We start from the raw sequence: 144,179 nt of genomic DNA, 5'->3' as shown, positions 1-144,179 counted from the left end.
TTTTCCCCAGTGCTGATATCTTCGAGGCTTTTCTCCTCTATAAATTTCAGTGTCTCTGGTTTTATGTGGAGTTCTTTGATCCACTTAGACTTGAGCTTTGTACAAGGAGGTAAGAATGGATCAATTTGCATTCTTCTACATGATAACTGACAGTGTGTCAGCACCATTTGTTGAAAATGCTGTCATTTTTCCACTGGATGGTTTTAGCTCCCTTGTCGAAGATCAAGTGACCATAGGTATGTAGATTCATTTCTGGGTCTTCAGTTCTATTCCATTGATCTACCTGTCTGTCACTGTACCAGTACCATGCAGTTTTTATCACAATTGCTCTGTAGTATAACTTGAGGTCAGGCATGGTGATTGCACCAGAGGTTCTTTTATTGTTGAGAATAGTTTTTCCTACCCTAGGTTTTTTGTTATTCCAGATGAATTTGCAAATTGCCCTTTCCAACTCAGTGAAGAATTGAGTTGGAATTTTGATGGGGATTGCATTGAATCTGTAGATTGCTTTTGACAGGATATCCATTTTGACTATATTAATTCTGCCAATCCATGAGCATGGGAGATCTTTCCATCTTCTGAGATCTTCTTTAATTTCTTTCTTCAGAGACTTGGAGTTCTTATCATACTTTCACTTCCTTAGTTAGAGTCACACCAAGGTATTTTATATTATTTGTGACTATTGTGTAGGGTGTTGTTTCCCTAATTTCTTTCTCAGCCTGTTTATCCTTTGGGTAGAGAAAGGCCATTGATTTATTTGAGTTAATTTTATATCCAGCTACTGCACTGAAGCTGTTTATCATGTTTAGGTGTTCTCTGGTGGAATTTTTAGGGTCTCTTCTATATACTATCTTATCACCTGCAAAAAGTGATATTTTGACTTCTTCTTTTCCAATTTGTATCCCCTTGATCTCCTCTTGTTGTCAAATTGCTCTGGCTAGGACTTCAAGTACTATATTGAATAGGTAGGGAGAAAGTGGGCAGCCTTGTCTAGTCCCTGATTTTAGTGGGACTGCTTCGAGTTTCTCTCCATTTAGTTTGATGTTGGCTACTGGTTTGCTGTAGATTGCTTTTATCATGTTTAAGTATGGACCTTGAATTCCTGATCTTTCCAAGACTTTTGTCATGAATGGCTGTTGGATTTTGTCAAATGCTTTCTCAGCATCTAATGAGATGATAATGTAGTTTTTGGCTTTGAGTTTGTTTATATAGTGGATTACATGGATGGATTTCCTATTATTAAACCATCCTTGAATCCCAGGGATGATAGGTCATGATGGATGATCGTTTTGATATGATTTTGGATTCGGTTTGTGAGGATTTTTTTTTAAAGATTTTATCTATTTATTATATATAAGTACACTGTAGCTGTCTTCAGACACTCCAGAAGAGGGTGTCAGATCTTGTTACAGATGGTTGTGAGCCACCATGTGGTTGCTGGGATTTGAACTCCGGACCTTCGGGAAGAGCAGTCGGGTGCTCTTACCCACTGAGTCATCTCACCAGCCCATGTTTGTGAGGATTTTGAGTATTTTTGCATTGATATTTATAAGGGAAATTGTTCTGAAGTTCTCTATTTTTGTTGGATCTTTGTGTGTTTTAGGTATCAGAGTAATTGTGGCTTCATAGAATGAATTTGGTGGAGTACCTTCTGTTTCTATTTTGTGGAATAGTTTGAGGAGAGTTGGAATAGGTCTTCTTTGAAGGTCTGATCGAACTCTGCACTAAACCCATCTGGTCCTGGGTTTTTTTTTTTTTTTTCCTTTGGTTGGGAGACTATTGATGACTGCTTCTATTTCTTTAGGGGATATGGGACTGTTTAGATCTTTAACTTTGGTACCTGGTATCTGTCTAGGAATTTGTCCATTTCATCCAGGTTTTCCAGTTTTGTAGAGTATAGCCTTTTGCAGAAGGATCTGATGGTGTTTTGAATTTCTTCAGGATCTGTTGTTATGTCTCCCTTTTCATTTCTGATTTTGTTAATTAGGATACTGTCCATGTGCCCTCTAGTTAGCCTGGCTAAGGGTTTATCTATCTTGTTGATTTCCTCAAAGAACCAGCTCCTAGTTTGGTTGATTCTTTGAATAGTTCTTTTTGTTTCCATTTGGTTGATTTCACCCCTGAGTTTGATTATTTCCTGCCATCTACTCCTCTTGGGTGAATTTGCTTCCTTTTGTTCTAGAGCTTCTAAGTTTGCTGTCAGGCTGCTAGTGTATGCTCTCTCTAGTTTCTTTTTGGAGGCACTCAGGACTATAAGTTTTCCTCTTAGGACTGCCTTCATTGTGTCCTATAATTTTGGGTATGTTGTGGCTTCATTTTCATTAAACTCTAAAAAATCTTTAATTTCTTTATTTCTTTCATCCTTGACCAAGGTATCATTGAGTAGAGTGTTGTTCAGTTTCCATGTGAATGTTGGCTTTCTATTATTTATGTTGTTATTGAAGATCAGCCTTAGTCTGTGGTGATCTGATAGAATGCATGGGATAATTTCAATATTTTTGTATCTGTTGAGGCCTGTTTTGTGACTGATTATATGTTCAATTTTAGAGGAGGTACCATGTTGTGTTGAGAAGAAGGTATATCCTTTTGTTTTAGGATAAAATGTTCTGTAGATATCTACTAAATCCATTTGTTTCATAACTTCTGTTAGTGTCCATGTGTCCCTGTTTAGTTTCTGTTTCCATGATCTGTCCATTGGTGAAAGTGGTGTGTTGAAGTCTCCCACTATTATTGTGTGAGGTGCAATGTGTGCTTTGAGCTTTACTAAAGTTTCTTTAATGAATGTGGCTGCCCTTGCATTTGGAGCATAGATATTCAGAATTGAGAGTTCACCTTGGTAGATTTTACCTTGGATGAGTATGAAGTGCCCCTCCTTGTCTTTTTTGATAACTTTCAGTTGGAAGTCAATTTTATTCGATATTAGAATGCCTACTCCAGCTTGTTTCTTTGGAACATTTGCTTGGAAAATTGTTTTCCAGCCTTTCACTCTGAGTGTCTGACTTTTTGGATTTCCTGTAAGCAGCAAACTGTTGGGTCCTACTGGGCATGGTGGCACACGCCTTTAATCCCAGCACTCGGGAGGCAGAGACAAGCGGATTTCTGACTTTGAGGCCAGCCTGGTCTACAAAGTGAGTTCCAGGACAGCCAGGGCTAAACAGAGAAACCCTGTCTCAAAAAACAAAAACAAAAACAAAAAAATGTTGGGTCCTGTTTGTGTAGCCAGTCTATTAGTCTATGTCTTTTTATTGGGGAATTGAGTCCATTGATGTTAAGAGAAATTAAAGAAAAGTAATTGTTGCTTCCTGTTATTTTTGTTCTTAGAGTTGGGATTCTGTTCTTGAAGCTGTCTTCTTTTAGGTTTGTTGAAGGATTACTTTCTTGCTTTTTCTAGGGTGTAGTTTCCGTCCTTGTGTTGGTGTTTTCCCATTATTATCCTTTGAAGGGCTAGATTCGTGGAAAGATAATGTGTGAATTTGGTTTTGTTGTGGAATACTTTGATTTCTCCATCTATGGTAATTGAGAGTTTGGCTGGGTATAGTAGCCTGGGCTGGCATTTGTGTTCTCTTAGTGTCTGTATAACATCTGTCCAGGATCTTCTGGCCTTCATAGTCTCTGGTGAAAAGTCTGGTGTAATTCTTATAGGCCTGCCTTTATATGTTACTTGACCTTTTTCCCTTACTGCTTTTAATATTCTATCTTTATTTAGTGCATTTGTTGTTCTGATTATTATGTGTTGGGAGGAATTTCTTTTCTGGTCCAGTCTATTTGGAGTTCTGTAGGCTTCTTGTATGTTCATGGGCATCTCTTTCTTTAAGTTTGGGAAGTTTTCTTCTATAATTTTGTTGAAGATATTTGCTGGGCCTTTAAGATGAAAATCTTTATTCTCATCTACTTCTATTATCTGTAGGTTTGGTCTTCTCATTGTGTCCTGGATTTCCTGGATTTTTTGAGTTTGGATTTTTTTCCATTTTGCATTTTCTTTGATTGTTGTGCCCATGTTCTCTATGGAATCTTCTGCACCTGAGATTCTCTCTTCCATCTCTTGTAGTCTGTTGCTGATGCTCGCATCTATGGTTCCTGATTTCTTTTCTAGGATTTCTATCTCCAGAGTTGTCTCATTTGGGTTTTCTTTATTGTTTCTACTTCCCTTTTTAGGTCTTGGATGGTATTGTTCAATTACATCACCTGTTTGGTTTTGTTTTCCTGTAATTCTTTAAGGAATTTTTGTGTTTCCTCTTTACGGACTTCTACCTGTTTATCAGTGTTTTCCTGGAATTCTTTAAGGACTTCTACCTGTTTAGCTGTGTTCTCCTGCATTTCTTTAAGTGAGTTATTAATGCCCTTCTTAAGGTCCTCTACGAGCATCATGAGATATGATTTTGAATCCAAATCTTGCTTTTAGGATGTGTTGCGGTATCCAGGACTGGCTGAGTTGGGAGTGCTGGGTTCTGATGATGGTGAGCGGTCTTGGTTTCTGTTGGTAAGATTCTTATGTTTGCCTTTCGCCATCTGGTAATCTTTGGTGTTAGTTGTTATAGTTGTCTCTGGCTGGAGCCTGTTCCTCCTGTGATTCTGTTAGCCTCTGTCAGCAGTCCTGAGAGTCCAGCTCTCTCCTGAATCTCAGTGGTCAGAGTACTCTCTGCAGGCAAGCTCTCCTCTTGCGGGGAAGGTTTGCAGAAGTCTGGCATTCAGACCTGCCTCCTGGCTGAAGATGAAAGCCCGAAACAGGCCTTGTCCCAGAAGATGTGTTGCCTCTGCAGTCTGGGCGCTCACCTGCACAGACTGGTCTCCAACGGACCCAGGACACAAAATGGCTCCCTCACCTGCTCCAGTGGTCAGAGCCCTCCCAGGTGGTCACCTCTCCTCTGGCGGGGAAGGTGCCCGGATGTCTGGAGCCCTAAATGGGGGTCTGTCCCAGAAGCTGTGTTGCTTCTGCCTGTCCCAGAAGCTGTCATAATGATCTTTTAAGAAAGGAGAGTACTTAAAATCCATGTCTGTATTTATTACATTCAAATAGAATATCTATAAAGTTTTGTGTTGAGTAAATAATTTCATTACTTTCTCTTCTTCCTATTCTTTTTTAATATTTTCAGTTATTATTTCCCAATAATTATAAAAATGAAACAAAAAGAATGAATTTAAAAATCACTTCCCATGGTAATTTCTTCCAATCACTTCCCATGTTAATTTCTTCTAAGTGCATTTTGGTGATGTTTAGTTTGTATCTAGGGCTAACAAGCTGTCACAACACCATTTACTTATGTCTTCAGACAGAAGCAATTAACTGGGCCAGCCAAAGCCTCCACCTGGCCTCCATCAGAATATTCAAGAGAACCCAAAGGAAACAAGAGACTGCATGTTCTTAGAGACCTGTTTGGAATTCAAAGCCTCTACTTTGTCCAGTTGGGTCAGGAGAATGTACTTAAACCTTTGACTCGAGCAGACAGTAACATTTTTGGTATTTGAATATCAAGCAGGTCCTTTTCCATTTAAAACCTATTACATGGAGAAGCAAGCACTCTCTAAAGGAGCATTGGTTGGAACCGGAACTCACAGCTCTGTTAAATGTTACAAAAGAAAAGTCTAGCAAGAAGCCAGATTAATCTTGCAGCAAGCCGACTTGTATTGTGGGTATCTATTTACATTTTGGAGAATGAACCGTACGGACAGGAAAACTTCCTGTGTGAACAGTTTACAGTGCTGCCTTGAAGTATTTACACTCTTGATCCTTGGGGCCAAAGACCTCAAGGCTGTGAACTCAAATAGCTTCATTGACATAAACATGAACTTCTCACATGCTGAGACCAGAACACTTGAGCATCATGCTTTAAAACCCGAGCTCTCTGACTCTGGGTGGTTTCTACTCTTATTGTTGAGATTTCAAAGACACCATGCATTTTAACTTACCATCCTTTCTTTAGAGAGAGAGAGAGAAGTTATTACAGAGAAGAAATGAGCTCAGGGCACCTGTTCTTAAGCTGTGAGTCTCCACAACCCTTTTGTGGTTGCATATCAGAAATCCTGCGTATCAGATATCACATTATAATTCTACCTCTGAAAGATGAAGGGCTTCTTCCCAAAGATGTTTTTACGTAACAGTTCTCAGCCTGTGGGTCATGACCCCTTTCGCGATAGAATGGCCTTTTCCCAAGGGTTACCAAAGACCATCAGAAAACACAGATATTTACACTATGATTCACAACAGTAGCAAAACTAGGTGTGAGGTAACAACAAAAATATTTTTATGCTTGGGGGTCATCCCAACATTAGGAACTGTATTAAAGGGTTGCAGCATTAAGAAGGTTGAGAACCTCGGCCCTAGAGAAACAAGAAGATCCAGGAGGCATGGGAGTCCCTGTGGGAGAGGACAAGGTCACTAGCAAGCCAGGGAAATGCAGTGTCAGGTAGCCATTCTTTCTGTGACAGAGGAAGATGCCACATACATTCTTGCTACGGAATCTACTTCTGTTGAGTCGTGGAGATTCTCCTTCATTTGGGCACAAAGTCTGAATGGCTTTGAGCATTTCCACATGTATGTACCTGACACATACATTTGTTAATTCATTAAAGTTCTTGTTGCAGAGAGCACAGCATTATCCTTTAACTCTCAGAAATAACTATAAAAGACCGATTTCTAGTCAGGGCCCAAACGTTTTTGTAAGAGGCAAAAAATATTTTCTTCGTTGTCATCTCCCTCCTTTTTTATGTACACGAGACCTAACTTCAATAAATCCAGAGGTGTATGTGTTTGATAATTTCTAAGCTAAAAGCCTTTAAATGCCAATTTCTCAACAATGTTTGCACAAAATTTATTGATTTACTTTAATTTTATTTATCATTTTGTGTGTATGCATGCATGTGTGTGTCTATGTGTGTGTGCATGTGCACACAAGTTATTGTGCACATGTGGAAGCAAGAGAAAGACTATTGGGAGCCTGTTTTCTCCTTCTGTCTTGGGTTCTGGGGATCAAAGTCAGGTCATCAGGCTTGTACAGCAAGGGCCTTTACCTATGGAGCCATTTCACTGGTACCCAAATTAAATTTAATGGTATTATCCTAGATTGGATTAATGAGTCTTTTTAAAGACTGCACATCCTTTCTGCCTGTGTAACTTGGTGTCCGAGTCTAAAACTTGGAAAAGAGCTTTTGAAGAAAGTGGAATCCCTATTTCTTTAAATTGTGCAGAACCTTAACGATAGGTACATAGTGACATCAGAAGTACAAGTTCTCCTTCTGGTCTAAATGGATTTTAGATAGCATCGCTTGATGACCATACGCTTAGGTCCACCATACTTCAGAAATGGAGATCAAAAGTTTTCCCTGCCCTTATTAAACTCTGGAATGTAGAGATCCTCAGAGTTGGCTCAATATACCCTGAGACCAAATTCTCAGCACAAAAGAGACTTTATTTGTCCCAGAGGGACAGAGGTCAGGGATAAGGGACAAAGACATGAAAGAGAGAAAGAGGGAGAAGGGGGCAAGGGAGAGGAGGAAGGGGTATTTAGTGAGAGGGCCAAGGATCTACCTCTGGATAGCGAGGAGACAGATATGACTCATAGGAATATAGCAGTTTATTTTAAAAAAGGGAGCTCTAATTTTTCTTCTTCCTGTGGTCTAGCCTAAGTATTATTCTACCCCCTAATAATACATTTCACCCATGTGGAAAAAAAATTTCTGCTGGCCTGTTGTATTTCTTATATATAAAAGTGATTTTCAGAAGTTGCTATTAAACGCTATTCCAGGCCAGCAGATATTAATTTAAAATGGAATATTAATGACAAAAATAAAATAAAAGAGAAAAAAGTAAAGGTGAAAGGAGAAACCCACATTAGGATGTGATGTTTCATTTTAATTGTGCATGTTAATTAAGTGAGCTAAAGGGAACTTTTGATTGATGGACTTCAATACTTTGATGGCTGGATCTTGGAAGTGGCCAAATAAGGGAACAGACCTTGGGGACTAGCTTCAGGATTGTAATCTAACAGGTGTTTACCAAGGCAAAGGGAATAAGGAAGAAGGACAAAGCCTGCCAGAGCCATGTTTGCCATGCCCAGACTGGTTTGAGTCCCTTTACTGTACAGCTAGCGATTTCGAGCCAATGTTGATTAATCTAACATATTCTAATATATAAAAATTCACAAACATTGAAACTTCAATGTACCTCCATGGGCCTACAACCTACTAATCCTCCAATGAGTTGAGTTTGTCCAACAGGAAAGATGGCTACACACACATTTGCTGGCCTAACTCTCCTTTAAGTGATTTGAGCACAGTAACTGATCAAAACTTTGCTTAACAGGCTTCCCAGAGCAACGCATTAGGTTTGGAAAGACACTGAGCAGTATCTGGAACTGCAGCTCAGTGTAGATGGCCACAAAGGTGAGTTTATTCATCAAAGTGTATTATCTCAGCAGTGCCCACCTTGGGAAACACAATTAGCATCTGGTATTGTGCACAAAGAAAGAGCTATGCAATGTTGTTCCATTCTTGAGTATCAGTATGGGGTTACGTCATAGACGGATAGAAAATCCAGGAAATATACAGCCATATAATTCGCCACACATTTAAGTAATCACTAAGTGGAAAGAGGCATTCCGTGTTCTCTCTCCCCTTTGGAAAATAGCAGATCAAACACTTTTTAAAACCTGGACATTCTCCCGTATTCCAAAACACACAGTCTTTGTAGTGAAATATCACAGGTAGCATGCCAAGCAAACAGCGCTAAGGCTAACTTTGTAAATTGCCCCCATCAGTAAAACAGATATGGCTATGAGCCTCCACAGAATTTCGTTTTGGGAAAACCCTCCATTGATCCATATATGTCATCCTGATCCATAACCATCAATCATAGCCCTGTATGCATGTATAAAAACCTATATGTTGTTTCAACATCATACTTTCTGCTTTAAGAACTGTGGCTTGAATCCTCTGGCTTACTAGCTGCCTCTATGCACATGCCTGCCAGATACACAGATTACACCAATAACTGGACATCTGTGCTCTGCGGCCATCCAAATCAGCTTCAACCCATCCTGGCCTCCCTTCCCAAGATCTCAGTGGACTATTTAACCTCAGGTGCTGGGAAGCAAAGATGCAAGGAAGTCCAGATTACACACAAACATGCAGAGATCCCTGTCTCCATGCAAGTGGCCTACATAGAAGGGTGACTTGTTTTTTTCTTTAATACAGAGAGACACCATAATGCCTGAAATCTATTATATGCACCATGCCTGCTTTGCTGTGTTGAGAGGACCCCAGTCCCTGAGCCAGACTTTGTTTGTTGCTGTCTATCAGCTTTTAAAGTCCACAGCAGAGTTTTATTTAAAATGCCAAGAATGCTCAGCTGAATGTATTAGCTGTTTCCAACATTTCTTCATTCTGGAAATTTTATGGTCCGCCTGCATCACTGTGGGTGCCAAATCTCTCCTCCAGGGACCAACTAGAGGCCATAGTAGAAAGTCAATGAACTCCATCACACGCTAGGAACGGCATGGTCTCTGGGTTATGGGAAGCCCCAAACCCCGCAGTGAAAAAAAGAATCTTTGGTTTGCTCTTAAACACAGCAATTGAGGGACTGTGCTTAAATAGCATGAGTGAAAAAAAATATTTTGAAGATGCAAATCTATTCAGAAGCCTAAGGCTCCCTAGAAGTAGAGTCCACTCCATTCTACTATAGTCAGATGGTCTATACAGAGCAGCCACATTTTTATGATCAGTAAGCTCATGATGTGGGGGAAAGTAACTGGATCAGAGAGAAAACTAGAGCTCTGCTTTGAACACTGCCATTCACTATGAACTCACTTGGTAGTTATTACAGCATCTTCCATATGCAGAAGACAGGCTGCTGAAGCAACTGGGCATAAGGATCAATGCTGGATTTGTCACCACAGTTGGTCACCAGAGCTATCCTAGGTTTCAAGCTTCCCCCCATGTGCTCACATAGACAGTAGGACTGGTATGCACTGAACAGTAGTGAGTTTCTCTCGGCGTTCTTTAGACTTTCCTCCTAGGCACTTCCAGCATCTATCCCACAGTCCACGGGATAATAGAATCCCTCTCCCACGCCTGCCACCCAATGAAAACTTCCTTGTGAATGTTTTCTCCTTGCTCATGCTCACTGTCGTGCCAATGAGAGAATGGACAGATACATATGGCTTAGGATGAAGGATTGCTGAGCTTGGAGCAAGTACCTTGGGCACCTGTGTGATGCTCTTGGAGTTACATGACTTAGTGCAGTGCTGCTCTGAGAAGGGAGAGGATTTCTTTGATAGCAAGATCACATTTTTGAAATTTAGAAAAAACTCAATGTCTGCCACCCATGTTAGGACTCCGTTAGTAATTGTAAACCTAAAAATTGCCATGTTATCATCATTACAATATAAATACAATTATAAATATATAATATATAAATAAAGAACACAATTAATGTTACTATAAATAATATAAATAAATAAAATATAAATGTATAAATAAATAATATAAATATATAAATGTCATGATAGTGGGGAATGTCTAAGGCTCTGTGGGAAAACTTACAATGACTTTTGAAATGGTGTTTAATATTTCTGTCAATCAGTATCCAAATTGCCAAGTAGTAAGGCATGGTGGCTCATGCTCTTAATCCTAGCATTTAGGAGGCAGAGGCAAGAAGATCTTTGAGTTCCAGGTGAGCCAGGACTATATGATGAGACTCTGTCTCAAACAGCTACACAAACACCGCAAAGCAGTAATGACAGGTGTCGCTTCCTTCACTCACCTGGGAGTTGTGACTAAGAAAAAGGATTAGTCAACAGTCTGCCAACCCTCCGTGTCACATATGTATCTTAATTCCCCAGCTCAGGCTCAGTGACCATCACAAGATGTTCTAATGAGCTTCCTACTGAAAATGGCAAATTTTCACCCTTACAAACTTACAGTTTACAAGAAAGCTGGGATTCCTAAGGTAGCAGCGAGATATAGCTGTGCAGCAAGCTTCCTATTAGACTTACTGAGTGTTTCATTTCCTGGTCTGTGTGTGTGTGTGTGTGTGTGTTTCAGTGTCAGTCTCTTCACTGAATTTGACTCTCACTTCCTGAGTTGACCCTCAGTGCTTCATTCCCCCCTCCCCTACATTTCCTGGGATTCCATCTGTCTATTCCTCACCTCCCTAAGTTTATCCATGTGTTTCTTTGTGTCCTCTTAGAATTCTTTGTTTACCATGCTTTCCATTGTTCTTTTGAATTCTTCCTGTTGAATTGCATCTAAGTTGTTCTCCTTAGAGACTTTTAATATGGGCTTGGTGATTTGTTGGGAAAAAAACGCACATTGACAATCCTATTGGGCATATGAAAATCATATTGCTGTGTTTTTTTTTTAAAGGACCTCTGCATCTGAAGTCAGGATTGTAGTTATCTTTTGATATGGGTTTTTAACTCACTGGACTGGAATCCCAAACTGAGTCAGTTGGCTGGACCATTTGGAGAAATCTTGAGGTGAACAGAGAGATCAGGTGTCTTTACCTGGTTCATGGCTGCAGTGAACATATGAAATGGCTGGAACTCATGGGTTCTGGGACTGGAGTGGAAGATGTGGGGGATCAGGGGCAAGGTCTCTTACTGAGCAGGGACCAGGGCCACGGCATTATGTGGCCTGTTGGGACATATGGGTCTAGGAGTTAAGGGGTCCGGGGAAAGAGGTACTCTAGAGTGCTGGGTTCTCTTAGCAGATGTGTAGTGGGTGCGTGGCTTAGAAGGTATACATGGGTCTTACTGGAGAGGGCTAGTTGTTAAGACTTACTTATTTTTAGTCTATGGCCTCACTTCTCACTTTAGCCCCAGGCTTTGTTCTTCAATTCACAGTGTAACTAGCCTTCAGTGCATGGTCCTGCCTCAGCCTCCTGAATGCTGAAATTATAGGTATATAACACCATACCCACTGGTTTTATTTTTAAAGAAGGAGAAGAAAACAGACATGCTGCAAGTTATAAGACAACTACAATGAGGCTTTCCTATGTATAAAAGGCATTGACATTCAGTTTCATGAGGTTTATGTAATGTGAGGCTGTATCATAAAAATCATTAGCAGTACTTAGGACTGATAAAGATGCCATTTCCTATTTTACTGCATGTTTTATTAGCACATAGAAGTTTAATGTATAAAAGAAACAAGTTAACTGTAGTGTCAGGAAGAGAATGGCTGTGCAGTCATTGTTGACCTAAGAGGGTGATGCTGACCCTTCTGCATAAGAGACAGTAATGGCAAGTTTTCTGCATAGTGTAGCCATGGCTTCATTAGGGGAAGGTGACCCCCTGGGAAGGTGGCAATTATGGGACATGGCTGAGGGAGTTATAAAACAGAGAGCTAACCGAAAAGTCAACATTTGCAAAGACAACAGTAGGGCAGGAAGAAGGCTGTTATGCGGTGGGAACAGGTGGACATTCATGTGGTTGGAACATTGCCAAAGGGGTCCAACATGACACAGAGCAGTGTTTCAAAGACATGGTTTGAGTCTTTTAAATGAAACATACCTGTAAAGCGAACCCTTAGTTTGTGTGTGAATAAACTAGAGACATTTTATCTGTGTATTAGTTTTTTGTTTTGTTTTGTTTTGCTTTGTTTTGTTTTGTTTTGTTTTTGCTGTGATAAAACACCATGACCCAGAGGGACTTAGGGAAGAGTTTATTTAAGCTTGTGGTTCCAGAGGGAAAGTTCACTAATGGTCAAGATGCCATGGCATCAGGCGGCCAAAGCAAGGAGCTGAGAGATTGCATCTCTGTCCACACACAGGAAGCAGAAAGAGTAAACTGGAACATAGGGTGAGATTATGAACTCTCAAGTGATACACTTCCTCCAGCAAGGCCCCACCTCCTAAAGGTTCTACAACCAGAGAAACTGTCATCAACTGCGGAACAATTGTTCAAATGTGTGAGTCTATGGGGGACATTTCTGACTCAGATCACCACAGTTTACAATAAAATTCTGTATATGAATTAGCAATTCTATTTGTAAGGATTCTAAAATTATGTATTTGTATTATATTATTATAATATATTACATTAAAACCAAGAACATGTATCTTCCTCTTAATTCACAGAAGGTCCTATTAGTACTTAATTCAGACTCCACCACTCATTTTCCCTACTTAGACTAGTATTTAATTTTCTTTTAAAATAATCTTCTGTTCTAGGCAACAAATAAGTTACTAATATTGGTGCCTAATCAATTGCTAAAATTAATATAAATTAAATTTTGGTCTCTTTCTAGGTCTAGGGCTACAATGACCATATGGAGCAACAACATATTGGTCCAAGGGCAGAGTGGATTGAGGTGAGATGAGGCAGGGCCAAGGTCTCTTACTGGGAGCCAAGACCAGGGCCACAGTAATCTTTGTGGAGTGTCTGGGGCAAAGGAACCTGAGGTGGGGGAAAGATCTCTTACCAGGTCTGGACTGACTGAGTTTGGAGTACATTGGTCTGGGGTGAGATTAAATATGAATATTTAAATACACTACTTTTAGTGTGTGTGTGTGTGTGTGTGTGTGTGTGTGTGTGTATGCACACATGTGCATGCACAAGTGCAGCTATGCATGCAAGTTTTCAAGGTGAGTGGGTCTACATATGTCTATAGCTGTGTGTCTTAGTTGGAGTTTCCATTGCTGTGAAGAGACACTGGGACCAAGGCAACTCTAATAAAAGACAACATTTAGTTAGGGCTGGCTCATAGAATCAGAGGTTAGGTCCATTGTTATCAAGGCAGAAAGCATAGCAATATCCAGGCAGGCATGGCACTGAAGAAGGAGACGAAAGTTCCATGTCTTGATCCAACAGAAGCCAGGAGAAGACTGTCTCCCAGGAAGCTAGGAGGAGGTTCTTAAAGCCCACCCCTATAGTGACACACTTCTTCCAACAAGGCACACCTCCTAAGAGTGCCACTTCCTGAGCCAACCATATTCAAACCACCACACCATTTTACATGAAGAAGCTAGAAATCAATTTCAGGTATTGTTCTTTAGTAAACTGCACACCTTGTTATTTGAGACAGGGTAACTCACTGTGACCTAGAGCCTTCTGATTAAGGTGAGGTTGGGTGGTCAGCAAGGGTCAGGATCTATCAGCATTGTGATTACAAGCACATGTCACCACATCTGGTTTTCCACATGTGGGTGTTGAGGATCTAATTCTAGTGTTCCTCCTTGTGTAGTAAATATTTTATGAACTGTATGGTTAGAGTCAGTTGTCAACTTGGCAGAATCTATAATCACCTGGATAGAGAGTCTTACAATGAGGATTTGCTTACATTGTGTTGGACTGTGGGCATGTATATATGGGATTATATTTACTAAGTAAATTCACTTGGGAAGAACAAGTCTACTATGGGTAGCCCCATTCCCTCGGCAGGTGGTCCTGAACTGTGTAAGGGTAAAGAAATCTAGCTAAGCACAAACATATAAACAAATGAGCATGTGTTCATTAATACTTCCATGGTTTTGCCTGTGGATATAATGTGACTATTGGTTGTAAGTTCCTCTTACATTGACTTTCATGTTACCTTGAAGTGCAACAGAGAACTGTGAGCTAGCATAAGCCCTTTCTCCTTGAGACACTTTCTGTCAGAACATTTCATCGGGGCAATATCTGAATGAAACTAGACTAGCAACTGAGATGTCTTCCTAGGCTCTTATTTTTAATGTGAATTAATTTTCCACCTTCTGGGAGAATTGTAAGAGCAGGATAAAGAACTTTCTTTCTTGGTACGTTTGAGAGTAAATAGCGAATACCATGCATATGTGTTGTTAGAGTCTAAGAATCACCAAAGAACAATACCCCAGACTCAAATAGTATGCAAAATCAAAGGACATTTATCCAACTGAATTTCTTGCATCCAGGTTCTCCACATTTGGGAATGGAGACCTCTGGTGGACTCACAGGCCCAGCTTTTATTGTCAGAAGAATTCCAGGGAGGGGTGTGTGCCCTTTTACCTTGATAGGTTAACTCTGTCTCTAGGGGTCTGACTGATTCTACAATTGTTTAGGCTTTGGAGACTTACCAGGGGGGTTGTTTACTCAATCTAGATACCTACTCTTACTTCGGGCCAGATGACATTGGATGTCCATGGCTGTGGTTGGCTGACCACAGGTTCCTCGATCCAGGTTCTCATTTCTGGGAAAGAGAAACTTAGGCATAGTCTTCCAATCTGCCAGTTTGCAGCCTGCTATAGAGTCAGCCTGTCTCTGGCTAACTCAGTCCTCCCCATGCTATTCTTCCAAGCAAGTATGTTCTATATCAAAACCAGAAAATTAATATGGGTACATGATTATCATCTAGTCATGTTCAAGTTTGTCAATTGTCTCAACAATATCATTATAGAACAGGGATCTTTGATGAAATCACACATGGTATGTACCTATCATGTCTCTTTAGTTCTTAAGTGGCACAATTGAACTGTACTAGGTGGCAAGTAGGTTTGAGTCATCCCATTACTGGTAACCATGGCTGTGATTTATCAGATGTCTGTCAAGGTTTTCCTTATCCCACTATAATTAGAAAGAATTTATAAGTCAGGCGTGGAGGCGCATGCCTTTAATCCCAGCACTTGGGAGGCAGAGGCAGGCAGATTTCTGAGTTCGAGGCCAGCCTGGTCTACAAAGTGAGTTCCAGGACAACCAGGGCTACATAGAGAAACTCTGTCTCAAAAAAAACCAAAAGAAAAGAAAAAAAAAAACCACCACCCCCCAAAAAACCAACCAAACAAACAAAAAAGGATTTATAAAGAGGTATCAAAACTTTATTAAACTTTATCCAATTAGCTATAACAAACAACTAATGTTTCATGGTTGGGTCTGCTATTTTTATGACTGTCAATTTGTTATTCTTCAATTGTTTTGTTCCATTTCCATTTCTTCACTGGCAATGGAACATGGCAAGAAAAGGGTTTTGCCTTGTTTTGTTTTTACATTAACTACTCACTTATTAATTTATATCAACAGGAAGTCATAAATTCCCATTTTATCCTATGGATGTAGTCTGCCCCAATTATTCGTTTTGATGCTCACATTGTCCAACATTTGGCTAGAAGTCTTCTTATATCATTGAAGTGTCCCCACCATTTTTGAGTAGTTTTCTGACTCAAATGTGTTCTAAGTTTTCATTATGCTTTCCTGCCTCAGCCCTGACAGCACCATTTTTTTAAAATAAGGAACAGTTCTCCTTTTAGCAAAGAGAATTTATGTCACACTGGGATTTTAGGGTAAACATTTGACCTCCGGCAGCTCTGAAAGGCTCCAACTGAGCATTCCTTCCCTCATTATGCCAATTAAAACACAAACAGTAATGACAAGGAAAGGAATTTATTTAATATGGCCATATTGGAAAGAACAAATAAAGGGTCCAGTGATGTCCAAGTCTATCTTGGGTACTGATATAAAGTATAGGTTTAAGTACGAGGTAGAATGTATGCATGATGAAACAGTCCTCATCAGAGTGTGCCCCCTATGTCCCTACCCGACCCATCACTGACTCATCACGGTCTTAGCTACTATCCATCTCATCTGTTCACAAGGTGATCCCATAAGATGTCAAGACTGCATGAAGACTCTTCCTGGGAGGCGAGTTCCTTCTCTGGCTAGAACCAAGGCTTTAGCCTTTCCCCTTCTTCCATGATGGGCTTCCTGGGGGAAAACTATTGTTCTTTGGGGGATCTGTTTTCTTTACTTTTCTACTGCCATGGTAGACACCATGACCAAGGCAACTTATAGAAGACAGAGTTTATTGAATCCTTATGGTTTCAGAGAGCTGAAGTCCATGAGTACAGTGGTCTAGAGCATAGCAGTAAGCAAGCAGGCATTTTCCTGGAGCTGAGAACTTACAAACTGATCTACAAGCATGAGGGAGAGAGAGCTACCTTAAAATGATGTGGACTTCTGAAGCCTCAAAGCCTGTTCCCAGTGACACAACTTCTCCAACAAGGCTATGCCTTCAAACCTTTCTCAGTTTTATCAGCTGGAAATCAAATATTCAAATATGGGAGCCTTTGAGGTTAGTTCTCATTAAAACCACTGCAAGGTCTGTTGTTTCAATAGTCAGATAGCCAAAGAGAGGGGTACAGTATGAAATTGAAATTCAAAGAGGGGTACTCTTTGAAATGGTTCCTCTCTTGCCAGGGTGGCAAGTTATTTTAAAAATTAGAGTCAAGACTTGGATCTAGTCATTACTATGGGTTCTAGACCTGCCTATCTCTCTCTCTCTCTCTCTCTCTCTCTCTCTCTCTCTCTCTCTCTCTCTCTCTCTCTGTGTGTGTGTGTGTGTGTGTGTGTGTGTGTGTGTGTGTTCATCCACTTATCCATCTATCATTTATTGTTTATGTATTTACCATCTATCTCTAAACTTACTTGAAAATCCATCCATATTGACATCCATGAATTTCATTGATGCCTCTACTTTCAACCCTCTTATGTTTGCCACTCATTTCTCCAGTAGAGGGGCACCTGACTCCCAGTGGGTATATTGCACTCTTTTTTTTTTTTGGAGGTTTATTGCACTCTTAATCTCCATCTATGCTCTACCCCATTTCTCATTCTCATTGCCAGTCTGGATCCTGTTCCTTGACCTTGAAGAGCCACACATGTGGTTCAGCCTTACCTAACGACTTTTGAACTGAAGGAAATAAATCTTCTTTGGCCATTTTAACTTCTGTACTTATTGGTAAATTTCTTTTGTTCCACTTCTCTGGCTGCAGATGATCGTATTAGCTGACCCATTCTCTCTCTTCAGCATGACTCATTTCTCCACAGCGCTTGTAAGTTTTTACTGAGTAATGTTTCGGATGCTTGTTTACCAATGGAGAGCTAGTTTCCTGGGTTTGGAGCTGTCCCTGTGGAGTCATTCCTGGAGAATGACTTCGTGTTGGCCTCTTCCAAAGATTTCTGAGCTTTACTGATTTAGACAGAGGAGTCCGCTAATTTCTCATGTTAGAATTTCCACACCCAGAGAAAAGATCCTCTTGTCCCTGTGTAACAGGAAACATTTGATATTAAGCTTTGATACAAATGATTTTACTTTCAATCTTTTCCTTGTATGGGTCCCAGGTTGGCCATAGAGTAGCTCATAGAGTCTCCATAGCTTTCATAAAGTAGAGTGGAATCTCTGTGCATAGATCTTAATTCTTCGGTATTTTAGTTTATTTCTGAGTTTTCTGAGTGTGACGTCTACCCATCTTCTAATTTCTATTACATTCCAGCTTCCAACCCATAGTCTGTGTTGATTCTAACAGTTCTATTCAAAGGAAGATTTCCTTACTGATTATTCTAAAAACTTCTCAGTTTCTTTGTTTTCCTGGTGTCAGAGAATTTTCCCTAATGTATTTACATGTGGCTATAATTTTATTAATTTTGATTTTAAGTTATATCTCATCAAACAGCTTAGTTTTAATGAGTAGTTTTTGCTACTTTCAGTAATGAAGTGTAGGTGACAAATATTTTAATAATAGTTGAATGTCGAAGTAAATTCTTAGTTATATGAAATGATTTGTAACTTTCATACCAGTGTGACTGAAATAAAGAAGATGCTGGAATATGATAAAGAAGATGAGAAACACTTTTAACAGAACACTGGATTTTGAAGCCTGAAACCCAATCATAGTATGTTTTGAAAAAAAAATGTGTACAGAAATGTGAGAATATACTAGATGTGAAGAAGACTTCTTTTTGTTTTGTGGATTTTTATTGCGTTCATTTTCCTGTAGAGATGTAAGAAAAGGAACTTTGACAAAAATCCCTATATCATAGACATCCTCAACTCATAATAGTACCCATGAGGGTTTCTAACTCTGAGAACTGAGGAAACCGAATCAATTAAGATTGTGACTTGAGAACAACTGATTTTAATCTTTTAAGTTTAATGTTGGACTCCTGACACAAAATGAATGAAATACAGACTGGCCAAGAACTAGACAGCTCCATATGCCACTGCACTGGCTTGACTTCAAAAGTAAAACTAGTTTCTTTAAGGTTGAACTGTGAGGTATTCCTCTGCTCGTAGGACTGAACCAAGTATCCTAGTAATGGGAATAGTCTTTTGATTTCAAGCCTGTTACAAGCAACCTCAAAGGAATTTTTAAAAACTGAATTTGAATATCAGTAAGGAATTTACTCTAAATAACCTTTTAAACTTGCTTTTAAAACGTAGGCAGGTTTTTGTTTCTTTAGTGTCTCTTTGTTTGTATTTTCTATTTTATTTTCCTTTTGTTTTGTTGACACAGGGTCTCTACATAGCCGTTATTGGTCCAGAGCTCACTATGTAGACCAGGCTGGCATTGAACTTAAGAGATTTGTCTTTCTCTGCTTCCTGTGTGCTGGGGTTAAGGGCATGCACTAACATGTCCAGTGTAAAATTTTTATTATTATTGTAAGACAAAAGCTACATATATAGTATAGTTACCAAAAGAAAAATATGTTTAAATTCTGTTTGTATGTTGGGCATACTGGTACATGTCTGTATCCAGCTCCTCTAGAGGTTGAGGCAAGAGAATCCAAGTTCAAGGCCTGCCTGGCTACATGTCAAGTTAAAGGCTGACCAGGGCAATTTAGAGAGATCTTGATTAAATGAAAAAGATGGTGAGGCTGGGCAGAGAACTGGTAGAGTACATTCCTAGCTTTCATAAGACCTAGTTTCAATCCCTAAAACTCCCAAAAGAAAAGAAGTCTGTATAATTGAAAGCTAAAGAGCTGTATTTAGTCTGAGAGAACACTGAGGGGCTGAGAGAAGAAAATTTCTGAGTGCTACACTCTACGAAAAAAATCAAAATGTGTGTGCATGCACATGCATGGGAACATGTGCACATGTTTGTGTGTATTGTATGAATATGATTCATACTCAGATGTGTGTGCAAGTAAGTGCCCACACATGTTAGCACCAAGGCCAAAAGAGGACTTGGTTTCCACCTCTACTGCTCTCTGCCTTATTCCTTGGGGATAGGGTCTCTAATTGAATTTGGAGCTAGGCTGGCTGCTAGCAAGCCCCAGTCAGTGATCCTCCTGTCCTGAGACCACCACACTGGGGTTACCGTTGTGTGTTTGGTTGCAGATGGGTTCTTGTGTGCATTCTGAAGATCCCATCTCTGGTCTTCATGCCTGTGTAGCAGGTGGTATTACCCACTGAGTATCTCCCCAGTGCAAGTTTCTTTTTTGTGCTCAGGAGCCCCAGGAACGCTGTCCATTACAGCCTCTGTTTATGACAACTGGTCATGGCCACAGCATTGCACGGAAAGCCTGGGATTCCCCTGTTTTATCTTTCATTAGATTTGACTGTAGGACCGCTATGTTTTCTGAGGCTTTGGTAACTTTTGTACTTACTAAAACTTTAGTTGATCAGAGTATTGAATTTGTAAAAACTACTTAAACAATCAAATTTGTTATAGCTCGTTCCTTTTTCTTTTCTTTTTCAATTTAATTTAATTTATTTATTTACTTTTTATTTAGCAGGGTTTCTCTGTGTAGTTCTCTCTGACCTGGAACTCGTTCTGTAGACCAGGCTAGCCTACAAACACAGAGATCTGCTTACCTCTGCCTCCTGAGTGCTGGGATTAAAGGCCTCTTAGCAGCTCTTCAAACACTTCCTACCTGGTTATTCTGATCTGCTCTTAAGGCATCGACATGAATGAGTGTGGCTTTTCTGAATCACTGGGTGATCATGGGTGGAAGATTCCCTGGCTGATTAGAAGAAAAATATTGTCACCTGAATCTTGAAATCTTGAAGGATTCTTTTTTCTTTTTATTGTAAATAGATCTTTCACATAACATGTTCTGATTATAATCACCTCTCACTCCTCCCAATTTCTCCCACCACCACCCCTCCCACCTGGATTGATTCCCTTTTTGTGTCTCATTAGAAAATAAAGAGATTTTTAAGTAATAATAATAAAATATAAGATAATAAGATTAAAAAAAAAATCAACATGTAAGAATTGCACAAAACAAAAAGAAAAGAGCCCAAGCTAAGGCAGAAGACACAGAGGAGACCCACTCTATCACTCAGTCAGGAGTCCCATAAAAACACCAAACTGGAAGCCATAATATGTACACACGAAGGGCCTTTAGGTTAAAAGGAGAGAAAAAAATAAGACGAAATAAAAAAGTAAAATAAAAACACAATTTAAAAAGAGAAAAGAAAAGAAAGCCCTGACATAACAAATATGCTGTTGAGTTCATGTTCTGTTGGCCATCTGCTGCTATTTATGCAGCCTACCCTTGAAAATACTTTGTTTCCCCAGTGAGACTTCCTTTGTGGAACCTAAATTTCCATTTGCAAGTGGTTATTGCTTCTACATTATTAATGGAAACGTATGTCCATTATTCCTTTCAACTCTAAGGCCCCATCTCGTGTAGAACCCTGCAAGACTTACACATATTGCCTTTCTGTGAATGGAGACATGCTTTTGAAAATCTGGGTATTCCAAGACCTCTCATACTCCACATGATATCTGGATGTGGGTCTCTGTATTTGTTCCCATCTACTGCAGAAGGAAGCGTCTCTGATGAGGGTTGAACAGTGCACTGATCTGTGAGCTTAGCAGAATGTAATCAGGAATAGTCTCATTATTTTCTACCCCTACTCTTGTTTTTCAACAGTAGTATTGGTTTTGCTCCCTCACTTATCTTGTCTCGGATTCTTGATCATTCAAGCAGCATTGGGTATGGGTTCCATTTCATGAAGTGGGCCTTAAGTCTAATCAGGTTTTTGTTGGTTACTCACACCAGCTTTGTGCCACCATTGCCCTAGCCTATTTTATAGGCAGGCCACTGTGGATCAAAGGGGTTCTGTTTAGTTTTGTAGTTGTGTTTCTCCTTTTGTAGTATACAGAGTATCCTGCTATATCAATGATGCTAGAAAATGGAGGTGAAGGCTCTATGTAGGCACTAGGTCAAGTTCTCCGTGTTCAATGAGTTGTGTAGGTGTTGCCTTCAGCAATAGGGCTTTGTGGTCAGTTTGTGGAGAGCAGCTTATAGTCTTGCAAAAGGCTGGCTTGTTTGAGTGTTCCTGTTGAGCACCTTTGGCCAACAACTCAATTAGATGCAACCAAATCCTGGTATTGGAAGCTTCATTTGGTGACAAGAGATGACAAGAGTTGGGGCTCTGTCTCCCCCCACTATTTGGTGATTTCATTTTGATCACTTTCATATATGTATATATTTTTAGGAAGCTTCTACTGTATTATGTTCCTATACCATTCCTCAAATGCCTTTTCATTTTAGCTGTATCTTTGAGTTTTTCTCCACTTACATTGATGTTGGCTATGGGCTCGCTGTAAACTGCCTTTATTTTGTTGAGATATGTCTCTTGTATCCCTAATCTCTCCAGGACATTGATCATGAAAGGGTGTTGATTTTTTTCAAAGGCCTTTTCCCCACCATCTATTGAGATAATCAGGTGTGTTTTATCTTTTAGTCACTTTATACTGTGGGTTGCATTTATTGATTTACTTATATTAAACCATCCTTGCATTTCTGGGATGAAGTCTACTAGTGGATGATCTTTTTGAAGTGTTCTTGGATTCACTTTTCAAGTAATTTATTGAGAAATTTGCATTCATGTGCATAAGAGAAATTAGTCTGTGATTCTCTTTCTTTGTTGGTGTTTATGTGGCTTGGGTATCAGGGTAATTGTGGTCTCATAAAATGAATTGTGCAATGTCCCTTCTGTTTCTATTCTGTGGAAAATTTTGAGTACAACTGGAATTAACTCCTTTTGAAAGTCTGGTAGAATTCTGGGTTAAATCCTAACCATTTTTTAGTGTCTGTGTGGCGGGGTTGGAAAGAGCTGGGAGACTTTTAATTACTTCTCTTTCACTAGGGGCTATAATCTGTTTAAATTGCTTAGGTAATCTTGATCTAACTGGGAAATGTATTTATCAAGAAAATTATCTATTTCTTTTAGATTTTCCAGTATGGTGGGTTAAGGCTTTAAAAGATGTTCTTGTAAGTCTAGATTTCTTCTACATCTGTTATTATTTCTCCCCTTTCAGTTCTGATTTTGTTAAATTGGGCATTCTCTCTTCACCTTTAGGTTAATTTTGCTAAAGATTTGTCCATCTTTTCATTCTCTCAAATAGCTAACTCTTGTTAAATTTATTGTTTGTATTGGGAGGGGGGTTCAATTTTTATTCATTTCAACCCTGAGTTTGATTACTTCTTGCTGTCTATTCCTTTTGGGTATGATTTCTTCTTTTTGATCATAGAAGTTAGAGCTTCCACATGTGCTGTTAAATTACTAGAATGAGACCTCTCTAGTTTTTGTTTTGGTTTGTTTTGTTTTGTTTTTTAAGAAGGCACATAGTGCCATAGACTTGCCTCTTAGATATGCCTTCATTGTGTCTGAAGTTTGGGCATGTTGCATGTTTATCTTCACTGAAGAATTTGTTTTAAATTAAAATGCTTATAAATGTGCACATTTTCCTTTCTGGGCTTGTGTTTTGTAAGGAGAGAAATGAATCTATGCACAACTCCCAGGAGAACATAATTTCAAAACTGTTGCTTTTGAGTGGATGTTGCTGTCTAATCTGGAATTGTGTGAAAGGTAAAAATGTCCTTCAAGGGAGACAAGAAGAAAGTGCTTGCCAGGGAGACGGTTTTGTGCTAGAGACTCAATCTTTACTACAGATATTAGTTATTGATATTATTATGTAATATGAGATAAATTACATTCAGATAACTGTTTCCATTTTTTGTTTTTGTTGCTAAGAAACCACAGATGGAACTGGTGGCAGAGGATAATCATGAGCTCTGGTTTGCTAATGGAATCATCTCTTTCATTTTTCATTTCTTTCTATATTTGAATATTTCAGCCTATTTGCCTCTGTATTATATACCCCTTCGAGACTTTTATCTGAACAAATAAACTTGAATAAATAAAAAAAGGATTGGGACAGATGTTCCCAAAGGTACCTTTGAATAAAGAAGAATGTAATATTTAATGGTGAGAGTATAAAAAGTTACTAGTTATTCAAGATTTTCTCTTCCAGTTTTCATAGTGTGACTGGTGCCTTATATTTTTTATCAAAATGCTTGCCAAGTCTGCATTCTTGTAAGACTCCATTTTAGGCTATAAAAACAACCCTTAGAGTTTTGAAGGTTAGTCCTCATGTGTGCGGATAGTCATGTGTTTGAACAGCTGGCCCCCATATAGTGGCACTGTTTTCATGGGCTATAGAATTGTTAGGAATTGGGATTTAGGTAGAGGAAGGCGGGTTGCTGTGGATGGACCTCTGGACCTGGCTGGATCTCTCTCTCTCTCTCTCTCTCTCTCTCTCTCTCTCTCTCTCTCTCTCTGTCCTGTTCTATAGCTGATGTAGGCTATCTCAGACACGGACCTTTCTTATTGATGTTGGACTCTGTTTCCTCTAACTATGCACCAAAATCCTTCTCTTAAGTTATTTGTCTGGAATATGTCCACAGTAGTAAGAAAAACTTAATTAACACAAGACTTGTATTGGTTAGGGTTTTACTGCTCTGAAGAGACACCCTGACCAAGGTAACTCTTATAAAAGAAAATATTGCATTGGGGCTGGCTTATCATTTCAGAGATTCAGTCTATTATTATCATGGCAGGAAGTATGGAACCCTGGAACCCTGAAGACAGACAAGATACTGAAGAAAAAACTTAAATCTTGATCCAAAGACAAGGAGACTGTGTCTACACTGGGCATAGCTTGAGCATATATAAGACTTCAAAGCCTGCTTACACAATGACACACTTTTTCCAACAAAGCTCCACCTAGCCCTACAGGGCCACTCCTTTTAATAGTGCCACTCCCTATGGGCCAACCATTCAAACATGTGAGTCTATGGAGGCCATGCCTATTCAAATCACCATATTCCAATCCCTGGCTTCCATAGGCTTGTAGCCATAAAATAATGCAAATGCATTTAGTCCATCCTCAAAAGTCCCCATAGTCTATCACAGTCTCAACAAAGTTCAAAGTCTCCTCTGAGATTCGTGTAATCTCTTAATTGTAAACCCCTATAAAATCAAAATCCAAAAGCAGATCACACACTTCCAACAACGCATGGCATTACTTTTCCAAAACATAGGGAAGACAGCACAGTGAGGAAATACTGGATCAAAGCAAGACAAGAAAAACCCAGTGAGGCAAACTCCAAAATCTGCATGAAATCATCCTTTTGATCTCCCAATCCTTTCAGCTTTGTTGACTACAACACATTTCTTGTTCTTGGGCTGGTTCCACTCCCTGTTAGCAGCTTGCTTCATGGGTATACTAGGACTTTGGCAACTTAGGCTTCACCTTCACAACACACAGTGGCTTCTCTGAGCTTCCATGCAGGGACAACCCTGCCAAATACCTGACCTCAGTGCATTTCCTTAGTTATGGAGGGCGATTCCATAACTCCTTTCTTTCATTCTTGACTCTAAAGCTAGAACCACATAGCCAAAGTTCCCTAATTCTGCTCGGTGGGGCTGGAACATGGTCCGCTGGCTCAATTACATCTCTACCAGCTTTCTGGTTTTCATGGTTTCCTTTACTAGCTAAACTTGCTGCCTCTTAGAATGCCTTTGTTTTATCTCAATACCCTCTGTGCATATTCATGTCATGAAATAATATCTTAGAAAGCTTTTTAGTAAAATCAAAAAATTATATAATAATAGAGAATAATAAAGCAAGAGAGGCTCATGAGAGTACTCTGAGTGCTTAGACTTTGAAAGATACAGCTTCAAATATGGAAGTTTTTATCCTCATGTAAATTACATAATTGTTTTTCCATAACAGGGAGTTAATGAGATAGATGAGGTTTCTCTGTGATGTCTAATATCTAACTCACTACCTGGTACCTGGTAGGCTCCCTTGAATAGTTACCATTCATCACTTGTCTCAGAGAAACCCAGAGTTCAGTTCTTGCCTTTCAGGGGTATGACCCTGAAACCCACTTCATATGGTTCATAAGTCTTAGCCACACCTCTCTAGAAAGAATGTTGTGAACTGAGTCCAGGTTGAGAAACATTGCTTTGTTTTTGGTATCCATTTCAAGCAATTTTTAGAAGGTCAGGAATAAATTATACTGTTTGGGGTTTAATCTGAACCTCAAATACCCTAGTCATTTGACCTTGAGCCAGTTGTTTCTCTTCTTGAGTCACAGTCTGTGCATGTGTGTGTTACGATGAGAACAAAGCATTGCTCCTACAAGGATTTTATTACACTTCTAAATATTAGTGTAGGAATGTGGTTAGAATATCAGAAATACTTAGTCCATCTTCAGTAAGCTGCAGCTACACTGAAAGGGATTATTAGTGCCAACACTGACCTACAATGTAATACAGAAAAGGAGACATGGATTTTGGCATGATTCAGGAAAAAAGGGGAAATATTTTCATATTTCCTGTCCTCCCAAAAGTTCAATTTTATGTTTGATAAATGGCAGTACTCTCATTTACTTTTTAGTGGGAAGAGGTTAATGGTACTTCTTAATATATGGATAAGTAACTTAGTAAGGGGGAATTCCATTTTCCTAGTCTTGGAAATATTTAGTGGGGATAATGACTGTGGTGCTTTGAACAGGTACGGTCCCCATAGACTCATGTGTTTGAATGCTTGGCCCATGGGGAGTGGCACTATTAAGATGTGTGGTCTTCTTGAAGTAGGTGTGGCCTTGTTGAAGGGAATGTGTCACTGTGGAGAAAGACTTTGAGGGTTCATATATGTTCAAGCTACTATCTCCAGTGTGACAGTCTCTCCCTGCTGCTTTTGGATGAATATATAGAACTCTTGGCTGTCCTACCACCATGTTTACCTACACACTGCTATGCTTCCCACTATGATGACAATGGACTGTGGAACCATAAGCCAGCCCTAATTAAATGTTTTCCCTTATAAGAGTTGTCATGGTCATGGTGTCTCTTCACAGCAATGAAACCCTGATTAAAACAATGATTTCACTAGGTACTCATAGTCCCTGCACTGGGCCGTTTGCAATTTAAGATTCATCTTTAAGTGCACTAATGTTTGCTAAGATATTAATATCTACTAGGTTGCTCACATACTCATTCTTCCCTGCTAATCCATAGATAAGTAACGGAGGCTCACAAAAGTCAAGTGATAGAAGGGATGGTGTGACATGGTTCCTGCCCCTGGAACAAAGCCAGAAGGGCACGGTCAGGTTGACAGTTGCTGGGTATAAGGCTTGTTTGTAATATATATATATATATATTTTCCCTGCCATGGTTATTGAGAAATATTCTCCCTGCCAAATTTATTGGGGGAATGTCCTCTCTGCCAAGGTTAGTGACTCCATAATAACCACATACAGCATGAGTCTGGGAGGTGAGTATGTGTCTGTGTCTTTAGCAAAAATTGTAAATTCTGTGACCTTCAGGAGAGCCCTTAAAGCTGTGGGAAAGAACTCTGAAAACATGAGTACAAAAATATGTAATTTCTCAACTATGGAAATATAAAAACAAAATATGAATTATATGAGGGACTTCATCGACCTAAAATTACAAAGCCACTACACTATAAGCCAACTTGTCAGAAAGATATTAAGGAAGGAGTTAAAGAGATTTGGAGAGCGGTGATTGCAGGGTAAGATCCCACCCAGTTAAGTTTATTGTTTGTGTTTACAAAGGCAGGCAGATTCCTGAGTTCAAGGTCAACCTGGGATAGAGCAAGTTTAGGTCCAATTACAGGTGTGGTGGGAATGGTAATTTCAGGGCAGGATCCCACCCAACTAAACTTATTGTCTGTGCTTACAAAGGCAGGCAGATTCCAAATTCATTTGCAATGTTAAGGGAAAAGAAAAAAGAATGTACTTGCTGTCTTTTCAGGAAAGCTGATTCATGGAATAATCAAAAGGGATCCTGGGGCAGTTGATTGAATTGATATGTAAATAAAAGACTGGCTTTGATGTGCAACAGCTGAGCTGTCTATAACAACTGTCTGGACATCTCCAGAGAAAGCAGTCTCAAGCAAACACAAGCTGTCAACTGGTGCCCACGATTTGACTTTGAGTCTTTCTATTTGCTGCTCCCAAACATCCCTATCTCAGAAGACCCTCTCCAAGTTGAGGCTGGTTTGTGGCAATTCACTTATGGCCACATGACTTATGAATGGTTATGAATGGTTGAACGAAGACTTGAACTGCTCCATGCACCCAGAACCTTAATTCTTCCCTATTACTATACATAACCCCTTTCCCCACAACCTGATACTATAGGGCATCTGCGTCCTTCAGTTGAACATGCCTGGATTAAAAAAACAAGACAAAACTGATGACATTAGGCTAGTTTTGAGTAGGCAAACTTACCCTCTAAATATGAACCTTAATGGATCAGTGCAAGCAGGTTCCTTTCCTAGCCAGGAGACATTTAGCTAAGAGAAGGAATTTCCTGGAGATGATTGGAGTCAGTTTTCCCATGATCTGCTTAACCTGTCCTTATGTGGCTATGGGACAGATGGATCCATTGGCAAAGGTACTCACCACAGGATCTGCTAGCCTCCAAAGTTGCCCATGGCCAAAATAGATGATGTATGCAGAGCATATATCCCTGTTTTCTAAGGTGGAGTCAAGAACATCATAGTGTCTTCAGGATAAGTCAGTCATGTTCTGTCATGTTGTACTTTTGATGCTGTTTTCACATGGAAAGCTTGCACTGTACATCAGCATTGGGTGATTTCACACTCATCTGCTCAATTTGCACACCAGAGGCACTACTGATATTTTTATGTGCAACATATATGGTTACCATATTCATGGAGATCTATGATGATCTAGAATATGTCTTTATGATACGGTAACATTTCTTCTGGGCTGTGTGTGTGTGTGCACATTTTTTTCCCAAATAATTATTAACAAAAGCAAAACCTAAGATTTTTAATGGTTGAGGCATCTTTCACGGAATATTTAAGAACAATCTGTGATTCGTCCTACTTTTTATGATCTGCAGATTCTCAAATGCAGACTTGCAATATTACTTCTAAATAACACGGTAGGCATAGCCACATACACCTGACACAGGCTGTGTGAATACTGTACTCATTTTACAGGTTTACACTGTGCTTTGTTGTTAGATCCTTTAAAATACACACTAAATTTGTATATGTATATGACATCACTTTTTTGGTGACTACTATAATTGGTGCATGTTTCTATCCTATCATCTTAATTAAGGCATCAGATGCTACTCAATTCTTCACATTAAAACCATGAGGTTTAGATTTTGTGAGTTGCACCTCAATTTTGAAAACAAGAGCAATTAAACACAATGGAGAAGTAGAGGCACTAGTGAATGTTTGCTAGGAGAACATTGGAGAGCAGTGGTTAGAGTGAGCTGCTATGGGTATGCAGGGAGCTGGAGCCTGGGATAATGGTAGGTGTGCTAATGTTATCAGCACTGGCATCATGCTGCCTGGTTTTCATCCCAGCACTGTGATCTTAAGCAAGGCATCCATCTTTCCATATCTCAGCTGTGTTACCTGCAACTTGGAGATAACAGTCCATGGTGGTTTTTAACACATTAAACGTATTAGTTCAAATGAATCACTTGGGAGAATGTGGCTCATCATAGGCCTTTCAATAACCGTTTCATTGGGGGTTTTATTTTGTTGTTGTTGTTTCTAATTTTGTCATGTTAAAATTGACTTTTAACTTTGAACAAATCACTATAGGTTTGAGTTTTGGCCATTGACATTGCACACCACATCAGTTCTTATCCTGCAATTATTAGAATGTATGATTTGAATCAATTATAAAATATTTTTCTCCTCAATCTAGCATGGTTTCCATAAGAACCCCTAAATTCTCCGCATCTTTTTCTTTCCTGTTGCATTTATTTCCTAAGTCTCTGTAACAAAGTATCCAAACAAGATGATTTAGAACAAAAGGATTTTTTTTTTTTTTTGTCTTTTAGGTTAAGAGACTGGAAGTATGGAGCTATGTAGCTAGTAGCAGCACAAACACATTCCACAGAGCCCTCTAGAGGAAGGTCTCCATCTCTTCCAGCTTCTGGTTTTCCTTATTTTGTGTTTCCAATCGCTTTCTTTGTCTTCCCATGACTATTTTCTTATGTCTCTATATCATCTTCTCTCTGTGAAGGGCAGTGTTCAAATCTCTATCCATCTATCTATCTATCTATCTATCTATCTATCTATCTATCTATCTATCTATCTTCCTTCCTTCCTTCCTTCCTTCCTTCCTTCCTTCCTTCCTTCCTTCCTTCCTTCCTTCCTGTCTGTTTTGTTTGTTTGTTTCTTTCTTTCTTTCTTTCTTTCTTTCTTTCTTTCTTTCTTTCTTTCTTTCTTTCTTTTTTTTCTGGTAACTTTTACTAAGTTTGTCCTTTGATAATTTAATACATGTATATAGTATATTCTAGTTATTGTCACCAGCTACATGTGTTATCTTGCTCCATCCCCACCACCCTTCCTCTTTCCTAAACGTCTTTTCCCAACATTCATGTCTTTCTGTTTTATTTTGAATTACATGGTTTAGCCAGGGCCATCTGTGTGACTGTGGGTTTGAAGCTATCCAATGGAGTTTGCTAGATTCAACAGGGGGCCACATCTAAAGATAATGGCTGCATCTCTTTCAGTTTCCATCAGTAGACAATAGTTAGGTAGGGAGTGGTATGACCTGGTGAGCCCCTCCCAAATCCATGACTGGTTGATGACAGGTCCAGTCTTGTTCAGGTCCATTGCAGGATGCTGCAGCTGCTGTGAGATTATGATTGCACTCATTATATCATGTGCACAAGATGGTATTTCACAGCCCATCCCCTGATGTTATGCTCTTTCCTTCCTCCTCCTCCTCTTCTGACATTTTCCCTGAGCCTTTGAAGATATAAATGATATATTTAGGACTAAGCATTAGACCATCACTATTGTCTGGACCTTGACTAGTCATGTGTCTCTGAACTCACCAGCATTCATTACAGAGATGGTTCTCTGATTAAGGTTGAGAAGATGATTTGTCTACACATATTAACACAAATATTTAGATGGAAATGTGACATCATCTCAGCTTAGCTAAACAACAGTAGTACATTCCCCTTAAGTTATAAGACCTCTTCAACCATGGAGGTTTGACCGGGTTTGACCGGGTACTAAGCATGAACTGTCATCTGTCAAGCAGGCCTCAAAACCAGTCTAAGAGTGGTTGATTACCTCAATAACAGTTGTTCCACTAATGCACCGTTGGGCAGTTATAAGTTGTAGGATGTACAGCTGGTTGATAAGACTGTGGAGCAGTGGCCTGTGCCACCAGACAGAAAACTTGTTAAGGTCAAAAGGATTCAGAACCCCTGTTACTCTCATATCTGAGAATGGTAGGTGTTTCATCTACTCCCAACAAGGCTCCTGCCTTAGAATACAATACTCCATGGAGAGGACTGTGACAATCAATTACATAGAGGCAAAACCCGAAGCTCCTCCATATGCAGTTGAAGCATCTCTAACATCTCAGACCAAGCCAATAGAAACCATCTGCTTTTAGACCCCAACCCATCCCAAATGTACATAAGACTATCAACAATGAATAAGACATAGGAGTTATTTCATCAAAGACGATCTCAGAGCATTTGTCTTATAGAGCTGTAACACCTTGGAGAGGAGAATTCTCTCCTGAAGCTTTTGCTGCTGGAAGCTGCTGGAGCCTACTGTAGTCACTTCCCAATTGGTGGCTCTGACATTGGCTCCTAGCCACCTGCTGAGCCCTGCCAGTGTCCCATCTGAGCAGCAGCAGCTATGTAGAAGAGGCCCAGAAGCCTGCCTTGATCTGACTCCCCATCCCCTTTGGAAAAGCACAACTCTTTGGCTGCTCAGGCCAAGCCAGAGCCCCACAAATCAATGCGGATAGTGGCAGGTACACAGACCAGCAAAGACCACTGATGCTTCTCTTTCCCAATAGCCTACACAGCATCTTCTGTTACTGAAACTTAGCTAGCAAGGAGGAAGATTCTAACTCAATTCCTATTTGATATCTCTTTATCTTACATTAAAAGTGTATGTATGGCATCTTTGACAATAGGACCTTATCAACTAATTCTAGTAAGCAACTAAGAAGAATAACAAGAGTCTGGATTGTTATGGAGTCTCTAGGGTTTTCCTGACACACAGCACATAAGGAGGTACCTTATGTCTGTCCTCGGAATTAATGTTTAACAACTCATGGATTTTAGAAACTGTTGTCTTATCTTGTAGAATGTCTTCTTTATAACTTACACAGTCTTACCCAGACTCCAACTCTCATAGCTAAAATGCCAATCTGCCAGTCAAAATGTGCCAGGCAGGAGTAGCATGAATTGAGTAATCAACTACTTCCTGGCTGGCTTTGAGTCCCATATCACAAGAGGGAACTCAGGCCTAGCACTATAAATGTTGATAGGAACCTATGGCTGGGGAAAGCATAAGCCCTAGATGGGACCCTATGTTATTGTTTGGCTAATGGGCATGTTGTCTGTCAATATGTCTTCTGATTACCCAGTTGTGCTCAGATTAGTGTTGATTTCAACCTTCCTCAAAGATGTTGCTTATTGCTGTAGGCAGTGATTAAGGCAGAGACTTACACTGGTCAAAGTGTCACATTCTTCAACCGAGAAGCTGCTCTTGCTCCAGTAAATCACCTCACACCCCTGCTCAGGCAAGCATCCCTAATTAAATGCAATAAGTCACACAAACGCATGGAAGTAAGAAGGAGACTTCTTGGGAGGAAGTCCTTTAGCAGGAGAGGGAGGTAGGATAAAAGGGAGGCGAGAAGAGTAATGGAGGCAAAAATGTCTGAAATTTGCTATATAAACTGTGAAAAAATAAAGAAAAGAAAGAAATTATTAGAGCCTGCTGTGTTGTTGAGTGTCATCCTTGCAATCTCAGCATGTCAGCGGCTGAGGCAGGAGGATTAGCTATGAGTCCAATGACAACTAGAGATACACAGTAAGATTTTGTCTCAATCAATCAATCAATCAATAAAATTCTAAAGGAATTTTAGAAATGTTTTAGAAAATGTATTTCAGGAAATCTGTATTTCAAAAAAAAAAAAAAAAATCTGCTGCCCTGGAAGCCCTCGGGCCAGGCCAGCCAAGGACAGGTAAATTAACTTCAGTTATTCACCTCTCTCAACTTCCTCCAAATCCAGTCAAAGGCATGCACCACTCCTGCCTCTTCACCCAAACACAATAGAATATACCTTTCTCTCAGCAACTAAGAGAGCTCTCTCCAAAACTGACCACATAATTAGACACAAAGCAAGTCTCAATAGATATAAGAAAATTGAAATAACTCCCTACACCCCATCTGACCATATATTAAAGCTGGATATTAAAAACAATGGAGAGCTTACAAATTCATGGAAACTGAAAAAAATGCTACTGAATGAAAAATGAGTCAAGAAAGAAATTAAAGACTTCCTAAAATTGACTGAAAATTAATGCAAAATATTCCCAAACTTACAGGACACAATGAAGGCTGTTCTAAAATGCAAGTTTTTGCACTAAGTGCCTACATTAAGAAAAGAAAGAAAGAAAGAAAGAAAGAAAGAAAGAAAGAAAGAAAGAAAGAAAGAAAGAAAGAAAGGAAGGAAGGAAGGAAGGAAGGAAGGAAGGAAGGAAGGAAGGAAGAAAGAGGAGACATTGCATACCAGTAACTTAACAGCCACCTGAAAGCTTTAGAACAAAAAAGTAATAAGCACACCAAATAGGAGAAGATGGCTAGAAATAATCAAACTCAGAGCTGAAATCAATAAAATAGAAACAACAATAAGAAAAACATTACAAAGAATCAATGAAACAAAATGGTTGGTTCTTTGAGAAAATCAATAAGAATGGAAAATCCTTAGTCAGATTAACCAAATGGTGGAGAGAGAAGATCCAAATTAACAGAATTAGTCATCAGGGCAATGCCAATTGAACTACTTTGATACCTTATCCTCATCAGAATGGCTAATATCAATAAAATAGCTTATGCTGGCAAAGATGTGGACTAAGAGCACCTCTCATCCGTTGCTGGTGGGACGGCAAACTTGTATAGTCACTGTGGAAATCAGTGTGGCAGTTCCTCCAAACGATGAAAATAGATCTACCTCAAGATCCAGTGTTGGACATACACCCAAAGGTCATTGCATCCTACCACAGAAGCCTTAGTCAAACCATATCCATTGCTTCTCTGTTATAACGGTCAGAGATTGTAAACAGCCCAGATGTCCCACAACTGAAGAACAGATAAAGAAAATGTGGTATGTTTACAGAATGGAATGAATATTACTCAGGTTTTTTTGAAAAAAAAAATAAAAGCATTAAATGAATGGGGAAGTGAATGGAAATAGCAAAGAAAATCATTCTGAGTGAGGTAACCAGGCCCAGAAAGACAAATACAGCATTGTTCTCTTATATGTAGATATTAGATGTTAAGTCAGGAATAGCTAAGCTATAACACGTAGGATCGCAGAGGTTAGGTACAGTAAGAGACTGGGGAGTGGGGCAGATAGCTCTCTCTAGGAAAGGGAAATAGAATAGAGTTACGGATGGACTTCTAAGTAGGAGACTGGAATGGATCAAGCAGGGAAGGGGAGGGAAAAGGGGGGTGGGGGAAGGAATACAGGAAGAGACAGCTAAAATGAAGAGGCATTTGAGGGTTAGTATAGAAACCTAATACAGTAGAAGCTTCATAAAAATAAAATACATAAATACATACATACATGAAGACAACCTAAATGAAATCACCAAATTATGGTGAGACAGAGCCCCAGCTGGCCACTCTTGTCAGCAAATAAAGCTTTCAGTACTGGGATTAGGTTCTGTCTAATCAAGTTGTTGGCCGAAGGAGTCCATGTAAAACTTCAAACAACCCAGGCTGCTGCCTAGACTGTAGGTTGCCCAGACTAAAAGCCCCATTGCTGAAGACAACATCTACACAGTTCATTGAACATGGAGCAGAGGAGTTGGTGCCTACATCGAGCCTTTACCCCTTTATTCTAGTATCTTTGTTGGAGGACACACACCTATGCTTAACCCAGAAGCGATCTCTAATTGATAGCCATTGAAAGTGAAAATTTAGTTTTCCCTAAAGGAGGCTCACTAGGGAAACAAGCTACTCTTAAGGATGCATGCCCAGCAGTGGATGGCCAATAGGAGATGAACTTAACAACATAATTTAAAGGATTTTGGCTCATAATGTATGTCAGAGCTTTCTTTTTTAAATTTAATTTGATAAATATTAAATAAATAATTTAATGAAAATAATGGAATAATTATTAGCATTATTATTTATTCCCTGTTTGTTTCCTAATGAAAGACAGAGAGTGGATCCAGATCAGAAGGGAGATAGGGCGGAGCTAAGAGGGTTGAACGAACAGAAACCATAATCAGGATTGCTATATGAAAAAAATCTATTTTCAATAAAAAAATGTTTTAAATTCTGTGAAGCGATAAACAAGTGGTGGTGATTGGGTGAATCGGCACCCATTTTCTCCCCAGGCTGTTTGTTGAAAGACCTGGAGGTTCTGCTACTTCTGTGTCTTCTTTTTTCTTTCTTTATTGATGTTGAGTCCATGGTGTGTGTGTGTGTGTGTGCGTGTGCGTGTGCAACTATGTGCTGTAATGTATTGTGGAGGACAGAGGGAAATGTGAGGGTGTGATTCTCTCCCTCTACCCTGTGGGCAGACATTGTGAGGATCACATGAAGGTCAGTTAGAACTGGCTGGAATGCACACCAGGAAGGTCAGCCACAGAGTAAAAGAAAGGTGAGCCAGTGAGCACAAGCCTGTGTTTCACAGTGCGTTCACAGCTTATTAGTTTTCTGTTAGCAGCTTCTATTCAGGCCCGAGCTAGAATAATGGAAAGCTCACGTTTTCTTCAGCTCTCCATGCTGGTGAATCGACTCGTGAAAAGTATGTTTGCCAGAGAAAAAGAAGCATTGCGTTACCCGGCCAGAGACACACTAATTCATTGTGCTGGCATGTGTGTGTGCATCAGGCTGCGACTGATTATTTCCACAATCCTGCATTGTTGGGAACCTGTCCAGGGGTTACTACTTAATACATTATCTTGAGTTCTGTATGAATAAAACTGCTCCTGGGCGTTTACAGAAATATATTTTTATTTTTACTTCACTAACTATAGATGTTTAAGCTCTTTTGTGATAGTCCCTTATCTTGAATGGGCACCTAGCTACATGTGGATGGGAGAGTAGTGTGTCACTGTATAGCAGAATGGGGTGACCCTTTGCAACAACAATGCTCTGCATGGTTCAAATGCTTATCTTTTACCATAAAGAAATGTAAAAGTGAAGAGATACACACATGTATCTTGTTTTAAACATTATATGATAATATGAATAATAAAAAAACGAGAAATAAAAGGATATGACTGCTACTAGGTGTGGCAGAGGAGAAGGTTTATTGTAGATAAAAGGGAGAGCACAGGCAGAGACAGAGAAGTCAGGGAAAGTTCAGAGAAAACTGAGCCAGGCCATGTGAGGAGACGCGGGAAACAGGGAAAGGAGATGAGCTACAGGCCCGGAGGGGCAGCTTGGACCGGGAGACTCACATAGCTAAAATGGTTGTTATGTAGGGGCAGAGGAGCTGTTGGAGGGAAAACCATTAAAATAACTTAGTTCCAAAAAGAGATATGTGCCCCTTAGCATATTTTCTATAACAAGTACAAATGTCCATCCAGCGTTTGGTTTTTGTCTCCAAGATGCCCTTTCCTGGGGTTCTTGTCAGTTGGGGAGCCGGTGAAAGTTGTCTCTGCAAACTACATCCCAGCAGTCTACGGAAAAATGGAGGATTCTTGAGTGCCCAGGAAGGTGCTTGGCTCCTCCACCTTCGTCACCAACTTCCTAAAGTTCGTCGAGAAAAGCTGAAAATAAGGATGCAGCAGGAACCCAGTCTGTGTGCGCACAGCTCCCAAGTGGTGAAAAGGCAACCGGAAATTCTTCAGGCTGTCCCCTAAAGATTCTACAAAAGAGATCCAGATTCCTGAAGAAGCAGGGAGCAGTGGCTTAGGAAAAACAACGAGAAAACCGTGTTCTTTGCAACCTGATCACAGAGACGATGAAAACCAATAGAACTTACTCATCTGAACAATATCTTCAGTTTACTTACATAGTCTAGGATGTAAATTTGGGTTAATGAGTTGGTCCAATTGGCTTGTTGAATAGGCATTAAATTGAAAAACAAATAGGGCTAAAATTTAGTCATTCCAAAGAAACCAGCTCTAAAAGTGGAGAATTTTTGTAACTTGTACATTCAACCTGCATACTTGAATTTATGTCATATGCTCCTTCTTTTACCTGCTAAGCCTCTTCCTAAAAGTAACATTACACGATGCTCTCATTACTAATGTACTGTGTTTGCTTAGATTTTTGTACTGATGCCATTTTATGGGCATTGATTATGGAAATAGTGTCACATTGTTATGGCATGTTTGCTTTAAAATTTTGACTTAGTCTATTTTACATTAAAAATTTCAATTTTTTTTTTAAAAAGATGCCTTTCCTGGATAAGTTGAGTTGTTTCCAGCTGATGTTGTGTCTTTATGCTACAGTAGGAAGGCTGCCCTCTAGGCTCTGCCCTGTTTCACTGAGAGGAGCTGATCTTGCTTGACACAGTTGGTTACATCATAAATTATTGCATGCCATTCCCATTCTTCCTTGAAAGCTGTGGTTGGTATTGGCTAACCACAGGTCAGTTCTGCCTTGTGAGTTTGGCTGCTACCAGAAAGATTTGATGATTTCTTCCTTAAAGCAATCAAAAACAGCTTTGGAACTGTCAGAAACAGCACCGTCTCCTGAAGGCCGATCTTGGTAGCCTGTGTGTGCGGCTGTTGAGTCCTGTATGCATTGAGTCCCGAGTTCTGCTTCCATCGAGGAGGGATGCACTGAAGCGCCGCAGAAGAGTTCTACACTGCTGTAAACATTTGCACTTTATGGCTTTTTACAGATTAGCGGGCTACTAAACAGCACTGTTGTCCTGTTCACTCAATTTATTCCATGATTCTCATCATTGCTACACATTGTAGATTTTTTAAAAACTACATTAAAAATTGTAGGGTTAAACTCTGATGGCAAAAGTGTAATCAGACTTGTGAAGATGAGAAAGATATCAGCATTTTATTTCATTTCTTTTACTTTTTAAAGAGGTATTGTTATTCTTTTTTAAAAGTCTTCTTTTTAAAAAACTATTTATTTAATGTATATGAATGCTAGATCTGCATGTACACCTACATGCCAAAAGAGGGCATCAGAACTCATTATAGATGGTTGTGAACCACCATGTTGTTGCTGGGAATTGAACTTAGGACCTCTGGAAGATCAGACAGTGCTCTTAACTGCTGGGCCATCTCTTCAGCCTCAGAAATATTTGTATTCCTGTATCTTTATGCAGGGTATGTGTAGGAGTGTGCAGGCACGGAGGAGGCCAGAGGAAGACTTGAGTGTCCAGCTCTTGTTCATCACCTCATTCTTATGAGACAGGCTCTCTCATTGTACCTGACCCTAGGCTGACAGCCGTCCAGCCCACTCCTGTCTCTATCCTCCCTCCCCATACTGAGCTGGAGTGCAATGAAAAGATAACACAAGAAATTGGAAGAAAACTGGCTGGGGAAAGGGATAATTGGGTAATTGGCAAGAAAAGAATGGTGATGGATCTGATCCAAACATGTTTAATTCATGTATGAATATTAAATAAAATATTTTTGAGCCTAACAAGGCATAGTACTCAGGAGGTAGAGGCAGGTCAATCTCTGACTTTAAGGCCAGCCTGGTCTACAAAGTGAGTTCTAAGACAGTCAGAACCACCCAGAGAAACCCTGTCTTGAAAAAACAATGTAAAAATTAAAATCTTTTGCATACTACATGAAGAATAGTTAGACTATAGCTGTCTGGATTTATCAGTGGTTAAATTCATTTAATGATCATGTCATTCTCTGAATAGCCATTAAGTGACCTGGGTTTGAGGCATTTGCACATTTGTGTTTGTGATAGTGGGTTTGAACTGAGGGGATAGTCAGTGACCCGGCGAGTATGGTGTTCTACTTGCTTGCTTGCTGTGCATATATACGCATTTCAGAGAAAATAGATGGATGGAAGAACACTGGTGCTCTCTCTGTCCTTCGATGTGGCATATAGAGTTTGTACATGGCTAAACCTTTGGAATCTTAGAATTGATGCTGTTTGCATTCTTTTTAACCATGAAGGCATTGCAACTTGTTCCTTAAAGCACGGCCAGCTTCCCTGGCATGGGCAAAGCCATGGATGCGGGATGACTCAGAAGTCGCATAGAAACCCCAAGTCAGAGCTAACAGAGCTGCTGGGACGCTGGGCTGTGGTTTCTGGATTCTTCTAGGGCTTTCTACTCTGGATTCTTTCAGTGCTCTGAATTTCTGTTATTATTCCAAAGCAGCTTAAATAATATTTTAAAAATAGTTATTGTGCCAAAAGTAACAAACTTCCTCTGAGAGGAAGCTCCCCGAGTTGTTTCTGAGTACAACTCTCTCATAAGCAAATGTGAGCGATTGTCATCTTTCCTGCAGAGAGTGGGAGATTGGAGTCTCCAGCTTTGGCTGAACTCTGATCTGGATCCTCACCACCCAGAGCGTGACCCACCTAGGAGGGCCAAAGGCTTCCCTGGGAGATGTCAAGCCACACGGACTCTTAGACTGTGGCGCAGCCCACACAGCATTAGAAACCACAGCCTACCATGGATTCCAGGCGAGGTGATCGAACGAACGCTGTGAAGCTTTGGGGAGCCCATTTTTAGCCATGGGTCCCCAAGGCACGCATCAGCATTTCAAGGTGTCTCCTGGACCCCTCCCTGACACAGGTGCTTTGCTATGTGAAGTTGGTTCCGTGAGAGGTGTGAGCCTGGGAAGGAAAGAAAGAGTACAAGCTGCTCTTGATGAAGACTTTTTTTTTGACAGCAGTTTATACATAAACCAAAATTTCAGCCTTCTCTTTCCTAATCCCTGAAAAAGCAGCCTTCCCTTTCTCCTCTTTGCCAGATCCCTGGGGGCCAATATTTCATTCCTTCTCATTTCCTTTTCCGGATCTTAGGGCTGACATTTAGTGTGACTTTAAGAAACCCCAAAACCCCTGTTCCTAAGCTGTATTCCCTCTGGGACTGCACTTCCAACATTTCGTTCCTCATGAGACTTTGTCCTGGGCCCTCTGTGAAATCTGTAAAACAGAGGAGTTGAGGAAGTCAGAATCCAAGAACTTTTCCTTTCCAAAATGTTTTAATATAGGAAACGTGGTGTGTGTGTGTGTGTGTGTGTGTGTGTGTGTGTGTGTGTGAGAGAGAGAGAGAGAGAGAGAGAATAGCACATGGGTTGCCATGCCTATACATGTGTGTATAGAGGCCACAGAAGGATATCAGGGTCCTGCTTTGTCGTTTCCCATTTTATCCTTTTAATCCTCTCTTATCGATCTTGGAGCTCATTGAGTTCTTGTGGTTGTTTGTTTGTTGCTTTGTTAAGCTGACAGACTAGCAAACCTCTGCAATCCCCGAGTCTCTGCTTTCCAGAGCTGGGTCACAGGTGTGTGTTGCCACATCCAGCTTTTGTGTGGGCTTAAGGGGTCCAAAGGCAGGCCCTAATGCCTGCACCCCAAGTGCCCTTACCTACTACTGAGTCACGCATGGCCCCCAGATCCAACAGGAAGCTTTATCACAGCCTTTCTGGCATAGCTGAGGGATGGTTTGATGAAGGGAAGGGAAAAGAGTCATATAAGTAAGTTATGTAAAAGATAAGAGATTAGCCAAGGGTTACAATTTTGTTTTGGTGGGTGAAGAGAGTTGGTAATGTAGGTCCAGGGGCTGCAGGGAAGAAACCCAGAGAATCCTGCACACAGAGCAGACCATGAGCACAACACCAGCAACTATAGTGATTTCACAGTTGGGTCTGGAATGGGCTCTGCTCCCAGCACTCTCTACTTCTCTGTTTTGTTTGTTTGTTTTTAAGAGTTCATTTGTTATTTTTATGACTTCCCAGCAACTGAACTTACATAGATTTTATTTTGCAAACATGCCAATGGGTGAGGGGAGGTAGAGTTCTTTCTGGAGTTCTCATCCATTCCCCCACTTCCTAGTCTCCATGATGGCAAAAGGGCCGGAAGCTGGAGTAGAGATGAAAATACATATGCAGGCATATGGTTTATAAGATCTAGTGTGTGAGTTCCCCAATGACAGCAGTGGTGTCCTCGGCACACTCCAATGACAGGGGCAGTGTCTGCGAACACTGTTTACTAGGGAGTGTGGAGTCCTCATTCTCATATCTATTTTCAAGGCTGTGTTTGGAGTTGAGCATAAGATGACATACACTTCTCCGCATTGACATGTGTGCCCTGCAGGCAGTTAGAATATACAGAATGAAATAATGTTATTTAAATTTAGCAAATGACTATGGAGTGTGAGCAGTTTTAATAAGCCTAGTGATAGATGCACAGGAGGGTCTTGATAAATAAGTGTAAGAAAGTAGTTTGGCTTATAAGCCCCTTGAGTGGGTGTTCACGCACAAGAGAATCTTGGGTATATAGAAAGCATTGGGTAGCCTCAGGCAAGAAGAGCATAGCTGATTGTTAGGAAGACAAGAGAATTGATGGTGGAGAAATTCTGAATAAATCAAGCCATGTACACGCCATTTTCACAAAACACTTTCGGCTTATCAGTACTGGGATCTGCTTTTTAATAAGCACTGGATTATCAGTGGATGGTGTGAGCAGTGTCTCCATCCTAGCGTGAGTTAAAATTTCTCTAAGAGCAGATCCTGACAGACTTGTTGGGAACGACAAATTCCTGTCTGCAGAAAGGCATGGCTGACATTGAATAAGTAGCTAATGAGATAAACATCTAAATTGTTTCCTGTGAGAAACTAGATATGGGCTTTGCTTCCCCAAGGGAGATGGTGAAAAGAAAGGAAGAAAAAAAAAGGGGAGCAGACAGACAGAGGAGGGAGTAGATGTGGGAGAAGAGCCTACAATTTGGCCCTGGATGATGTATAGAAGAGTAATGCCCGAGGGAACAGGGTTTTTTAAATCAAAGGTGTCACCCTAATGATACATGATACCAATGTGGTTGGTGTGTCTTCTTCTGTCCCCTCTTCAGACTGGAACTTTTTCATGCCTGTGTGACACGTAATGAAGCATCTCAAAGCATGTTTAGAACAGTGAAGTGATTGGTAAATTGGAGTGGGGGAAAGGGGTATATAATTAGAAGTTCAAGAGACCACAGAAATGCAAAACTCTTTAGGATTCTGCAGAAATTTCTGGAGGTCTCAGACTCTCTCTGGGAATCTGACCTGATTTCATCTAAGGTTTCAGTGGCCTCAGAAGTGCCCACTGACACCAGAAAGTCCTCATTAGTCTATACAGTACACCATTGGCTGAGTCCAAGTTGTAATCCTCTGTCACCAGCACTCATTAAATTGGTGTCATGCTCCTGGGATTTTATTTTGAAGAGATCTTGCTCTACAGCCCTGACTGGCCTGGAATGTCCTGTGTAGATCAAGCTGGTCCTGAGCCTGCTTCCTGAGTGTGAGAATTACAAGCATGTGCCACCACTCCTAGCCCCTGCTTTTGTCCTTCATTGAAGATCATTATGAAAGAACCACATTTGAATCAAACAGTAGAAATGGTAATGTTTCATTAAACTTGTCCACTGGGCCAGCGAAAAAGATGAATGGGTAAAGTCTCTTGCAGTCTGATGTGGATACCCTGACCCCACATGGAAGGAGAGTGCTGATTTCTCTGACCTCTGCATGTGCAGCCTAGATGTGGGCATACACACACACACACACACACACACACACACACACACACACACACACAGACACAGACACACACACACGCACACGTGTGTAAAAACAAAAATAAAATAAAAGCATTTATTATATGACTGTCTCACCCACCCATTATTCCATGTGAATAGTTGCCTTAGGAATTCAATGTCAAGGAAATTGCCCCATTTAGGGGTGTAGTCTACTCTTGCATCGAGGAAAGGAGCCAGAGATCTAGTGATGTCAAGAAGCTCTGAGCCCAGTATTTTTCTCAGATAACACCATCAGTGTTTTGGCTTCTGTCTTTGTGTGGTGCTTCTGTCTGATTTATTATTATTATCCTGCTTTAATGTGCTCTTCAGTGGGAACTACTCAATTCCTCTATGAACATATTTGGAGTAAAGTAAAATACACTTTGCTTTTGTTCAATAAAAGTTTTCATCAGAATTGCTTCAAATGCTGATGCCAATGTGTCCCTCAGAGCCACCAGCAACATCTCATGTTGACATCATTTCTCCACTTAGTGTCTTCTCTGAGGATTAGCTGCTTGGTGGGAAACACATCTTCTCTTATCTCCATGGAAGCAGGAGTTTAGCTGTTAGACCTGAGGGGGGAAAACATTTTCACAACTGTCTGATTAAAGCAAGCTGTATTTAGAAGTGCACATGGGGACGAGCCAGACAGCTGCCTCCCTCTAAATCAGAGTTTCAGAGAGCAGCCCATCACTGGCTTTTGCGGTCCCTTTCATGGTGAAGGGTTAGAGTTGGTAGAAAACAACTGTAACAGCTGTCAGGATAATTGTGGGGGGATTCAGGGCTCCAGGCTGCTGTGGGATAGATAAATGCAAGAATATATCATGTAAAAGGGGAGTCCTCAAGGTTTTGGGGGAGACACATTTTCATAAGACAAAAGGACATGCATATATCTCAGACTCTGGAGTTTAGCAAAGCAAAGGGGTGGGTTATATCATAGGGTTAGAAGTTCAGCATAGGTTGAAAAAAATGGTTTGCAGGATACATTAGGCTTAGGAAGCAGCAACTTGTTCTTGTGAGGTATGGAGACTTAGTAATAACATATTAGCAATGTGGTCTCTTAACAGCAACATGCCGGCTGTTTCAGTTTCACAGAACAATTTAAGTTTTCATCATACGGTAAGACCCCCAAAGCTGGGCCTCCGCTCAAGTCCGGGAATGAGCTAGCCAACACCCCAATGACTCTAGAGAAAAACCACACCTGATACAAACTGCAAGAGGTTTTATTATCAGCTAGCTGAGGACGAACCCCTCGCACCTTGCAGGGCAGGGGAGTTCGATCCTGAGCGGTGACAGTAGGGGGCTTTTAACAGCTAGCTGAGGAATTGGGAGGAGTTGGGAGGAGGGTTGGGAGGAGTTGGGAAGAGTTGGGAGGAGTTGGGAAGAGTTGGGAGGGGTTGGGAGGAGAATTCTTCTCTTCCGGGTATCCTTGGTGAAATTTACAAGGCAGGAGTGGGGAGTGAGTTCTTTCTGAATTTTTATCTCTGTGTCCTCTGGTTGTAAAGTATAGAAACAAAAAGGCTTTTTGCTGGCTATAGAGAACAAAGAGCTTCTTTCTAGCTGTATTTTTAAAGATCAGGGAAAACAAGCTTGGGGAAATGTTTTAGGGGCTCTACCTTTCAGAGAGAAATGCTTTAAGCCGGGGTCTCACAATACTACCCACTGCACACGCTTTTGTTTCTAAAATGCCTTGGTAACTAAAACACACAAATCCAGGTACAATCTTAGCAGATTTGCTTACTCAACTCAAGAAATGGCATTGCTCTTTTCCCACAATTTTTCCACAAAATTGGTTTTTGTAACTGAAGTTTACATGCAGTGCAATTGGAGACACTGAATGGAAGAATAGGAAAAACAGCACAAAGAAACACATTATAACCTTTAAAAAATCAAGACAGCCACACATTGAAATGGAAACTTCTTCTTTCTTCGGAAAGTTAGTAATGTCAAATAATGTTTGCTGGGATAAACAGGTGAAAGGATGTCTTGCTAAAGCAGACACATGAAAGGCTGCTTTCCCGAAGCAGACTCAAGTGAAAGGATGTTTTTCTGGAACAGACATGGGAAAGGATATTTTCCTGAAGCAGACACGGGTGAAAGGATGTTTTAATATAGCAAACACGTGAAAGAACTGGTGATGAAGGAGTATAAATATGACCCCACATATAGTGAGAGATGAGTCTGGTTTGCTCTGCCTTACTATTCTTTGCTAACAACACACATGTATTGGTTCACCTTACCTTAGTAGAGCATTGTTGAGATCTACTAGTGGTGATGTCAGAGAGAAGCTCGTCCAAGAACTGCTCATGAGGTTCCAGCCTTGTGGTTCCTTCCGGATTGAACTACAGCTGCTGGTTCGTGTGTGGTGTCTGTGTGCCTAGAGGACTGGTCTGCAGCTGCTGAGTCATATTTGGTGTTTGCTATGAAACTGAACAGCTGAGAAAGATGGAGCTCACCCGCAAAGAACTATTGCTAGATAGGTCCACTTCCCCCATGTCCTAATAACTTTTCTCTTCCACTACCTCCGCTGGGTATTGGGCTAGAAGAGAGGTTGAGCCCTTATTAAAAGTTGGTTGCAAAAAAATTATTTGCACATTATTTACCACAAGGCTTTGCTAATCCATAGAACTTATTTTTTCTGCCTTCCTTATTCTTCTACCACCGGGATTGTCAACTTGGTCATTCCCTTGACTTGGGGGTGAATTGATTCATGTTTAAATGTTTCATGAGTAATTGTTCGCTTTCTCCCTGTGATAGTTACAGAAGCAAAACACAAGGTCAAGATTAAGTCTGTCCTGTTGCAAATCTCTTCCTGTCCCTATGTTCTGAATAGCATTTTTTTGAGGTGATTTTTCAATGGCACTACTAGAATTGACCTCGGGATTCACATCTGTGATCTTTTCACCCCTAGATTTTCTGTGTACAATTGAAATAAATCAATGATTTGGGCTTTTCTCACTCTGAGTTAATTCATCACCTTAAATCTATTGCCAAACGTGAACTGTATGCTTTAACAGGGATGTGTTTCTAGAATATAATATAGTCTCTCCTCAGTATTTCCCAAAGAGCATCATTTTATTGAGTTGTAAAAAGGTGAAAGTTTGCCATAAAAACTGTTTTGAGATTTTCCTCTCCTACCTCACTTACTCTCTAAGTTCTTAGCTACGGAAGGGACCAGAACATTTCATCACTGAGGCAGCTAACAGTTGTAGCCCTCTTGTTTGCTTGATACAATACATGCTCAGACCAAATCAAAGTAAAATAAGTGTAAGATTCAACACCTTCCTGTCTAATCAGCCAGCCCTTCCCATTAGTGGGTCCACTTTTCAAGGACAAATTCTAAATGAAGTGCAATAAATTCTGCCTAAGATTAAAAACAAAGTATTATATTGATTTTGAATGAGTAGTCATGGACAACTATTTTAGAAAGTAGCTACATGATTCAGAATCTGTGATACCCCTGTTGGGGTGTGGTGTGGGGAAAGCACAGCCTTAGAGCATATTGTTCCATTGCCAGCATCAGCACCATTGCTAGCATCAGCAGCATCACCAGCATCCGCAGCATCACCAGCATCAGCATTGACATAGAATGCGGTAACAGTGATTATGTAGACCTCTAAGCTTCTTTGTGTCTCATTGTATAATAAGGGAACTGGCATGACTGCTGTGAAGACTGGACAATACTGTGCACATCACCTGAGCATCTTCTACCATACTCCAGTAAGAACTTCATGATCATTACATGCAGACTTGGATTTTAGTGTAGAACTTTCTCCATCCTGAACTGGCTGGAGGAAATAAACAAACAAACAAAAACCCACAGAAAACAAACAAACAAAAACAGATATCTGAAGAGTGGTACTATCTCCTGGAAGTTCTCAAATGATGTCCTAAAGATTTTGTTAAGCCTTACATTATATTGTTAATATTCTTATTCTTTCTGTAAAAGTGCCTGGAAATTCTCACATCTCCCTTGATAGGAAAAGCTCTTTGTGTTCACTTAGATTTTTAAGTAATGGGGAGGTGTCTCTCTCCTCTCTGATGAATCCTACCAGAGTTTCCTGCTTCAGGCTGACACCAGCCTGATTTTGTATATGCTGCTTTGGAAGATTGCAGTCTCTTTATTTCCGGGAAACCATCATTCAGTAACTAAATGTGCCCATGTGACGTTAAAAAAAAAAAAAACCTTCACTGTGATTGGAAAAGTATTTCTGTGAGCTCTAACCCAATTCACAAGCAGATTAGGTCAGAATCTCTATTTCCTCATCCTGTTTAGTTTCTGAAAGGAACTTTATAGACATGGAAAGAATCAAGAATTAGGCCCAGGGGCATATATGAGTCACTGCCACCAGGATTCTTGAAACTAAGTAATGTGTAATAAAAAAATAATAAAAACTTGCTTTAGGGAGTCTCAAAATTCACATAATTTATTCTTTAAATGTACATCTCACCTTAATACACAAATAATTTCTTATCAGTCTAATAAAGGGTAAGTCTTAGGGTTTTTCAACTCATAGGAATTGATCTATCTAAAGTTTTCTTGTGTGCAAATGACATAATTAAATATTGTTAAAGCTGTACAAACTCATCCCAAGGTACTAATTCTGACTCTTTCTGATCACAAAAATTTACTTCTTAACCTCACCATATAATTTCTCAAGCAGGATGAGTTGACTTGGCCAAGACATTTTCTACACGGAGGAATATTGTGTTTGCTTTCTATGAGACCAAGAGGACTGATAGGCTACTGGGTCTGGTGGGGATGGCGATCTAGATCTATGTATTTGGATGTCAGATGGTGTGGGCACTCATTTCCTTCCTTATGACTACATGTTTCAAATTAGACTTATTATAGTCCATATCTTGCCACTGTGGCACCTCAGGGGATATAGATCTCAGCTACAATAAATTAAAGGAGCTACTATTGTCAGACTCTCAGTTCCACTGAGTAACAGGTACCTCTATAGCTCTTCTCCCTTAGGACACACGCTCATGAATACCTAGGTGCTTGTTCTGTCACAAGGTGACATAGAAAAGAGGGTAGACCACATCACCTTCCTTCATTTGGACACAAACCAAGGGGTTGCAGAGCTTTGATGAGAACTTATATTGGATGGCCAATGAATGATGTGCTAGACAATAGAAAGGGGTAATTTTTATCAATCATAACCCAACTTGTAAACTTTAGTCTCAGATCTTTGAATTCTAGTCCCTTGGGTGTTGATCTGTTGAGATAGTGCAATGGTTAAAGGTGTTTGTCAGCAAGCCTAAGGATCTGAGTTCAAAACCCGGGACCTAAATAATGGAAGGAGATAACTTATTCTTGCAAGTTATCCTCTGACATGAACTGTGGCAAACACATGCATGGGTATCCACAGATATTTTCACAATAAATAAAAATGTATTATTGTTTAAAACCAGGAATGTTGATTTTATCATTTGCCATACATAAAGACACAGGTGGGTGTCAGACCCAGGTACAATCAAGGACTCAGATGTGACATTAACACACTCTCTCTCTCTCTCTCTCTCTCTCTCTCTCTCTCTCTCTCTCTCTCTCTCTCTCTCTCCCTCTCTCTCTCTCTCTCTGCATTTTCTCTCTCCATTCTCTCTCCATTTTTGGATATTTCCTTTATTTACATTTTAAATGTTTTCCCCTTTCCCTGTCCTCCCATCCCAGAAACCCCCATCCCATCCCCACTCCCCCTATTTTTATGAGGGTGCTCCCCTTTCTAAGAAGGACTGAAGCATCCACACGTTTGTCTTCCTCCTTCTGCAGCTTTATGTGGTCTATGAATTGCATCTTGGGTATTCTGAGCCTTTGGGCTAATATCCATTTATCAGTGAGTGCATACCATATGTGTTCTTTTGTGATTGGGTTACCTCACTGAGGATATTTTCTAGTACCATCCATTTGTCTAAAAATCTCATAAATTCATTGTTTTTATTTTGTTTGTAGAACATGGTTTTAATATTTTCAACTGTTGATGAACAACAGACAGAACAATTATTTTAAGATATATTTCTTTTTTATGTCTCCCTTTTCATTTCTGATTTTATTAATTTGGATACTGTCTCTGTGCCCTCTGGTTAGTCTGGCTAAGGGTTTATCTATCTTTTTGATTTTCTCAAAGAACAAGCTCTTGGTTTTGTTGATTCTTCGTATAGTTCTTTTTGTTTCTATTTGGTTGACTTTAGCCCTGAGTTTGATTATTTCCTGCCATCTACTCCTCCTGGGTATATTTGCTTCTTTTTGTTCTAGAACCTTCAGGTGTGCTGTCAAGCTGCTAGTGCAAGCTCTCTTCCATTTCTTTCTGGTGGCACTTGGAGCTGTAAGAGGAATCTTACCACAGCTTTCATTGTGTTCCATGGTTATGATGTGTCTTCTTTTTCATTAAATTCTAAAAAGCCTTTTATTTCTTTATTCCTTCCTTGACCAAGTTATTATTGAGTAGAGTGTTGTTCAGCTTCCATGTGTATGTGTGCTTTCCACTGTTTTTGTTGGTATTTAAGACCAGCCTTAGTCCATGGTGATCTGATAGGGTGTGTGGATTATTTCAGTCTTCTTATATCTGTTAAGGCCTGTTTTGTGACCAATTATATGGTCAATTTTGGAGAAGGTACTGTAGACCTTAGGTCTCTTGTCATCTCAGTTAATATCATTCTCATGCATTGGGGACATTGTAACTAGTAGGCTGTAGGGTTGCACCTCACAAATGCAGACATTTCTACAAATGTACAATCGGTTCCATTTGGCAATTTGTAGATTACTGTAAGAGATAAGAACTTATCTACAAGGAAGTCACACAGAGCAAATGAGTCTTAAATGATCTAATTTCCAGAGCTCTTTAGTTCTTCCAAATTTGTAGATCAGAGTCTAAAAGCATAATTTTGAAAAAAAAATATATACCCACAACTAGTCATAGATATTCATCTGTTTTTGTTTTTGTTTTGTTTTTGTTTTTGTAAGACTCAGACTTCTGCAAGAAACTGATGAAGAGCCATGTTTGAGCTGACATCCACCCTCAACATATACTTTCCTAACTGCCACCTTTAATCTGAGAATTTTTTAGGAAAGAAGCAATGAAGAAAATATGCCATTGTGTGAAAACCTTGGTGTGACTTACTTAAGTATAAACTTCTGCAGGATCCATAACCTACTATAAACATATATATATATGTATATATATATATATATGTATATATATATATATATATATATATACATACACATACATACACACACATATAATAGATATAGGGATGATATGTAGATAGATAGATAGATAGATAGATAGATAGATAGATAGATAGATAGAGAGATAGAGAGAGATAGATAGAGAGATAGATAGAGAGATAGAGAGATAGATAGTTATGAACTCCAGTTACTATATTCATGTCACTAGGAACTATCTAGAAAGATCACTATGTTTACACTATAAGCATGAATGTTTCAGTACACACTGCTCTTTTGGATACAAGTGCAGGTTGCAGAAGTTTGAGCTCCTCATAGCAGCTTTGTCCTTTTCTCCCTCCTCACCTGTTTTGATTGTCCTTATAAAACTGCCAATGGATCATGTCACACCTGCAACCATTTTGCAGCCTAGGGATGTAGCTGGGTAGAAAAATGGCTCATTCTGAAGCAGTCCTGCCCTTAGATGGCATGAAAAAATGTTCATTTGAGGAGGAAGTGGACAGTGCAATAGTCTACTGCACAGATAGAAAAAAGTGGATGCAATTATTCATACTGGTTTTTGCAATCATAACAGAAATAGGGGCCCTATACCTACTAACCAAACATCCTACCACTGAGTCAAACCTCTAACCAGCAAGTGCATATTGGACCTGAAAAAGTAAAATTAAAAATTTGAAAACCCGACTCTAATCATTGGTTGGAATATCTCTACCCTTATCATTTCCTTATTCATTTACATTTGTGTTCCTAATCTCTGTGCCTCCTGCATTAAAGGGGAGTTTAATATTCAATATTTTAAATATTTAATATTCAAAATTGTCCAACTGTGTCATGACCATACCATTGTTTATAGCTTATATCCATCCCTGATATTTGGCTTCCTCTTCCTCCTGTTGGTCTAGGCCTAAATCCAGCATGGCCCTGGGGTCCCAGGCATCTGTGTGTGGTCCTCTATGAGGTCAGAATCATAGTCTGAGGCAGTCACTGGCTGCGTCCAGCCTCCTATCTCCTTCTCTCACTTTCTTCCGGTTTACTTTGTTCTCTGCCTCATGCACATCTGGAATTCCCCAGCCACAATTCTTCTACTTCTCTTCTCACCTGTTTGGTCCGGCTTTCTCGCCTCTTGATCCTCAGGTTGGTGTGGGGGAAATGCAGCAGTGTATAAAGTAATGAAACTAAAAACACATTATGTGAAAACTCTGAGCTCTTTTACAGCTTGTCAATCAAACCTCCTCTTACCTGACTACCTTATAAACTATGGGAAGGCCTGTTATACACTAGAAGCTGTGAGTTACACAACTCTCTAGTCCCAACACAGACTAGGTACACATAAATAATTTACTGAATTGATCAATAAGTGAATTATTAACCAAAACGATGGATTTGCTCACGGAGAAATAAGACTTGGGTTCCGTGGCTCCTGCATCTCATGGAGTGTCTGGAATCTTTATGGGACGTCTTTGGGTTTTGTATACTTAGAAGATATTCCAAAGACAAGTAGTGTGCCTACTTTAAATATGTTCATGAACGATAAATCATGGCATCTCATTAGAGATGACGTAGAATTTAATGTTTGGAGAAATCTGTATTAGCTACATTTCTATTTCTGTGATAAAACACCACAGCCAAGACAGCTTATAGAAGAAAAGGCTTATCTAAGGGTTTGGATTTCTAAAGCATAAGAATCCATAAGCACCCAGATGAGGAACGTGGGAGCAGACAGGAAGGCATGGTTTCAAAGCAGCAGCTGAGAGCTCACATCTCCATCTATAAATAGGAAGCACAGAGTGTGACTTGAAATGGCTTGAGTCTTCTGAAACCCCAAAGCCCACTTCCAGTGACACAGTGCTTCAGCAAGGCCACACCTCCTCACCCTTCCCCCTCGCCCAGATGGCCACCAACTGGGAGCCAAGTGTTTCAATGCCTGAGACCTATGAGAGACACCTCATTCAAAGTATCACACAATCCTTTTGGGAAAAAATTGAAATAAGCAGCCAGCATTGTATTAATGAAATCTAAAATAAAACAAGAAAAAATTAAAGGAAGCACATGTAACCACAATTATTTCCAAGAATATGACTTAAGATGATTTCTTGGTGGAAGTTTTGCCCTGTCCACCAAGGTCTCTGAATGATCTGTCTATAGCATCTATTGGCTATTTTACATAGTCTTCAACCCCCTTGCCCATAGGATCTATCAGCTGTTCTGCATATGACTCAGCTCTTTGCACACAGTTTATTGCAACAGAATAGGTACCTCAGCATCCCTGGGGTGAAGGTAGTGAAAGCTTCCAGGTAAAGAATAGGTAGCCGCCCCTTGGCAATATTTTGGTCTAGTTTGTTCTCAGCAGTAGCATACGGCGCCTGGGTTCTTACAGTAAGTAAACTCCTATCTTCTAAGCTTGTCATGAGCTATAGCTAAACATAACTGGTAGCATATAAATTGTGTTATGCTTTCTGAAAAATGTGGTCACACATATTGGGAATATGAAAAAAAATGTTTACAGTCATATTCTCAGTTCTACTTTTTCTTGGTGTGAGAGGAGTTTATCAGATTAATGCACTTATGAGCACCTCAGCGTGATTTCTGGTGCCAAAAGTATTTTTAGAAGAATGGTACATGTTCCAATTTGGTGATTCCCTAATTATATCAGGTGTGCTTGTATTTTGAAACAGTAACAGTGGTGGCGCATGCCTTTAATCCCAGCACTTGGGAGGCAGAGGCAGGGGGATTTCTGAGTTCGAGGCTAGCCTGGTCTACAAAGTGAGTTCTAGGACAGCCAGGGCTGCATAGAGAAACCCTGTCTCAAAAAAGCAAAAAACAAAAAACAAAAACAAAACAAAACAAACAAAAACAAAAACAAAAAACAAAAAGCAAAAAAACAAAAAAAAACAAAAAAACAAAAACAACACAAAACAACAAAAAAACCAAACCAAAACAAACAAACAAAAAAACAGTACTGAAATGTTTGAAGAAATGCATTTAATGGTATACTAAGCACTATGCAATGACACTGAGGGACAAGTCTGTATGCAGAATGGCATATACATTATGACTCCAGCACCATAATTTACTTATGTATGTATGTATGTATGTATGTATGTATGCATGCATATGTGTATGTATGTATGTATGCATACATGTATGTATTATGTATGTATGCATGCATGCATGCATGTATGTATGTATGTATGCATATGTGTATGATGAGTATGAAAACTTGGTCCCCAGTTGGTAGCTGAGCAGTGCTGGGGGAGATTAGTGGATATGACATGCTTGGTGAAGCAACTATGTCTGTCACTGGGGTGGACCTGGAGGTTTCAGAAGACTTCAGACATTTTAAGTCACTCTCTGTTTCCTATTTATGGCCTAAAATACTGAAATGAATGTTTGGGGGTTTTTGTTGTTTTTGTTTTTTGTGTTTGCACTGAAGAACTAAATATGACTATTGTTTTGTGCTTTCCAGAGCTTCTAAATGTCCTGCAGTGATCATGCATATAACTAGATGCATCCAATTATTTAAAAACTTATGAGTAAAAAAAGTATTAATTTAATGTTATGAGCAATGAAAACATTTTTGGTGTTATATGAATAACTTCAAAAAATTCAAAATGGTGTATTTTCCCCACATTGTGGGGTCCAAGCTGGTTCCTTCTTGGCCTTTTCAACAGTGGGATATAAAGCCTATATCTAGCCATATTAAACCATCAGCCAAGTGAAACTGGAAGCAAAAATACATTTTTGTAGTTTTGTGTTTTTACTTCTATCCAAGTCATTGTAAAAAATAGATCGGCTTCTATTTTAAATAATAAAGATCAGATACGTTACAATAAAATTACTTTATTTAGAGGTAAACATACATTGCCAAAACTTCATCAAATGACAGCTTAGAGATACATATGTACATATATGTGGAGGATATATACTTTTAGAGAACAAGGCAGATTGTATGATATGTAGTCTATTCACCACCGACTGTTTATGTTTCTCAGATGTGAACTAAAGCTGATATACCTACTATGTCACGGTTGGTACAAGCAGTGCAACTTTGATGTGTAACTTTGCTTACACTGCTACATAAATACACCACTAACTGGCATTGTTTGGGGACAGTACAGGTTTCTAAGACACTGGCTGAATTTTACAAAGGGCTCCTGAAACTTGATGACTCCAGGTTAGCAGATCTTTTCAAAGTATGTGTAGTAACAGGGACACGTGGGTCTCCATTGCTAATGACTAAAGGGACAAACAAGGTTCCTTGCCCTTGGGGAACTGAGCAGAACAAGTAACCTCGACTTCCATTTCTTGTTTCTTGTCTAAATATTTAGCACATGCTACATACCTATGTGTGGAAATCAAAAGGAGACCGCTGCGATTGCGTGTCTGCCAGCAAACCGTTTTAAACCCACAAATCCATCCAGCTCCTGACTTGTCCTTGGGGCAGCCATCATCTATTAATGTAAGACAGCTTTGCATAATTACTTCTTCAAAGCTTTCTCTCAGAGCTTCAGACAATATCTACAGTCTGTTGAACGCATTTTCTGCTTAGATCCTGAGGGGGGGGGGGGGACTGGTCCTTTGGTCGTGAGCCATTTAGTCCGATGCTGCCCTGGTTTCTGTCAGGGCATTACATTGCCAGCAAGCTTTGAACCTGTCACTCCACCTCAGAACAAGACGCAGGCTTTTTGGCGGCTGAGCTCATGTTATCTGAGGGGCGGTAGGAGAGCGTGCTCATTTTCGTAGACAGGCTTGAGTGCGACTTGGCCTTTGGGGGAATATATTTCAGGAGCTGGAGGAAATACTTTTTAAATTTTTTCCCCAGAAAGCCGTAAAACAGAGGGTTCAGGCAGTTGTTAAAATACGCTATGCAGATGGTTATGGGCATGGCAGTGTCCACGATGTCGGCAATTTTACAGTCATGGATGACGCCCAGCTGAATCAGCACATCCAGGAATGTGAATATTTGGTGGGGGACCCAGGAGAAGAAGAAGAAAAGCACAATCGCCATAATTATCCTAAAGATGTCATCATTTCTTGGCTTGTTCTTCTGAATTTCATAAGCCTTCTTTAGAGCTTTCCATATAAGAGTATAGCTGGTAAGAATGATTAGGAAAGGGAACAGGAAGCCCAGGATGTTCTTGGTTAGGCCCAGTCCTATGGGGAGCGTTGAATTCCGGGACTCGTAATGAAAAGCGCAAACAGTGATATTGGTGTTCTCAATGAAATACACATTTCGGTGGATGACGGCTGGCAAACTGGCCAAGCCAGCCATCAGCCAGATGATGATGCAGGTGACTTTGGCCACCAGCATCGTGCGGCGGAGGCGAGACTTCATCGGGTGGACAATGGCCAGGTAGCGATCGATGCTGAGACACGTGAGCAGGAACACGCTGGCGTAGAGGTTGAAACTGACGCTGGCCGAAGCGATCTTACATAGGTGATTGCCGAAGGGCCAGCGGTATTCCATAGCGGTATAGACAGCCCACAGGGGCAAAGTCAGCAAAAAGCATAAGTCAGCCAGGGCGAGATTTAGAAGAAAGACACTGGCCACAGTCTTCAGCTTCATGTAAAAGTAGATGACGATCACCACCAAGCTGTTTCCAAATATTCCCACCACAAAGATGATGCTGTAGAGAGTAGGGATCATGACAAATATGTAACTGTGCCTGCCAGCCCTGGGGCAGTCATCTTGAATTCTTTTGATGCCATCTTCAGTAGAAGAGTTAAGGGCCATTTTGCTTTTCTGGGTTGAGTTGGTCTCAGACACTGTTCAAAATGCACTTGATCTGGAAAAAATAAAAATCCAAAGAACATAAAAAGTTACAAGTTTTAAGGTCCAGTTGTAAATAAACAAATTTCATTCTCAACAACAAATCTTGTAGTTCTACTTTACTCTTTGGGGGAAAAAAACAAACCATTAGATCATATCTTCTAAAGAAACCTCATGAACTGATAAAATCTACGATGGCCCGCCCACTTTTCCGGAGCGTATGCCCACGTACTGTTAAGTGGCCAATCAGACATCAGCAGTCTTGAAGAACATAGAGTGATGGACCCCTCCTTTATAAATCATAATCAACCCTGTGATTCTTAGTACAGTTTGTCAACCTGACAGGATGTAGATGCAACAAAGTAAGTGACCAGCCTCTGGGGATGTCTGAGGAATGGTCTAGACTAAGGTCATTGAGGTGAGGAGATTGTTGTACTGTTGTGGGCTCTGTCCCGTGAATTGGTGTCTCAGACTGCATAACAGAGAAAGCTTGCTGAACATCAGCAGTCAACATCCCCCTGGTGTGGATGCTCTGTAACAGCTGCCTTCTGTCCTGCCCCCACGGCCGTGCCTCCCTCCTCAAGCAGCCTGTACTCTCACACCAGAAGTCCTTTTTCCTTAACCTGTTCTTCTCAGGTCTTACGCTAAAGCAACAATTCCAGCAGCTGTTATAGGTCCCACCTCCTTGTAATATGATAAGGAGACTATTACAAGTGGCACTTCTTGGAGCTTGAAGTGCTTGTCAACGAGGTATATCTGTCAAAAAAGATTAAGATGGGGGATGTGGCAACACAGCTGTCTCTCCTGAAGTTTATAACAAAAACAACAACAACACATGTATGTGTTCCCCAATTACAGTGGGAAGAAATGGAAGTGTGGTCCTATTTGAGTGTGTCTGGGGGGTAAAAAAATAAAAAATAAAAAACAAACAAAACCAGTTGGAAGTAAAAAACTACATTTCAGAAAATACAAAGTCAAAAAATGAAATTAATTGCTCAGAGTATCTTGAAAGTTGTTTCCAATATGATCTAATTAATCTTTAACCTCACAGGCTCGGCACATCTGTATCGTAGTCACTAAACAACTTATTTCACTTCATAATCTTTACTTAGGAATAAAAATTATTAGAATTCTCCCTTACTAACCGTTGAAATAGCTGTCCTTTGGTAGTTATATCTGTAGACGGAAGATAGGGTAGGAAGGAACGCTTGGTGTGACTGACAGTGAGGAGGGAACATGTAGAGGATGAGATCTGGGCGGCTTTGCTCCGAAGCTGCAAGATTAGCATTCAGGGATGATCTCTTGGCAAAGAGGAAGAGGGAGCATGCGCAGCACCTCCGCTCCTCGATCTGGCTGAAGCTGCTGGAGCAGGCAGAAGCTCTCCAGAGACATGTTAGAGTCTGAAGGTGCCCTGTGGCTCTATAAAATAGTGAGATGCACAGCCCAGTGGAGACAAAGCCAGGGAGAAGTAGGATGTGTGGAGTTGTACTTAGAGCGACATGGAACAATGAGCCTGGCAAGGAAAACACAAGCTATGCCCATGAGCCAACATGCCCATGTAACTTCTAACAGAAAAGCCCCCATCCTCTTCCCGGCATGGCCACTGGTCTTCCAAACTCTTTCCCCGCCCTCATCACTTGCTCCTTTAGAAATAGAACCACCCAATATCATCTCTCACTGAGTTTGATACTGTCCATGTGTCTCTGCCTAATTCTTTGTTTAGGGACACACACAGGAGCCCATGAAGAAGTAGCATCCACATGCCAATATCCTCTGAGGTCACTGGGCCCAGGGTTCTGTCCTTGGCTCTTCGCCACACGCAGGCTGAAACTGTCTATTCTTTAACGTCCAAGTGTCTGGATGTCAGCTTCCATTAGATCATCCAGAGCTTGACTATGAGGTTAACCATTTATGCCATCGAGGATGGAGATGCAGAAGTAGGCAAGGTTTACCAACAAGACTTGTCTTTACAGAGCGCTGGAGCTAGACATGATGCTTTTGGGGTTTCAGGAGGAACCAGGTGTTTGGGTGGGGGGATTCCCTGAAGATTCCTGCAACTATGCCTTCCTAGGTTTTATGTAGTCACGCATACTGTTCAATCGTATGATTCTGAATATGTATAAGAGTCTGAGATTTATATGAAGATTTCTGAGTCCATCAGAAAATGTTAAAGTGGGAAACTCTCTCTCTCTCACACACACACACACACACACACACACACACACACACACACATACAGAGAGAGAGAGAGAGGGAGAGAGAGAGAGAATGAATGAATGAATGAATGAATGAATGAATAGGAGGCAGGAAAGATTCCTATTGCTCTGTAGTTTTTTCTCTAGGCATTAAATAGTAATCTCATAAGTCTTGGCACAGAGAGAACCTTTGCCCCGGTAACCAAGGCAAAGAACTAAGCAGAACAATACAGTGATAGCAAGACTTTATCAGAGCAATGGAGTTAATACTCCATGATAGCAAAAGAAAAGGATCCTAGAACCCTAATCAGATACTCGGCTTTCTCCTGCCTGTCACACAGCAAGTGGCCGCGAGAGGTCCTTGAGTATAGAAGTGGCAGTGGATGGAAGTGGGAATTGAAGGTACAGCTGCATGATATCTTTACTTCCCAGACCATGGTGCCATGATGCAGCTGTTTGATATCACTCATGCTCCAGTCAGTAAGCCATCAACCATACTCAATGCCCGATTAGCATGAATAGATCATCGTTACATTTCTCCATGGGGAGGGAAAAAACAAAGGCAGACTTTTTTTTTCTTTTTTAAAAATTTTAATTAGGTATTTTCTTCATTTACATTTCCAGTGCTATCACAAAAGTCCCCCATACCCTCCCCCCACCCACTCCCACTTCTTGGCCCTGGCGTTCCCCTGTAATGAGGCATATAAAGTTTGCAAGACTAATGGGCCTCTCTTTCCACTGATGGCCGACTAGGCCATCTTCTGATTCATATGCAGCTAGAGACACCAACACCGGGGTACTGGTTAGGTCATAATGTTGTTCCACCTATAGGGCTGCAGACCCCTTTAGCTCCTTGGGTACTTTCTCTAGATCCTCCATTGGGGACCCTGTGATCCATCCAATAGCTGACTGTGAGCATCCACTTCTGTGTTTGCTAGGCCCCGGCATAGCCTCACAAGAGACAGCTATATCTGGGTCCTTTCAGCAAAATCTTGCTAGTGTATGCAATGGTGTCAGCGTTTGGAGGCTGATTATGGGATGGATCCCCGGGTATGGCAGTCTCTAGATGGTCCATCCTTTCATCTCAGCTCCAAACTTTGTCTCTGTAACTCCTTCCATGGGTGTTTTGTTCCCAATTCTAAGAAGGGGCAAAGTGTTCACACTTTGGTCTTTGTTCTTCTTGAGTTTCATGTGTTTTGCTAATTGTATCTTATATCTTGGCTATTCTAAGTTTCTGGGCTAATATCCACTTATCAGTGAGTACATATTGTGTGAGTTCCTTTGTGATTGTGTTACCTCACTCAGGATGATGCCCTCCAGGTCCAACCATTTGCCTCGGAATTTCATAAATTCATTCTTTTTAATAGCTGAGTAGTACTCCATTGTGTAAATGTACCATATTTTCTGTATCCATTCCTCTGTTGAGGGGCATCTGGGTTCTTTCCAGCTTCTGGCTATTATAAAAAGGCAGACTTTTAAGTGACCTTCTGTTATTCGTCGCGTTCTCACGACCGGCCAGGAAGAACACAACAACCAGAATCTTCTACGGCAAAGCTTTATTGCTTACATCTTTTTGGGGGCCAGAGTGTAAGAAGCAAGAGAGAGAGAAAAACGAAACCCCTTCTATTTAAAAGAGAACAACAATTGCCTAGGACGCATCACTCCCTGATTGGCTGCAGCCCATGGCCGAGCTGACGTTCACGGGAAAAACAGAGTACAAGTAGTCGTAAATACCCTTGGCTCATGCGCAGATTATTTGTTTACCAACTTAGAACACAGGATGTCAGCGCCATCTTGTGACGGCGAATGTGGGGGCGGCTTCCCACAGTTCCCCCTTTTTCTTTTAATAAGAGCAAATAGGCCACCCATATTAATGAGAGTGGAGATAGAGGTCAAATCCCCAGTGTGTAGGTAAAGGAGCCATGTACAGGATTAGCTCTTAGGCTTACAGGCTTTTACCCAGAGCAACCCTGACCTGCTCCCGTGTCGTTTTGCCTGGGGGAAGGGAACTAGGACACTGAACCTTCATGAAAGATGACATGTCTCCCTAGAATAGGCTCATATATGCCGCAGAGCCTTTCCATTGCAGTGCTTAGCCTTGCAACTCTCTCGGGCTGCTGAAGCACACTCACTCTATCTCGTGCAATGAGACTAGCCTCGTGAGATATAAGAGCTGAGTGGCCAGCGACCTATTGCCTAAGCATAGATATATCAGGGGAAGCTCCATGTTCTAGTCCTGCAAGCGCCTGGGCAATAACCACCTTGTCTCTCTTAGTTTGGGCCTTAAGCTTACAGACCAATCAAAGAAGCAACACTAATCCACAGCAAAGTGTATCTCCAAATAATATTAATCCCACCCAATTTTTTAAAGAAAGAAAATGCTGAGGAGATCCAATTGGGTAATCCTTTGGTCAGCGACAGGTCCAAGCGCGTGGAGTTGACCTGAAGTCTCAATTCTCGAAGGATCTGTTCAAATTCAGCCATCCAATTCTGTAACATATACTGAAAAAGACTTTTTGACAAATTAGCTGCCCTAGTAAATTTAACATACTGAATGGAAATAACACACAATCCCGGAAACTTTTGTTCACATCCCTGCTGAGTTATTTGTCATAATACATCTAGTTGTTTCTGGACAAGATCTATGAGTTGATTAACCAGCATGAGACCTCTCTGTATCTTGACATTAGCTGAGGCCTGTTCATCTATGACTGTAGTCACTGAGGCTGACAAAGTGTTAATGGTGTCAGTCATCTGGACCTGTCCAGACAGAACCAAGGCTGTCTGAATTAAGGCCAAACCCAGTTCCCAGTTAGTGGTAAAAAAGCAGGAGAATACTTGAGCATTATACATCACCGTCATTGGGAGTGGAAATGTCGACATTATCCCCCAACGCTGCTCTCTCTTTATTATTGACGCCCTGGACATCACCAAGACGAGGGACATTAGTATTCCCTTGGTCAGTCTGGATTTTTCGGGTGAGTCTTTCCGGTACCCAAAATGGGTTGTCTTCATTCTGTGGGAAAACACAGATAGCTCCCCTGGATCTTATCAAGATAGGATCCGGGCCATACCATTTATTATCAAGGACATTTTTCCATTTAACCATCTCATTGGGCCTATCTGGCTCTGAACAATGACGTTCAGCCGCAGTATGGCCATGAGCATCAATATTTAAAAAATTGAGTGTAAAGAGTGCCAAAGACACCGACACTCTTGGTGCTCGGGGTACAGTCTCCTCAAAAGTTCCCCTCTTCTGTTTTATAAGATAGGCTTTGAGGGTGCGATGCGCACGCTCAACAATACCCTGTCCTTGAGGGTTGTACGGAAGTCCAGTCAGGTGGGTTACGTCCATCTGACGGCAGAACTGCTGAAATTTTTGAGACGTGTAAGCTGGTCCATTATCAGTCTTAAGGAGTCTGGGTTTCCCCCAAGCACTCCATGCCTCAAGACAATGTTGAATCACATGTGAGGCTTTTTCTCCGGTTAACGGAGAAGCAAACATGATGCCAGAACATGTGTCAATAGACACATGGAGATATTGAAGTTTTCCAAAGGAAGAAACATGTGTAACATCCATTTGCCAGACCTGTAGAGGTCGAATACCGCGTGGGTTAATTCCCACATGAGGAACTGGCAAGAACTCACAGCAGCTTTGACATTGAGTAACAATGTCACGGGCTTCTTTTCTTGTCAAGGAGAAACGACTGCGTAATGTTTCAGCCGTCACATGAAAATTATTATGAAAATTTCTTGCAGCCTCTACCGGGGATGATAGGGCAGCAGCCACCACTTTAGTGGCCTTATCTGCCAAATCATTTCCCAGAGCCATGGGGCCAGGTAGGCCTGAATGGGCTCTAACATGAGTAATATAAACAGGAGATCTTCTAGATAACAAAACTAATTGTATCTGCTGAAAAATATTGGCAACTCTACTGGAAGGCTTAATCACTCCAGCCACTTCTAAAAGATTTACTGCATTTACCACATAACAGGAATCTGACACAATATTAAGGGGTTCTAAAAAGGTTTTTAAAACTTCTAAGACCACTAAACATTCTACCACTTGAGGTGAATTTTCATTATATTGTTTGGATACCACTTTACCATTAGCCACATAGGCACCTATGCCAGTTTTTGATCCATCAGTATATACCACAATCCCATTTTTAAGTGGGTTTCTTACTGTTATTTGTGGAAACACAACAGATTGATTTTGGGCAAACTGTAAGATTGGATGTTTTGGATAATGGTTATCTATTTTTCCTGAAAAGGAGGTAACTAAAACTGCCCAATCATTAGATGCGGCTGCCAAGGTTTGAACCTGTGCAGCGGTATAAGGTACAATTAAAAGATATGGACTTTGCCCAAAGTGGGTGATTGCTGCTTTTAGGCCTTTAAGGGCAAGCTGTGCAATTGCATCAGGATACCAATCTATTATTTTAGCTGGGGATACGTTTGGATGGATCCACAACAATGGCCCATTCTGCCACAAAACTGCAGTTGGCAATTGTGCTGTCTTAAAGACACACAAACTGAAAGGCTGCGAATCCTCAATACGTTGTAATTGTGCATTCTGTAAGGCCTTTTCTACCTTTTGTAAGGCCTGGTTAGCAGCTAGAGTAAGAGTCCTAGGGGAGGAGATATGAGGATCTCCTTCTAAAATACTAAACAAAGGCCTTAACTCAGCGGAAGGAATCTTTAAAAAAGGTCTGAGCCAATTAATATCTCCCAACAGCTTTTGAAAATCATTTAAGGTATGGAGGTGATCTCTTCTTATCTCTACCTTTTGGGGCACAATCTTATCTGGGGACACCACAGAGCCCAAGAATTGTCCTGTATCAGAAATTTGGACCTTTTCTGTGGCTATCTGTAGACCCCACTGACTTAAAGTTTTAAGTAGAAAAGGATATGCCTTTTGTAGCATGGTAAGGTCTTTATGGCACAGGAGGATGTCATCCATGTAAAGGAGCAAAATTAAAGAGGGGAATTGTTTCCTCACTGGCAAAAGAGCTTCTTGTACATAAAGTTGACACATAGTAGGACTATTGGACATTCCCTGTGGTAAGACCTTCCATTGATACCTCTTATCAGGTTCCATGTGATTAATAGAGGGGATGGTAAAGGCAAATCTGGGCCTATCCCTTGGACACAAAGGTATAGAAAAGAAACAATCTTTAATATCTATAATGATTAAATTCCAGCCACGTGGTAAGGCGGAAAGTACAGGGAGACCCCTCTGTACTGGGCCAAATAAGTTCATTTGCTCATTAATGGCTCTGAGGTCATGGAGCAGTCTCCACTTTCCTGACTTTTTCTTAATTACAAAAATTGGAGTATTCCAAGGTGAGGTAGAGGGTTCAATATGGCCTAATTTTAATTGTTCCTCTACCAGTTGAATCACAGCTTCTAGTTTTTCAGAGGATAGGTGCCATTGAGGAACCCACACTGGGTCCCCTGTTTTCCATGGTATGGGTCGTGCTGCCCCAATGGCCGCTAAGGAAAACCCAGACCCTGTCTGTCTTGGTTTCCATTAGGTGAGATGGGCTCTATCCTTCCCTGTTCTTGATGTCCTAACCCTTTTCCTTCTTTATAACCCATCTTTGCCATGATATTTTTTGCTTTAGCTGAATACCCTCCTGATGGGGTGTTTTCATTGGACAAAATAAGGCCCAAATGCTGCATAATATCCCTTCCCCAGAGGTTAACCGGGAGTGGGAGCACATAAGGTATGAATTTCCCTTGCTGCCCTTCAGAGGATTCCCACGTCAAGGCAACGGAGCTTATAGTGGGACATGATTGATATCCTAGGCCCTGTAATGAATGAGATGACTCTGTGGTGGGCCATGCTTTGGGCCACCAATGTGTAGAAATTATACTTTTATCTGCTCCGGTATCAAGGATGCCTTCAAACTCTTTTCCATTAATCTTAAGGCGGAGCTTAGGTCTATCATTTAAAGATACAACCAAATAGGCAGAATCATTTCCTGAGGAGCCCATTTTCTTTATCTCAGGTCCTGCAGATTTCTCCCTGGTATTATCAGGGAGGAGCAGCAGCTGAGCTATCCTATCTCCTTTACTAATAGAAAAAACGCCTTTAGGGCTTGAGCACAGGACCTGTATTTCAGGGGAATGTTGACAATCCATAATTCCAGGGTGGACTACTAAGCCCTGCAAGGTGAGTGAACCTCGGCCGAGAATAAGGCCCATGGTTCCCGGGGGCAAGGATGGTATAGGCTCCACCGGCACCGGCTGAATACTCATTTGAGGCATTAATAGGAAGTCGGAGGCGGCACGCAGGTCCACCCTTGTGGGTCTTCCTGGGTCGCCTCTCTGGCTGCTTCCTGGGTCCTGACAAACCGGTTCCCATATCTTTGAGGGCCCTGGGACCGAGGGCCCGATGACCCGTTTTTTGGCACATCAGTTGATTGACTATCAGGTGGGGGAAGAATTCTGCCCTTTATATCCCTCACAGAGCGACACTGGTCAGCTCTATGATAACCCTTGCCACACTTAGAGCAAAGAGTGAGAGTCCCTCCCTGTTTATCTGGAGCTCTGCAATCTTTCTTAAAATGCCCAGGCTTTCCGCAATTAAAACATGTCCTCTGATCATTTCTGCTCATGGAGCGGTTTTGGGATTGAAGGATGGCAGCCGCTAAACCTGCATTGCTGAGAGGTCCCCCAAGCTCTCGACAGACCCTGAGCCAGTCTTGTAAGCCTTTGTTCTTTCTTGGGGCTATGGCCGCTCGGCACTCCTTTGTGGCTTGCTCGTAGATTAGCTGTTCTATGAGAGGCGCAGCTTGCTCTGACTCTCCAAAAATACGCTCTGCTGCCTCTGTCATTCTGGCCACAAAATCTGAGAAAGATTCCTGAGGTCCCTGGATTATCTTTGTTAACTGACCAGTGGTTTCACCTGCTCGAGAGAGCGCCTTCCAGGCCCTAATAGCCGTGGAAGAAATCTGGGCATAAGCTCCCCAATGGTAGTTTGTCTGATCAGCAGAATAAGCTCCCTGACCCGTTAACAAGTCAAAAGTCCAATCTCTCTGCTCTGGAGTCAAAGCAGCTGCGTTTGCTCGGGCCTGCGCCTGTGCAGCTTCGTGCCAAAGCGCTTTCCATTCCATATATTTGCCCATACTAGGGAGAGCGGCTTTTACAACCGTCTGCCAATCAGCAGGCGTTAGTGCCATACCAGCGAGCCTGTCTAACTGCGCCAAGGTAAAATTAGCATTGGTTCCGTATTTACGAACCGACTCGGCAATTTCCTTAATCTGTACGTATTCTACCGGAGCGTGGACACGCCCACCCTCGGCTCCTTCAAAGACTGGAAATGCCTGTTGTATTTTCTTTTGTTCCTCTCGGGGAATGAATGAGTCTGCGCACTGCCTCTCTGCGCACTGCCTCTCTGCGCACCTCTCTGCGCACTGCCTCTCTGCGCACCTCTCTGCGCATTGCCCCTCTGCGCATTGCTGACGCACTACGCAGGGCGGGGGCTCCGCATAGGGCGGACCTTGAAACCGACTGCCGGGAGGTTGAACAGTACGCTGACTTTCGCCAGCCGCTTTTGGCTTTTTTCTTGACCAATTAGCTGGCTGGTAATGGGCTGCTTCTTCCTCCCAGTCTGTTTCCTCAGAGGAGGATTCTTCACTTGCTTCAGAGCTACTAAGAGCTGGCTTCCTGAGCTCATCTAGTGACGAGTATCTCCTAGAGACCTCCGCTAATCGATCTTTTTTCTTCTCCCTTTTTCCTCTTTTTCTTCTAATCTCTCTCCAGGTATTCCTACCTAACCTTAACTTTTCCTCGGGTTCAAGACCCTTGGAAAGGCCTGTATACTTATTTTGTGTACCATACTTCCTCTTTGTTCCTACTCTCTCTCCCCGCTTTACTTCTGATAGATTGTCCTGAATTTCCTCTAGAATTTTCAGCCCTATCTTAATCACTTGATAGCATGTGAAAAAGAACAAAAGGGCTCCTAACACCAGAAAAAATTCAAGGCCAAACATACTCACTGGTACTCTCGTTCCCCAGCTGAAAAGTTCTGAATTCATACAGTTGAATCCTTCTTAACAGTCTGCTTTACGGGAACCTTTATCACCGTCGTTCCCCAGCTGATGAGTTCTGAATTCGGCAGTTGAATCCTTCTCAACAGTCTGTGTTACGGGAACCTTTATAAACGTGATCCGCAGTTCTGGTTCTGAAATGAAGTATCCCTCCTGCGCCAGTCCGGAGTTTTTTCTCGTCCCGGAATTCGGCACCAATTGTTATTCGTCGCGTTCTCACGACCGGCCAGGAAGAACACAACAACCAGAATCTTCTACGGCAAAGCTTTATTGCTTACATCTTTTTGGGGGCCAGAGTGTAAGAAGCAAGAGAGAGAGAAAAACGAAACCCCTTCTATTTAAAAGAGAACAACAATTGCCTAGGACGCATCACTCCCTGATTGGCTGCAGCCCATGGCCGAGCTGACGTTCACGGGAAAAACAGAGTACAAGTAGTCGTAAATACCCTTGGCTCATGCGCAGATTATTTGTTTACCAACTTAGAACACAGGATGTCAGCGCCATCTTGTGACGGCGAATGTGGGGGCGGCTTCCCACAACCTTCTTTTAGCCTTCTTTCTGCAGGTGAAGAAGTTACAGTCCCTATCTGAGTGGTTAGTTTCCAGCCCCGTTATTGTTAAGTAGCCCTGATTAGGGCTCAGTGAGGGCCAATTAGGAAAGCTGTTTCTCTGACCTTGGTAGAGTCCTGACATTCCAAGGAATCCCAAAACAAAAACACTAATGCAGTGGGAGGGTCAGTCACCTGGTTAACCCAAGAAAGCAGGACCACCCCTAGGAATGCAGATTCCCCCAGAAGCGTAAAGAGACAGGAGGAAAGAACGTTCATCTCCAGAATGAGAAGTTTTCTTCCCAGGATTCCTGCCTTCTGGGGCAGTCCAGGAGAGTCTGGGGTTCTGTGGGGTCTGTCTATCTTATCTATTGAGTCCTGACTCCAGTAGGCATACCTTTGCCTCTTCTTGCTTTTCTGCCTTTCTTTTGGGTGCTATCCAGAACTCAAGGAGTCTCTATCTAGTGCCCTGGGCTTCTGCACTCTTCCTCCCACACTTATTATGGAACTTCTTGTCTGTCACTTGGGCTGACCTTCATGTTCACCCAAATAGCATGGCTGTCTTCTTTTTCAGCTCCTGTAATTGGCCTATCTGGTGGGAATGAACATACATATTCTGTATGCTTCTCTCTTTGGCTACCTGACTACTGAAAAAAAAATGAAGTAAAAAAAAAATTACAATTTTCCCCCCAGGAATTTCCTGCTGTGAGTGGAAGCAAGTGTCCTGGAGAAAGACTTCCCTCACAGGCGAGACTTGAGGCTGAGGCTGAGACATCGATAGCAGTGGGCATGGGACCACACTCTGGCATATACTTATCTCTTGTTTTCGATGAAATTCTACTCTTCAGGTTAGGATCCTGAAGATGGACTCCAGAAGGGTCACTGGATCTCTTTGTCCCTGAGGCTACATTGAATGAATCCCCTTTTTCAGTTTTACCTTTAGTTTGGCTCCTTTTGTTGACTTATTGAGGATAAATGGCAGAACTTGGCTGGTTCTGCACAAACCATGACCCCCTAAATCCAGTGACTACTGTGAGAAAAATGGGGTTTTGTTGTTTTACTTTTCCACTAAAGATGGCTAGCCCACTGAGGGCTAGTATTCTCTGTTAACCTCTCTCGGCTTGAGAAACTCTTCCATCTTTGTCTGTTTGCCCAAGTCCTGGATGCCAGGCATTCCTGAGACTTGACTCTATCACACCCTTCCCTTTCGCTCCAATTCTGAATTATCCAATTGTGTCAGTTTATTAGGTCAAGCTCCCACCAAGAGGGTGACAAACAGTCACCACCCTGTGATAGGATAAACACTATGTGACCTCTCCCCCACCTCTTTGTGCTCCCTTGGTTTGGATTGTTAAGAAACCTTTTTCAAAAGTAGATTGCCTTGACAAGTTACTTTCTCTTTGCGCCTGTGTCCCTTTGTCCAACACTAGGAATATAGGGCTATTCTTTTCCAACACACCCCCACCTGTGACACTATAAAAAACTCTTCCCCTGTCATCTGGGAACTTCGGTTCTTTCAATTCTCAGAACATGAACCCAGAAGCCACTGGCTCAGGGCAGCTTTTGGTGGCCATCAATTTCCCAGGCCACTAGGCTCCAAGAAAGGCTCCTTTGTCCTAAAAAAGATGCCCCAACATTCCTACTTCATTTCCTTGTCCCTCTCACGAAACCTATACACCCTGAACCCTTCTCTTCTGTCGATTGCAGAGCCATTAGAATCCACACACAAACACTGTCCGCTCTGCATGCCCCATTCTCTGCGAAGCTTTCCCAACCTCTCTACATAGCTCTGGAACGTTGGTTATAGCTCTTGACACTTTAATCATCTTGACATATTTGTTTTCCCCATTGGTCTGCCAGCTGCTGGAGAAGAGGCCTGTTCTGAATCATCTTGTTTACTACTGTAAGCCCTGCGATAGTCTGGGGTGGGGGTGGGGGGCAGATGATAAACGTCTCTTCAACGAGAGACCATGCTATCAGGGAACACAGAGTCCCCTCTGCAGGGTCTTACTCTCAGATTTAAAAACAGACCCAGAAGGAACCCAGAGGGCAATTTTATTAGAGTATGGGAGGAAAAACAACTATCCTCGCACAAGCTAGGGACCTTGGAAGCTTCTGGAAGACAGAAGACAGAAAGATGAGGATAGAAAGCCGGGGTTTTTTAGTTAGAGTCAAACAAGCAGGTGGAATCAGCATGGAGGTCTGAGAGAGTTTCCTGGGCTAAAGGGTATCCCTGGGAGAAATGGCAGAACAAGCACATAGGACTGTCATTAGTGTCTGAAACAGGGAGCCAGAAAGAGGAAAATGAAAAGACTTCATGTTCAGTGTGAGACCTCAGAGTTTAGGGCAGGTTTAACACAGAGAGTCTGTACCCACAATGGAGGGGTTTCTGAGCTCTGTATCTCATTATGAGGATAATTTCCCCATTTATCTTAGTGTGTCTTCAGATGTGTCTCTTTGAGATTCCAGAAAGGACCAGATTTTTCTTTTCTGGTCCAGTCTATTTGCTACTTTCTATGCTGTATTTGTTTGTTTATTTATTTACATTATCCAGCCGTTGCCCCCCCCCCCCCCAGCCCCGGGGCTCCCCCTCCCAAGATTCCTCATCCTATTCCTCCTCTTCCTTGCCTCCAAAAGAATGCTACCTCCACCAGACCTCCCCCTTCCCTGGAGCCTCAAGTCTCTCCAGGGTTAGGCAAATCTTCTCCCACTGAGGTCAGACCAGGTAGTCCTCTGCTACATATCTGCCCGGAGTTGGGATGGGGGCCTTGGACCACCCCAACTGTGTATGCTCCCTGGTTGGTGGCTTAGTCTCTGGGAGCTCCCTGGGGTCCAGGTTAGTTGAGACTGCTGGTCTTTCTATGGGGTCACCCTTTCCTTCAACTTCTTCAATCCTTCTCCTAATTCAATCATAGGGGTCCCTGACTCCAGTACAATGGTTGGGTATAAGTATCTGCATCTGTCTCAGTTAGCTGTTGATAAGGGTAGGGCCTATCAGAGGACAGTCATGCTAGTCTGTACGCACATCATAGCATCAGTAATAGTGTCAGGCCTTGGTGCCACCCTACCCCACCCCATTCTGCCCCATGAGATGGATCTCAAGTGAAGCTGGTCATTGAACCACCTTTCCTTCAGTCTCTTCTCCATTTTTGTCCTTGCAGTTCTCTCAGACAGGAACAATGCTTCTTGTACCTTCACTGACACCTCTTGTTTTAGGTTAGGGAAATTTTCTTCTATTGTTTGTTTGTTTGTTTATCTTGTGGTTTTGACCTGGGTTTCTTCTCCTTTCTCCATTCCTATTATTCTTAGATTTACTCTGTTCATTGTGTCTCAGCTTTCCTGTTTTGTGCTTGGATTTTTTTTCAGAGTTCTCATTTTCCTTGACCGAGCCATACATTTCCTCTACCATGTCTTCAATGCCTGAGATTCTCTCTTCCATGTCTTTGTGCACACTGTTGCTGAAGCTTACCTGGGAGGGTTTTGTATGACTTCCTCAATTTTTCATTTCCAGTTTTACCTCACTTTGGGTTTTTATTTAGCAATTCTATTTCTACTTTCATGTCTTGAACTGTTTTCTTCCCTTCATTACACTGTTTGTGTATAGATTTCAGTAATGGACTTATTCACATCCTCCTTAAGGTCCTTGAACATTCATAATGGCTATTTTTAAGTCCTTGTCTTGCTTCAGCTATATTGCATTTCTCAGGGTCAGCTGTGGCAGGGTTGCTGGCTTCTGCTGGGGACATGTTGTCTTGGGTAATTCTGGTTTTTTTGGGGGGGTGGGGGGAGCTGGTGTCCAGGCCATCTAGAATAGGCCATCATGATTTGTTTCCATGGTTTTTGTTGGCCTCTCTGGATCTTAGGGAAATGCAGTAGCTATGGGTTGCCTGGTAAGAATGCTTCTCAGTCCTTGCCAGGTGTGGGCACTAGGAGTACCAAGTAGATTGTGTTTCTAGATATCCCAGGATGACACAAAGGAATGAGGATGAACTAGAAGAGGGAGCTGAGAGTGTCTGTAGGAATGAGGAAAGTTGGGTCCACTGCAAGTTTTGGTGGCATCTCGGGGGACAATGGCAGAGTGGGAAGAGACTGGGGAATTTGTGGTGGAGGACAAGAAGGAGAGTGGGAAATCGCTGTACTGATTTCTAGACCAGTATGGCCACTGAGTTTCCAGGTAGACAGGGTTTCTAGCTATTGGTGGTAGACACAGAGGAGTCAGAATGGGATAGAGGAGGTGCTGAGAGGGTCCCAGGGCAGGGGGTGAAGGGAGGGAGGGAGGGAGAGAGAGAGAGAGAGAGAGAGAGAGAGAGAGAGAGAGAGAGAGAGAGACCCCAACAAGTGGTCTGCCTCAGGATTGGGAATGAGACCTAGGGAATTGCCCTGGAGGACACAAGAGTTTGGATCACCTTCCTGATTCACAGGCTGGCATGGCCAGTGAATTCCCAGGCAGAGAGTGCCACCAGGTATTGCTGGCTGGCACAAAGGAGTGGGAATGGGTTAGAAGGGGGTACTGGGAGGGCCCACAGGAAGGACACAGCTAGAACAGCCAGCGGCTGGCCAGAGTCCCCAGGGAGTGAAGTCCTGAAACAGACAGATTTTTGAGGGATGTCTTCCTGTCCAGATAATTAGATAGGCCCGTTTTTAAAAATATTAACTCTTAAGGGAGGAATGATGATGTCCTTGCAGGGTCTTTTGGACAGTTTAAAAAGTCACAAGTCCCCACCCAGGGTCAGAGGTACACACACCCCCAGCTATTCTTGAGACCGAACTAAATTGTGTATTATAAAGAATTCAAAAAACCTTTAAAAACTAAATCTGCGAAGTAGTTATGCTTCCTCTGAGAGAATAGCTTTCACCAAAAAGGGCTTCCCTGAACCTGCTACCTTCTTCCTGTTCATAGGCCGTTTTACATCTTCTGGACGGGCAGCTGTGCTTCCTCAATGGCATTTCCGATTCTAAGGAGGCTCTGTTGCGGGTACTGTTCCCCTTCCTTAAAACCTGTGTGTTACAGAGTCGTGTAAGATAGGACCGCAAGGGTTGTAAAGGAGGCGTCCACCCTCCTCCATGACTCTAAGTCTGGCAATGCCTTACTAGCTACCTACCACGCGGATAGCTTGAGATGGGAGTCTGAGTCTAGGCACTGACAAGGATTTCTGTCAGGCTCATGGAATCAATTCACCCTGTGCCTCCCTCATACAGGGTCAAACCAGACTCGTGGACAAGAAAATGGCCTGAGAGGACAGTAGACAGTTAAGGGTTAATATGTACAAGCTAGGGCTCCGCTTTGGGGGAGGTCTGTTGCTTTTTTTTGTTCCTCAGAAGGACTTCCTTATGTTTTATTGACTTTTCCATTAATCTTATTATGGTTTTTGAACTTATGCCTGGGTAGCAGTCTGATTTCTGGATAATTCTTTATGAAAGTTAATTACTGCATAAAAAATTGCTTTGGCTAGCAATCATGCGTGTCTTAACAAGGATTAATCAGTTTATCTCTTTGCTCTTGTGTTTGCCCAGTGTTGCAGTATAATCCTAGCTCTCAGGAGGCAGAGGCAGGAGGATAAAGAGTTCAAGGCCTACCTCTGCTACATCGCTGGAGGTCAACCTGAGATGCATGAGAGTGTCTTAAAGAGAAAAAAAAAGACAATAAAAAACAGCAGAAAGGGGTTTATTTAATGCATGAAAGTCTCTGGGGAGCCCTAGCTGCCAGGGCAAAGAGGAAGTGGTCCTCTCCTCCCTCTTTGCTCTCTTGACCCTACTTTGACATCGCACAAATCAGTTGGTTCCAATAATCCTGTGTTTGGAGTGTCTAAAATTGTACTGACTCGCCTAAAACCATCAACCGCATTCACTTCGAAATGAAGCGGGAACGAGTTTGCATTCTAAAGGGTCGATTTGCAAGCAGACTTTTCAAATCCAGCTTTTTCTCAAGCAGAGGTCAGCCCCGCCTTCAGCACCAGTGGTTCACACGGACTGACATTAAAAATGTGAAAGGTGGTTCAGAGCAGTCAAGGGAACGTCCTTGGAAACCATACTGATGCATTTGTAAGAGGCTCAACATTGACATGACTATTTAGAATAATATTGTACGGAAGCATTTGTACAATGATTGAGACCAGCCAAAGTCAGAGTGGGTGGCCCTGATCCAGTATGTCTACGGAAAGAAAGTACCAGTTGAAAGTTGAACCCTTGAACTGGCTTTGAAAATGCTCTCACATTAGATAACTGTCCCATGCCCAAGCAGACGTTCCAGATCCAGATACTGGAACCTCCAAAGGAGGGTCACCTTCAGAGGGCTGAACAGAAAAGATTACAGAGCCCAAAGGAAGGCAAATTCCAAGAAAGAGCATGCACACATGGAACAAATAGCACAGCTAGAGGAGGACCCATAACTCGTGGCGCAACTCAGCAGGGATTTTTTTTTTTTTTTTTTTTGCAAGCATTCAGAGTGCTTGAGGAAATTAAGGAAATCAGCGTCCATACACACTAACAATAGAAGGCTAAGAAACGAGTACAAGGCAGTTTTTAAAAAGAAACCATCTAACTTCTTCCTTGAAGGTAATTTTGCTTACCCTTCACTTGCAATTCCTGGGTAAATATTTCCCCTCAATAAAAAACATATTTTTCTTCAAATATTGGTGCCTATAAATTAAGTATTTAAGATGGACTGGCATGTTTAAGGTAACAACACCTTGTAATCCCTCCCCCATCCGTATCCTGTGCTGTGGTCTGACCTCATGCAAATGATCCCAAGACAAGCAGCGTTTTCAGTCCTGCATATCAGTTATCAGCAACTGATGTGGTGATGGCAGCCAAATGTGCTGTCATTTGTAATTAGCTCTACGTAAAAGAACACCAAACCCAAAAGAGGGTTGTGAGAGGACACTCAGATAATTGTTTCAACCTCGGATGATGACAGTTACATGTCACCTCCATACCTCTGTTTCTCAGAAGTTATTAAAGGTAAGAGCCTGCTATTAGGAACCCCTACGTAATAACCACTGCTTCAACAACTCACTTGTGTGTGTGGTGTCTGCTGGTGAGCTTGTCACGTAGGTGTGTGGGAGGGTGACCCTGGGATGTTATTTTATGAGACGGGGTCTCGTCTCTGAGTGAACCCAGAACTCACCATTTTAACTCTGTTGACTGGATGTCACCCACCCCCAGTTTTGCCAGTCTCCTCCCTCCCGAGTTGAAGTTTCAGGCATGTGCCGCCATGCTCAGTAGTATTACATAGGATCTGGGACTCCAAACTCAGGCGCTTATGCTTGGACAGCACTTTGACCACTGTGCCATCTCCCTAACCCCACAATTCAGTTTTGATAAATGTCTCTGAGCTCTTCCTCTTTGCCCTCTAGCCCAAACTTGACTGTTTATGTTATTATGTCTTTATTTCAGAAAGTGAAGAAAAAAATGGGATGAAAGATATGTGATCAAGACTAAACCACACACTAAAAATCTCCCATTGACACGCTGGTGTTAGCAGAAAATACTTTTATCATTTTAAATATGAAGAGTCATTCGAGAATTCCAAATGGGTGGGGGGAAAGGACTTGAAAGCAAGCATGAATATGCACACATCCTTCTCCATTCCCAGACTTCTCGGACAACACCCTACTTCACTCAGTCAGCGTTATGCAAGGAAATGGGAAGAGCCCACAAGAAGAACCAAAAAGCACAGATCCAGTTTTAGGCATCTTAGCTGGCAAATGGAACTTCACGATGATAATCATTACCAAAAAAAACAGAATCAAGGCCAACGAGCAGCCACACTGTCAACGGTGTTTCATTTGCCCTTTATCAGGCATCAAAAATGGAAGCTTGAGAAACTGCAGCAGCCAGATGAGGAGTTGCTTATGAAGTTCTGCCTATCTGTCCCATATTCAGGACTGGGTGAACCACTTAGCATGGTGCTAGCTATCTTCTAAAATGCTCCCTCCTTCGGCTCACGGGTATCTGAAATGTCTCTCATTTGTGTAGACTGGGTTAGTCTCTTCGGTGACATCCCTGGAACTAGCTACCTACTAGAACAAGTAGGTCCACCTTAAGAACACAGAGATTTAGGTGAGAGAGGCTCTTGGTCTTTAGCCTAGGCTAGCCTCAAAATCAGTATGCACCACAGACTGTCTCAGCCTCCCTCCTTAGTGCTTGGATTACAGATATGACTTACTTCCCATAGGTTCAGGGGTTCAGATTTTCAATTAGTATGTGACTCTTTTTTTTTTCCAATTTGGAAACTGTTTGTAATGGATGATGCTAAAGTGACAAACGGGCACTACTCTGACATACAGTGCCATTGGCAACAGGAAATGAGGGGCTACGAGGCCCTAGCAGGCATGTCCACCCCGTGGACTGTGTGAGGACAGCCATGAATGTAGTCAAGTGCAAAACTGTAAACTAACTTAAAGCATGAGATTATTCCAAGAATTCGATCATATAGTTTTAAAAAAAGAATGTTGTTATGCCGGGCTGTGAAGACAAACCAGGCATGCCTATCTCATGACTTTTCTTGGTGTTCTTAAATTTATGCTAGGGTGTAAATAACTAATCCCTTTCACTACAAGCAAATTGCAACAGAGAGATTGGGGTGCTGAACACAGTATCAGAAACAAAATAAATTAAATCAAGAACAAGGGGGTAGACCTGTAGCAAGAAACTGAGAGACTGTTAAAAATATGTGTGGACTGGGCAACGTTGCCAGCCTTGATAATTCCCCTTGAATTGTGCATAATTTTAAGATGCAAATCCTACACCATTGACTGTAGTTAAAACAATGCAATACAGATCATTCTACCTGCCTGTCACTTGCCGCCCCACTGCCTCTCAACACTGAGGTCCTTGCACTTCCTAATAAATAGCCTGTGACAAGAGGCACGGGAGCTGGGATCAAAGGCAAAGCCCTCTGCCACTCACAAACTAAAATGAGCTGTTGCTGGCGGTGACTTTGGCTTCCTGTAACAGCAATTAATGAGTAACCAGATGTCACACGTCAACTTGAAATTAAAATACATTCCCAGTACTCATGTACAGTATGAACAGGAGTCAAAAGGGAACTCTTTCCAAGAGCAAGACATGCATCAACGCACCACTTTGTCTTCTGATGGTTCCTTCCTCTTCTAAATGTGAATAAAACTCCTCTTCTTGATTTGTGAGGGAGAAAGAGCCTGTCTGTCCAGAAGTGCTATGCCAGGGAGATGGCAGGTGACCCACAGTGCACCAGGGCACTGGGTGCCACACCACAACTGTCACCTTCTCCGTTTACTCTCCCACTGTGGTTTCTCCCCTTCTCAGGCCTGCTTCCAACTAGCTATTTCTGCTTAAATTACCCACCAACAAAGTTGTTCAACTCAGTCTCTCTCAGTGTCCACGCTGCCCAAACTCCATAAGCTTATGGGCTCACCCTGTCTCCATGAAGGGGTAAGAGGATCCTCTTGCTCTTCCATATAGCCCAGCACGCTCTCTGAAATCCAGCTTCCAACCCCAAAACAACTGTGCTTATGGGGGAGCCCAACAGAAGAAACAGAACAGTACAGTTTTAGATTCTTCTTGGATTGGAAGAAACCAGTACGCTGACTTAATAGAAATAGCTAAAACTTTAAAAATTTTTAATTTACTTTTTTTTCAGGGACGTGCCTGCCCCAGAATACATGCGGAAGCCAGAGAACAACCTACAGGGACTCTGTCCCCTCCTCACCATGTGGACCCCAAGAACACAGTTCAGGTCACCAGGCCTGATGGCACATGTCATTCCCCAATGAACCACTTCACTAGTCCCACTTTCTAATCTTTACAAACAAAATATTTTTTGGCTAGCCTGTATGATTTCGTTTCTATGCAGGAATCAGTTCCAGCTGAGTGTCCCAGCTATTTGGGATCATTTGTTTATTTTTATCCTCCCCAATTAATTTTGATGCTTATCTCCTATACACTGGGTGAAACTTAGAAATCAAATTAAGAGAGTGAAAGTGGATTGTCACACTCAAGCCTCCTCTTCGAGCAGTGTGGACACAGAACTTGATCTACATGGAGAGCCTGCCAACCATTTAAGTTTACTTCGGGAACACTGAGTACTCTCTGGATGCTAAGAAAGCATCCTTTGACCTTCCAGCCCTTTGAACTTAAATGAAGGAAGACTTAGCCTCTGTGAGATGATTACAATGTTAATGAGGGAAATGGCAAGTTCATCTTGTCAGCTACATAACAGCACAAAGCTACACTCACATAGTGTCCAATTAAGCTTACTTAATACACAGTGACTTGCTTGAGTCTGCACTTCTGGGACAGTACCTGATTCATAGAAAAGACTTAAATTGTGGCTAATGAGACTGACATTTATCGATTTATCGATTATTGATGACTATTAACTACATGCCGAGTACTGTGTTACCTGCTTGGATCTCTACAAGAGTCATGATAAGGGAATGGCTTTGAGAACATCCATATGCTGTTGAGTCTCTAAACAGTATGTCCAGCTCTGGAGTGCTGTTTACAGTTTTTGATGAAGTCCTGTGTCTATGCCACAGTCCAGTGTTTGTTAATCAGGGCCACTGTGCCCTTTTAGGATACACTATATGGCATATTTCATTAAAACAGTGGGAGGAAGGCTACTGGGGTCTAGTGCATTGAGACCACTGAGAGTGCTAATTAATTTACAGTGCAAGGGATGGGTCTCAGTACACAACTACCTGGGCCTGAAGTCAACCATGCTGCAACTGGTGAGTGCTGGTCAGCCTCTTTTCTCCCTCCCCTCCCTTCCTGTCCTGTCTTTTGGTTTCATTTCCTTCTTATTTCATTACTTTTCTTTAAATTCGATAATTTAAAACTTTTACCTTTAAAGCAGTAAGTTAATTATATGCTGCCTTTATATACTCATAGATTTTTACAAAAAGACACAATTCTGTTGAGTTACCTTTCAAAAGACTAAGCTGGTGTTGGGTGCAAGTTGGCTCTGAACTGGCACTTATCTAAACATCTAATCATGAGCTCATTCTAGGCCATCATCTTTCCAAGTATTTTCTAGGCCTCAAGGATTCTGCACAAGCACACTGGAAGAGGTTGTCAAGGAGTCAGTGATAACTGAGGCCTGTCCAATGGCCACCACATCTCCACTAGAGGCCACAAGCCACCTGCTCTGGAAATCAAAGTCTGCCCTCTGGTGGCACCACTTCCATAGACACTGGGTGGACTTGAGGCCCACTGGGTACACTGTGCAGCCTTTGGGGTCTAAGCTGAGTTGGCAAATATTTGCATACAAACACATCTTTGCATCCATTCTAAGTTCCTCTCTGTGGGACAGCACATTAAATAGAAAGGCATGGAAACACTCAAAAGAATAAAGCGACTAGAGAAGCCCAGGAGAGAGGATGTACACAGCTTGGGGACTATTATACTGACAAATGATGTTCTATGGGGACTGCACAGCAAGCGTCTGGCCACTTGGCTTGATTTCCTGTTATTTGCATCCTGTACGATGCTTTTCTAATCCATCAGGACATCGAGTTCTCACAGCTAAGGGATATTTCTGGGGGATGGGGGGACCTCTCTGAATACCAGTTATCAAAAGACTTCTGTAAACAACATTCTGTGGCCTCATTTTAATAGTTCACTGCCCTTAAACATTTCCTTCAAGCTTCTTATAGACTAGTTTAAGAAGAAAAGCACCAGGAAGTTTGAAAGAACAGTTTTATCAGAGGAGGTTTTACCCCTACCCTATTAAGAACTCTGTTCTCTCTACATGGAAATATCAAGAAGTGCCTATCACAGATATCACTTGTGTATGCTGAAGAATAGGCAATATTTGAGATCAAGATATGCAACTCCAGGATGTGGAAGATAAAGAGTTAGGAATAAAAAATTATGAGAGAAAGGGCATCATAATTCAAGAGGTGGAAGTGTGTGTTGGCTGTTGGGTTAGCGGAATAAAACAAATGGCAGAATAAGTGAGCACGCTGGCCAAGAGTTAGGGGTAAAACAGAAATGCAAATATGGGTAAATAGACCATATCAAAATTAAAAAAAACAGCTGGGCAGTGGTGGCGCATGCCTTTAATCCCAGCACTTGGAAGGCAGAGGCAGGCAGATTTCTAAGTTCAAGGCCAGCCTGGTCTACAGAGTGAGTTCTAGGACAGCCAGGGCTACACAGAGAAACCCTGTCTCAAAAAATATTGGTCTGGTTGATGGTTAGAGTCTGTTGACTAGAAACAAACCAACTCGAAAGTTTTGGGTGGGATTAAACTTTCCCCTACATCTCTGAGAAACCATGTAATTGGGCTGTTTACTCATCTTCTCTGGGCTTCAATAGCCTTATGCTTTAAATGAAATGAAAATCACCTGTGTACTCTTAACATGAAGGTTAAATCAAACAAAGGGAGAACTGGTTGTAATATTACCTACTCAACAAATGCTATCCATTTTAAAAAGAATTATTTATTTTATTTTATGCTTCTGAGTGTTGCACCTCTAAGTATGCCTGTGCACCATATGAACGTCTGTTGCCTGCAATTGACAGAAAAAGGCATCAGAACCCTTGGAGCTGGACAATTGTGAGCTACCATACAGGTGCTGGGAACCAAACCCAGGTCTTCTGCAAGGGCAACATTGACCACTGAGCCATCTCTCCAGCTCCCATCAAATACTATATATTGTTACTATCATTTTATGTGTATGTATATATACTCATTGTGTATGTATATATACTCATTGTAATGACACACCATCCTATCATTTTCCAAATACATTCCTATGTCCTTACACCTATACTAAATTATTCAATGAAGTTTTACATTTCAAGTTCATTTCATTACATTTTTATGTATAAGCCAAGAAGTTAAAACAATGCTAGGAGCTTTTTTGATCTAATATAATATGATTACACAATGTTACTAACCCAATAAAGCCAAGTTAAAGGCTCAGTTACAAGAATTAAATAACAAAGAACATGTGAAGTGCGGGTGATTGCAAGGCTGCATTGGGGGAACAAAACCATCTCAATAAACAGCATATACACATTTGGTTGGCAAATTATCCCTGGACTAATCAAATGACAAAATGCCCTTTAAGGTCTGCACAGGTTCAATCCTGAACCAATCTCAGTGCTGAGTTGGGGAAGCAGACTTGACCTCACACCACTAACCAAGCAGCTATCTGTAGTTTGTACCTACCTCTGAAGGATAAATCCATTCTTGCCTATGGACTCTCACTAGGTATATTAACCACATTTCAGTGTGGGCCCCCATGCCCAGGAGTAGTTGACCAACACAAAACAAGCTCAATGGTGATGTTGTGGACTTTTTGTCTCATGTCACTTTGTTTGGACTTTTTGTTCGTTCGTTTGTTTGTATTGGTCTCTGCATATTTTCTTTTTGGATTTAATGTTTTATGGGTCTTTGTGTTTCTTACTTTTGTTTGTTGTTTTGTTGGGGTTTTTTTTGAGAAAGAGAGAGAGAGAGAGAGAGCAAGAGAGAGAGAGGGAGATGCTTGGCTGTTTAGAGATAGTTTGGTCGGTAGGGAGGTGAAGAGGAGCTGGGAGGAGCTGGAGGAGGAGAAAGTATAATCAGAACATGTCATAAGAAAAATATTTCTAAAGTCCTTAAAAATAACAGCATCCTGAGTCCAAAACTTTATTTGCTTACAGTTCTTTGTATATTCAAGGGATTCTTTCTTGGGTTATCCTGCTTATCATTTGCGATTGTTGTTCTTTGACATGATTTCATTACTTTATTACTATATAAAATAGAGGAAGGGCAAATAACCCTGAAACTTTTCTTTTGCTCACCAGAGAGCAAGCAGGCTTGTGCAGTTTATTAGCCTTTGGTAAGAATGGCACAATTACTAATGACTTCGGGATATGAAGAGGTTCCAATTTACAAAAACTTTGTGTTAGGAGCCAGCCAATTCCAGCAGCCTCAGCTGTACCCACAGGGCAACATTCAACTTTCACCCCACTCTAGGTAAATAGACTGGCTTCATGTTGTACTCTAACCAAAGGTGCTCTGTTTACATGTGCAGCTGGGGCACTGTTGATCAAGGCTTGGAAGGAACAAAGCTTTCTTTCGATATGGCTTTAAAAGCCATAAAGTTTTCTGCAAAATTGAGAGGTTTGTGAGTCAAACTTAGTGCTTTCTTATTCAGAGAATGTATGTATGTATGTATGTATGTATGTATGTATGTATGTATGTATTTCATAATATTGTATTTATTTACAGAGACAAAGGGCATGATAATTCTCTGAGGTGATTTGATTGTCATGTTATCCAAGTAAAACTTGTATTTTAAGCCTTTAATGTATTTGAACGATTCTTTAGTTTTTCATTTCCCTTGAAACAACCTAAATCAGAGATTCAAGCAATTTTGTATCTGGAAAGACCCCTTGAATTGTGAGCTCCAGGGTACCGGTACTCACATATTTCAGGGCTGGGAGAAGCAAGCATGAGGATGGAGTGGGGGTTGAGCAGATGGGAACTGAAGGCTTACCTTTGTCTTGGAAGAAGACAGAGGATTTATTTTTCAGCCAACCGTGGCAATGGGGGGGTGGGGGGGGTGGCGGTAAAGATAAGCTGGAAATTTCAATTTTTATGTGAAATGTCTTATTTGGAAATATTTTCACTGGAGCAAATGAAGAAAACAGAAAAACAACCAACACCATGAAACTGAGCAGAGCTCTTCTGCAGACCAGATCAGGTCTCACAGCTGCCAATTGACTATGCCAAACACCTAATTTCACAACTGAGAAAACAGTCTTGAAACCCTGGCAGGATGATACAGACACCAATCCAATGTTTCTACATGATGTTGAATACTTGAAGCAAAAAATACCTATGGTTGCTAGGTGACAGCCCTCATCCATTTCTGCATTCGACAAAAATCCATGGCCCAGACACCGGAGGCTGCCAAAGGCACACGGGGATGTGGTGGGACAAAGGACAGCCAGGCTGCCCTATCTGCATATGTCTAGAACCAGCCTGATGACCCTAGATGCCAGCCTGTGCCTCACTCTGCTGCCATTTCTGTTCCATATATGTAGGGCATGTGGACCGTGCCAAGAGAGGAATTGGCATGGACCAGGTGAGATTGAACATGTCGAAACCCTGTAAATGTCAAAAATAGGGATTAGAATCTCATCCCAAGACTGGCAAGAGTAGGCCTAACTCCTCCCCTGTTTCCGTGCCTGCTTCAGAACACGTAACCCAGTGACCCCTAACCGGGTGGTCACAGGCAGTCGGTCACATACCCAGCATGTACTCTCCACACTAATGAGGGATCTCAGTATCTTAGCTATCAGCCAATATTCTTACCCTCAAAACTATATAACCCTTGGTTCACTCCAAATAAAGTGTATGCATTCAAATCCTTAGCCCATAAATAAATAAATAAACAAATAGATAGATAGATAGATAGATAGATAGATAGATAGATAGATATGAACAAAAGGCTAGAGCTCATGACCAGGCAGAGGAGAGAGGATAGTGAGACTTTGAATCTATTAAGAGGTCTCAGGTAGCGACCACGAGAAGAAGGACAAGGGAAGGAGAAGAAGGTTGCCAGGAGACAGGATGGACCATGAGCATGAGCTTCTCTTGCTCATCCTGAGGACACACATGCAACAAAGCAGACAGCTGGGGAGTAACTGGGCATTATCTGGTTATTAATAGACGAGTTGAGTTAGAATAGCTCAGAACCAGCTCAGTTAGGCTTGCAGCTCATTAGTAAAAATACTAGGTTTCTGCATCTTTTATTTGGGAGCTAAACTGAATATGGTGGGCCAGAAACCCCCAATAAAATCACAACTATAGCTAACAGTAGCAGTTAAAAACAGGTTGCTTGGGAGAGACCTGGTTGGATGTAAGTCCCAGATTTCGGTCCTGGCTCTGATGCTGTTTAACAATGTGTACAACCGGCTCTGAGGCTGTCAAAAAGTAGGCACAGTAAGAGAAACTAGCCTATAGAGTTTTAAAACTGACATTAGATTTAAAACAATAAAGCGAAGTGATGGACTCTTTTGCCCTGCATCAGGGAGTGTCCACTTAAGATGTCCACTTAAGATGTGCACTGCTATTTTCTCAATCTTCCTGTTTTCATTCATGAAGTGTTAATATAATATAATGTCACTAACATGGTGACCTCCGGGCATGGTGAGCAGCAGGTAAGATCACTCCTCAATACCAGCTGCTCCCCCAGCTAGGCCACCACCATCTTCACACTTAAAACTGGATCACAAGTTGAGAGATGTTAAAGATGAACCACTCCTGGACTGACAATACTTTAATCTTGAGTTTTGATTTTTTTTCATCAGAAAAAATTACTAATTTATTTATTAGAGACAGAGAATAGCTGAGGATGACATTGTTATGTCACTAGATTTGGCCTTGACTTTTGAACTTCTTTTTTTTTTTTAATTTTTTATTAGGTATTTTCCTCATTTACATTTCCAATGCTATCCCAAAAGTCCCCCATACCCACCCCCCCACTCCCCTACCTACCCACTCCCCCTTTTTGGCCCTGGCATTCCCCTGTACTGGGGCATATAAAGTTTGCAAGTCCAATGGGCCTCTCTTTGCAGTGATGGCGACTAGGCCATCTTTTGATACATATGCAGCTAAAGACAAGAGCTCCGGGGTACTGGTTAGTTCATAATGTTGTTCCACCTATAGGGTTGCAGATCCCTTTAGCTCCTTGGGTACTTTCTCTAGCTCCTCCATTGGGGGCCCTGTGATCCATCCAATAGCTGACTGTGAGCATCCACTTCTGTGTTTCCTAGGCCCCTGCCTAGTCTCACAAGAGACAGCTATATTAGGGTCCTTTCAACAAAATCTTGCTAGTGTATGCAATGGTGTCAGCGTTTGGAAGCTGATTATGGGATGGATCCCCGGATATGGCAATCACTAGATGGTCCATCCTTTCGTCACAGCTCCAAATTTTGTCTCTAACTCCTTCCATGGGTGTTTTGTTCCCAATTCTAAGAAGGGGCAAAGTGTCCACACTTTGGTCTTCGTTCTTCTTGAGTTTCATGCGTTTAGCAAATTGAATCTTATATCTTGGGTATCCTAAGTTTCTGGGCTAATATTCACTTCTACAACATTTAAATTCTTTTAAATATCACCTTTTTTTTCTAAATTGAATGATGGCTTACATCTGTGATTCTACCAAACCAAATAGTAGCTAGAAATCAGCTGTAGAGATGGTTCATTAGTAAAGAGCATTGGCTGCTCTTCCAAGGGACCCAGGTTCTGTCCCCAGTAACCACATGGCAGCTCACATCTGTGACTCCAGTTCCAGGGAATCTGACGCCCTCACACAGACATACATGCAGGCAAAGCATCAATGCACATAAAAATAAACAAATCTTTTTATTAAAAAGAGAGAAAAATGGGAAAGAGTCAAGTAGACACAAACCATTTTTGGAACAGTTGGCAAGAGTAAAGAGAAAGGTTAAAAATCTGTTCAAATCCAATGAACTGAAGAAAACAATCTATTAGAACTCTTAGTTGCCATTTCAGGATTCCACTAGCTCTCACTGCGAGATTATCATTCTCTCAGACTGTGGTCGTTGCTGGGGTGGGTGTGGGGGTGGGGGTGGGTGTTAGTTTGCTTGCTTGCTTGCTTGCTTGCTTGCTTGCTTGCTTGCTTGCTTGCTTGCTTGCTTGCTTGCTTTGCTTTTCCAGACAAGAAACCCATGGGGATGAAATTTGAAGCTTCTTATTTTGGGAGGGATGCCGATTAAATTACAGGCATCTCTTAGTCGACCGGATCATCCCTTGCTGTTGGAACTCACAGTTCGAACTGCCTCGTTTTGCACGGAGCATGGACGAGAACCATGACCGGATGCTGATGTATCCCTAAAAAGGTTTGCTTCGGAGAAGGGCTAGACTTGGGCCGTTTGGCCTTTCCATGCAGCCGTTTCAAAGGACTCACCGAAGTTACAAAAGAGGTGCCCGCCCCCTGAAGTCAGCAGCAGAGGTACTGAGGCCCTGGCAAAGATGTTTCGATTGATCTTAACATAAAAGCCTTTCGTGGTTTTGTCTGAGCAAGAAAGAACTCATGTGAGGTGATGTATCCTGTATTCTCAAGCAGGTTGCTTCGGGAGAGGGCTGCCTTTTGTGTTCTCATTCACAGGAGTGGTACTGGGAAACAAATCTGCACTTAGTTATCAATAACTGACTGAGGCTTGAGTACTTACTAGCCTGGGATTCAACCGCAAATATTCTTTGGGGCTCAAATTTCAGTTTAAAAGCCATGCACCAACTGATTCCCAGACTTTTTTTTATTTTGTGGGTTCAACACAACCTCATCTTTAGAGCTGCCTAACGTTCAAGCCTGATTCCCTTGGGAGATTAAGGAAGAAGGTAGAGGGTACTGAGTGCCTCTGAAGAGGGGACTCGGCTAGGGAAGCTGTGAAGTGGCAGGGACCCTGATGAAGGCCATTCTAGCCTTTCCCCAGCTGGTTCTCCAAGCAGAATTTGGTTCAACCTACTAGAACTGCATTTTTATGTGATATGGCCTCTGCTGCACAGCAATTACATGTACAAGGTGACACAGTTTTAAAGAAAGTTCTGGGCTCCGGGAATGTGGTGTATACCTGTAATCCCCATCGGAGGGCAGAGAGTTCTAAGTCAGCCTAAGCTATATATGTAGCAAGGCTCTGTCTCAAAAATAAATAAATAAATAAAAGTAAATAAAAAGTTATGAGTAGGTCTATATTAGTTGTTTGAAAGTTGTTCAAATAACACTTGGTGCTCAGAGATGTATTCACACCAAGTCAAACAAGTTTTCATGTATACAGGACCAACAAAAGCAGTTTCTTATTATTAAATACCTTTTTAGTAGGAAGAATGTATATTATGCAAAAGACTTCATATAGCATAATTTCCTATTAAGCCTTTTACTAATAATCATCTTTAATTACTGACTTATCAAGGTATAGACTGTTTGAAAGACACTTTCTTGACGGAAACATTAAGGAAATTTTTCTTTGGAAAGTAATAGTAATGGCATTGGTCTTTTCTTTTTTATCAGAAATTACATTACTTTCAAAATCTCTTAGACTCTAGAACACCCTACCCCTTGAGCTATTATAATTTCCTTCAATGAAGGGAGCTTTGCTTTTTTTTTTTAATCATTTTTTCCTATTGAGGAATCCTCTAACTCAAGCCCTCTGTAGCAGCAGGCCCTCTTAGGAGAGGGATGACATCAGAGATGTCTTTTCTCCTTGGGGTTATTAGCTGGAAATAGTAACAAAGACCTTTACTTAAGCTGTAGAAAATCTAATTAACAAGAATGATACTGTTAATCACTGTGTTCTTGCTTCCATCCCACAAACACAGATTGCTGCATGCATTTGCTCTCTCACCCTCATTAGAAGTCTTGAATGATGGCAGAGCAAGAGAAGACACGAAGATTAGGAAAAACATCACCCATTAAAAAGTAAACACTAAATTAAACATTAAAAACAATACCAAATATAAATAAACACCATAATGAACATTAAAAACACCACCAGTTAAAGATAAACAACAGAATTGCTTGTTCTCATTCAAATCATCTGTACATCTCAGAGTGAGTACATTTGAATTTTTCCTAGTAAATACTTTTATTCCTTCTTATGAAGATAGATGGTCAAATAAACCTAATACCATATATATGTGTGTGTGTGTGTGCTCACACTCCCTGCTCACTCTCACTGCTCATGCTCACTGCTCCCAGAAAGGATTCTCATTCTTTATGCATTCAACATTTTATAAAATTTACTCAGTTGATTTTCTCTCCATCCACTGAAACTTGTATGAGACTTGGAACATTTTAAAAATGTGTGTGCAAGTGTGTGTGTGTGTGTGTGTGTGTGTGTGTGTGTAGTGTAAGTATATGTGTACATGTTTACATAGGTACAATCACTTGTGTATATGCTTGTGTATTTAGTATAGGTATATGCATGTATGTGCATGAAGTGTAAGTGTATGTATGCATCATGTGTGTATAGGTACATTCACATTTGTATGTATATGTGTGTGCATATGTGTGTGTGTAGTATACCTATATGCATGTATGTGTGTATAGTGTAGTTATATGTATACATGTGTGTATAGGTACACTCACTTATGTGTGTACTTGTGTCTTCACTCTCTGTACTATTGTTTGAGATGCGATGTCTCACTGAACGCATTAGAATGACAGGCCCACAAACCCTGCCAATTCTGCTCTCCCTCCCACCCACTATACCCAGCTTTCTTCTGGGTTCTGGGGATCCAAACACATTCTTACATCCTTATTCTTACACAGAAGGAACTTTACCAAGGGAGCCATCTTCCTGAACCCTTGCCTGGAACTTTCATCTCTGTTCACACCTTTGGGCTCTGTGTTAACTAGCATGCAGGTTTCCAAAAGTACCGCTGACTAAATGCCAGAATCTCATGCAAAATGTACTGCTGAATAAGTGTAACGTGTGTACACGAATTCATTATGCCATAATATTTACTTGATATTCCAGCTAGTTAGAGGAAATTAATCTTAGTTACCTCACAGTTGCTTAGTGACTCTCTCTGACACTGTGATAGTTGAAAACTGAAATATCACAGGGATTTAAACGTGTGGAGCATGGGCACCAAGAGTTGGGGGGGGGGTTTCTGTGACAAGGAGGTGAATTAACAGACCATCCTGCTGGAAAGGAATTCAGTTTTGATAAAAGAATTTATAGCCACACTCTCTAAATGAAGTCTGTTGGTTTTCAGAGATGCTCTTTAGCTACTAGTAGGCAAGAGTCCAAGACAACATTTGCAAAACCACACTAATTTTCTGATCTCTTCTCAGTATATACTCCTTCCTAGGTACATTCCTGACTCTGTGTCAAGACAAGAATACTCACTGCTCAAATCTGATCACATTTGCTTCCCAACTAAATGGCATCTTCTTGTGAGATATAGACCCCCTCTTTGGTCTTCAGCATCAGATTACTGTAAACCTAACCAATTTGGAACTCTCAGTAATAAAGTTGATGAAAATTAATTGCATATATTGAGCAAAAGTTCCCCATGAAATTAAATTTTTTAGCTTAAGAATTTTAATTGTTATAATGAATTACTTAGAAAGACTGCAGAGTAACTTTCTCTTGGGAAATAGACAGACGGGCAGATAGATAGATAGATAGATAGATAGATAGATAGATAGATAGATAGATAGATATAGAACCAGAAAAGAAAAAAAACTGATGAAATACAAAAATATATTATACCGTAGCATCTTCCTTAACTAATGTAAAGTAGCGGGTCCACAGGTGGAGTTCTATCTACCCATGTTAGTCAGCAAAGGAATCAGGTTACCAATAATAATCTGTGTTTATTAGATAATTTACCATATAAACCAAATTACATTTTAGTTTACTAAAACACACACACACACACACACACCGACTAAATTTCCCCCGCCCCCACTAGAAGCATTCTGGGAGTTGTATTTTATTGTATTCTATTATTTCTGTTGTGTTTGAAAAGTGACTAGCAAGTTTGTTGTGACAGGAGGACCAGCATTTGTGACATCCCTTTTCTCAAAACTAGGCTGACAGCTGACTTCAAATCCTGAACTTCAACAGTGAAGGCAATTTTGTGTTTAATGTTCAGTCTTGTGCAATTGTGTTATTCCAGGAAATAAACAAAACTGCATTGCTAGGGATAATGACTAGAATGTATTTGAGACTGACATTTTGTTAATGGAACATTTGGAAACAGGATGAACAAGAACTTTAAGAACATATTCATCCAGCAGTTGGTTGTATTCATTAAAAACAAAATCAAATTGTTATTATCTGTAGTGTGTGTAAGCCAAATAAAACTAGAGATGTCCAAAACAGAAGTGATTTGTAATTTATTTTATTTGGCTCACTGAATTCTTCATTTTAAAAACCACCACATATCAATCCATTTGAGTTAAGACAAATGAGACACAGCTCTTACTCCAACAATTCTGAGACCTTACTGAAAGGAGGACGACAGTGATGTAGGTAAGTAAGCCAACTGTCACATCCACGTGTTAGTCCTTAGCTCAAGGTGACATAGGTCCCTTCACATCATTAAAAGAAATTAAGAATATAACACTAGACTAATAAATGAAATATTTAGGGATACAAGCTAATATGAAAGGCATGAAGGAGTCTGTAACCCAGACCCCTAAGAAACCATGAATCTCAAACTGCTTTAAAATGCCCAAGTTAAAAAGAGCATATAACTCTCCTTTCCCTGGCCATGAATGTCCACTGTATTCTTTAAGACTGTGTTTCTTCACAGAAGTGGATGCTCACAGTCAGCTATAGGATGGAACACAGGGCCCCCAATGGAGGAGCTAGAGAAAGTAACCAAGGAGCTAAAGGGATCTGCAACCCTATAGGTAAAACAACATTATGAACTAACCAGTACCCCGGAGCTCTTGACTCTAGCTGCATATGTATCAAAAGATGGCCTAGTCGGCCATCACTAGAAAGAGAGGCCCATTGGACACGCAAACTGTATATGCCCCAGTACAGGGGAATGCCAGGGTCAAAAAAATGGGAATGGGTGGGTAGGGAAGTGGGGGGTAGGTTATGGGGGACTTTTGGGATAGCATTGGAAATGTAATTGAGGAAAATATGTAATAAAAAATATTAAAAAAAAAAAAAGACAGTGTTTCTTGCAGCCTGTCAAACGGAGCGGCTGTGAGAACTGGAACTTTCTACATCTGTGTCATCCAGCCAAGACATGTCTACCAAACCCTTGAGATGCTCACTAGGAGCTGAGAGGCCGAATTTCTATTTTCTGTAGTCAGAATTAATTTATATTTCACTTTCAGTACCCACATGTGACCAACAGCCATAACACTGGGCAGTGACTGTCCACAGACTGTGTTGGCGACCCAGTTTTTTATTCTTTTAAATGTGCTATTCAGGCTTCCCTACTTGTAAAACATTGGTTTCTAACATAAACACTTTGAACCTGTAAAACAAACTCTAAAATGCTGTTTACACATTTCAATCAATGAGAGATCAGAGTTCCCTGGTTGTAAGCTGGTAAAAATTTTAAAGGGGTATTACCGAATTCACAAGGTCTTTGGCAAATGAGCAGCTTCTGTGTTCAGTACAGCACTTACAGCTGGGAATGGGGACTTTAGGACTAGTCAAACAGAAACCAGGGCGTCGTTTCCAGTTAGAAGGATTTGTAGAGCATCAGTCCCTTAGCAACAACAAAATGGCTCCTCAGAATGAAGAATGTTAGTTTTGTTAGCCTTAAACTGAAATGTCTGAAAAAGGCATCTATAATAGCGTTATCTTCTGGGTTTGCTCTTCTTAAGCAAGGTGTCATAGTTATTTGGAACATTTTCCTGCAAGTGTAAATGTCAGGAATGGATGTCTTTGGATGTATAGGGAAGAGGGGCAGGTTCAGCACTAAAACCTCTTGGAGAAGGCACACTCTGACTGGTCACCTGTCTTCCTCCACCGGAGGCTGAGCTCCCTCCTCCTCAGTGCTGTCTCCACCAGGGTTTCTATCACTATGCTAATACACCATGCTCAACAGCAACTTGAGAAGGAAAGGTTTCGTTCATCTTACAGTTTGTAGTCAGTCCGTCATCCCAAGGTAGGGACTCAAGGTAGGAACCTGGAGGCAGGAGCTGATGCAGAGGCCGTGGAGGAGTGCTGCTTTCTGACTTGCTCCTCATGTTTTGCTCAGCCTGCTTTCTTATAAACCACAGATCTACCAGTCCAAGGATGGCACCACCCACAGTGGGCTGAGCCCTCCCACATCAATAACTAATTAAGAAAATACCCTACAGATTTGCCTACAGGCCAGTGTTATGGAGAGGTTTTTTCAATTAATAACCCTTCTTTCCAGGTTTAATTCTAGGTTTAATTCAAGTGGACAAAAACAAACCAGCACAAGAATTCTTAAAATACATCATGTCAGCTGGACATGGGGCTTGAGGTCCTTATAAGCCTCAGTACTTGGGAGAGAAGCCAACACAGGAGACTCAAAATGCAAAGGTGACTGGGTAAAACTAGGTCTCAAAATAAAGGTTAAAGGAAAAAAAAATCTGTTGTTGTGACTCAAGAGTACATCGTGTATAAGGTCCTGGGTTCAATCCCCAGTAGCGTTCACACACACACACACACACACACACACACACACACACACACACACACACACATGCGTACTCACATCAAACCAAAACCAAACTCCAAAGATACGCAGTGACAACTCTGTAGAATGTGACTATTTTTATCTTCAAGATTAAAGTAGTCCTAAATAGTTTCCTCACACCACCACCCTGGGGTACCTTCCAGATTTCCTACATGCCAGCGAGGGACAAAAGCAAAGTCACTGGTAACGGCTATATACCCACCTAGCACCCAGCCAGCTTCTGCTTCAGCAAAGCGGAATCACGCATTCCGGACGGCACATGCTGCCTTTTAAATCTCTCTAAATAGAATGGAGAAGCTGCAGGCTTGTTCTCTGACGTTCTCTTTCTCTTCTAGTTGAGTAAATGAGAACCCGCTTAGTGGAAAATGTAAGTCAAGTCCACTACAGAGGAGCTGGCTCTCCGAAACAGTCTCGGAGCACTGTGTTACTCTTCAAGGGACCAGTGTCCTACCCTGTGACCCCGTGCCTCTCTCAGGCTTATCTCAGGACTTACAGGACCTCCCTCTCTGGCTAATATTACCCCATGTTATCATTAGCTTAGGGGAGAGGTTTGCTAGGGGAGACTCGGAGACATACCAGCTTTCTGAAAGTGAGCGGGTCTAACTTTAAGGTTTTGGTCTTTAGGCCCCGGACAGTGAGTGAATGCATATCGGATGTGGTGGCTGAGAAGACCACAGCCATTTCCTAGAGAGTCTCTTCACCGCTTTTGCAGAAAGAATGCAGCACAGGGCCAGAGGGCTCTTTGACAAAGGTTTGCAGATCTGACACATGGTTTTCTATCAATCTACAAAGGAACAGTAACGACGGTAGTGTTTACATTCAAAGTTGTAGAAAATATAAGTCATGTGTCAGGAAAATAAAGTAAAAGCGGAATTTTATTCTTCCCTGCCTATCTCACCATTGACTATCAGGGAACACTACTGGAAGATATAACGTAGGTATGAGACCCTTACCTGGTGATGGCTTTCTTGGAGGGTTGCTGTGAGTTATCCAGACAAAATGCCAGCCATTTTATACCAATCTTTCATATGTTAAGTCTGGAAGAGAATATTAAAGAATATTAAAGTGATTCACAACAGTGATCAGATTTTAATTTTTTAATTAAATAATTGTTAAGCCTCACACATTAAGACTGTGTGAGGAGAAAATGAAGTCACCTGATCCAGGCTGACAACTATTTTCTCTAATATGGAGTTATACTGTCTCAGACGGTCTCTTCCTGATACTGATCAGCATCCTTCCTGGGGTCTCACAGATACTCAGCAAGGGGGACAGGACTGGAGAAACGGACTCTGAAGTCGTGTTGCTAGATGCAGACCCTAACAGATGGGGTTTTTAACTCATGAATCTGCAGTTAAATCTTGCTAAATATTCTGTTTTTATTATGAGGTTTATACAAGTGTTACTGTACTGTATTTTAAAATTTCCTTTATAGAAAGTTTTCTTTTTCTGCTTTTCTTTTTCTTATAAGTAAACCCGCATGTTATACAAACATTGCTCCTGAATAATGTGAACTTCTTTCTCTAACTTTGTCTCTGGGTCACCTCCCAGAGCTGCTTCTCTTGTTATTCCCCCAGCACTCAGTGTATATACATGCACACAGCTGGGTAGGTTCATGTTATCCCTACGAAGATGTTACATCTCTGCTCGTGGCCGCCGTTAATCTGTTCATTTTATTTAGCATTATAGTTATGCAGAACGTTCTCTGTCAGCACAGTTAAAGCAGCATTACTTGTTGATAATTTATTTAGCCAGCCTGCTCTTGGGGCCTTAAATCTCTTTCTTTTTTTCCAGCTTCCCTTTTGGCTGCAATAAAATGTTTCAATGCTCACATTCATGTGTGGGTATTTTTATACTTATATGAACATCATCAACGGCACAAGTCCAAAATAGAATTGTTGAACTAAAACTCTTTGCATACTTATTAATGGTGTGATAGATATTTATAAGATACTATTTATAAAGTTTATAATAAAAATCTGATGCCAAAAGTCTAGGTTTTTGCAAAAACCCTTTCTTTATGTATTGTTTGGATTGGCATTTCTGTACCTATGGATGAAACCGAGTTTCTCAACTTCCAGTGCTTTTCAGGAGTTTTTCTACTCATATTTTACTTAGCAGTAACCTTTGCTTATTCTTTCTGTTGGGCAGTTCATAGTCTCTCCTGTTGAAGAGTGCCTGCTATTTATAGACGCTAATGTTTTACATGTAATGTGGGGCAAACAGTTTTCAAAAGTTTGCAGTTTATCTCTGGGATTTATTTATTGTGCTGCTTATTATCTACTCTTTGTTTTAGATAGATAAGTTCATCAGCAGCCTCTGTTATGAGTTCAGAAGACTGTAAAAAGGTTATTTTAAGCCGCAGAGTCACTGAGAAGGACTGCGTAGCGGGGACACAGAAAACCCAATATGAAGGTCATCTTGGCTATGCTATCATAACAGCAGGGTTTTGGCATTGTCTTCATTATCAAAAGATGTTTTCATAAGAAGATTTTCATTGGAAATCCTAGGATGCTGTGAAGGCTGTGGGCTCTTTCTAAGACTACACTTTGGGGAGAGAATTCAGGAACCATCAGAGTCACAGTACCCTTCTTCGTTGCGCTAACAGTCTCGGGCTAAGGAGAGAAAGGCAGAGTGAACTATGAGGTCATTGGCTGACAGTCCATAGCAAACCCAAGGTGGGAACCGAGAGTCAGTAAAGAAAACTGGGAATGCATACACAGACTCTTGAATGAGTTCAGGCTATCCGGCCTGAAGCTTTTTAGACCTGTTGAGCTTTCTTTCTTCAGCTTTTTGTTGTTGCTGTTAGTCTTCTGCTTTACAAATTTTCAGGCATCAGTAAAAACAAAAGAAATTATTTCCCTTACAAGTCAGTGATAACAATACTAAATTCCTTTCTTTGGAATAGCAAGAACCTAGGTCTGACTTTAACAGTATTTTGACAAGAATTGTGGATTCTACAAAGCCGGTGTAGACAGAGTGGTACTTGTGATTGCACTTGTCATTAAATGTTACTAAAAATATAAGACACATATACTATGACTTTATACTTCTTTATCATGTTGCTTAAAATTGTGGCCACTTGGTCCTGGTAGCGAACCTCCTCTCGCAGCAGGTCAAGTGTCAGAAAGTATTTAAGAAGCCAATGTGTGGGAAAGCCTGCACATCCCCTGCCATTGCAGAGAAAGAGGCAGCATCGAGCTGTGCGCCGTGAATGGCTGGGACTCATCACGGTACAGTGTGTTTTATTCATGGTACAGCGTGTGACATCATCTGAACGGAAAGACGGTTATTAAACCCAGCTTAATGGAACATTCTCATTCAAGAAGAATTACACGCGGAGTTAGAATCATGAATGGAATTGAGTTGAAAACCATGAAAAATGTGGGTCAAAGAGTAGAGAAAGTTTCGGTGATAAAATTGTAAGCATATGGCCTTCATTGGAAGAAGTACAAATGAGATGTTTTAACATGTTTAGAAGAAGAAAAAAGGAAGCTGTCTTGCTCACAAGCCAGGCTTTGTGAAGTCAGTGAGGGTGGTCACTGATACTCTGTGTCCTGTTAGCACTGAGAAGCTCTGCCTGCGAGTGTTTCACGTGTTCTGTGTACTGCTCACTCTCTCACCCCCATCCCTGCACGGCTGGCATCAGAGTTGAATTTTGCTGCAAGCCCTCCCGTAACTGTTAAATTCTGTATTATTAATGCTGCCTGCAGGCTTCAGTCCTAGATCCCAGCAGCAGGTAAAATTCATCACTGAGGAAAAACTGTGACAACTGTCCTGATGGCGGAACAGGCTTCTCAGGCAAGTTTCCAGAGAATCTAGGCTCAGCTCAGTCTTCCAGCCAACATCGATGATGCTCTGTCGAAACAAAAAGTATTTGGCTAGGTCTGTCTAACAACTGCCAGAAATCTGCATACATTGAGAGGAATCCTTCAGGAAGCAAAACATTTAAGATTCACTGGCTTAAATGAAATCTCCACTTGCTTGGAGCCTGACCACTTTATATCTAGAATCTACTACAGTGTTTATAAACCAGGCGTTAGGTATGTAAGAGCCTATGCTGAAAGCTGGGAATAAGATGTGATTTGAGTTAGCATCTACACACAAACCAGTTCATGTTGTCCTGGAGAAGAAGCATGCATGCTAGGCAAAGACTCTACTAACCAACTTACACTCCCAGCTCCACCACCCCCGAATTGTAAAGCCCACCACCTTTTTAGAAATGTTTTATAAACCATTTTGTATATCTTTCAGGTTGCCCTTGAACTCCTGATTCAATGGGACCTCCTGCCTCAGTTTCCCAAGCAGTTGCGTCAATAGACTGTACTCTGCCCAGCTACATTTTTAGAAAGCTTGACTGAGATACCAGTACTGCCCAGAGTCCTCTGCTCACATGCACATTAAATGATAATACTGATATAGTTTTAGTAGTTCCTCCAACTGATAGCTGAAATTTCTAGATTTCTTATTAGTGTTCTTCAAATCAAATACTATGAATAAAACAATCATTCTTAATGTTCTTCTTCCTTTAGTGAAATAGGTCTTGATTTCCAATGATAACTTTAATTAAATCCTTAGACCATTAGCGTTCACCCAAAAGTAAGTTGCCTAAAGCAGGACAGACAATGTGACAAAGAACATGACTTGTTTGGGCTGTGGATTATCGTGTTTAAACCTAAGTGTCAGTTACCATATTTGGGTCATCTCTTCATCTCCACTATTTCTTAGTATCCAACTGATAACATGAAGATGGAGTAGAGACCATATCATAAAGATTTATGAAGGTTAAATAAAAGACACAGAATGAGCACGGTGGGGCATTGGTATATGATGAATACATTTTGGCTTTATTGAAATGTTATTTTATTTTGAGGGGAAAGGGAAGTTCTCTGCATGGCCCTGGCTGTTCAGGAACTGGATCTGTAGAATTCAGAGATCTGCCTGCCTCTGTCTCTGCTCGAATGCACTACCACTGCCCAATTTTAAAACACTGTCTTATACAAAGGCCAAGAAAACCACAGCTAAGGTAATCATTTTAGGCGAGGTGTGGTTACCAGGGTGTGTTTCTGTCTTTAACATGCTCAAATCACCTGGGATTCCTGTGAAAATGCAGATTCTTATCCAACAAGTCTGAGGTTTTACATTTCCATAAATTCTCAGATGATTCCAGGAGGCTGGGCTGTGGACTATGATGGTACCTGAGGTGACTAGCTAGTTGCTTCTAATTTGAAATGTGCCAAGCCTGAACAGACCACAGAAGCTTGACTTGACTCAACACATTAAACAGCACTGATTCGAGGCTTCGGTCTTTCATTGTCTTTGATTGATCTTTTCATTCTCTTTACTTTTTCCTAGCCAGTAGTTCTTTAGATTGAAAATGGCATTAATGTCTATGTCCCAAGGAGATTGACTTTAAGCCTGTGTGATGGTGCATGTGTGTGTGTGTGTGTGTGTGTGTGTGTGTGTGTGTGTGTATGCTCGAGCCTGCGTGCATGTGTGTGTGTGTGTGTGTGTGTGTGCGTGTGTACACGATGGGATGAAACACATCCCATTGTCCTCCGGCATGAGGAATTTGCTCAGTGCTTAGTAAGAAGCTATGAAGGTGTAAGATTAATATTAATTAATTAATATTAAGGTAGTTCTCGGGAGGAACAGAAGGAGCTGCCATTATAGGAGGACCAAGCAATTCAGCCACACAAGACATCTATCTCATCTGAACACTAGGACAGGAGGCAGAGTGGTTTTTTTAAATCTTCTCTTTCTCAATACGCGTGTAGCCTAACCAACAACTCTGCAGGGCAAAGACCATTTTTATGCTTTGACGTGTCCTCAAGGGCTGAACGTCACTCTGCTCCGTGTAATTGCTTTTGCAAGAACCTGCTGCTGCTGCTGCCGATTTCACAGACAAGTCTTCATGTCTTAAAGCAGGGTATGATCTCTGGTTCATAGAAAACAAGTGAATAGCTAAGCAACTCAGAGAGTTAACTAGCAAGCAGTGAGTCTCTTTATAAGCGAGCACGTAGCCACATGCATGTGTTTTCAATATTCTTGGCCTGCAGTTAACTGAGACAAATAGTTAAGTTCACTGACCTAAAGAGACTTTTACCTCTTGGTGAAGATCACGGTGTCTTCTATGTATACAAAATGAGTAAGAAGTTCGTTGATCTAAACTAAAGGACCATTAATCATGTGAGCTAAAATTGGGAACACATCCAGAGTTAGGAAAGACGTGCCGCCATAGAAGCAGTGAGGTCTCGGTGCTCATCTGTTTCCCCAACTTTTAAATATGATAAACATAACAGAGCCTAAGAGCTTCAAAACCCTTGAAAATGTTCTTGGGTGTGGGAGTTATAACAGTAGCTAGCAGGTTCTAAACACTCAATTCTACTTAAGACCTTTAGAGGAAGCACCTATCGAGGAGCCAGAATAAAAGCAAATTAAAGTAAGTGCTTCTAAATCGACCTATAAGAATAAAGTAGGGAAAAAAAGAAAAGCAATCCTACAGCCCTCAAACCACATGAACCTCTTTGTTATTAAAAAAAAGAAACACTAGTTCATTTTTCATATGCAAAGGAATTTTTCTTTTCTGAATATCTGCTATGAAAAGAATTAAAAATCAGCAAATATTTCATGGTAATACAGCAATGTCCATTTGTCATCTCTATGAATGTTCTAAATATAGACTTTGTTTTTGAATTCCCATTTGTCAGATTTTATGTTAAAGTGATAACTCTAATGAAACTTATTTATACCACTTTGGATTCCTTTTCTGGAAGGGAAACACTATATTTTAGAGTCGTTAATGGTTTAATAGTAGTCACTTGCCAAATCATTTGAATATTATCTTCTACCACTTAGGTACTACTGGTTAAAAGTAACTGTAGGTATCAAGTCATTAAGAAGTTGCTTTTTAGAACCTAAAATTCAGGGAAAGGATCAGGTACAGGGATAAATAAAAGGCTCAAGGACAACAGCCTGGGCTGGGAAGCCAAAACGTGCAAATGGGAAAGGAATTCGATCTCTGTCCCTAGAACAGATTTGAGAACAAAATATAGCAGCTCTCAACTCTCTGCTTGGAAAAGGCATCATGAGAGCACAGAGAAGCCACACATCTGTAATTCAAACTATGCTTCAAAGTCCTTGCTGGCAAATACTTACTCCACGCTGGGATAAGTATAACATTAAACTTTTCTTTTCCTTGTCACAAGCAAAATTAGTTATTACTGTTAATTAGTAACACAAGATCCACACAGTCATAAGTAGCAGCAGTCAAAGGCAGCAAAAATATGCTCTGAAGTAAAGGGGACAATTCTCCCCCCAAACGAGACAGGAGACGAAGAAAATGAAGAAAGCTGAACGGCACATAGTGTGTCCTTCCTACACTGACCAGGGTAAGGCAAGATGACCGGAGCTCAGCAAGCCTCACTCAGATACTGTGATGGGCAAACATTTTGTAAATCTCTGGATAACAGGTTTTCACATAAGAGAAAACCCACTCTCTTCTAAGGTGGTGGATGCAGAGTTAGTTAGTTAGTTAGTTAGTTAGTTAGTTAGTTAGATGTTCTCTGAGTTCCAAGGAAGAGTAAAACTAGAAATTAAAACCTTGTAAAGGGGAAAATAAGCCAACACCACCAACAAAAACAAGGCATCCAGGAAGAGAAGAAGGGCTCAGAAAAGTCAGTCAATTTTAACACCTTACAACTTGAGGCCCCTCCCTAAACCTCAAGCAGTATATATCATACATTATAGGAATTGTCACCTGTGATTTGAGGATAGACCTGTGGACCTCTCACTAAGAAACATTTAACCAGAGATGTTAACAGTTTCGAAGACTTTTATCATGGGATAATAAGGTAACCAGTCTAGACTTTTATGTAGTCAGCAATAACCAAAAACCAGAAAGTATCGAGGTTTTAAAAGACTGTAAGAGACCTTCTGTGCAGTGACCAGAGACTCAGAATTGTTAGATAAATAAAAGCACTCTTAATATCGCGCAGCTAATTCAGGGTAAGAACAAGGAGGGTTCCTGGGCATTAGCAGGAAATTGATGGAGAAGTGACCGTCCAAGTGGGGCCTTAATGGCTCCAAAAAGACTTCCGAGATAAGCAAACAGGACAGGTAGTGTTTGTTTGTTTGTGGTTAAACCAAGGAGATAAAACACTAAAACAAGCTTCTTGGAGTCCTTATATTTGTAAAGTGGGTTAAGGCTTTTGCTTAGGGGCAATAAATACAGGGACTCGGTGGCGGTAACTCTCAAGAAAATCGCTTTAGGAATGAAGTACCTTGAAAAGGGAAACAATGATTACTGACTGCAGAGAGCAGGCTGTGAGGCTGCTCTCTCTCTCTCTCTCTCTCTCTCTCTCTCTCTCTCTCTCTCTCTTTTCCTGGAACGACACAGGAGGAAATTAATGTTGTCGACTTCCAAATGAGACCTCAGGGCACACAGAGTGCCCAAATTTTCCTGAAAAAAAAAAAAAAAAAAAAAAAGACGTCTCCCTGGAGTTGATGGTGGGTCTTTATGCTTAAGGACATGGGCAAACATGGACACCCGTAGCCTATTCTCCTGTGCTTAACCAAAGACAGGGAGCAGGTGAAGTCTTGAGCAGGATTGGCTTAAATTTTCTGGAGACCACCATAGTCTGAGGTTGCGGAGACACTGGCCTAAAGGTTTCTCAAGAAAGTGAAATGAGGTAGAAGAGTGGAGAGCCCTGCTCTCGCTCGCTCGCTTCAGTACTGAATCGGAGCCACTGAAATCCAGTGAGGACTACAGGCCAAGACAGCCTGCTGAGATGCAGCCACCAGCTTCTCCCCACTTCTGACTGAAGTATCAAAGCTTGGCTGGGAACACCTGTGGTTATGGCGTTTGGCCCCACTACCATCTATGTGATACTGATGATCCACTAGTAGAACCCGCACTGAGAAGAAGGAGAGAAGGCAGTGCAGGGTCATTGGCAAACAAAGGTGAGGCTGGGGACAATCTTAACTTAAGCTCAAAGTAGCACAACTTCAGATTTTGGCCCCGCGGTCATACAGGCTACGGTTAAATTCAGGTCACAGCTAAAATACAACAGTTATTTAAAAGCACGGCGGAAAACTGACTTGCTTGCCTCACATTTCTGTAGATTTCTAGCCTGTACTCGAAGAGTTTGATCAAAACATTATGACTCCTTTGGACCACGCTGCAAACGAGCGCACTTTCCTCCCACCTGATCCGGTGAAGGGCAGCCCCCTCCAGGCTCATTCCGCTGGCCGGGAGTGAGCTCGCTCCCCTGGGTCCCCCGGGTCCTCCGTGCCCAGTACTCTAGATTCAGATGTGGTGACAAGGAACCTACCCACTCCCGCCCCTGATCACCACGCTGGCGGGACGCCTGGGCTAGGACTCACCCGGGAGAGCAGCAGAGCTGGGAGAGCCGCAGAGCTGGTACTGGCTTCAGCCACCCCAGCGACCCACCCCAGCGACCCGTGGACCAGGACTCAAGCCTCGAGTCCTCTCCGGCCAGACAGCATCATCCAGTCCCTCCCAACTGCCTGGCGATCAGCAGCGAGGCACTTCCATATTTATAGCCTAGGGGGACGTTGCTACTCCGCAGGTTCCAACCCTAAGGCTTTGCACTCCTCCCTCGCCCCGCCCCGCCCCGCCCCGCCCCGAGACCCTCTGTCCAACCCTCTCCCTCTCCAGTTTCTGACGGAGTCTTCCCTGCTGCCAGTCACCGATGTGCCCTTCCAGATCCAAGCTCAGCTGGTCCTGAATCCCACATCCCAGCCTGAAGTGTTGAAGATGGAGGGAGGTGGGCGTAAGGCCACATGAACTGACTCCAAGATAAATGCTTCACTTAGAAAGAAGAAAAAAAAAATCTTGGAAAAATTTTAAGGATGAATTAAGGAACTCCCTTTCTTCGCTGTGGCTGACTCAAAATTTGAGGCCTGTGCTGTGGATTACATATGGCATGGATTAATTTCAGAGTTGTAAAATAAAAGATTATCAGTTCCTCCTAGTTTACACGTGGCTCAAGCTGCATTTATTTTAAAATAAAAACAGACTGCCAAAAAAATAGCACAAAATATTTGAGAACAAAATGAACTCAATTCTAAATTAGAAAGAAAGAAAGAAAGAAAAAAAGAAAGAAAGAAAGAAAGAAAGAAAGAAAGAAAGAAAGGAAGGAAGGAAGGAAGAAAGGAAGGAAGAAAAGAAAGAAAGAGAGAAAGGAAAGAAAGAGAGAAAGGAAAGGAGAGGAGAGGAGAGGAGAGGAGAGGAGAGGAGAGGAGAGGAGAGGAGAGGAAAGGAAAGGAAAGGAAAGGAAAGGAAAGGAAAGGAAAGGAAAGGAAAGGAAAGGAAAGGAAAGGAAAGGAAAGGGGAAATACATTCTGCAGTGTATCACGAGGCCAGAATTACTCTGATACCAAACTCAGGCAACACAGTACAAGCCAACTTCAGACTAACAGCTTCTATGGATGGAGATGCAAATCCTAATGAAGTGCTAGCGATTCAAATCCAGTGGAAAAATAAAGGTATTGAGACCATGATGTGCCCTGCTCTGAATTACTCGACATTGTGCAAAACAATGGCTTTCGACTGCAGAGTTTGTATTTTACAAGCAGCATTGACTCCACTTAAAGTGAAAATGCAGAAGTAGAATTCGCACCTTGATGTGCACATAAACATCATCTGCCTGTCACCAGCTACATGGCACAGATAGATTAACAATTTATTTCTTAAGGCAGAAAGCCCCCACCCCCACCCCACGCCCCATGCCCCGCTACTTAAAAAACAATCGAAGTAAATGGAGACTATAGCCACACACGCCGAGGTTAATATCAAATCTGGGAAACCAGGAGTGACAGCACACTGGACTGGCAAGACTGGAAAAGGGTGCAGCTCTCTCACCTGAGCCCCATGAAGAGAAGAAGCCCTAAGGCTTCAGGGGTAAGAAGCCCTATCTTTCCACCCTGTGTGCGTCACAGAGTGCCCAGCCCTCCTAGAGGCTTCAACTTAGCTCAGTCTCTGCTATGATGTGGCTGTTCTATTTGAAGTGACACATATGCCCACTTGTGTGTCTCTACCTGACATGAAACTGTCTCCAGGGCTGAGTCCTGCACTTGGCTGCTAAAGCCTCTGCCAGTGGCTCAGCTCAAACCTTGACTTTTAGCAGCAGACCTCCAGCAGCGGTTATCTCATTACCATAGAGGCCCCTTTTGACCCCTTTAGCTGCCTGCTTCTCAAGCATCTTTGCAATTCCCTGAGTCCTATTAGATACTCTTCAATGCTATGTAGCCGATGTCTAAATTACATATATGTGTGTGTATATATAGTGTGTGTATAGTGTGTGTGTGTGATGTATAGTGCATAATCTGAAAGTTAATGTTCATAGGTAAGATTGGAATAAAAGGGTCTGTGTTTCTGCATTTGCCTTGTCAGGTTATCAAGGAATTGGACACTCCTTAGCAAATTGATTCTTACAAAGTCAATATTCCTTGTGAATTTATTGTTATCCAATAAATTCTGGCATTGTGAAAAGTCACAGGCATGTTGGTTGAATCTTTGCAAAGATATAAACTCAGTTTTTAAAAGTGCAGGTCTTCTGTTATGAAACCTGGAACAAAGACTCTGCTGGAAGATAACAGGAGCAGCGCCCTACAGGAGACAAGCTCGGGACAGGGCTTCCTGAACTCTGTTCCCTCCAGAACTACAGCCAACAACTGACAAATGAGACCCCATGGAAACTAAAGGTCTTCTGCACAGGGAGAGAAACAGAATCAGCCAACTGAGTGAGGTGGAAGCCCACAGAGTAGGAAAGAATCTTTTCCAGCTATACATTAATTTCCAGAATATATAAACTATTTAATTATATATGATATGCATATAAATTATATTATTATACATAACATGCATATGAATTATATATAGTATATAACATGACATTTAACATGTAACATGTGACATGTAGCATATACTATAACATGATATATAATTATGACATTTGACATATGACATAACATAATGTATTAACACATAACACATAATATATATTTAAGTTATTTAACTATAGGATTAATTTCCAAAATATATAAGTAACAAAAAAAGTCAAGAAAACACAATTTAAAAATGGCCTCTGGATCTGAACAGAGTTCTCTAAAGAAGAAATAACAGTGGCTAAGAAATATATTATAAAATGTTCAACATCTTTAACCATCAGAGAAATGAAAATTAAACTAGTCTAAGATTCCATCTTACAGCCCTAAGAATAGTGAAGATGAAGAAAACAGGTGTTAGCAAATGTTATTGAGGATGCAGGAAAGGGGGGACTTTTGATTGAGAACTGATGCAGCCAATATGGAAATTAGTGTGGAAAATTATTGAAACTCAAAATCCATCTGCCATGTGACCCAGCTACAATGCTCCTTGTCATAATCCCGAGGGACCCGCCATCTACTCCACTGTTCTTGCTCATCCACGTTCATAGCCACTCTATTCATTATAGCTGGGAAACAGGAACAGCCTAAATGTCCTTCCACTAATGAATAGATGATGGAAATGTGGTTCACAGACACAGTGGAACAGTACCCAACTCTAAAAATGTAAAGTAAAATCATGAAATTTGTACGTTAAATGGATGGAGCTAGAAAGTATTACACTGGGTAAGGCAACCCAGATGTAACGTGAAGTATCCCCAGAAAACCAGGAAAACAGAAGGAGATTGTGAGCAGAGGGGAGGAGAAACCCTAGAGAGGGGGTAAGAGGAGATCTGTGTTACAAAATGGAGAAAATGAGGGAGACCTATACTGGACAATAGGAAGGGTAATATATAGGGAGAGGGAAGAAAGAGAAAGAAATAACAGCAAGAGTGTTTAAAATATGTGTGTGTGTGTGTGTGTGTGTGTGCGTGTGTGTGTGTGTGTGTGTGTGTGTGTGTGTGTGTGTGTGTACATTTAACTGAGTTGTGCCACATGAGGTGATAATGATTTTCACAAGAGCCATACACTACCTTGCCATAACTCTAGTGTTAACCATAGGAAATCGTTTATGTTGTTTTCCAAAACAATTTGGGCTGTTGGCAATGCCCTTAGCTGTTCTCCAGAACTCAAAGGTAAGACCGTTTCTGAATACACCACACGTGTTGGACACGGGAGTTGGAACTGACCTGCAAGCCTAAGGACTTGCTCACAGAATGTCAGAAGGTGATAGGCAGGCTGCCAAGGGAGAGACTGGAAAGCCCATGAACCACAATGGCTGGACTGGCCAGATACAGCGGCACTTTTATCTTGGGGTAACCAATAGCTGCCTAATTCAAGTTAGGGCCCATGCCAGAGGAAGAAATGCATGCCTGCTACTGTGCCTTGCCAACTACTACTGGTGGCTGGAGACATCACAGACCAAAGAGAAGAACCTACTACTGTCATTGTTCTAATCAATACAGTTCCTAAGTGTATTATAAATATGAACCTTATCCCTCAGATAAGTCTAGCACTTACTCCTCATCAAAGAAGCTCTGTTTTCAGCAGATGGTGGTTACCTCAGAGATGCAATATGGTCCTAAACAAGACCTGCATAATGGCAAACCCAATTAGCATGCCAACATAAAGTGAGAGATTCCAGCAGCTCCCACCTCCAATTAAGGGCTCAATGGCTATAGAGAGAAGAGAATCCATTTTCTCCAGGGGTGACCTGATAGGTCAGCCCTAAGCACACATACATACTAGCAATGCTAGATGGGCTCAGTGGGACACACACACACACACACACACCTAATCACACACATACACACTGAATCAACACAATAAAAAGTTAAACACAAGAGTTAAGAAAGATATAGAAGTTGGGAACATTTCTAGCTCCCTGTGGCACTCAATTCAACTCACAAGGCAGCTGAAGGAGGTTATCCCCCGGCACTGCTGAAGTCTGTGTGGGTGTGTTCACAGAAGTTGGAACAAGCTTGACGTGAGAAACGGAAATTCAGGAGGTTATGTCCTGAAGTTTTGCAGCACCAGAGCTGGCTGGAAGTACCTGGCAGGCTTCTTTCCCTCACCCGGATGTCTCCATCTCCAGAGACGGACTGCACCATCTCTGAATTTTCGGTTATTTTGCCCCAAATGTCTGTATCTCACTATAATACATACTGTTCAGATGGCTTTCACTAAACTTTATATAACACTCCAAGAAATTATGTTATAAAAAGATAATGTGTTTCCAAAAGGGGTGGATCTTAGATAAAGCCAAAGTTTTGGCTAATTTTGAAAAGTTACTAGTGTTGTCTAATAACCCAAATTTAATTAGTAGATTTGAATTGTGGCATTAAGATAAATCTTCTGTCATTGTGGAGTTCACCAGGAATGCCCCCAAATACAAGTGCATTTTAACAGAATTTTTCCTACTGGGTAGGCCACCCAGCAAGTAGGTATTTTATCTAACAAGAAAGCATAAGCTTAGTGGTTAGAGAGAGACAGGTTTAAATGCCTCATTTAGCAAAAGGGTGAAACAAAATTCTTGTTTTCTACACCAGATTTTGGTAAACAATCCTAAGAACAGATCAACATAGAGGAAAGGTAACCTTAATGTTGTGAACTTCAGTTTCAGCTCTGGGTATTTAATTTTGACCTTAACATTTTTGTTTGTTGGTTTGTCTTTTGTCTTTTCAAGAGAGAATTTTTCTGTGTAGCTCTGGCTGTCCAGGAACTCACTATGTAGGCCACGCTGGCCTTGAACTCTGAGATTCGATTCCTCTGCCTCCCAAGGGCGGAGATCAAAGGCGTGTGCCACCACTGCCCAGTGACCTTAACATTTTAATGACTTTTATATTACAGCTAACTTAGTTATAACCATGTCTTCTTTCTGTACGTTTGGCATTCCCAACCTTCAGTTTTGTTCTCTTTCATCTTTCTATCTTGGAATAATCTTCTATTTCACAACAAAACCCTCTGTACAAAAAACATTCCTATAAAAGCATTTTCTTGCTCTTTAACACTTTTATCAAAAATTCACTTTATATCTATAAACTTTACATATTTTATTAATATAATGATTCCTTCATGCATCATTGATACTATTACTATAAAAATTATAATGCTTTTATAAATTTTATAGGAAAAAATTTCTTCCTGAATATGCTAATTATCTGTAAACAAAAGCCAGGAAACTGTATCTAAATCAGAGCTAAAACCATCAATCAAAGGCCCTGAAACTCTTTTGTGGGATGGTAAAGTTCTATGTAACAGGCACATAGAAAAGGACTTCCGTTCAACAGATTTTACTTTTTTATATGGACTCCTAAGACACTGGAGGCAGGATAAAGTTGTGGTGTTTGTGGTTTTATTCCCTGTCTATTTCATTTCCATTGAGCTAACCGTACCTCTATAGATAAGCTTGTTAATCATTTAGCAGTATTTTACCTAAATTATTTTCCCTTTCTTTAAAGCTAAAAGCATAGAGATGAGTTATCATCCCAGGTACTTTGCAAAATGGAAAACATAATTATCATGAATGGAAAAACAATTATCATTATTAAACCTCAAAATGCATCTGTGAGCCTCTAAGTAGTTTTTAGATTATTTTTTTAAGACCCAAATTCACAGAGTTATGTCTTAACCTCTGCTTGGCTAAGATAACGACTCTTTTTCAAAAGTCATACAGGAATATGTTATCTTTTAAAATGAATTTATTTTTCTTAATGTTATACGTGCACATAACGCGTTGTGGTCATGCTTGCGCCTGCTCACCGCTTGTCCCCCATTGTTTAGACGACCCTGCCTTCTAACCTTTACTTCTGGAAGACTTACCTATCCTCAAAACTTGAGATCAAAGTTTCTTTTCATATCTACCAGAAGATACTGCTTTCTCCTTTGAACTTTGACTGTTTTTGAAGATAAAAAGATAGCATAATTTTGTGGATAAGGTGTTAACTAGGAATCCAGAGACCTCACACTCACTTAAAGAGGTACCAATAGAGCTTGGGTAAGCCAGTTGACAGCAGATGTTTCCTGGTACTCGGTTGTAAGAGAGATTTATCTAGAGAGACATGAACATAAGTATACTCATCCCACACAGGGAGCCAATGATGGATCAAAGTGTGTATACCACCAAACTGCAGCTCGGTGAAGCAATGGGCTTTATTGTGATTACTTACAGAAAATATAGGTGAGAGGTTAGTACACAAGCAAAAATGACTCAAAGGCAGCTGTATCATGAAAGCCCACCCCAGCATCGGTGACAGATCGCCCACAAAGGGACAAGGAACACATTGCAGAGCCTCAGAAGGTTGCAGAGTACCCTTTCCAGTTGGAGCAGTTGGTCAGAGTCTCTTTTAGGCAGCTCAACTGGTCCTTTTCTTCTTCTGGGTAGCTTGGCTGGTTTAGTGCTTTGAGGCTTCTAGGTTAGTGTCTACTTCTTCTAGGAGGCTGGGCTTGTGTCAAAGTTGAAGCTTGTCTAGTCTAAGGTTGATAGCGGCTTAGTAAATTTGATCAGTTTCAGAGATTCCCAAAACTATTTTGAGTTGCTTACTTTCTGTCTTAATGGGGACTTCCCTGCACAATGGAGTCTTTCACCATCCCCTAGAACAGTGGTTCACAACTTGTGGGTTGCAACCCCTTTGGTGGCCAAATGACCATTTCAAAGGGATCATCTAAGACCATCTATATATCAGATAGTTACATTAAGATTCATAAAAATAACAAAATTACAATTGTGAAATAGCAACAAAAATAATTTTATGGTCAGGGGTCCCCACAACATGAGGAACTGTATCAAAGGGTCTCAGCATTAGGAAGGGTAAGGATCACAACCCTAGAACATCTTTTGTAGTCTCACCTCCTTGTCCTAAAATATCCTGGTGTTTCCATTTCATTCTACGACTAAGAAAGTTTCCCTCCAAGATGGAAGACTTTTAGCTTTGGAGGAAACTGCTACATAGCACACTTATAATAAAGGATTTCAGCATCCCATTTACGAGTTGTTTGAGTTGGCCAAGTTGTTCAAACTGCTTCAGTTTAGTCATCAGTAAATGTCTGTTATAACAGAGCTTAATTCAATGAGAATGAGGATTGGATGAATAAATACAGGTAGAACAAAGGTGTACTGGCTAGTTTTGGGTCAACTTGACACAGCTGGATTTAACACAGAAAAAGGAGCTTTAGTTAAGGAAATGCCTCCATGAGATCCAACTGTAAGGCATTTTCTCAATTAGTGATCAAGGTGGAAAGGCCCCTTGTGGGTGGGACCATCTCTGGGCTGGTAATCTTGGTTCTATAATCTCAGTTCCTGCTTTCTGACCTGCTTGAGTTCCAGTCCTGACTTCCTTGGTGATGAACAGCAGTATGGAAGTGTAAGCCGAATAAACCCTTTCCTCCCCAACTTGCTTCTTGGTCATGATGTTTGTGCAGGAATAGAAACCCTGACTAAGACAAATTGGTACCAGAAGTGAGGTATTCCTGTGACAACCTGACCATGTTTTGGGGAGGACTGTGGAAGGACTTTGGAACTTTGGGCTTGAAGATCCATTTGTTGTTAAGAGTTCTGTCAGATGTTGTGTAGGAGCTTGGAAGATAATGTTGAGAACAGTGCAGAAGATGGAGGTCTAGCTTATAAAATTTCAGAGGGAAAATTAAAGACTCTTTTCAGGGCCATTGCTATTTTGATTGGGAATATTCTGTGGTTCTGGTTAGCTGTGGCTGAAGAATCAGCTGTGATTAACAAGATACCAGAACTACTAAAGTGAAACTTTTACATTACTGGGACTATTGATGCTGGTTAGCTGGCGCTAAAAAATTAGCGGTGATTAAGAAGAGACCAGCTTAGATTTGGGAACAATCACCCATGGAAGGAGTTACAGAGACAAAGTTTGGAGCTGAGACAAAAGAATGGACCATCTAGAGACTGCCATATCCAGGGATCCATCCCATAATTAGCCTCCAAACAATGACACCATTGCATACACTAGCAAGCATTTGCTGAAAGGACCCTGATATAGCTGTCTCTTGTGAGACTAGGCTGGGGCCTAGCAAACACATAAGTGGATGCTCACAGTCAGCTATTGGATGGATCACAGGGCCCCCAATGGAGGAGCTAGAGAAAGTATCCAAGGAGCTAAAGAGATCCTGTAGGTGCAACAACTTTATGAACTAACCAGTACCCCGGAGCTCTTGTCTCTAGCTGCATATGTATCAAAAGATGACCTAGTCGGCCATCACTGGAAAAAGAGGCCCATTGGACATGCAAACTTTATATGCCTCAGTACAGGGGAACGCCAGGGCCAAAAAGTGGGAATGGGTGGGTAGAGGAGTGGGGGGGAGGGTATGGGGGACTTTTGGGATAGCATTGAAAATGTAATTGAGGAAAATACGTAATAAAAAATATTAAATAAAAAAAAAGAAGAAGAAGAAGAAGAGACCAGCATCGTTGAGGTGACATCTTCTGGGAAGTGTTTTCTGAAAGCACAAAGAGGCAGTGTTCCAGAGATAGCCAAGGTTGTACTCCTGCTGCAGTGGGACTTGGTAATGTGTAAGGGTCACCCAGGTGGTACTGGTTTTGAAGGCATGAAGGGGTCATGCAGAGCAGCTGAGGCTCGGCACTGTGAGAGGCCATGGAAGGCCATTGGTGAAGGGGCAGCCTCAGTTGCAATTGATGACCCAGGACTGAAGGAGTCATGCAGTGTTTTGGAGATGCCAGTACTATGAGATGACCACCAGGAGCAGCAGCAGTAGAGTACAGGCATCTGAAGCCTAGAGGATGACGCGTGTGCTACAAAGGGCATGGCTGGAGAAGTGACCCAAGCCCTTGGAGGAGCCCAGAAGATCGTGAATTGGATCCCAGACATTGGATGGTTAGAGATTGATTTCTGCTTTTGATTGTGACTGTGCCCTGATATTTTCCCTCTTGAAGGAAGAAACTATTTTAGTGGAGCCCACAGTTAAGAGACTTTTAATTGTAAAAAGACTTCGGATTTTAAAAGATATTGGACATTTTAAAGGGATTGACTTTTAATATGTAAAGACTGTGGGACTTTGACAGTTGTTTAGATCTTGGGGATGAATGAGAAATTAAGGGTTGAGGCTTACTAGTGATGTGTTTGTGTGTCAAGTTGACAAGGGGTCAATTGTACTGGCTAGTTTTGTGTCAACTTGACACAGCTGGAGTTAACACAGAAAAAGGAGCTTCAGTTGAGGAAATGCCTCCATGAGATCCAACTGTAAGGCATTTTCTCAATTAGTGATCAAGGTGGAAAGGCCCCTTGTGGGTGGGACCATCTCTGGGCTGGTAATCTTGGTTCTATAAGAGAGCAGGCTGAGAAAGCCAGGGGAGGCAAGCCAGTAATGAACATCCCTTCATGGCCTCTGCATCAGCTCCTGCTTTCTGACCTGCTTGAGTTCCAGACCTGACTTCCTTGGTGATGAACAGCAGTATGGAAGCGTAAGCCGAATAAACCCTTTCCTCCCCAACTTGCTTCTTGGTCATGATATTTGTGCAGGAATAGAAACCCTGACTAAGATAAAAGGTAATTGTGACTGCCTGTAATTAAGATCAATAAATGTTGAATAGTTTTATTAGGTCAAATCTTCCTTCCTTACCTTCTTTCTTCCATCCTTCCTTCCTACCTACCTACCTTTCTTCCTTCATTCACAGATATTAATTAGGATTTTCATTACTGTTGGTGAGGTATACATAATTTCACCTGGGTAAAGAAATCAACACACTTTCAGGTTTAATTTTCATATAACTGAGTGACATCTGCAAAATTCTACTTGCGTTTAATTGACTAAGAAAAAGTAAGGAGACCCGGAAGTGCTGGTTTTAGTGATACTTCCATCAAGACTTCACCATACAATCTGAGCATTTTCTAAGTTGTACCTTATGTCAGCTCAGTTTTTGCAGAGTGGCCCCATCTTACATTGGCATGGTGCCTGTCATTTAGCTAGCTGTTTGCCAGAACACACGCATATTCCTGCTAAGCTGCATGTTTGATGGTCCATACAGGTTCCTTGATGAACAGCCACAGAGCACGTCTTGTTAGAGCAGAGATGCTTAGAACTGACCTGAGTGCCACTGGGCTAGGGAAAGCCCCTGGTGAACAAAGTCAAATCATCATCTTCCTCTGGTCCACTTGGAATCTTCAGCTTGACTCCAAATATTTTCCATTCCACCAATCATCATTTCCATTATGAGTCCTCACATATAAACAAACTATTTTTAAGTTAAAAGATGGTTTTATATAGTGATCTCTGCGAAAACCAGTTTTTTGTTTTTGTTTTTTTTTTCATGAGAGAAGAGATATAAGGATAGGTATTTACAGTGCAGTTGAGAATTCTGCTGCTTTGGGAAAGTGACCCATCCTTAGATGAAGAGCTAATCTCAGGTAATGGCTGTTGAGAAAGGGACTGTCTACTCTAAGGATGGGTAATGTAAACCCAAGTGGTGATCTCTAAAGTCATATACAGCAAGCGACAGTAAAAGGAGTGGGGGGTGGGTGGGTGTTGCATATGTGCTGTGTGTGTGTGTGTTGCATAAGTGCTGTGTGTGTGCGTGCCTGTGTGTGGGGGGGGATGCACAGGAGGAATTGGAGGACAATCTGAGTGGGATGTAAACAATATAAATATAGTACTCAGGTGTGAAATTCTCAAATAAAATAAAGTAAATGTGAAGAAAGTAAAAATTAATACTGCAACCTGAGGGTCTTGGATTGCTAAGAGTTTTCATCTTTTTAGAACTTAATCTCTATTAGTTTTCATCTTTGATTTGCTCCCAAAGATAGCTTTCACAAATTGCCCATATTTGGCTGGCTTGACGATCGCTTATTAGTAAGCTTTGAGCACGTTAGTGGGTGGTGAGCTAATTCTCTAACACTCATTATATGCTGTGTGGAGTCCGGTGCAGGAAGCATCGATTGGGTTAAAATGGTCTTCTGAGCAGCAAGGTTTTCCAAAAGACTTCAGCTAATTTTGTATCTACTCTCATGTGGTGACTTTAATTTATACTTTTTCACAGGATTATTGCTATAACACAAAATTGCCAAATTTGGGTTCCCCTGGCTCCAGCACTTGTATTTATACGTTCCAATTGGTTTGAGTTCCCCAGTCTCTCTGCACAAATTCACGCTGCTTCGGGTTCATTAATTTGCTCTTGCCTAAGTACGTCTTGATCGATCCTGTTATTACTTGTTCTTTTCCTTCCCTGGTATTGATGTTAACTACTGGGTAATTTCCTGAGTCTCCCCTTTGGCACATCTTGTAAAGTCGAATAGCTGTTGTTATAATTATATTTTTAACTCATTGCTGGTTTTCTGCATGGTCTATGACTTGAATATCTGTATGCTGAAAAAAAATATTCTTCATAAAACTGATAAAAATGTGAGATCTTATGTGGCAAATAGTTTATCCAGGGACAGCTTTTCATCATTCGAGTGAACCTGGCAGAAGCTCCTCTGGACTCAGTATTTAGGGCTAGCCTGAGTAACAGAGGAAGACACCATATCAAACATGGGGGGAAAGCCAGGTATGGTGGGACCTGACTTTACTCCCAGAAATCAGGAGACAGAGTCAAGCAGACATCGGTGAGTCTGAGGACAGTCTGATCTACATAGTGAGTCCCAAGCCAGCCAGGGCTGCATAAGATGACCTGGTTTCTAAACAAACAAACAAACAAACAAACAAACAGGATTTTTTTTTCCCTCCTGGAAATATTCTTACTTGGCATAAGAACCAACATCTCTGTTAAATCATAACGACATAAAAGATGTCCAAAACTTCTAAAAGAACTCAGCGGCATCAGGAGTCCCAATGAGAAGATACTGCATGAAAGTGTGATGTCAGAATATATGCTGGCCTATTTCTCCTGACTTTGCATCCATGGCTCACACCAGGAAACATGTGAATCCGGAGGCTGTGGATGAGGCCCTGGGCTGCACGCACAGCTTAGCAGGTATGACAGCAATTAGGAAAGCAAGAACACATTGCAGTTTAAATAAGTAGTTGTGCTGAGGTGTGACCGTCTCACTGTGCTTGCTAAGCACACGTTGCACCTGTTCTTCCATGCTAGGTCTTCTTGCAGATGGTCTGGGTTTTCAATATCCACGTTCGTGAATCAATTAAAAAAATTAAACTTGAGGAAATTGCAATTCATTGTGCCTTCTCGGGCACTGTTGGCAAACTGCAACTGTTCTGGGGAAGGCTTTGATTTGTCTGCCAGCTGGTTTTTTTTAAGTCCTTTTATCCTAGGCTGTTGTCATACTTGTGGCCTTCTTAATGCTCCTGAGAGCTTAGATTTAAGACATGGTCTTCCATGAACACATGTATTTCTTTAATGATTGAAAATGCTCAATTTCTATATAACATAATTCTGGGGAAGAACATTTCAATTCATGTAGCCTGCCTGTTAATTTCTAAGTGAAATTGTTTAATATGGTATTTGAGATTTAAATATTCAACTATGTTCTAACAAATAAACACAATGAGATTTCCATTTAGAAATATTATTCATATAAAACATTTTTAACAATTTTTATTAGATATTTCCTTCATTCACATTTCAAATGCTATCCCAAAAATCCCTTATACCCTCTCCCTGCCCTGCTTGCCAACCCACCCACTCCTGCTTCCTGGCCCTGGCATTCCCCTGTACTGGGGCATATAATCTTTGCAAGACCAAGGGCCTCTCCTCCCAATGATGACCAATTAGGCCATCTTCTGCTACATATGCAGCTAGAGGCACGAGCTCAGGGGGTACTGATTAGGTCATATTGTTGTTCCTCCTATAGGGTTACAGACCCCTTCAGCTCCTTGGGTACTTTCTCTAGCTAGTCCACATATAAAACATTTTTAACCTCAATATTCATCTGCAAAGATACTAATTTCACTGAAACATACTAAAACGAAAATCAAATAATCAAATTTAGTGATAAAATGTTAAGCATTAATAGGTAAACAGGTCTTTTTCACAAACCGTTGTCTTTTCCTGAATAAAATTATTTTAAAAAAATCACATTATTAAAAGTGACTGTTTAACAATGTAAAAAAGGAAGAAGAAGGAGGAGGAGGAGGAGGAGGAAGGGGAAGGGGAAGGGGAAGGGGAAGGGGAAGGGGAAGGAGAAGGAGAAGGGGAAGGCTGCTCCCCATAGTACCTTGATCAAGATGATATCTCTTTGAATATTATTTTAGATTCATTTTTACAATTTTTAAATATTTCTTTGAGTTTTTCAAGATTTATTTATTATGTATCTAGCACTCTGCTTGCATGTGTGCTTGCACACCAGAAAAGGGCATCGGATCCCATTATAGATGGTTGTGAGCCACCATGTGGTTGCTGGGAATTGAACTCAGGACCTTTGGAAGAATAGCCAGTGCTCTTAACCTTTGAGCCATCTCTCCAGCCCACAAATTTTATTTTTAAAGTAATGCTGATTACACACGCACACATGTGTATTGCATAAATATACATATAGATACACATATGTATATCTCTATTCCAGTTTGTAGGCTCTAGTCACCAAAAGATATGACTAATGAATTAATCAAAACAACTTCCAACCAGCTATAATTGTTTAGTTAGTCGTGATAGCACTGATCTTTCACAGACTACACATGGAAAACCTAACCGTGTCATGCTAAGCATACAGCTCAGTGGAAGAGTGCCAGCTCACTGTGTGCAAGGCTCTGGATTTGATCTTCAGCATCACAGCCACCACCACCAAAACACAGCTCAGGTAGACTAGGAAGTTAGGAATGCAGAGCATTGTGTTTAAATCATAGAGACACAGAGTCTGACTTGGAGATTAGCTAGGCCAGAATTACTCTGACAACAGCAAGTTGGGGGGAAGGTTCTAGCAACAGAGGAGCAGGGATCTGAGCCATGTTTGACGGTTAGTGTAACCCAGACGAAGGTCCCTAACTGTGCAGGTGCCGCTGGGTGAGAAATGATGCCTTTCCTGGTGTGGCTTAATGAAAAGTGTGATGGTTCTTTCCTTGATATCTATTACTTCCTCTGAGCTGTAATCCCTATGTAGCAAAGAATATTTCTGTCTCTCTGATCTACGTGAGGGCTGGCACGTTGTACGTGTTTAACAAGTACTATTTGGGAGAATGACTGGATTGCGAACTGATAGATTCTAGTGTCTGGATCATGGAAAATTAGACTCACCAGAGTCCTGAGAGTATCACGTGTTGGATAGGAAGAAAAAGCTAATTCTGGTGGAAATAGAAAGCAAAAAGGTATAAAGCTACTTCTGACAGAAAGTTAAGTTAATGTTTGGTTTTGGTTTTGAGACAGTGTATCACTTTGTTGCTTTGGCTGTCTTGGAACTCACTCTATAGAGCAGGCTGACCTTAAACTCATAGAGATCCACCTGCCTCTGCCGCCTGAGTGCTGAGATTAACCTTATACCACCACACCTGGCATCCTCAGGGAATTCAGAAGATTGAAAGTAATGGTTACGAAGTGTGTGGTGAGACCTGAGATGCAGCGGAGGGCATGTGTTGATTAGATGGATATAAAGGATAAAAATGAGATACAGAAAAAGACATTTGTTCATTTAGTGTCAGTGTGGTGGACTATGCTATTCATAGAGATTAAGAATGCAATAAGGAACAAAATTTAGAGAAGGAAGGAGTTTAATTTGGGACATGCTAAGCTTATTTTACTGGAGGAAATCCAAAACAAGCAGACTCTGAGCTGAGATATGTATCTCAGAGCAGTGGCTATCATCAAGATTATGTCTGAGCTTGTATTAGTTATTTTTCTCATTGCTATGTCAAAATACACATATTTCACCAAAAAAAAATATGCAAGGGCAAAGGATTTATTTGGCTTGCAGTGCCAGGCATACATCAGGTCAGGGAAGGTATGGTAACACAGCCACTGGAGAGGGCAGCCAACTGGTTGCCTTGTATCTGCAGTGAGGAAGCAGAGGGTACTTGTATTAGTCAGGGTTCTCTAGAGTCACAGAACTTATGGATAGTCTCTAGATAATAAAGGAATTTATTGATGACTTACAGTCGGCAGCCCAATTCCCAACAATTGTTCAGTCGCAGCTGTGAATGGAAGTCCAAGGATCTAGCAGTTACTCAGTCTCACGCAGCAAGCAGGCGAAGGAGCAAGAGCTCGAGCTAGACTCCCTTCTTCCAATGTCCTTATATTGTCTCCAGCAGAAGGTGTAGCCCAGATTAAAGGTGTGTCCCACCACACCTTTAATCCCAGATGAAAGGCGTAGCCCAGATTAAAGGTGTGTTCCTTAAACTCGGAGATTCAATCTTCTGGAATCCATAGCCACTATGGCTTAAGATCTTCAAACCAAGATCCAGATAAGGATCTCCAAGCCTCCAGATAAGGGTCACTGGTGAGCCTTCCAATTCCGAATTGTAGTTCATTCCAAATATTGTCAAGTTGACAACCAGGAATAGCCACTACAATCCACCCCTTGTCAACTTGACACAAATAATATCTCATGTTCACATGAAACAATAACAAGGTTGTAAATACACCTAACATGATATAACTATCCCTCGTACAATCGCAAACGCATTAGTAAATTTACAATGGGCATTCATATTACTTTATAATCCTCGTTTCTGCAACTGGTTACGTGGCCTTAATTGGTATTTATAACTACCTTCCTCTACTACCCATTCTGTATTTCCTTCACCTTCAGCCAGCACCTCAGCAGGTCTTGGCTCTTTTCCTGGAGGATTGACCCATACCTTCATTCCTGATGGGTCTGCGTCCTTTGTCATCCTGCTTGGATTAGGCTGTTGTAGTTTCCCATTGACTTTAATCACAGGACATGGTAGTACTAAGAGACGCCCTAAGGGATCTCCTGCACTCCAGACATAATCTTGCTTACCACCATTGTGAAGAGGTAATCCAATTTCCCCATGGTAATCTGGATCTATCACCCCTCCTAACACTGTTATTCCTTTTTTAGCCTGTTGGTTTAAGGGCATTAGAAGCCCAAAATGACCAGGGGGAAGTCTGAGCTTCCAGTTCAATGAAATGTTTGTTGTAGCTCCTGGTAGGAGCACTCCCCTCTCTGGAGCCAAAACTTCTAAGCCAGCAGAACCTAGAGTTATGGGGACAGGAAGCAAAAATTTTCCTAGAGGGTCACTAGGAGTGATAGTAAGTGGAACTATTCCGTTTTCCACCCCTTGATTCCTGGACCCATGAATCCTGGCTATGGGTGAAACTGTACCATATATCGAGCGCTGATTCAAAGCATATACTGCCTTCTGAAGAACTCTGCCCCAGCCTTCCAAGCTGTTACCACCTAATTGGCGCTGTAACTGCGTCTTCAAAAGGCCATTCCATCTTTCTATCAGCCCAGCTGCTTCAGGATGATGGGGAATGTGGTAAGACCAGTGAATTCCATGATCGTGAGCCCACTGTCGTACTTCTCTGGCTGTGAAATGAGTTCCTTGGTCAGAAGCAATACTGTGTGGAATACCATGACGATAGATGAGGCATTCTGTCAGTCCGTGAATGGTGGTTTTAGCAGAGGCATTACGTGCAGGAAAGGCAAATCCATAACCAGAATAAGTATCTACTCCAGTAAGAACAAAACGCTGTCCTTTCCACGAAGGAAGTGGTCCAATGTAGTCAACCTGCCACCAGGTTGCTGGCTGGTCACCTCGAGGAATGGTGCCATATCTGGGGCTCAGTGTTGGTTTCTGCTGTTGGCAGATCTGGCAATCAGCAGCAGCTGTAGCCAGGTCAGCCTTGGTGAGTGGAAGCCCATGTTGCTGAGCCCAAGCATAACCTCCATCTCGACCACCATGGCCACTTTGTTCATGTGCCCATTGAGCAATGACAGGGATGGCTGGGGAGAGAGGCTGATTGTCCACAGAACGGGTCATCTTATCCACTTGATTATTGAACTCCTCCTCAGCTGAAGTCACCTTTTGGTGAGCATTTACATGGGACACAAATATCTTCACATCCTTTGCCCATTTGGAGAGATCTATCCACATACTTCTTCCCCAGATGTCTTTCTCACCAATTTTCCAATTGTGATCTTTCCAAGTCCCTGACCATCCAGCCAATCCATTGGCTACAGCCCATGAGTCAGTGTATAATCGTACATCTGGCCATTTCTTCTTGCAAACAAACTGTAATACCATGTGTACTGCCCGAAGTTCTGCCCACTGTGAAGATTTCCCTTCACCTGTGTCTTTCAAGGTTGTCCCAGAAAGGGGTTGTAATGCTGCAGCTGTCCACTTCTGGGTGGTGCCTGCATAACGTGCAGAGCCATCAGTAAACCAGGCTCTAGTCTTCTCCTCTTCGGTCAGTTGATCATAGGGAACACCCCATGAGGCTATAGGTGCATGCTTGGCAGCAGATGGCATTGTAACAGGAGTAGAAACCATAGGCATTTGAGCAACTTCTTCATGTAACTTGCTTGTGCCTTCAGGACCTGCTCTGGCCCGATCACGTATATACCACTTCCATTTGATAATAGACTGCTGCTGTGCACGTCCCACTTTATGACTTGCAGGGTCTGATAGTACCCAGCTCATGATGGGTAGTTCAGGTCGCATAGTGACTTGGTGTCCTATTGTCAGACGTTCAGTTTCCACTAAGGCCCAATAGCAGGCCAAGAGCTGTTTTTCAAAGGGAGAATAGTTGTCTGCAGATGATGGTAGAGCTTTGCTCCAAAATCCCAAAGGTCTTTTCTGTGATTCACCTACAGGGGCCTGCCAGAGGCTCCAAACAGCATCTCTATCAGCCACAGACACCTCAAGTACCATTGGGTCTGCTGGGTCATATGGTCCAAGTGGTAGAGCAGCCTGCACAGCAGCCTGGACCTGTTGAAGGGCCTTCTCCTGTTCCAGGCCCCACACAAAGCTAGCAGCTTTCCGAGTCACTTGGTAAATAGGCCTAAGTAACACACCCAAGTGAGGGATGTGTTGTCTCCAGAATCCAAATAGACCCACTAAACGTTGTGCTTCTTTCTTGGTTGTAGGAGGGGCCAGGTGCAATAACTTATCTTTCACCTTAGAAGGAATATCTCTGCATGCCCCACACCACTGGACTCCTAAGAATTTCACTGAGGTAGATGGTCCTTGAATTTTGGTTGGATTTATTTCCCATCCTCTGATACGCATATGTGTTACCAATGAGTCCAAAGTGGTTGCTACTTCCTGCTCACTTGGTCCAATCAGCATAATGTCATCAATATAGTGCACCAATGTGATATTTTGTGGAAGATCCAAACGATCAAGATCCCTTCTAACTAAATTATGACACAGGGCAGGAGAGTTAATATATCCTTGAGGCAAAACTGTGAAGGTATACTGTTGGCCTTGCCAACTGAAAGCAAATTGCTTCTGGTGGTCCTTATGGACAGGTACTGAGAAGAAGGCATTTGCCAGATCAATAGCCGCATACCAGGTGCCAGGAGATGTGTTAATTTGCTCAAGTAAGGAAACTACATCTGGTACAGCAGCTGCAATTGGAGTTACTACCTGATTTAGTTTTCGGTAATCAACTGTCATTCTCCATGATCCATCTGTTTTCTGCACTGGCCAGATAGGAGAGTTAAATGGAGATGTGGTGGGAACTACCACCCCTGCATCTTTCAAGTCCTTGATAGTGGCAGTAATTTCTGCAATTCCTCCAGGAATACGATACTGTTTTTGATTCACTATTTTCTTTGGCAGAGGCAACTCTAAAGGCTTCCATTTGGCCTTTCCAACCATAATAGCCCTCACTCTACAGTTCAGGGAACCAATATGAGAATTCTGCCAATTTCTGAGTATATCTATCCCAATTATACATTCTGGAACTGGGGAAATCACCACAGGATGTGTCCGGGGACCTACTGGACCTACTGTGAGTCGGACATCAGTCAAAACTCCATTAATCACCTGCCCTCCATAAGCCCCTACTTTAACTGGAGGGCCACAATGTTTCTTGGGATCCCCTGGGATCAGTGTCAACTCAGAACCAGTATCCAGCAGACCCCGAAAAGTCTGATTATTTCCTTTTCCCCAGTGTACAGTTACCCTTGTAAAAGGCCGTAGGTCCCTCTGGGGAAGAACTGGAGAAAGGGTAACAGCAAAACCTTTGAGTGTCTTATCAAGATCCTTCCTCAGAGGAACCTGGCCACCCCTTCATTCAAGGGGTTCCGGATCTGCAAACTGTCTCAAGTCTGGAAATTGATTCACTGGCCGAGATTGCTGTTTACCACGATCTAATGTAGCCTTTCTTTCATTTGTTTGAGAATTTTTCTGCTTATACAGATCAAACAAATATGCAGTAGGCTTCCTATGTATTTCATTCCTGGAAACACCATGATTGATTAGCCAGTACCAAAGGTCCAAGCGAGTCATGCCATTATAAATTTCACCTCTCCTGTGCTGACCATTACTGGGTATGTTATTATAAACATTCTTTTGTCTACGCTGTCCATTATAATAACTAGGATCACCTTGTCTCCGGCGATTCAATGCTGCCACCTGGCCCTTGTTACCTCGGGATCCAACTAAACCCAGTGAATTTAATTCATCTAATTGAGCAGAAGCATCTCCAATGCTAAGATCTGGCACAAGGAAAAGGGAAAGAACAAAACCCTTCAAATGTGCTGGTGCCCCTCTCACCAATTTGCGTCTTATAGAGCTGGTGAAAGGCATATCTTCTGGACCTTCCCATTGTGGACAATTATGCTTTACACAATATATCCACTCTAGCATTGCAATTTCCCTAAGTCTTAAAATCCCTTCATTAACACTAAGCCATGGAATATCAGGCATCTCCAAGTCATTTCCAGTAGGCCATCTTTTGATAAACACCTCAGCCAACCATTCAAACAAACTTTTGACACCTTTTTTAACTATGCGAGCTTCCGTATTAAACCTAGAATCTCTACTCAGAGGACCCATGTCAATAAACTCAGCCTGCTCTAGTTTTATGTTCCTTCCACCCTTATCCCACACCCTTAAAATCCATTCCCACACATATTCACCAGGTTTCTGCTTGAATGAATTAGCAAACTCATTAAGCTCCTTAGTAGTGTAGCGAATTTCCTCATGGACTATACTTTCTACCTCCCCTCTAGGAGCCTGTTTTGCTTTGAGTCTGGTTACAGGTCTAGAAGAAACTATTGGTGGGCCGTGAGCAGACTCTGCAAAATTAATTTCCTCATGTGGGGAAGGCATTATTTCAAGAGGTGGGGCTGAGGGTACTACTTCCTCAGGTGGGGCAAACCCTTGAGAATCTGAGGATTCAAAATTCTCAGCTTCAACATGGTCTTCCCACACATCCCCATCCCATGTTGTAGGATCCCATTCTTTGCCAATTAGAGCCCTTACTTTAACTGTCGACACACTCTGAGGCTGAGACTTGAATTTTCGCTGTAGTTCAGCCAACCTTACAATGAGAGTTTCTGTTTGATTTTCTGCAACTTGAGCTCTATTGCTACAAGAGAGAAGATTCTCCTCAAGGACACACTTAGCAACTTTTAGATCGTTTACTTGTGTCTGGAGCCTTTCGATTTTATCACACAACTCCTTCCTTTCATTCATCATTTTTTCCACAGATACTAAGAGCAGCCAGCCAGTAAAATCATTTTTCGATTTTTTCCCCATCTTGTAGAAAGCTTTGTGCACTGAATCACCTAATTCATTAAGAAAATCAAGGGCATTAGCTTCTTTAAGTTCGGAATATAGTTTCAACCATGGGTCTTCAAAATTCTCTGAGCTCCCAGGAGGGAGAGAATCTGGAGAGGTTTCAATAGTTGAAAGTGCTGGTGGATCAACAAGCCAATTCCAGAATTTTAAAAGATTCATCCTTGTACTTCTGTTACTCTAGAACCACTCCTGGTACCAACTTCTGTATTAGTCAGGGTTCTCTAGAGTCACAGAACTTATGGATAGTCTCTAGATAATAAAGGAATTTATTGATGACTTACAGTCGGCAGCCCAATTCCCAACAATTGTTCAGTCGCAGCTGTGAATGGAAGTCCAAGGATCTAGCAGTTACTCAGTCTCACGCAGCAAGCAGGCGAAGGAGCAAGAGCTCGAGCTAGACTCCCTTCTTCCAATGTCCTTATATTGTCTCCAGCAGAAGGTGTAGCCCAGATTAAAGGTGTGTCCCACCACACCTTTAATCCCAGATGAAAGGCGTAGCCCAGATTAAAGGTGTGTTCCTTAAACTCGGAGATTCAATCTTCTGGAATCCATAGCCACTATGGCTTAAGATCTTCAAACCAAGATCCAGATAAGGATCTCCAAGCCTCCAGATAAGGGTCACTGGTGAGCCTTCCAATTCCGAATTGTAGTTCATTCCAAATATTGTCAAGTTGACAACCAGGAATAGCCACTACAGTACTGAAGGCTGGTGCTTAGCTCACTTTCTCTTGTTTATTCGGTCTGGGACCCTAGCCTAGGGAATGGTGCCACCCACTGTCAGTATGGGTCTTTCCAGTTCAATTAATCTAGATTATTCCTTTAAAAAATGCTCAGAGGCATGCTTCTTCTGAGATTCTAGATCCTGTCAAGTTGGCAAATCACTGTCAACCACCACAAAGGCTATTGGAGAGGATGGGGTTTGAGGATAAGTAGATGAAGAAGTACAGGTGGGACCTTAAGGAACACACATATCTAACAAATGGCCAAAGACAGAGACGACATCATGGGAAGGAACTAACACTGAACAGTAGCAGTGAGACATCTTATCTGATCTTCGCAGCAGCTAAGGAGAAGCAGTCCAGAGCTTGCAAACTTTCTAGAATATTCATCTCACAGTCTGGCTATGTTAACAGATGACGAGATCCTCCTTGGTTCTGGTCTTCTCCAAGGCAATAATTCAGTCAGAGACGTAGCCACTTTAACAGAAATTTAGTTAGCCATTTCCTAAAAGAGAGGTGTGTTATTAGCCCATTGGGATTTGTTTAAAATAAAGCTATTCTTTCTACTTTCCAAATCATAGTAAGTTATGTCTGCCTTTTAGTGTATTTTGTTCTATAATCCTCTTGAAAGATGGACAAGGGGGATCACAACTACAATGCAAGTGCTGCTACCAAAACATCTAGAGTGTTTGGGGGATATAGATCATTTGTTGGTACAAATGTGTAAGCAACTGGGAAGTCAGCTGGATTTCTGATACAGGGAAAAGAACCTGTCTGTAGTTGTGTTTGATCACGAAAGGGGCACTCTGACACAGCTACCAGGATTCAGCTGTTCTTTCTCATTCAATCCCACTTCCCCAGTCTACCTAGGGATTAATTACATGTGACCTTGTGGCTACCCTGTCATTATAGTGAACATTCAACTCTGCCACCAGTGTGCAAAAGTAGCATTGACAAGAGAAGAGCAGTGGCTATGTTCCAGCCATGTTTTATTTGAATTTAGATATTAGTTATCCAACTGCATTATTAAAAAAATAACATTTATAAATGTCTAAAGAATTCTGAGGTCCTGCACCATATGAAATCAGGAAGGAGGCTGTAGATTGTTTCTTGGTTTATAGAGGAATGTTTAGGTCCCAGAGAAAATGTATAAGCCCTAAAATATATCAATTGCATCTTGACCCAACAAAGATGATTTCTGTGGTATAAAGGAGCATAAATGTAATGGGTTAAGAAATAACTGAAAAGCTGATGAAATAATAATATAGACTTTCTTAAATTTGATAGGGAAAAAAGAATTTAAGGAAAAGATAATACTCGAGAAAAGTTTTCTTCATTTTGGGGATAAAGTGCTTTGAGTATGTGCATGCGAGTGTATGTGTGCCTGTGGAAAGTGGATGTGTATATCAGCTCCTGTGTATATCAGACTGCCTTTCCTACTATTTCTCTTTTGAGGTTTGGATGATGCCACCTTATTCTTTCTCACAACCCCCAATGTAAATGTTTCTAAAGAAGGTTCTAAGATGGCTAAGAGAAATTCACTTTCATTCTGAAGTAATTTTGTCTTACAGAAGAGTTCATTGAAAATTTAATTACAGAGCTTAACCACATCAATTTATTTAGGTAATTTCTACTTAAGTGCGCATGCAAGGGCCTGCTTTAATGATGTTTTAAAAACAATTATTTGTGCACACTCATCTCTTCTAACTTGATATTCCACTTTCCAGCAACCAATTCATACATGTATGCACTTCACTAAACACACCTGTGCACATATGAACACACACACAAATATGCATACACATATGCTGTTCTCTCCATCACATACACATATGCATATGCATGTACACATACATGCCTGTGTGTATTTGCTGCTGAAATGTGGAATGATTCAGTACAGGGACAACAAATTTGCCTAAAACATAGGTGCATTATCAATGATTAAAATAGAGTATTTTTCACCTGCCCCAAAGACATGCTGAGGTTAACCATAGCAAGAGCACCTTGCTGGCTGTGGCAGTTCATGTGGACAAGTACTACACTCAGCAAGTCTAAACAAGAATAGACCATGAAACCTTGTTTCAACATCAAAACAGAAAAAAGTTCCATCTCTTTTTTTTTTTCTACTTTCAGAACAATTGGTTTTTGAGAGGAGATAAAATATAAAACAAAGGAAAGAAAATAGTGGTGGTTTAAAATTAAATTTCACTTGCAGTTTAAATTTTGCTAGAGTGTCTGTCTATCCAGAGCAGACTACAGACAACGCTAACTAGTTGACAAAAGCAGTAAGATTTGTTCCCCCTGTGTCTGTACTTAGCTATTCTATCTATTCACTATGCAATTTTACATGTGAGTGTGTGAGAGAGAGAGAGAGAGTGTGTGTGTGTGTGTGTGTGTGTGTGTGCACGCATGCGCACACGTGTGTGCAGGTATGTGCATGTTATGTGCATGTGTGTGTGCATGTGTGTGTGTGCATGTGTGCATGGATGTGTGTATGTGTATGCATCTTGTGTAGGAATGGAGACATTGGCTTTCCTCCTTATTATGAGATTTCTCCACCTAGCATGATATAGGCAATAGTTTACCATATGTAGCCTTTATTTCATTGAAATATAATCTCTCTATTCCTATTTTTAAGGCTTTTATTGAGAAGAAATATTGGATTTTGTCTCAGACCTTTAGATGTTGAGATGATCATGTGATTTCTGTTGTTTAGTGTTTATTGAAACATCCTTGCATGTCTGGACTGAAGCCAACCTTGTCATATTGAATGCTTCTATAAATTTTTTGAGACCTCCATCCATATATACAATGAGATAGAATCACTGCCCATTTTCCCTCTCATACTCCCTGATCCCCCCAGTGTGCCCGCCAACCTCCAACTTCATGTCTCTTCTTTTTATGAAATCAATTAGATTTTCATTCAATCTAATTAGATCTTCTCTCATATGTGCAGGGTTGTGGGGCCAGTTACTAGAGTGTGGGACACTTACCAGTTGGCCATAACCTCAAATGTTTCCCTTTCCCCCAGCAACTATCAACCACCAATAGTTCCTCAGTTATGGGTGGGGACTTGTAAGATCCTTCCATATTTCTGCTGAAATCTTGTCTGTCTTGATCTAGCTCAGGTCTTGTATGAACACTGTATCCATGTGATTGTCTGTCCTCCGATTCTTAGGTTCTTTCTGACTTCTCTTCTGCTGTTTGCTGAGCCTTGGCAGGAATTGGGGAGGGTATGGTAGTTGCTGTGCAAATATGAGGAGCTAAATTCAGATCTCCTGAACCCCAGAACCCATGTACAGTCATATGCGATGGTGCATATCTGCAATGTCTGTGTTCCTTTGACAAGATGGGAGGCAGAGATGGGAGATTGCCTGCAGCCTTACGGATTAGCTCATCTGGAATGGGAGGCAGCAAACATCAAGAGGTTCTTATCTCAAACAAGGTGGAAGATAAGAATGAAGGCCTCAAGTTTTCCAATTGGTACTTAGTAAGTTAAACCAGTGGAGAATACTAAGCTAATTCCATGGTTTCCCCTGTGCATCTCCCTAGCATATCTATAATTCTGTCTAATGTTTTTTTTTTGGACATTTCCATACCATATCCATAATTTTGCTAAGTTAAAGATCTGACATCCTGAAAAATGAATTAGGAATGAGCTATAAACTTAGCTTGTTATTCAAATGAAAAGTAGCTTATAAACAATAGACTGAGGACCAGGAGTTATTTGTTTGCACTTTTATGCTTCAGTAAATGAAAGTGTTTCACACGTCTTAGCAAGCAGATTCCTCTCTAGACCAGGTTTGCTTGTTGCGGCCGCCAGCAGCTCACAACATGAACGGTTTGACTGAGAAGGCCACTCGAGCTGTAAGAGAGGAATCTAGACGGGGCGAAAGAAGAAACGGAGCTAAGACAAATTCATTCTGATCAAAGCTCAAATTTTATTGTTGCAACACTAGTTATAAAGGAAGGGGGAGGGGATCCGACTCCCGCCGAATAATCTCGGGTCCAGTAGAAAGGTGCACGTGTGTGGCTCCGCAGGTTCTAACAGTAGACGTGACAAAACAAATGAACAAAAAGCTCCACCCCTGAGCAAGCAGGTTTCAGGCTGGGAAAAGAGAGACTACATTTGCTGACTGTGTTTTTTATTTCATCTTCAAGAAAAGAGCCAACTTTTTTTCAGCTGTAATCATTTTTGGCTCAGGGTCCTAGACATATTCTTTTTTCCTGCAAAGAACTCATGATTCATCGTAAGAAATCAAACACTGTCCAAAATAAATATTGCAGAAGGTCCTTAGGGAAGAGAACTACATAACTAATCGATTTTCCAGTCGCTGTTCTCTCTATAAGTTAATTGTATCCTTTACAGTCATCTCATCTCAAACAAAATGAGACTTAAACACAAAAAAAGAAATCCAGAGTCTTTCTTTCATTCTGGTCATTGTGTTTGCGATGCTCTATTCACATCAATTCGAGACTGTCAATGCTCAGAAAGAAAGACTATAAACTGGGCCTAAGAGGATATTCATGTCTCTGCCATATTGGAATGCCTCACATGGGCTTAGAAAGGCAAGTGCTTGAATGGTTATGATAACACTTGGAGTCTTACTAGATTCACAAGACAGTCCGTGGATCAGAGTCTAAGAATTGGATAAAACAAAATCATGAGCTGACTATGAAGTCAAGATTTTCAGTTGTAACTGAAGACTTAGGATGCGGGCACATGGAACTCATAAGTTAAGCTTTCCAAACTTCCTCAATCTCTTTAAAAAAAAAAAACATAGAGAACCCAAGTGGAACTTTAAGAAATTGTAAAAAGAAACTCATACATAGAATGTATGTTCAGCGGATGGTGTGAAGAGTGTGATTAGCCCGTAGAATTTCTATCATTGTCAGCCATTATTTTAAAACTGTGAATAGCAGATAAAGAGTTCAGACAGGGTATATCTACTTTTCATTTGCTGTGACAAAACATGACTCAAAGCAACTTCTGGAAAAAAGTGTTTAGTCTTGCCTAGTGTTCCATAGGGAGAGTCCATAATGACGGGGAAGGCGTGGCAGCAGGCAGCCAAAACAGAAAACTAAGATACCACATCATCAACCACATGCCATATGTATATGGAGGAGAGGGGGGGGAAGGGGGAGAGAGGAAGAGGGGAGGAAAGGGGAGAGGGGGAGGAGGGGGAAGAGGGGGAAGAGGGGGGAGAGGGGGATAAGGGGAAGAGGAGGAAGAGGGGGGAGAGGAGAGAGGGGGAAGGGGGAGGGAGAGGTAGGAGGAGGAGAGAGGGAAACTAGGCCTGGAATGGTCTTTTGAAACCTCAAAGCCCATCCTTAGTGACCCACTTCCTTTAACAAGGCCACAGCTACTCCCACAAGGCCAAAGCACCTAGCTGACCACATAGTGACACTCCCTAAGCATTCAAATACATGAGCCCACAGAAGTCATTCTTATTCACACCACACAGTCCCCTCCCCAAACAGTACCATCAGCTGAGGACCAGATGCTAAAAATACCCGCGCCTATGGCGGACATTTCCATTCAAACCATCACAAATGGGATTTTTTTTCTTATCATAAGCATTTAAAAATGTATAACCTTTCTCTAAAGTGTCTAAATATTTGTCCCTAATTTTTCATCTTTTTTCTTATAAATTACTCATTATATTTACTTACATTTATGGAATATAAATTATTAAAATAAAGAAAACAAAAGCAAGAAAATTAAATAAAACTGGTGACTATTTCTAGAGTGTATATTTTCTTTTTAATTGTTATCAAGTCTTTTTTTTTTTGAAGTTATAATTACAACACATCTAATATCAGGGCAGTGATTTGACATCATGAAGCCAGGAATAGGTTTTTCGTTTGTGTCAGAATATTAAAATATTTTAAACTTCTCTTTACACAAAATTCAAATAGTTCATATTTTTCAGAATGGCCCAGTAGATAGAACTTAAATGCCTATGCTGGCATAGGAATGTCATCACATGGCAATAACTCACATACCAACAAACTTCCCAACAATTCCTGAATCTTAAAAAATAAATGTTGCTCCAGAGTGTAAAACACACTTCAACTGGTATTGAATTCCATGAACATTTCTACTTGCATTAGGCACAACTTCCCCCCCCCCCAAAAAAAAAACAATTTTTTGATGCTTTTAATCAAAAAACATCTTTTGTCATTCCAAATGTACCAGACTCTACAGCTCCATGCTATGATCTTCCACATGGTAGTCACTATAAAGCGCTTCAGGGTTGGGCTCCTTTCATCACAGGGGGCACTGTTGTATGTTTTTAGCATAACGTAATACAAGAGCCCTGAAGGAGGAGCCACGGTTTCACATCCATCATTCAACAGTGGTACATGAAGACACTGCGGATACAGTGTGTGATACGTGCCTCCAATCATTCTTCTTGCTTCCCCCAGCAATATCAACAACGTACATGTACATCAGCATTAGGTAACAGAAATCACCATAATTCTGGTTCATTATATACATCTTTCATATGTATATAAAAATACCTTGTTGTAGATTATAATGTCTACTGCAGTTGGAAAACATGATTGATACTAGAGAGTGAACACTTTTTAAATTTTCCTAAAAATAAAAAAGCTGGAGAACTGAGCGCCTTCTAGGGACGTGGTGTATTTTGTGGCTTCCTGCAACTCATTTTAATTGGAAAAAATAATCCCCCAAAATGTCTCTCATTTCCCTATTCTCAGAAGAGAAATAAGAATGATCTATAAAGCCATGTGCTGTTCAATGACTAAAGAAAAGACATTTCTTTTAAGCCTTATAATCCTTTTCTATTCAGGAAGATCTTGAACGATTTATTTAATAGGTGTTTTAAACATTCTGATCACTATTTTGGTAGTGTAATCCCAGTAGTGTTGGGGAGTGGTAAATAACTATTTTAGGCTCATCTGACAGCCAGTGGCACTGAACTAAATTACCATTCCTTCTAATGGAGCCCCTACCTCTCTCTTCCTTTAAATGTTGATTAAAACAGTAAGGGGCTGATGAAAAAATATGTGGTTTTGGCACGTGGATAAAGAAATAACGGAAGCGTGTAGCTGGAGCCCTGGTGACACAAGGACCAGACTCTGCCGTCTTTAAAGATGGTGACAGGTCCGTTAAACCAGTGGGGTTACACGACACATCCTGGCTGAGAGAATGTGTCTTCAAAGTCCATAAGCCCTCCATCACTTAATGATAGTTCCTAAAAATCTGAGGCTGGTGGCAATGTACTTCTAACTGTGTTATAAAAGACAAGCATTTGACACAGCTGTTTTATTTACCCGGTCTATGCCTTTTTTATTGTTTTATTTTTTTAAAGTGTGCAGTTTCTCTTCGATAAAACAGGTAATGTAATGGTGTGTGCCTCAAAAACATGAAAATTAATATGAACTGTATCAGAATGGACATATCTTTTCAGTAGTATGAAATAGTCTAGAAAATATGAAGCACCACATAGGGTGCCAGTTTTATACATTTCCACAAAGTACAGACAGTTTTGTTGTTTATGGGCCCGCTTCTGTCTGCTTGGCTTCAGTGTAGCAGTCCTGCTACATACCAAGAAAAGGCTCATGAACACAGCTGAGCATGAAACTAAGTAAGGAGTAGGGACTCCTGTGATCTGGTTGTTATTACCGCTAGGAAACCAGTTTGTCCAGGGGTCGGTAGAGCCAAGTGGTGTGACTGTAATGATCACTGACTTGTTTGTCATGGGTGGAGGAAAAGATACAATTTTAAGTTAAAAGTCAGGCATCTTTGGTGAATGAAAATCATTTTCACTTGAAGTAGAGGAGAAGAGTTTCCAGGATATGTGTGTGTGTGTGTGTGTGTGTGTGTGTGTGTGTGTGTGTGTGTGTGTGCTATAAAGTGTGAGTGTGGAAGTCAGATGACAAAGTTGACAACTTACAAGTCTCTCCTTCCTCTTTGCACACATGTGAGATTGTACCCAGAGATTGTTTCTTCTGAGTCAACCAAGGATGGTTTTTCTGGTTTCCTGCTCAAAGCAGATTAAAAAACAAAAATAAAAACAACCAAACAACAACCCCCCCCCCACACACACACACACAAAAATTAGAGGAGGTGAGAAATTAGAAGCATGAAAGCTGGCATCAGCAAAGGGACAGTTGCTAGACAAAGAAGGAGAAGAGATGAAGACTAGACTACATACTTTACAGAGCAACACAGCCACAGTGAATCATAACAATGGTCCAGTCGTCAAAAAGGCCAGACTGTGTCCAGCAGTTGATGCTCTCAAATAACATCGCAGTTGATGCTTTTATATAACATAGTTTTCAACTATTTTATAAGATGATGTAAAAATGCTTGAAGAATCTAATGGAGTTGAGTTTAGCAAATGAAATGTCTCTTTTCCAAAGATGTCTCTTTGTATTGTTATGATAATTTCATTATAAGTGGTTCAGAAATAATAGATTTCAACTTTAAACATGAAAGCCGTTTATGATCACACCCAAAATGTACAAGCTGATTGCAGGCTCTGTAACGTACAAAGAGGAATTTGTATATTATTTTTATTGTTACTGTTATTAGTGTTATTGTTGTTATGCAGAGTTATGGTGGGGTCTGTTCTGCCTCCTTACACAGCAAAAACACTCACAATTCCCTTGATCTGTGTGTCCCAGTAAAGTAACTTTATCCATTGGCTTCAGAGTAGCCAAGTGACCCAAGCTTGACTAAGCAGCACTCGGCATCTTTTAGAGCAGAATGTTTGGCTTCAAAGATGGACCTGTGACAAAATATGACCCAATAAAATCAAATCCCAGGCTTTCTGTAGCTGTTCACACATGCAGGAAATACGTACAGGTTGAACGCTAGGGATGTGTCACGTTGTCAGGAAAGACCATCCTCATGAAAAGTAATGTTGCATCGACTAATTAATGAGTATCTCCGATTATAACATGTTTCTTTCATTCTCTTGGCATGTTCAACTATTTAGTAAGATACATTATTATTCAATCATCTTTGTGAGTTCTAAACATTTTAGACATTATTGCTATGAATTTTGGTGTGTTTATCTGCCCCTTGCTGCACGGGGTCCCATTGAGGGCATAATTTGAAATAATAAATTTCCCATTAAAATGAACTCATTATAAAAGCAGATTTACCTGGATACCAATGACTTCAATGTGATTGGTGTCTTAATCCTCCCACTAGTGCTCTCATTAGTGTCTCCTGCTCTGGTGTCTACTTACTTCCTCAGATAGTATTGGATAACTACAAAGTTGCAGAACATTTCTACTACTGCTCCAGCTGGCTTCCTGTTGGTATCTCATCCTGGCTTCTATGTAGAAATAACTCCATATTGGCTGCCACTGGGTAACTGAGTGACATGGAGGCTATTGGCTTGTGATCCCTGCCTGTCTCATTGCTGCTCGACTGTCTTTGTACCTGTTAGAGAAGCCTGCTACTTTATAATCAGTTTTCTCACCTTTAACGCAGTTATAGAGGGTGCCTCACAGAGACTTGTAATCAGGATGTTCCTGTCAGTTGAGCTATAAGAAGACCTTATGGGATCTGTAGGACAGATGTTGGGTTTTGTGTGATTTCTCCCTGGGTGTGTTCCCTAATGGTGACAATGATGACTTTGCTCCCAAAGCAAAGCCAACAGAAAGTGGGGTTCTTTGGCCTGAGTATCTCCTAGTAAAGATATCAGGAATGTAAGTTATCATTTTTAAATGATTTAGGAGGAGATATGACAGGAGGAAAATGAGTTTTAAGACATAAAGATATTATTAAATAAATGGAAATGCATCTATCTTTGCTGGGAAACAACAGTTAACAAGTTTTCCAACACTCTGTGCTCAATGATTGTGAGAAGGAAGAAACCATTATCCCCGTAGATGCAGCTGGTTCATTCTGTCATTTACCATATGTTTATTGAGTGTTTATAATCTTCCCGGTACATAACTGAATTAAGAGACGGAATGGAATTTCTGTATGACGTTGTTTCTGATCAAATAACAATTGCTGCAGTTGTTCTTCAGGGTTTGTTCCTTCTTGGTCCTGAAGTCTTTCATATTAGCTCTGTATAGAGATGCTCTGCAAAGCACAGTCTGCCATTTGCAGACACACCCTCCCTCTGCATGGGGTAGGTGGATGAGATGTGGCTGGTCAAGCATGGATGGAGGTGAGGCTGTCTTCAGCTCACCTTTGCTATGAGACCCTGGGAACTGCATTCATCACCTGCCTCATCCTTTCTCAGTTCTGCTGCCAGAAGGATCACTATTGATGGCCAAGCTTCCCTGGAGCCCAAGGGGAAAGTTTCCTAGTGCTACATCCTACTGAATATCATCCATGTCCATCCTCAAGTGACAAGTGACCTGGTTTCTACGGTAAGGATAAGTTGGATCTTTTGTAGAGTTTCACATAATGGAACTAAAGCATGTTGTCTTTTAAATGACTACTTTCACTCACATGACTTTTTACATAGCATGACATGTAAAAGCAGTTTATCCATTTTTAATTGTATTCAACACTAAAAAGGTCTTCAGAGAAACAAAACCAATTCTATCTTTCTATCTATCCACCTACTTTCTATTATCATAATCATCATCACCATTATCTATTTATCTACCTATACTCAATCTGTTTCTATTATTAATCTATCCATCCATCTACTCTTTCCACATAGAAAAAGAAGTATATTTTAGGTTTCGCATCATGTAATTTCAGAGAGTAATAAGTCTCCAAATCTTCAGGGTAGATCAGCAGGTTGAAGATTTGAGGAAGGCCGCATGCTGAAAACTGTTCACAGGATTCTCTGACCCTTGGGGGGGGTGTCAAACTTTCTCTATAGTCTTTAAACTGATTAATGATGTCTGTGGCCATATGCAGATCATCCAGTTCACTAGAAATTTGACAAATTATGTTAGCCCCACCTGAAAAGAAAATTAATGTTTATGTAAATATATAACCAGTTTAACACCTACAGTTAACCATCATACATTTCATTGTGTAGATCCATCAGCATTTATTTATTTATCTTGTTCAAACATATTTTTTGGTCAATTTGGAGATGTTACGAATAAAGCTTCCAAGAATGTTTTTCTACTAGTCCTTGTATATTTAGATGTATGCTTTTGTAAGCCTAGGCTCCACTCTGTGTAGTTTCATATGCACGTTAACCCTTGGATTCATCAGTTTGTAATTTAATCACTTTATTGTGTAGTAGCATCAGGTTTTTTTCTTTTGTTTTTAGGGACAGGAGCCCCTTGTACATCAATCTGGCTTTGCAAACTCAGCATGTAGCTGAGAATGACCCTGAAACTCTCCCCTGGTCACAGTCACAGCTGGGGCAGCAGGACTGTGGCTGTGTGCTACCTTTCCCAGTTTCTGTGGTGCTGAGGCTCAAACCCAGGGCTTCATGGAGGCTAGAAAAGCACTCTACCAACTGACCTACATCCTCAGTCCAAACTGTGGATTTTAAAGTTGTTTCCCTCTGGTTACTCGTGATAAGCTCATTTATATACAAATGTGCCAATTTTCTATTGTATTTGCTTTCCTTTTGTGCAGGTGTAAGCACTCTGGGATAGAGAGGTACTCAGCCCAGAGAGCACCACTCTCACAAGGCTGTGCTTTCAGAGTATTCTTGCTGTATCATCTTAAATTTTTACTCAATTTGAATTCCTGAGTATCAAATTAACGTTCCTGAAATCAGTAAGTCTATAGTCTATAGTACATGAAATATAAGCCTATGCTTGGTGAGGCACACACACACACACACACACACACACACAGAGAGAGAGAGAGAGAGAGAGAGAGAGAGAGAGAGAGAGAGAGAGAGAGAGAGAGAAAACTGAGAATTATAGAGTATATCTCATATATTATAATAAAGATGCTGGTCATTCATCAGATATATATGTTGTGAATATTTTATATTAGCTTAACTTATCTTTTAATTTTATCTCTCTTTAGAAGGCTAGAATATTTTCCCATTAGTGAAGCCCAATAAATTATTTTTCACTTCCTCAATACCTTCTCCACCCTCCCTTGTTTCTCCTCCTGTCTCCCTCTCCTCCTTTACGCCTCCCTACCCTGCCCTTCCTCTCCTCTCCTTTCTCTTTTATTGTGTTTCATTCCAGAACAATAAAATGCCTGCTAGGACAGTTGCCTACCTCTGAGCTTCATGCCCAGCCCTTGATAATTGAACCCAGACTCTCACTATGGAGCTCAGGCAGTCTTGCCTTCTCAGTCTTGCCTCACATTTTCAAGTGCTTGGGTTACCTATGTGCACTCTCAGAGTCAGCTGTCGTGTTCTTTGATATATAGCTTTTACTCTGGCCCTAAAACATCTTTTTCTTATATCAAACTTAAGATTTTTCTCCTGTTTATTTATAATAGCTCTATAAATTTAGGTTTTAAATATTTACAATCTAATTTGAGTTAATTTTTGTGTAGATCATGACTTTTTCCTTATTTATATGCAGGCTTTCCATCAATATTTGTTAAAGAAACTATCATTTTGCATTGATCTTAGGAATCATCGTTTTTCAGTCAATCAATCAATCAATCATATATGCAGGTGTCACTTTTGTATTAGTTTCTGATTAACATTCTAGGAATGTCAAGCTGCCTTGACTACTTTAAATTTATCTCCATATTTTTAAGATGCAAACACACAGATGTCTAATTCTGTATGTTAATACAAGATAAAACCAATTAAAACTTCCAGCACAGATCAACTGGGGCTGAGCACAACATGATCACTTGTTTTTTGTATTTTGATTGGTTGTGGTTCTTCTATGATGATCTCTATCTATTACAAAGGGAAATTTCTGTGCTGAAGGGTAAGAACTACTCTTATCTGTAAGTATAAAGATACATAATTGGAATGCCATTAGAAATGATGCTGGTTTAGCAAAGTGGTGGTTGCAGGTTTTCCTCCAAGATCCATGACCTCACTAGCCCCAGGTAAACATCTAGATTTTCCGTATCAGGACTGATTTCCCTCTTGTTAAACAGGTTTTAAATTCAATTAGAGAACGATTGGTCACCACCAGGTATGAGTGCCACTATTGTACCCTTAGGTTTTATTGTGAAATGGTGGTTATGGTTCACAGACATCATAGCTGGGTAGGAATACTGGCTTCCTTCCTCCCTTAGAAGCTTGGATGGTACCTTTTGGTACCGTGAAAACCAAATCAGTCCAAAGGAAAATGCTTTTATGTCAGATCCAGCTCATCTCCTCCAGGTTCTGTGTCTGAAATACAGGTGTCTTTAGCAATAGGGACCTACCTCCAGCCTCTGTGAGGCACCAAGGGCAACAATAACCTCTAGTGTTTGGGAAGTTTCTTAGACTCCCCTAGCCGATAACTTACAAGGGTGTTCTCGTGCCTGGTGTTAGATGGTCTAAGCTTTTGAGGGGAACATTGCTAGACTGGGTAGAATAATTTCACTTAAACTGATAAACCTTTTATAATGCAACCCCTATACCCAAGGCTTAAAAAACAAGGCAGAAGAGGAGGCAGAAAGATTGTAAAAGCGAAAGGAACAGAATGCCTGCTCTGAGATTGCATCTCCTAGAAATGTCAAGGAAGCTACACCCAAAGTCTCAACAATGTAGCTACTTAAACAAGCCCTGAATAAGGATGACATCAACAGACAGGATAGCATGGAAAAGGGAAAGCTCAACCCTAGACAAGGAACCACAGGCCACTAAGGAATGTTGACAGTGGGAGAAAATAGTATTCCCCAGACCAGAGTACCCCAACTGGTTATCCAGTCCTAAATGGTCAGCCCTGAAAGATGTATGCATAAAAGTAACACTGTATGGATTGAGCAGATTGTACTTATATATTTAGGAATAATGACACACACACATGCACATGTGTGTGTGTGTCTGAGAGAGAGGGGCGAGGGGGAGGGAGAGGGAGAGAAGAGGGAGAGAGAGAGGAGTTTAAGAGAAGGGAAATGAAGCGATTATATTTTAATTTCTAAAATTAAAAGCTAATTTCAGAGTGGATGGGAAAGCACTATCAAGCATTTTGGTGACTTTATTAAGAACATTAATAAATACATACTTCCTTACACACTTGGGTGTTGCAGGAAATATTAAAAAATGAACCAGCACGTTCCCACCCTAATGCCGGCAACTCTCAGCCTCGGCGGCCTGGCCGGCCATGCACTGGCAGGCAATGGCTGACCTGTTTTTATGGCATGAAGACTCTGACTCAGAACTCCACAATCGCTTCACCCAGCTCACTAGGTTCCCACTGGCGGGTCACAGCCACGCCAACCCTGTGCTTCAAATCCTACAAGGCCTTTGTGATGCACATCAGGCAAACTCACACTTTGCCACTGTACCTTCCTCTCTTAAACCCAGACGAGCTGCCACGTGAAGAAAAAATGCAACACAAACTTAGTTCAGAAATAATGGTTACTCAATCTTTGGGCGCAACAACTAAAACCTAATCTTGTAAGCCTTATTAAAATCTGAGTTTTGCTTGTCAAAAGCACCGATGATGCTCACCTTCAACGGCACTGACAAGCAAACGCCCAGAGTAGCTGCGCTTCCTCTTGCTCTTTATGTTTCTTAAATCCTTTAAGATTTAGATTTTAATTCAAGTGCTTAGTATTTCACTTGTACATTCCTAAGTAACAACAAAAAAAGGCTAATCTTGTTTCTAATGACGTTGTCCATGATAATGCTATCATTTCCTCTCATTAATCATTAAATTTGTGATTATTTGCTTATCTCAGACTCCCACCTGGCTTATGTCTAGCTTTCATGTTTAAAAGATTTGAGTGTCTTTCTTTCCTTCTTTCTTTCTCTCTTCCTTCCTTCCTTTCTTTCTTTGTTTCTTTCCCTTTTTTTGTTTGTTTGGTTGTTTTGTTTTGTTTTGTTTTGTTTTGTTTTGTTTTGTTTTGTTTTGTTTTGTTTTGTTTTTCTAGACAGGGTTTCTCTGTGTAGCCCTGGCTGTCCTGGAACTCACTCTGTAGAACAGGCTGGCCTCAAACTCAGAAATCCACCTGCCTCTGCCTCCCAAGTGCTGGGATTAAAGGTGTGCGCCACCCCTGCCCAGCTTGAGTGTCTTTACAGTCTTGGTGAAACACACTTCTCTCTGATTCAGTATAATTTGGAGAAGAAATGTAGCTTTTAAATTCACAAAAACCTATTTAACAAAAGAAAACTCTAGTTTGTCTTAAAACAAGTGAATAAATTTTTCCTGTTAAGTAAAAGGCACACACACACACACACACACACACACACACACACACACACACACACTAGATACTGTGTTTCTGTTGATGTTAAAGTCTTAAAGTACAACACATTAAATGTTGTAAAAGACCCTACCATGTGCTCACATGATTAAAAAAGGAAGTAACTTTTCCTTCATTTACTCCAGCTAGAGATCAAGCTGACTGAAAAAAACAAAAACAAAAACAAAAACAAAAAAAAAAACAACAAACCTTCCCCAAGCTACTATCACATCGGAACATGGCATCTGAGATATACCAAACTTATACTATTGTGTCACCCACATTTGACTCCATTAGAAATGCACTCCCTTTGTGATCAAAGCTGCATTTGTGTGTCTAAGGCTTTTGGCATCTAGCATGGAGCCCCAGGGATGATGCCTTCTCACTGCAGGAGTCTCCTGGATTGGCACCCAGTATGAGCATGCTCCCTTGCACCTCATCCTTCAACATCTCCTCCCTGGTGAATGTCGGTGAGTTCTTCCCAAGGCTCCACCCTCCTTTGGTTTGGCCAACAGTCTGTTCGTTCATTTTGAGCTGGTTCTTAGTATCCTTCTTTGTTTGTTTCAGTTGTTTGATTTGAGATATCCATTTTGTCTCGAGCACTAGCTTCAGAGCATTCTGCCTTTGTTTGCTCTCGAAGTGTTTGATTGGCTAACAGTTGGCCTTTCCCTCCAGTCACTCATCCAGTATCAGGTCTACCTTTTCTGAGACCTCCCCTGTTTACTGCGTTCCTGGGGCCTTCGGTTTATGAATCTCTGAGCACCTGATCATGGAGATGCTGAAGATAAGAGGGACTTGTTGCCTCCAGCCCAACAGCACGGAGATGCAATCACAGTGTTCCACAAAGCACACTCTCAAAGCATAGAAAGAACGTATTGACTCAGGAAGACACACAGAGGTTGGTCACACAGTGTCTTGAGCCTCCTCCTGTCCTCGTAAAGTACAGAACACGCCTGAGGCAGAGTATGAGTAGCTGAGTTTGCTCGGAGCTGAGAGAATTACTCACCAAAGCAAGTATATACATCTAACCCAAACACAGAGCCCAGCTTGCGGCTTGTTATTTTTAGCAGAAAATAGAAAACAGAGATTTGACAAAGAGAGAAATGTTCAGGAAACACTTCTATTTAATACTCTGGTTGGTGTAATGTCTGGTAATTGTGTTAATTCAACTTAAAAGAATCTGGGAAATGGGCAAATCAAATTAAAGACAAGAAGCCTTTTACGTTTTCTCCAGCAGGAAACATTTGGCATTCCAATTTTTTTCCACACTAAACTGTAATTACTCATCAATAAAATTGATTACCATTAAGAGATCAACCTAATTTATTTGAAATAAAAAAGCATCTAAAAAAAGAATTTCTAGTATTCAAAAAGATGAATGAAGGCTTTAGAAATTACATCTAATTTTTAAAAGGCTGTTAAAAGTAAACAAAAATCTCAGTTCTAAATCATAACCATGATATAAATAATATAAATATACAAATATAGACTCTGATGAATCTCACTTTTCTCAACTGCTGAATATCAGCTAACCTTGCCTGGTTTTGCCTCTTCCTTCATTATTTCCAAGCAGATCAAGATTCTATATCAAAAGGAGATACTTATGTCCTCTTTTAAGGATAAAACTTAAAAAGGAAGTCCTTCCTGTATTAAAAAAAAAAAAAAAAGATGACCCAGGAGCTGGAGAGATGGCTCAGTGGTTAAGAGCACTGGTTGCCTTTCCAGATGATCTGCGTTCAATTCCCAGCACCCACATGGTGGTACATACCACCCATAACTCAAACTCTAGGTGACCTAATATCTTCTTCTGACCTCAGGCAACAGAACACGTGTGGTGCACAGACACACATGGAGCAGAAATCCATGCAAAGAAAGTAAAATCAATTAAATGAAAATAAATGTTTTTGAAAGGGGATGGCTAAAAACTTGACCGTGGTATTTCCTGCATGATAACGGTATCTTCTGGCTTAACTATGATCTTCAATACTCTACCTTAGCAGGTAAACAGATGGCACTCATTGTCAAAATTTACTAATGAGTTAGGCTTCCATGGGCACTGACACTTATACCAATTCTTCTAATTCCTAGTTAGTAATTAGTCATTCTATTTACCGTCTTTAAAAACAGTTAAATATTGCTTTATGCAGTAATTACTCATCATCCTATATGAATTCAAACACTATAGAAGCCACCTCTGCTCAAGTCAGACATTAATCATTACCACTGGGACCTTCTCAGTATGGCAACTGGGAATTGAGAACTGTTTACTCTTTGCTCAGAGAGCTCCTGGCAGTCTGAAAGAATGAGCGCTGGAGCTGGGTGATTGGAAGAAACCATAGCCACAGCTCTCTTTCCGGCAGAAGGACGATGATTTTATACATTGGAAGACACACAGTAGCTACTGCTCTCTTTCCGGCAGGATTCTCAGGTACTCCTAACCACCCCGTGTTGCCGAACATCAAGATGTGAACAGTGGTTCATGTATCTCACCCCATACCTATGACGACCTCTTCTGAGAACACATCTCCCTAGGATTCAGTACAGCTACATGATGCTCATATTCAGCTCCATCAAAACTGAGCACCAATCAACAGAAATTAACGTCTCAGACATTTCTGCTAAATATTACTCTTTTACATTTCTTAAACTTTTCATACTTGGATGTTTTAAAACTATCTGAGGTATTTGAGATTTTCATTGACATGTACATATATATACACACATACATATATATCTTTAAGTGGTAGAAATAATGCCAGTCAGTTAATGAAGCTACAAATGGGGACAATAATTTATCCCTTCATTTATCATGTTTATCGTGTGTGTGTGTGTGTGTGTGTGTGTGTGTGTGTGTGTGTGAGAGAGAGAGAGAGAGAGAGAGAGAGAGAGAGAGAGAGAGAGAAGTGGGAGAGGCGTGGAAGTGGGGGAGAACCTCGAGCAGAGGCATGGACAGGAATATCTCTCTGAGTTCAAGGCCAGGACAGCCAGTGTTACAGAGAAATCCTGCCTGGAAAAACCAAAGCCAAACAAACAAACAAAACCTACTGAACACCCGCTATGCAGCAGGCCCTGGGACTCTAGCTCCAGGAATGGAGCGATTTACACAGTCCTCAAATACAGTCACGTCCTAACTGCCATCCAACATTTTCCTCTCTGATGCTTGCTTCTACATATCTCCATGCTTATATCCCACCAGTACCATCAATGTTTCAACGGTGCCCTGACAGTTCACCTACTGCTCAAGATGTTTCAACAAAGTAACTTTCATAGATACAAAGCAAAGAAAAAGAAACCTCAAAGAGACAATGAAAATGTTGCTTTCTTTCACCAGACATCTTGGGAACAGATACCTGCAAACACTAACCAGGACTTTAAGATTTTAAGAAATCAATTCAAAACAGATAGCTTGGTGTAGCAGCTTGCATCTTTAATCTCAGTAATGTGGAGAGGCAGAGCCAGTCAGATCTCTGTGTGAGTTTGAGGTAAACATGGTCTACATTCTGAGTTCTGGACCAGTCAACAGACAGTGAGACAAGTTAGTTAGTTAGTTAGTTAGTTAGTTAGTTAGTTAGTTAGTTAGTTAGTTAGAAATCATGATGTTAAATATAATATAAACAGTTTATGTGATAAACTCAGTTTATCAATGATCTCTCTAAGGCAAAGCCTTCATGTAATGGAATATAGATGGTGGCATGCACGTAGAGCAACTGAAAGGTCGATTTAACAATTTCAGAGCGCCCAGAACCCATCAAGCTCAGTCTATGCTAAGTCTGCCATATACAAGAACAGATGATTCAACCATAGGGACATATACACTGTCAGGGGAACATCTACTGTTTGTTAGTATAACTTAGAAAAATGGAAGATGGGGTTTTATAAAAAGCCAGAAAATGTTTAACTTTGCCCAGCTGCACAGCCATAAACATCTAATGGGAAATATAACCAAAGATTAAAATGATTGTTATAATTTTTGAACATTTCCAGGGACCACACTCCACCAGACCTTACAGTTTAATCCATAGATGTTTAGACAAGTAGTTCTCACTGATTTTCTTCTTGATAAGAGAAATGCTGTCAGACCTTTTTCAATTCAGCAATAATAATACAGCACCTACATACAGCCAAATGATACTTAAATTTCCTCTCTCTCTGGAAGCCTCTGGGAGGAACCTCACAATGTGGCTCTAGTAACTACTCCAAGAGTTACCAAGATGCCTGAAATCAGAGCCTGGACTCATGGGTCTTGAGACCAGCCTCCCAAGTCTAGAAAAAAAAATGAGGAGACAATGGATGGATGATCTTGTTAGCCCATCAAGAAATTCCAATGGACGTTGTCTTGAACATTTAAAACTTATCCTCTGTTCCAGCTTATCTCAATTCCCTACAATAGCACTTACCTTTACTTAGGATCTCTTTCCAAGTCAGACCAACCAGGATGAATCTTTGCCTGGCCTTTCGAGGCAATAGAAAACAAAACTGCAGTTGATCAACTATTGTCCATGCTGGGCCTGGTTATACTTGCCTGTACTCCCAGTGCTTGGGAAGCTGAAACAGGAGGATTACAAGTTTGAGGCCAGACTAGACTTCGATGATGAGACCCGGACTTGCTTATGCCTGGCCTCCAAAAAATAATTAAAACCAAGACATTATGAAAAAATGGCTGCCTGGCACCAGCTAAATGTGTTCTAACCTTGATCTCTGCTTATATTCTGTTTATTATATTTGTTTCAAACCTAGACAGAGTCCACCCTAAGACTGAGGTGTTAAAACAAAAAGTGGGGCATTTTAACTGGCCTTGCAGAGATGAAGATATTCCAAAGAGACACCATCAGATTATTGATCTAATGGATCCCCCAAATAAATGAAAACTACCCAGGATCTCATGTATACATAAGGAAAGGGTACCAACCAAAGGGGAGTTTGCCCTGCGGAGACAAATTCTTGTTAGACCTAGACTTAGGTGTAACAACTAAGACTACCTCACAGGTAGAGATGAACCACAAGCCCTGGCAGGCAAAGGTGGGTGGGACATCACCTTGATGGAGATGGCTTAGATGTTCATATCCTTGGCCCTCTGTATAAACTTCAGTCTCAGATGGGGTGGGGGGGTCTGGTCACTGGGTCTCACTGTTCACCTTCCCAATGTTGCTACATTAAATAAATCTCCTTATTCTGCTTTGCATCATTAAAAATATGCACAAATAAGTGAATGAGTGAGTAAACAAACCTACATGGTGATCAATATGTGATTACTGGTCCTGAGTCAACCCCAAAACACACATATTATGCTTTTAAAAGTACATTACAAAATGTGTTTGTACCAAAGAACAAACTCTCTAGACACTCGAATAAGACTAATGACATTTAATGAAGGCTCTTCTATTCCTGTACTCAAAATCCTAATTACCTGGGTTTTTTTTCTGTAGAACAAAATCTTGTTTTATTAAGTCTAGGTTTTAAATTACAGATTTTTGCAGAGAGTGAATTAACAAAGATGGCCAAGAGCATAGTGTTCACGAAACAGTGTATCTTACACTTAATTGAAGGAAATGACTCATTTCAGAAATAAATTTCAGGATTAAATATGACTATAAAAATTAAACATAGTGTATTTATGCACAGACATGCACATGTTAAAATGGAGTTATAGCAACAAAGAGGAAAATGCTAGCTGAAATATGGCTGTACAAAAATAGCACATCTATATGATGTGTGCATATTTACTTACACAGTGAAAATGAAACAATATCGCATGGGAAATCGAATAGTATCAGCCTCCCCAACTCCCCATCATAGAAACAATAAAAAACACAGCCGATCCCAAACTTCCAAAAATGAAGATGAATCTTAACTTGAAGAGCAAACTCTGTCATGAACAGTTGTGGTATACTTCTTTTCCTCTTGCAGAATTATAAGAATATTGATACAGGAACATTGGGGTGTCTTTGATTGCAACTGAGCACTCAGAAGGTCAGTTCTAGAAGTATTTTATTTTAGGGAACTGCTCCATTTTGCTTTTGGTTTGGTTTTGTTGTTTTGTTAATGTGATAAAGCACTGACTAAAACCAACTTGGGAGTGGAAAGAGTTTTTTGTCTTCCAAGTTACAGTTTGTAACTGAGAGAAAACAACAGGAACTCAAGCAGGAACTGGGAGACACGAACTACAACAGAGAACATGGAGAAAGACTGTGTCTCTGGCTTGCTCTCCATGGCTTGCTCAGTTTGCTTTCTTATACAATCCAGGCCCATCTCTGCCCAGGGCTGGCACTGCACACAATGTAGTGAGCCCTCCCAGAGCTATCATTGATCAAGAAAATGCCTCTAGCGGTATGCCCACAGTCCATTCTGATAGAGGCATTTCATCAACTGCAGTTCCCTTTACCGTGGTGACTCCAGCTAGTGTCCATTTACCAAAAACTAGCCAGCAGCTCTCTAGAGGAAGATATTAGAGATCCCGTATAGAAGAAAGGAATAGGAGATCATTAAGCCTCATTGTCTAGGAATTTATAAGGTTTTGTTAAGTAGGCACCTTGTCCTGTATGGTTTGGAGCCTTGACCTGGCTATGGGTAGCAAGGGACTAAAGAAAGGACAATCGCACTGACACACATAAAGAAAAGCTAGGTGGTCCTGTGAAGGAGTGATGCTCAGCATAGGGGGGATGCTAGGGTGGTGAGGCAGATGAGGGTGGGTGGGTGGGGGAGCACCCTCATAGAAGCAGGGGGCAGGGGATGGGATAAGGGGTTTGCGGAGGGGAAACCAGGAAGGAGGATAATATTTGAAATGTAAATAAATAAAATAACCAATAAAAATTAAAAAAGAAAAGAAAATCTGGGATCAGGTGGGCTTTATGCACTCTGATGGAGTAACACCAACTAAGCAACAGCGCAGAACCTCAGCATGTTTATGTACGCACTGCAGGAGAGTTGCTCTGCTGCTAAGGTCGAAGTCTGACATGATGGG

At 41.2% G+C, this 144,179-nt stretch overlaps 1 protein-coding gene across 4 annotated transcripts; it reads right to left on the bottom strand.

Annotated features, from left to right (window-relative positions):
- Nucleotides 1–53,776: 53,776 nt before the first annotated feature.
- Agtr1a (angiotensin II receptor, type 1a) lies at nt 53,777–100,288 on the bottom strand. Of its 4 annotated transcripts, XM_006516534.2 has the most exons (4): nt 100,055–100,278; nt 91,624–91,707; nt 90,873–91,001; nt 53,777–55,742 (listed from the first exon to the last, which is right to left on the bottom strand). In XM_006516534.2, exon 4 carries the CDS (start codon nt 55,688–55,690, stop codon nt 54,611–54,613), a length of 1,080 nt encoding a protein of 359 aa, XP_006516597.1. In that variant the 5' UTR covers nt 55,691–55,742; nt 90,873–91,001; nt 91,624–91,707; nt 100,055–100,278; the 3' UTR covers nt 53,777–54,610. The 4 variants fall into 4 exon arrangements, with proteins under 4 accessions (XP_006516597.1, NP_796296.1, XP_011242566.1 ...); NM_177322.3 differs by lacking the exon at nt 90,873–91,001 and having other exon boundaries at nt 100,055–100,288; XM_011244264.2 differs by lacking the exons at nt 90,873–91,001; nt 100,055–100,278 and having other exon boundaries at nt 91,624–91,745.
- Between the last annotated feature and the right edge of the window lie 43,891 nt (nt 100,289–144,179).

The sequence above is a fragment of the Mus musculus genome, chromosome 13 (genome assembly GCF_000001635.26).
Source record: "Mus musculus strain C57BL/6J chromosome 13, GRCm38.p6 C57BL/6J".
Lineage (NCBI taxonomy): Eukaryota > Metazoa > Chordata > Mammalia > Rodentia > Muridae > Mus > Mus musculus.
The sequence above is the reverse complement of the archived record's forward strand: the minus strand, read 5'-3'. Positions and strand labels throughout refer to the sequence as shown.

Bases quoted from the DNA above. Each gene is read 5' to 3' on its own strand.
- Agtr1a (NM_177322.3), bottom strand. From the start codon at position 55,690: ATGGCCCTTAACTCTTCTACTGAAGATGGCATCAAAAGAATTCAAGAT.